Below are 138581 nucleotides of genomic sequence, written 5' to 3'. Positions count from 1 at the left end.
AGAGCTATTTAAAATTCTTCACTTGGAGGAGACTTTAATTTTATATGTATTGTGTGAATTTTTTACAACCAGAAGATATTCATGCATTGCTTGTGTAATTAAAAATAAATAATTAAAACCTTGGATGGCTGATGGGTTTTTCTTTTTGGTCTCTCAAAGACAAAGCAATACCCAGGGCGCAGCAAAAGGCTCTGAGGTTTTCACTGGTGTGGCATGTAGGGTGTGTGTGTGTGTGTGAGAGAGAGAGAGAGAGAGGGAGAGAGAGGGAGTGAAAGCAAGTGCTATGGGCTCCCATTTACAGGAACTGAGCAGAAATGGCCCAGTAATTCTCACACAATAACAATAATGCTTAGGCACATATGTGCAGACCATGTGCACATTAACGGACAAGATGAAAACTGAGGCTATATAACCACGGTGGAACCTGGACCAGTGGTAGAAGGTGGGGGAGAAAGATGTGGAGGAAAGAAACAAGTCCTCTAATTCTCTCTGTCTCTGTCTTCCTCTCGGCCTCTCATGAACTCTTCCAGAATATTCTCTCTTCTTCACCCTCAGGGCTGCCAGACCTGTCCAATTCAGAAGCATGCCCCATCATGTCACCACATCCCCCACCAGATGCTGTGAGCACGTGCCTTCTTCAAGAGTCCCTTTTCCTCATTAGGAAGCTCACCACCACCAGCAGCCTCTCCTGGGTGCGCCCCTCACCTCTGAAGATGCCCTCTCCACCGTGGGAATCTAATCTGGTGCCGTTACCCTCAAGCATTCCCTCGACTGACCCTGGATGTTGAATTGCCATCTGTTTGCTGTGACTTAGGTATTTAAGATTTATAGTTTGTGAGTATGTATTCTTGGTTGTTTTTTTTTTAAAAGCATTCTGTCTTTGTCCTTTAGGGAAGGAATTCACCAGTGATAAGGGCGGCCACCCTGAGACCATAAAGCCAGTGGTCTCACAGAGGGGAATTAACATCCAGAGCTTCTCTCTCGAAAAAGTCACGCACTCTAGGAATGAGCCCTCCTCATGGACAGTCAGACGGGGAACAGACTTCATCAGTTGGCCAATACCCTGGTTCTCTCTAGCCTGCCCTCAGAGTGTCTCTGGGTGATCTGGTTTTAGAGACACATGCCTACCTCCTGGAACCAGCTTAGGGGGTCATTACCCCTCAAAAAGATGGAACTGGAAAGGCCAAGTGTTAAAACCTCAAGACTGAATAAAAAGCATTCAGAACAATGGAGGCAGAGAGGGCCAGGCCAGCCTAAACCTGGAGTGCAGTGAGCCCCACTGGTGTCAAGTCAGTTTAGCTTAGTGGCTAAGCTCATAGGCACCAGAGTCGGAGGCCTGGGTTCTAATCCCACCTCTGCCATCAGCTGCAGACTTTTGTCCAGCTACTGAATCCTTCTGTCCCCCAGTGTCCTCAGGTTAGAGTTGGTCAGACAGACCTCTGGCTACAGTCTGGGATTTGCTGCTGCTTAATTGTGCAATGTGGGCATGTTATATAGCCCTTCTGAGTGTCAGTGTCGTCATCTGAAAGTGTCATCATCTGAGGAAAAAAATGGGTTAAGAGTATCTCCTTGCAGGGTGGTTGTCAGGATTTAGAGACATGAAATACAAAGCACCTGGCAGAGAAGGTCATCAATACACTAGTCATCCATCACTGCTGCTCATGGCCACGTGATGATGGCTCAATAAGCTGTCACCTTGGGGGCAAGGGCTGGGTCTTTTGACCTTGGCGCCCTGCCTCTACCACTGAGTGACCTGATGGAAATACTCAATACTGTGTTTGCTCAATGAATTTTTAAAAGCAAGCATCTCCTTCCACTCAAATGACTGAATTAGTGGGCTCTGGAAAGAGAGCGCCAGCTCCACCCCTCACTGGATGTGTCGCTCTCGCAGCTCTGGAGGGCATGTGACTTTTGTTCAGCTGCCTACATCTGAATCACTTACTATCTGGGGGGGAATTCCTTTCCTGATAAGGAACAGGAACAGCCTCTCTCAGAAGAGTTGAAAACACCAGCACCTCCTTTCCCTGGCTCCCTTGCAGCTACACCCCAGATTTATGCTCCCCTAGACCGCTGGGCCAAATTTTTACATAAGAGCTGAAGAGACAAGAAAGAAGGGACAGAGGGCAGTGGGAGGAGTGGCAGCTGAAAAGGTGCATTTCTGGCACAAAAAAGGCACAGTGCTTGCAGCACCAGCAGATATAGTCAAGCTGAGTACCTGCACAGAATTGGCACCGACCAGCACTGGCATCTAGTTCTCTGGAAGAGTGGTGGAGTTTTGCTCATCAGACCAGTTTGCAGTGCAACTACAGGCATACCTCTGGAAGCTTAGCCCTGGTTCTCTGTGAGCTTCCCCAGATCCTTCTACTATTCTGCTTTCTCAGCCAGAGCAACCTTCTGGAGCTTGCAACCCAGAATTTGACTGATCCAACAAGGTACTTAATCTCTGCAGTTCAGTTTCCCCATCTTTAGAATAAGGTTCACTCCTTAGGGACAGAAGGAGATAAAACGTGTTCAGTGTTCAGAACCCTCAATAAATACTATTTCCTTAAACACAAGTCCCACAGCTGTCATAGTCTCAAGCTGCCGTGTTACTTATATTCCTTTTCGATATTTGAGTATTTGTGTGTCTTGGAGATTCACACAGTTCTGCAGAGATCCCATCTTATTGGTTGGTTCTTTAGCAAGAATGAGGTCAGAAGGCCAGGAATAAACCCTACCCCAGGGTTCCATGTAGAGCACCTCAGGGTGATCTATGTAACCTGAACCCAAGATGGGGACCAGCTCTGACCCTCAGTTTGAAGAAATCACAGCCAATATCTCCAAGTTTCCTGGAATCCTCCAGATGAAACGGAATGATCTTGGCAGGAATAAATACCCTTTTAACACTTTCAAGAATATAATTTCTGACATTTTCAACATCTGCTAAAACTGGAATAAGGAACAGTTGCATTTATTCTCTCTCGTCACCTATTTTGCTCACAGACTGATTTTTGCCCTTTTGTTAAGGCCCCTGCACCTGAAGGATACTGACACCAGATGGTGATAAAGAGCCGTGTGCTCTGACCAGGGAGTCTTGACAGAAATTCTACATAGCTTCTAACTGCTTTAGACTCACCTTGCGGATTTGTAGATGATTTTGAAATCTGTTTACTGCAAGAAAAGGAAAACCGCTCAAACTGGCTTAAGCCAAAGGGGGCAATTCATTAGATGGATAGCAGGGTATCTCACAGAACCCAAGGACAGTAAGGACAGCCAGATCTCAGAAGAATCCCTCTCACCATTCCTCTGACCACGTGAAGCCTTGTCCCCAATCCTGTCAGCCACCTGCTTCTTCCTTTCCCCCTAGATAGATGCATGGTTTGTCCCCTGTTTCTCCTTTCCTGTCCCCCTTATCTAAAATAGCAGCTTCTCAATGCCGTCAATCTCTGTGGCCTTAGTGGCTTTCTTTTCCTTCATGGCACTTATCACTGCCTGAGCGTACAGCTTTTATTTTTTATTTTATGTCTCTCCCTTGCCTCACTCAGGTGTAGACTCTATGAGAAGGGCTGTGTTTTAGTCACTGTTGCATCATCTGTGTCCAGAAGAAGACACGGTGCATAGAAGGTGCTCAGTGAATAGCTTTGAATGAGTAAAGGATGAACAAAAGAATGAATGAATGAATCCTCCTTGTCCCCCCAGTGTGGTTCGTGCTCATGGAAGACATGGATGTCTAGCACAGGTCTCTGTGACTGCCATTCAAGCCCCTAATTATCAACTAATTTAGTTTCTTAGTGAAATTCTTGAAGATAGAAAGAATCTGACTGGTTCTGTCCAATCTACAAGTGAGTTCCTTTGGAGTCCACCCTAATTCCCAAGAAACTTTGGTTACAGAATGGGGCTCAAAATGCCAAAAGGCAGTTAGGATTTGGGGAAGAAAGGATTTGCATCCCTACGTCAAAAACCATTATGGTCACAGTCTGTTTTGTTTCATTTTTGCATGTGTGTATGTAATAACAAAATCCAATTAGCGATTGTCCAAGTTCCCCAATGGATGTGTCTTTCTTCATCAATTCCCAACTGTTTCTACCAAAGCCTTTCTATGTGGTCTTCTCAGGAGCCCTGATCAGAAGGATAACCAGTACATGGAACCCAAACTTCTACCTTGATAGATTCATGCAGTGGTTTCCTTCTCCCCTAAGTAAGCTTTCAACCATTTTTCTGCACGTCATCCGCTTGGTTATGGGCTGAACTATTTTCATCCATAACTACCCCCACGCCAGTTCTTTCAGTGTCTTGTCCCAGTCAGCTTTAAAATGAGATTAAAACCTCTGCTCCTCCACTGTGAAACTCTGTTTCTCCCTCACCCACCCCTCACAGAGAAGAAAAGCATTCCAACCAGTTTCCTCTTCTCTTTAGCTAGAGTTGGATGCGATCACTGCAGTATTAATTAATTAAGGGACTCTTGGTCTGGTTGCCCTGGCAATGCTCACCAAAGCATCAGAACCTTTCCAGAGCAGCACACCCAGCAGTCAATTAACTGTTTTCTTCACACATATAAACCAAGGGGCCAGAGCACCTGGTGCAGAGATGGGCACCCAAGGGACACGCTGTAAACACTTGCTGACTAGCTGACAACACCTCAGCCTACGAGGAGGGTGCTGGGTCTGCTGACTTGAACATCTGAAGACGTTTAGAGTTGGTGGCTGAGACACTGTCCAAGGGCACTAGCAGTCAGTGTGATTTTACAAGAGCATCAGCATGGCGCTGACACCTTAGAAATAATCTAGGACAGGGGAAAGACTATAAGGCTTTTGCTAGGCCAGGCCGCCACTGGACGGGAAGGGGCAGAAGCTAGACCAATTCTTTCTGTGCCTGTCACTTTCATTACCACCTCCCAAGGCAGCAAAGATGACTCTCCACATTGAACTTCAGTCCTGACAGTTCCCCCATAGCCAGTCATTAGCCCAACTCCTGCTAGGTCACATGTCCAGTCAGGAAGGTCTCCCTCACTCAAGTGTGAGTAACAGAGAATGCTAACCGTGCTCATAAACACAATGACCAGCCTTCAGCTTCAGAAAGACAGGCGTGATACTTCCAGCTTGTTCCTTCTGAGACGACATCCATGGCTCCCGTCCTGAGGAAAGCTGGGTCCTCCCAGGTGCCTCTCAGATTCAGGTTGAAGCTGCCGACTTCATCACATGCTCAATCAGTGACTGCTTCCCACATTTGTTTTTGAAGACAGAATGGAGTGAGATCCCCTGGAGCTAGCCTCCTTGAAGGAGACGGAACTTACAGCCACCTGACCCAGCCAGGCCTCTTGGCAAGAAGACCTAAGTAAGTAGAAAGCACGGGGCCTGAGCAGCTCTTCTGTCTGACTGGCTCTGACATGGAGACGCTTGCATTTCTGCCTCTCTCAGCCTTGTGCTAGTTCCTCCTCCCTGCACACCTGCTTCCTCACTCAGGCTTCTGTTCCCACCATTTCGGCTTTCGCTTGCCTTGGAGCTGACTCCGACCCCAGCTCCACATACAACTGGGGCCAAGGGTCTGACAGATAACTCTCTCAGCCCTTCCCCGTTCTACTTCCAGATTTCAAGGGAAGGATCTGATGGGCTCAGCTTTGCTCCGGAAACTACTCTAGACCAAACAACTGGCTGAGAATGCAGTGTGCATCCTACAGTCATGACTGCCTTGGCCAACCTCTTCAATCTGGTCTGGGGGCAACTGCCCAAGAAGGAAGCTTTGGGTGAGGACAGGAACCCCAAGATATGTCAACCACAGCTCTGTGATCAGAATCTCCTGAGCTTTTTTACTTCCCAGAGCTTCTGTGCACTGCTGCCCTTCATTCAACACATCTTTTTGTTCCTTCACATTTTCTTTGTATCTTTCCAGGATCCTTTTCTTGACCATGACCTTTACTTGCCCATCACCTACTCTCAGCTACATTTACTCTTGTGTGATCTTCCTGGATTTGGTTTTGGATGGAGGGTATATGATGGTACACCATCCCATGGTGTACTGTATACAACATGGTATATGATGGTATCTGATCTCAACCCAGAGATTCCACATCTTCCACCTCCACTCCCACCCACCCACCTGCCACTCTCCTAATCACAGCAGTCACCTTCTTCCTCACTGAAAAACATTTGTCTCCAAAACTCATCTTGACACACTGCTCTGCAGCCATCTGTCTAGTCATTTAGTCAGTAAAATCTACTTTCCTAGAGAATTGGAGGGCTTCACCCTAATGAAGATCATCATTAACACAATCAATCAGCATAGTCCCTGAGTCTAAGTTAAGTCATGAACCAGTTTTCACACATTTTTTTTCAATTCTGACTTATTTTTCTAGAGACCAAATGCTTAATTCTGATTCCTAGGACTTATGAAAACAGGTGCTTTGGGGTGAGTTCCAAACAACAGCCCCCATTCAAAGCAAAAGTCCCACATTCCTCATCCATGCACTAATTCCTTCCTTCATTCATTCACCAAATAGATACTGAGCACCTGGTATTTGTTAAGCCTTACCTGCTATAGTGAAGGAGCAAAAGCAGACAAGTCCCTGCTCCCTTGGAGATAAACAATCACGTATCTGTATTACTGATATGTGATTATAAAGTAAGTCAAGGGTGAAGAGGGAAAAGAATGCAGTTTGAGGAGATCATGTAGCAAGAGAATTTTATTTAGGCTGGAGAGGGGTGCTCAACTGGAAGCTTTTCTGAGAATTACAGATTTGCACTCAGTGCTGAAAACAAAGTTACTTAGGCCAATGGGAAAGAAGGAGAATTCCAGGCACAGGGACCTGCATGTGCAAAGGCCCAGTGGTAAGAGGCAGCGTGTTGCATTTAAGGAACTTCAAGAAGACCTGAGTGAGGGGATGACAAAATTCGGTGAGACTAAAGGGGCAAGGGGACAGCTGGACCTCACAGAGCTTTTGAGGTCATGTTCAAAACTTTGGGCTTTATCTCAATAGCACAGGGAAGGTTGTAGAGGGATGAAGTTATCAGACTCCTGTGTTTCAAGACTCCCTTTGGCTGCAGAGATGAAAGCAATCTGGAAGGGGCCAGAATGGTATGGACAGACCGAAAAAGAAGCCAATGCTGTAAATACAAGCCAGATGATGAAGCTGGGACCAGGCCAATTATAGACCAGATGGGAGAAAGGGATGGATTTGATAGACACTGATGAGGAAACCCATCAAGAGCATACAGACTACTGAGAGAGGCAATGCACATAAGTGACCTGTGTGAGTTAACCTATTTTTACATGACACAGAGAAACTGGCTGAATCTAAAATGTTAGCTGTCACTAGGGAAAGTGTCATAGACAACATGGCTCTGAACTGGGGCTTATTGAAAGATGGTTAGATTTGGATATGCAGGAATGGAGGAGAATGGGGGATTCCAGATGTCCTCAGGACTATGTTTCAGCATTCTGAGGATGGGTTGTCGCACTGGTGTACTTTATACATAGCCTTCTAATTGCCCAGTGTGGAGTAAAACCTGAAAAAATACATCAAGTCATATGAAAAGCACACAGACGTACTCATTTAACACTGGCCAATGTGTATTAGGGCCTCCTCTGTGACAGGCACTGTGATTATACACAAAGTGACACCACACAGGAGAAGCCTTGAAGATGTTCATGGTCCAAACTCAGCAACTTTACATCCCACGGAACAGTCTCTAGAAGTAGACTCTGAAGACCATCTGCGTCAATGTCACCTGGACAGCTTGATCCAAGTGCAGATTCCTAGGCTTCTCCTGAGACCAGGTGAATCTGATTCTCTGGACTAAGACCCCAGGATCGTCCTCTAAAGCAAAACCCCCAGGGAGTGTGTATGCAGCTCAAGCATGAGCATGGAGGGAGGGGGCAGAGGAGGGAATAAGTATTTTCCAAGCAACTGTGCTCCATAACGTGCCAAGCATTTTACACGGTAAGTCATTTAATCCTCCCAATGACACTACCATATTTATATTATTATCTTCATTTTACAGATAAAGAAACCAAGATGCAGAGAGGCTAAAGGTTTAACCTAATGATAACAACTCACATGTTATAAAATAGAGGTTTCAAAGGTGATATATCCTCTTTCACAAAATAATTTTTTAAGTTCAGTGTATCAGTCAAAAAATTAGGTAGACCATTACCAACAGAATGACATTGGTCTATTTGATGAAAATGAAGATCTGCTTTGATTTTCCCAACAGACAGAAGCAGATATAGTTCCTATAGGCATTTCCTTGACAGGGAACAGTCAGGGAGAAAAGGATCAGAAGGGAAGGTAGGATCAGGGGAGAAGAGAACTGACTCGCAAATTGGAAAACTGAGTCAGGTGGGACCAAAAATCACCAGAAGGGCCACTTGAGGAATTCACATGCTATCATTTGGCCAAGTCACTGATTTGCAGTCAGAACTGCTTCTCCAGCACTGAGACTCAGCTGGAATTCAGTGGCCCAGAAGTATAGACCCTGCAGAGCCACTTCTAACAGAAGGAAACAGCAAGCAAAAAATATCAACACCCTTTCTCCCCGCTCCAGGTTTCAATATAACCTGCTGGGTTAGGCACTCCCTGGTCCTTCCCAGATTGCATACCATGCCCAGCAAAGCGGACACAAACCCAGAGAAACAAATTTGCAATTCAGCCACCAGGAGTTACAAGGAGAGAACTGCCAGGTAGAATAAGCAGGCAGGAGACTGCAGCAGATGACAGTGGAGGTTTAATTTCGTCATGCAGAGGAAGATTGGCAAGCATGTCCCAAATGGAGCAGATTACTGCAGTGGAGGTGAAATATTTCATAGGATATTTTCAGAGGGAGATGCATGCAGAGGAAATGGTTCCAAATATATATTTTTTAAAATATCTTTGCAGTAACAAGCTAGGTAGGAGCATGTGGGTAATTGATACATATGCATGAGAGCATAATTAAGAACGATAAGACCTGGAAGATTTTCAAGCTCTATGGCAATTATAAACTATGAAAAAGTACCCTTCCTTGGGGTGTTGGGCTATTATTCAAGCATCTCTCCTCATTATAGTGGCTGGAACTTACATAGCACCACAGAGAAATGGAATAAACAAGGGGTGAGTTATCAAAAACTAATAATGATGCCTGGCTTTGTGTTTTTCCAAGAATCTTCCCACAGATGATCTTATTTGATCCCTACATGTATTAGTTCCCTATTGCTGCTGTAACAAATCACTACAAATTTAAGATGCTTAAAATAACTTTTTTTTTCTCTTTCAGCTCTAGAAGTCAGAAGTCCAAAAGGAGTCTTGCAGGACTAAATCAAGGTATCAGCGGGAGTTGTGAAGGCATCAGGGGAGAATCTGTTTCTTGTCTTTTCCAACTTGTAGTCCTTGGTCTGTGATCCCTTCCTGCACCTTCGAGCCCAGCCACATAACATCTTCAGGTCTCTCTCTGCTTCTGTGACCACATCACCTTTTGTCCCTCTGATCTCCTGCCTCTCTTTTATAAGGACCCCTGTGATTACATCAGATCCAACTGGATAATCCAAGATAATCTGCCCATCTCAAAATCTTTAATTTAATCATATCTACAAAGTCCCTTTTGCCATAAAGGTCACATATTCACAGGTTCCAGGGATTAGGATGTGAAATCTGTGGGGACACTGCTCAGGCAACCCCACTCCAGAAAAACCTATGAAGCAGGTATATAAACCCATTTTGCAGATGAAGAAACTGAGATTCAGGTTTCCTGACTTGACTTTGTTGGGCAATTTTATTCATGTGTCCCACCAATATTTACTGAGTGTCCTCTGTATGGGAGACACTATTGTATACACAGTAGAGGAAAGTCCACCTTGAGGAGTTTCCATGCTAGTAGGAACAAGAAACAGTTATTTAAATATTAACATAGATATAGACATATTTGTCTTATAAAGGAATGGGGTGGTAGGAAAGAAAAGCAACACTTAGATTTTGGGGGGAGTGAGGTCAGGGAATCCCCTCTGAGAAAGTGGTGTTTATGCCAAGACTTCAAGATGAATGGGAGGAGATGGTCAAAAGGAGGGGGAACAGCATTCAATCCTGAGGGAACAGAGAATGAAAATGCCCTGGAGTAGAGAGGAATCTACAGCTGGCTGGAGCATGGTGAGAAGATGTTGCCTCTGCCTGGGAGCTTTTCCTGACCCTGGACTATGGACCCTCCTTGGACTTACAATACCCCTTCCACTCACCCCTCATCAGAACCCATGTTGATTTTAATTTCCTGTGTATTGGGGTCTCTTTAACTAGACTGTGAATTATGGAGAACAAGACTGGATCGATTCCTCTCTGAATACCCAGCCTTGCACAGTTCTTGGCATGACCAAGGTGCTCAATAAACACTTGGAATAAATGTACAAATGAGTAATATACAAATTGTTCCTTCTAGAAAACTCCCTGTGCTCATTGATCAGGCCACAAAGTTACTGACATTATAACTACTGTGTGGAGAAAGTATTACTCCTTTATTTTTCCATAGCTGAAATAATCTTCCTCTCAAGCCCCTACTCCCTTCCCAATCCTGCCCTCCATCCACTAAAGAGTGAAGGGAAAATACTCTATTTAGTTCATCCAGTTCAAATTTTAGTTTTATCTCTTAGCAGCCTCTTTGTGTCGCTTAAGCTCTTTGGGATACCCAGGCCTTCAGAGTTCTGACCCTTTCCCAGCAAGATGGCAGCCATGTAGATCAAAAGGGCTTTTCAGCATGTGATCTAGTAGCTCTCCTATGCCCCTGCCCAATAAAAACTCTGAATTCTTCCCTATTGGAATGGAAGCTGTTTAAAGACAAGGACTGTGTTCTATCAGGGACTCTGGGCAGTACTGAAAGCAGGGAATGAACTTCCTATGATATCAATAGTATTACTGACTATAACTAAAGGTGACAGACCAAATCCCAGGACAGTCAGCACTCTGTGACCAGCTAGTACAAAAGATCAAACTTCTGGTGACACACTTTTCCTTGGTCTCATTTTCCTGATCTGTGAAGGATGAAAAATAAAAATATGGATAAGATGCTTACTGGATTCAATTTACAAAATTAAGGTGAAAAAGATTATTTGGGGGATGGAAGACAAAAGATTCAGAAAAGAAAGCATGACCACCCTCCCCCCTCCCCCACTACACCTCTAATCTGATTCATTCTCCTAACGCTGTCGTTTCACCAGAGGTCAAGATCCTATCTAGTCATGTCCCAATTACTCTCTCTGGAGTTGTAGAACTCCCATTATCTTGGTTTTTTTTTTCTTTTTTAATTGAAGTACAGTTGATTTACAATGTTGTGTTAGTTTCTAGGTGTCTAGCATAGTGATTCGATGACATATATACATTCTTTTCACATTCTTTTTCATGATAGGTTATTTCAAGCTACTGAATATAGTTCCCTGTGCTACACAGCAGGACCTTATTGCTTGTCTATTCTGTATATAGTAGTTTGTATCCTGCCTCCTTTTCCAACCTTGTCTTTCTGATTCTGTAATGTTAGGCAACCTAATTTCTCTCTGCCACAGCACCCTAGTCTGGAGATACTCCTACTTCCCTCACTATTGTTTGCAGCCAATTAATCGAACCTGACATGGCACAGGCCAGAGAGCAGCAGCTCAGTACACCCTAGTTTCTTCCAGGCTGGGAGGCCCACAGCCCTGTACCCAGACCGGTCACGGGACATTATTTTTTCTGTAGCCTCTGCTCTGGACCTGGGAATGCCTTCCCACCTGAGGCCCCTCCTGGAATCCTTTCCATTTTCCCAAGCCCTGGGCAAGTTCCTCTCCCGGAAGCCATCTCAGAATTGTTCAGGCCACACCACTCTCTTTCTTGCTAAATACTCACTGCACTGATCCTCAGCAGAACCATACATTTTAGGTCTTAATTCTCTTCCATTTGTTCCACGTGACTTGTATTCTCAACTAGCTGTGTCCTAGACATCTTAGACCAGAGAAGCCAAGAGGGGGCCTTCCCCCCTCATTGGCGGGTGGTATTTGGATGCTTCTCTGCCCCAGGACCTGCAAACTCAGACCAGGGGCCCAATGAGGCAGAGCCCTCCAGCCCTTCCAGCCACGCGGGCTCCTGCAGCAGTTGGAGGCCTCTCTCAAACAGAGACGGTGGTAAGAAAGCTGATTTGCCCATAAGTAAGTAACTTGTAATTATGGAACATTATTCTCAACAGACCAGCAGACGGAAACCAATTTGCATAACAGACGTGGTTATTCATGGAAATGTTTGTGATTTATCTACCAAAGCAGATGAAGACCCTAAAATTACGGGTGCATGTCAGCACCAGGAAGCAAAATGCCAGCTTTGCCCTCTTCTCAGCAAGGTACACACACTGCCCACGGGTCAGATTCAGCACCCTCAGATCCCTGGCAGCTGGGGAGATCCAGAGAAAGCACAGATCTGAGAGAGCAGCACAGGAGGAAGGATGCAGCAGTGCACAAACCACCCAGCACTTCCCACTCTGCCAAGAGGTCAGTGCTCCCAGTGCCCAGCCAATGGGTACCTTGCATGAGTCTGGTATGTCCTGCAACCTACCTCTGGAGCCCATCTTGGAGAGGCAGGGAGGGAACAAAGAAATCTGGCAAAGCCAACCTGCAACCTACCTCTGGAGCCCATCTTGGAGAGGCAGGGAGGGAACAAAGAAATCTGGCAAAGCCAACTTAGTAGGTTCTGAAGCACATAAGATCTTTGCATACATCAGGATCATTTTAGTGGGGTTTTTTTGTGACAATATGAGTTTTGTGAATACCTGGATTGTCAAGTCTTGGCCCCAGAATCTCTAATGTAAGTGGTGAATTAAGGTGTCTCCCTGCATGCCCAGAGAAACAGCCGCTCTAAAGTGCAACCAACAGAAAATCATCTGTAAGCTGGAGGAACGTGACATGAAGTGAAACTGCTGTATGTTAAAATGAAGAGGGTGATCTAGGGGCTCTTGGAAGCTGTGTGATTAAAACCCTTGAGGGGAAAGTACAGCTCAGTGGTAGAGCGACTGCTTAGCATGCACGAGGTCCTGCATTCAATTCCCCAGTAACTCCACTAAATATAAGCAAATAAACCTAATTACCGCCCCTAAATAAATAAAATAATAATTAATAATAATAATAATAATAAACAACCCTAGGCAACTCTGATCTAAGATCCCAAAGGTCAGACACACTGAGGAGGTTATCTAGGTCCCCTACAGCATGTAAATTACCCAAACCCCACGGTCAACTCTTTTAAACCAAGTAAACAATCAAGTTAAGAACTTCGGCTTTGAAGCAAAACTGAGCTCCTTTAAAGACCACTTTCTTTATGAATGGGCTTTAATAATGAGAGCTCTTACAGTTAAGAGACCACGCTGTAGAGAATAAACAGATACTAGCCAAATGAAACTTCATAGATGTGGGGTTCTCAGGGGGGAATTCACACTTGAAGATAAAGACCTAGGGTTCATCTTTAAGGTCTTTGTTTCTTCTAAAAATTAACTTCTAAATGCCTACGAATAACATTTAATTGTTGCCTGCCTTTAAAAAAAATTATTTGTGAGGGGTGGAAAAACTTCCAGTTTCAGAATCCCAAACTTTTACTTAACTCAAAGGCTGGCTCTGCCTAAGGCCCCTACACACTTCCTACTGCCTTTGGCTTAAAGGATATTTATACAAGCTCCCCTGGGTTCCCAGCAACATTAAAGGCAGCAGCTATTAGTCAAATAAACCAACGCATGTGGTGCTTTAAGGGCAGGGCAGATCACAGAGAATCTCTTTAATCAGGCCTAATGGGAACCCACCCTCCTGATGGGGATTAACTGGTGGTGACCGGGAGAGCACGTGTTGTGGAATTATGGGTCCTCCCCATACACTCAGGGAAGCAGCCTCTCAAAAACGCAGTCGACAGAAGATGATCTGTAAACTTGGACGGCGCAGCCCGCCACGAGCGCTCCATGTGTTCAGAGGAAGAAGATGATGTCATACAAGCGCAAGCTGATGAGTGAAAGTGACTGACAGCTGATTCCGGCGCAGTCAGAAAGCAGAGCTCTCCGCTGTCGGGGAACGCCGGCCGGGGGGGAAGATGGGGGCGGGGGCGCGCAGCTGGTGGCACAAATATTTAATCACTAGAAAGGCCTATGCTGTAACGGCCCAGTCTCGTCTCACTCCCTGGGCTTTAAGTCTGTTTAGCATCTAATAACTAGTTTGCTTTTCGAGGTCCCCAGAGGTGGTGCTTCTAGGAGGGCGGACACGAGCAACCAGTCACTCTAAGGGGGCCTCCTCCAGATGGAGGAGCATTGCCAGTACATGAACACGGCAGTGGGGACCCAGGTTCCCAGGGACTGGCCACTTCCAGGTGCCCTGACCAGTTGAGTCTTGAACTGTGAAGCTACAGCACAGCACTCAGAAGCCCTGCCAGAAACTAGCCTGCATCTCTGCCTCCACCTCCCACTGCCTCCTAATAAGGGGACTTCTGGCATGCCTTGTTGGTCTAAAACAGGACCTGGTTACTTGTGGTCTATGACATAGGCAGTTGCAAAGGCACTGAGGATGGGTGCTGAGCGTATCTGAGAAATGACGAGAAATCTTGGGAAGTGGCTTCTCAGAGGCGGTCTTTGTCTGGGTAGGACACAGACATGGGGTGGACGGAAAATGTCTCAAACATGGAATGTGAGGGCCGGAAGCATCTGAGGCTCCTGTTCTAAGGCCGGGTTTCTCTCTTGCTTTATGAAGGGCAAGAGGCTCCTCTGACATGGGAATAACTGCCCATGCTCAGCTCAGCCCTGCCTTCTACCTCCTGGGGGTGAGCAGCTGCAGACCACCCGTGTTCCCGTGTTCTGGTTCTGCTGTCTCTCTGGAGCAGTGCTCCCTACGCCCTTCCCAGCCCTACACACACACACGCACGCACGCACGCACGCATGCACGCACACACACACGCAGTCTGTTTCCAGCTGCATGGCTGATAGGGTTTGGAATTATCAAGACAGCTTGTTTGACAGACCTAAGGCTAGTTCTGTCCTCCAACCTGGTCTCTATCAGTAATAAAACGACATTGGGACTCTAGTTTTATTTCTCAACTTAAGATTCTGGACGAGGAAGAGGTATGTTATTTATTGGGAACCCAAACAGTTTTGATGGAAACGACCCAGGTTTTGAAGCCTGATATTTAAATTCTGACTCTACTCACTAGTCTAGGAATTTGGCCAAGCCAGGTGACTCAGCAGTTCTCCAAGGGTGGTCTGTGGACCCCTGGGATTTCAGGATCCTTTCAGGGGCCCTGCAGGGCCCAAACTATTTGCATAATAACACTAAACTGTTCTTGTCCTTTTTTGCTGTGTTGACGTTTACTCCCATGGTGCAGAAGCAGTGGTCAGGAAACAGCTGGTGCCTTACAGTCAGACCAAGCCCTGCCTGACGCCATGTTTAACACCCTCACACATTTGCAGGAGAACAGAGGAGAAAGCCAATTTCATTTAAGAATATCTTCGATAAAGCAGTAAAAAATGATGAATTTTAGTAAATCTCAACCTTTGAACTCATGCCTTTTCAATATGCTGTCCCGGGGAAGTACAAGGACAGAGAACCCCTGGTGAGATCCCTTCCCACATGCTGTTTTCCTTGGCTCCCCAGAGGGCAGATTTCCAGCAGGTTCTAGAGAGCAGATCTGGAGCAATTCCAGAGTAGAGATCTCCAGCAAGTCTGCGACGTTACCTGGCCCTCAGTGACTTCTCGGCTGTGCAGGAACCACAGCCGTGCCCTCTCTACCAAGGCTTGGATCAGCTCTGGGTTTGGGAAGGGGGTTCTTTCTTGGTCCCCCTATCTCAGCCCTAGGGATAGTGGTACCCTCGTATCTACTATGGTTGCTTTATTTAGCTCTCTTATTACTTTCTATACCCCATCCCTCGTTAATCCAATCCCGTTACAGTTAAAAAGTCTTTATATGAACGTCCCTGTTCAACTTACTATGTGGTTTCTCTCTCCTGACTGGACCCACAGTAATACCCGTACAATAAGATAGTTTCCTCCACAAGGACCATCCCTAGAAAGGAAGCACTGGGCCCGACAGCTCTCCGAATGTTCAGTAAGATTCCATGGAGGTAGAAAGGGGTTTTTAAAGCCCCTGCCCAGAGAGCCTGGTCTTGCATGGGGTGCATCTGAGCTGGGGGGGGGGGGGCTTGCTCATTCACAGAATGCCCCGTGTGCTTCTTGTGCCCTCTGTATCACACATCTCACAAGACGGATGGAACGAGATGCCTTCCGGCTGAGTGGGGGAGGGCAAAGCGGGGGAGCAGTTCTGAAGTCGCCTATTAAACCTCTTCCTTCCCTCTCTTCCTCTGCCTCCCTGGGGACTCTACTGAGGAAGGATGGCTCGGCAAGACCGCAGGGTCTGGGGACACCTCCTCTGCACCCCTGCCTGCCCAGAGCTGCCCTCATCCGGTCACACTCTCAACCTGGCCTTTGTCCGGGTCTCCGATGACATGAAGTAGGACAGGACAGCCTCCTCCCCTCCCCTCCCTTCCAGAATGGCCTGTTGTACAGCCACCAGGGTTTGGGTTGACAACAGGCTTGACTGCAAAGGCACCTATCAGGCCCTTCTGGGGTTCTGAGAAACTTGACGAGACAGCCCAGAAAGAGTTAAGTCACAAGAACCTTGAGTCAGTCACTTACAGTTTGAAGCTTGCAGTCCTCCCACCCCCAGCCCCCGTTTCCCTGTTCTGACCCCAGATATGGGGGAGGGGGATTACCTTGCTGCAATGGTAGCCTCCAACTTCACTGCCTATGAGCTACTTGAGTCACTAAACAGAAGGGCTCTCAGACCAAAGCAGGAGGCTCGGATCACATGGTTAATTGAATCAATTTAAAACACAGCAAAAAGCAAGGCGTACTTAGGATGTTGTGGAAGGACCACAGGACTGAATCCTGGGCTATGCACTGCTCCTATGTCCTGTGCCTCCGCACATCAGCCCTTCCTGCTGATGGCGTGGTCACAAGCACTGGAGCTGAACTTGAGCAAGGAACCCAAACAACAGTAGGTGCTGGGCCTAACCACACAGGAGCTCTATCAGCGAGACGGGGTAGGGGTGGTGGGGCACAGCTGCAGCCCACCAATTAGTCAGCTGAAAGCCATAGCTGCGTACCTGCATTTCTAGGGGTTAGAGTGGGACCATATGGGGCATCACCAATGGGCGGCTGATTGAAGATTGAGTGCCTCGTGGGTCTCGTGTATGTCTGGTTTAGCCCGAATATTTGATGCTTCACGGGCCTCATGCATATTTAATGTGAGTCATGAATATTCAAGCCTCCTCAGCTCCATCATCCCTTCCTATCCACGTTCACACCATGGTTCAGTCTCTTTATCTATGTCTAACACGTCTCTCAAGCCATTTGCTTCTATACTTAGTTTTTTCTATCCTCCTTGATTGTTTCTCTTACTTTTTAGAGCAGAATCCAATATTCTCCAATAATCCAGTAACACATGACACCACATCTGTCCAGGAGAACAGTAACCCCTAGACCCAACTCTATGATTTGCAAGGGTTCTGCAATCTTATTTAACAATCTTATTTAATCTTTGCCACCATCCTGGGAGGCCGGAGTCACCAGCCCAAAGCAGAAGATGAGCTCGGTGGTAAAGCGTGTGCTTAGCATGCACAAGGTCCTGGGTTCAATCCCTAGTACCTCCATTTAAAAAAAAAAAAAAAGATGAATACAGTGATACTCGGAGAGGTTAAATGACTTTTTCAAGGCCACGCAGCTTCACATCCAATTGGTGGCAGAGGGTACATAAGCTCACGTCATCCGGCTTCTGGTCAACTGTGTCGCCCATTTCACTAGCCCACCCACTCTGGATCATTCTCACTCCCTTAAGAACAAAAACTTTCACAACAGAGCTTGCAGGATTCAAACCTCACAGCCTGGACAGCCTGGCATAGTCTAATGTAAAGAAACCATCAGTTCTGGAAGCCTTGGTGTCGTTCACATGTGCACTCGGACACCAACGAGCTGACCTCAGCAACAATCTCACAGGCCCCTTTCCAGGCAGTGCCTGCAAACCCAACTGGCCTCTGGTTTGCTCTGTTTCAGAAACCACTTACCTTCTCCCCCAGTGGAATCCAGGGGGCTCTGCTGAGTGGAGGCCTGGCTCTACGCTAAGCAGCTGATCTACGTGATCATGTGATCCAGTCTCCCTTGGGACCACAGATACATTGGCAACTCACCAGAAGTAATTTACACTAGTAAATGGTGAAGCTGGCCTCAAGCAAGCATCTTTTTTTAAGCTCAGCCTGTGCTCCTGGCAAATTTATCTCCAGCCAGAGGCAGATTTAGAAGTTATACAGTCCAACTTCCTCCAACTGCACACATAACTTTTGTAAATAGTTGAATTGAGAAGTCAGGGAACCATCTAAGGCCCCATGGAGAGTTTTTCAGGAGAACAAAAAACACTCAGACTCCTTGCCAAGGTGAGGCCCTCCTCCTTCCACCAGCCCACCCTGCCGGTGTCCAGCTGTGCAACTACTGTCTGCATTTTCTTCTGTAAGCAGGAGCAGCTACACGCATCGAAGCTTAGGATGGAGATGAGGACTGAATAACTAGGCTTGACCTTGGCCTGGATCTGGCCCAGGACCAGCCCCTTCCCACTGCTTACAGAACTTCTACTGCCACTAACACCCTAAAAGCAAACGTCCCTGGAAATTTGCTCAACTTGTTAACCCCTCTGGGAGGATGAACTCTGAATGTATACGAGAAAATGATGCCCAAGACCCTGGAATGTCAAGATACGAAGAATGTCTTCAGACAGGGTCTAGTGAGCTTTTCAAAGGTGGTTTAAACTGCCCTCTTGGTCAGGGCATGGTGCTTGGCATCAGAGTGAAACTGTACCTTACGCAACATCATAAGGACCCTTCTAGAGGAAAGTCATGTCCCTAAGCTAACTTCACATACTAATATTTTCAGTTAAAAAACTCAAATCGGTGGACTTTTTAAATGACTCACCTTAAATTACTTCAAAAATCATTCATTCATTCAATAAATACCAAATGTGAGTTAGGTACTAAGCCAGGCGCTGGGGTGCAAGAATGAGTGGACTAGGGGCATCGTCAAAGAGATGCATTTGAAACAAGGGCTTAAAAACATAGTTTGCTTTTTTCAGAAATGAATAAACTGTATACAATAAAATGCAGTGCATCAATTAAAAACTAAGCAGGAAAAAGGAGGCAAGAAAAGGACAGTCAGTCCCTGTGGGGCTAAAGCTGGGCTTTTGAGCTGAGTCAGGCTGGCAGGACACTAAATTAGCCAGGGTCTCCCAGACTGGAGGCTGAAGCTGTCCTCTGCAGTCAGGCACCCAGGAAAGAGCTCTTGTGTAGGGACAGAGCGCCATCTAGTGCCTGCACAGCCTCAGCACAAGCCACCATGAGGGAAGAAAGGTGACTCCCTATGGAGGAGAAATCAGGTTAATCTTTTTAAGTGCACTGGCAAATGCCAGACATGCTCAAATGTCGTCTTATGAAACTCACCCTGTGAGGCTAGTATGGTACTCACCGTTTTATCGATGAGGCTGCAGAGATTCAGAATGGGGAAGTACCTTGACGCAGGTCCCTGGAGCTAAGACTGGGATTTGAATTCATTTCTTCAGACTCTGAGGACCCTGCTGACAGTGGTGGAGAGGAAGGGATCGAGCATCTCATGACCAAGCTTGAAGCTCTTGGCTGATGCCTCAGCCCCTCAGGAGAGAGCTCAATGCCAGGTGTCAGCTGAGGGAGGCTGGAGGCTGGAGAGGGATTCCAGGAGGTGAGCTGCCCAACTGGAAAAATGCTCGGAGAGCCGACATAATGCGCGAGGAGCCAACATGGAGTGAAACAGCACTTTCTTGCAGTATTGCAGCTGGTGGCGCGCGCGGCAGGCGGCGCTCAGCACTTCCTTCTGGTTCAACAAGATGGCGCGCCCCGGCGTGGCTCACTTGTCCTTTATATATCTACACATACACACATATATAGATATATTCTGCCTGCGCATGCGTATTGTTCATAATGCTGACTCATGATACTGGCACATGCGTGGTGGTCATGCTACTGGCGCATGCTTACATTTACCTCTTACGAGGTGCAAGCTACTGTGAACTTTGGCCTGGGTCCCACGGCCTGCTCACTGAAGGCTGCCGACACCAGGACAGAGCTTGCCGGGCCCCCAACTGTCTGTGCGGCCTCACTCCCACCACTACCCCACAAGCTAAGCTCTCGCTGCTCCTTTTCCAAACACACCATTTCCTTCCTTGATTCTGTATCTTTTTTTTTGCCACGTGCAGGACCCTCTATCTGGAACCTCGCTGCTCTCCTTTATTGTCTCTATTCTTTAAGATGGCTAAGCATCACTCCCACGAGGCCTCCCCTGACCTTCTCAGGTTGGCCTGGCACCTGCCCTCAGGTCTTCCATAGCACTCGGTGCATGCCCACCACAGTGCACCTCAGACCACCTGTCAGTCATCTGTCACCCCAGTAGACCGTGATTCTGTGTCCCCAATGCCTCACACAGCTCCCGACCCACTGTAGGAGGCTGACACGTCTTCTGATGGATGGGTAAATGTTTGAACAGCTGGCTGGCTGGACAAGTGAATGAGATAAGAGCTCACTTCCCAACTGGCCTTACCATGCCAGGCCACATGCAAACCAGCTGAGTTAACCTACTGATCCAGTCAGTGGAGATCACTGAGAGGACGTTGGTCTAATGGAGAGTAACTGCATCCTGGTCATGCCTTCTCCCTACTAGTGGCAGGTTAGTCCTAGGTCACATCTAAATTAGCCAGCAGAGTTTCTGAAACATCTGCTGGTCAGTATGGTCTCCAGACTGTATCTGTGGTCCAGAGAACCCCTCACTGACACCCTAGGGCTTCAATGAGTAAGCCTTCTCCTGCTTCCGAGGTTCCAGGTGAGCAGAAGGCAGAGTTGCTGTATGTTTCACTTAAAAGGAACTTCAATAACAAGATGGCCCCTTTCTCAGAGGTCCCTGGAGCTGGGACCCTGGCACTGGAGACGGGGGCAGCCCTCCTGAGGCCACACTTCACAGAGGTGGTGATACGTCCAGAGAGGGGATGTGGAGGAAGAAGAGGAAAGTAGAAATGGAGTATAACAGCTTGAGCATTTCAGAAGAGTGGTCAGGATGGGAGACCATGTCTTGAAAACAACAAACAAAAATAAATGTATATATTCCTTTTCATATTTTTTTCATTATATAGGCTATTACAAGATATTGAATATTCCCTGAAATTAATACAACATTGTAAACTGATTATACTTCAATAAAAATAAATAAAAGTACTATCTATTTATGAATTATAAAAAAAAGAATCTAAGAGGTGTTTAGGATTATGGCTAAAAATGAAAATTTAATAATAATAGTTCATATTTCACAAATTACTCATAAAGTACAGAACCTTTAGGAAAAAACCCAAAACCAAAAATAAATAATAATAGTTGTAGAAAAAAAATACTTGGACTGCCCAAGGGAAAAAGAGGTGCTTCATTTATCAAGTGCCGACAGCTTACCAGCATTATTTACTCTTCATGGTGACCCAGTAAGGTAGATATCTGGGGCTGCATTTTGCAAATGAGTCACCTGAGGTCCCACGTCACCCAGCTAGAATGTTCCTGCCTTACCTCCCCTCACTTTCATCCCTGCTGGATTTTGTACCTGCCCAGTCCTGGGGACACTGGGAGGGAGCTGGTAACTCAGGCCGTAGGGCCGGCGACCCCAGGGGGCCATCTTCCCAGAGCTCCCCCAGAGCTGGGCACATAGCTTGTCCCTCCACCAGGCCAGGCAGAGCTGGCCCCCCTTTACCCACCCAGTACCCACAAAACTCAGTTTTTCCTTTTTTATTTCAGTATAAATAGAAATACCAATATTTAATGGGGAAAACATCGGCTCGAAAATCTCGGAGGCTGAGATCACTCTAACCCAGCGTGACGGCAGAGGGAAGGTCGTGCTCCTTACAGCCAACTGCTGACTGCCCTGCCCCGGGCCTTAACTGGAATCTGGAAGTTTCTCTCGGGTGACTGAGTCTTTATACAAAACATGAGAGAAGGGGAAGTGGAAAAGCAGGGATAGAGAAAGGGCAGATATTTTAGCCCCCTCTGGCACTGTCCTTTTCTTTTATCAATTAGCGTCATTGTTCTCTGAGATTTGAAAGCCTAGGACAGGCTCCCCCGGCATGTGTGACTGCTTGGGCTGGACCTCTGGACAACACAACCTTCTGGACTCCCTGACCTCACCTCTCTTGGAATCTAAGGACCAACTCCTTGTTCCTCCTTTCCTGGACTTCCACCTGCTTCCACACCTTCCACCTGCTTGGTCATGATAAGCTTTGGCTTTTGACTTCTGGTGTCCACCACTGATACCTACCACTCAGACCTGTGGCATGACTTTATTCTGACGCTTGAACAGTCTATTCTGTCCTAGATTTTTCCCTTCCCCCACACCCTGGAGTGACAGAAGATGGGCAGGGGTGAGGTAGGAGGGGGAGGTGGCTCTGCCCCTCTCTCCAGTACTCAGCTTTGGGGGGCATTGGAGGGGCTCAGCAGGGATGGAGGTCAGCAGGGCACACGTCATCTCTGAGTTGCCACAGTGGTACATAAATTCAGGGTAGTGAGGATAACACATGAGTGTCAGGGGGGCAGCTCAGACCCCCCAGAAGCCAAAAGGGGGAGCTCTATCAGATTTAATTAATTTGGACATAGATTCCTTCTGCACCAAGCAGAACCATCACACTGTAATGCAAGAGTCATGAACGGGATAAGGGTACCACCTTCCTACCACCCAAAAAAATATGCATAATTGCCTTCATGGAGCAAAGCAACAATTATTTAATAAAAACAAATATTTACAATGGCAGAGTCTAAAGACACAGATACTGATAAATAAATAGACATATAAATCTTTAAAAGACTATAAATACGTGATGCTACAAAAGTAGTAATACCTCATTTACTACTGTAGATGGTACTTTATGGCAAACCATTTTACATTTTATCATTTGGAATAAATAAAAGTTTTTCTAAATAAAATGCTTTCCTACTTCCTTGAGCCATGCTTTGAAAGTGCTCTGTCCCCCTGCAGAGCCCACCTACCGGGCTGTCACACTTCCTCTAGTTCTGCCAATGGACACTCTTTTATCCCCTTATTCAGCCTCCATCTTTAGCTGGACCTGGAAACCAGATAGCTATGTTTGTTAGAATAGTTTGTAAATTAATAATAAATAGAATTTTAACAAATGGCTCTGGGTTGCTAACTTATGAGTAAAATTCATGGGCTTTGGAAAATGGCCACTGCTGTGGTTTTCCACCTGGGTTCTGCGTTGTTAGGGATGCCAGGAAAATGAGGTATCTATGTAGTTCAAAAAGATAAGATATACCAACTGTCTACAGATTAACTCAATGATGTAGCATGGATTTGTTGTTCTTTGAAATAGATTTGATAGCCCATAGGTCAAGTAAATAGACTAACACCCATTTGAAGCAGGAAGCCCTTTAAGAAGTCAGGTATTTTAAATCCACTGGTACCTCCCCAAGTCCAATCATCTGGAGACATTGTCAGCAGAAGATCACCCAGTGACCTCAGGTGCCAAAGCCAGCCCATCTCACCTAGTCCCTACCAATTTTGTCATTTTCTGTGCTCTTGAAAGCTCAATATATCCCCATCCCTCCCTCAAACAGTTAAAACTTAGCCTACGCCTCTATCAATTTATAGATGCCGGTACAGGTGTCCACAAATGTATCATTCCCTCTTCAGACATTGAAACCTAGACTATTACCCCAAATGTGATGACACTTGGCATGTCTAAGGTCATTTAAGTTGGACATCCATGGAGGCAGCATTGTATAAAGGTTTAGCACGCCAAGTCTGGAGCAGATTGATTAAGCCACATCTCTGCTTGTGGCAAGGTTGTGATCACAGAGAAAGAGCTGATCTTTACAAGTCCAAGGCGATCGTTACTATCTCCCTTCCCTTTTTGCATGCTGGCCATCCAAAGCGGGTGATCTGCAGAAAAGAAGTCTTCCCAGATGAGAAGGTGATGGCTGGAGATGTGGTCCAGCCAACTGCAGGTGGGTTGAGCATATGCTGGTCTCAGCCAAAGTCCACCCTTAAGCCATATGCAGAGTCCTGAATGAGGGCCAATGAGCGTCCAGCCTTCTCAGGTGTACAGAGTCATCATCAACCACTAGAATAATGGGAAAGCAAATTATGGTCTGTTCAGACCCATCAGTTAAGGATGCTTCACTTCACAGTCACCAGGTCCTAGAGCCTGACACAGGACTTGGGGCCGCCTCCCTCTCACTCCTGGGAAGCCATGGAGACAGGACATTAATGGATGGTTTAGCCAGAGGGACCTCACTATCCGGTAGTAAGTATAAATCAACCTGAAATATAATCAACCTTGACTTCTCATGGTGCTTGTGAATGATGATAGCCAAGATACAGGCTGATTCTATATTCAATTCTCAATGCAATTTTCCCCCACAAATTCAATTTGGCATGCTCGTGACAGCAGTGTGCAGGTGTGGACCGGCCAGGTAGCAGAAATCCATTAGCACATATTCTCCGTGTTTACATTTATGGGCCCATTTGTCTGACAGCTTTATGTGGGTGTGATGAGTGGTCCCTCTAACTCACACGGGGGGACCTCTGGGGAAACCACTTCCCAGGTCCGTTACATAAAAATTGTGATGCGGATGCTAGAGATGATGAAGATGAAGATGGTGAAGTTAGCAACAATGTCAGAGAAAACCCCAGAGGGAAACGCCATCAAGTCGGCTGCCAGTCCCTGTAGACTAACTTGGATTGCCTTGAGGATCTCCTCAAGGAACCAGAGATGGTCAGAGCTGGAGAGAATCTTGAAGACCCAGCCCAACCCACACATAGGGAAGTTGGGGCCCAGAGATTGAATGTGATTTGCCGACAGTCCCACAGGTAGTTGCAAGGACTGCTATGGCTTCAACCCGAGTCTCGGTCCAGCTCTCTTTCCATGAAAGCACGTCTCTTTCAGGAGCCCGTTCAGGCTGTGGGTGTCCTGTTGTCCCACTCTCTCTGCTCTGAGCCTGCTGCTATGGAAGGATTGCTTGGGATCAGGAGGGGACCTTGGGGATCTGTGGGTGTGGATGTGCTCAGAAGATTCTAACCATTGCCCCTCCAGTTGCATCCTACCTTCATACTCAAATATGGGAGCGATAGAGGGAGTCCCTATATCTTAGATTATTCCATAAAATGGACATCTGAGGTCAAGGAAGAAATCTCAGCTTTTACTAGTCCCTTTCTAAGCTGCTCAGAGGCTGTGTTTTGGAAAGAAAGGGCAGAGGACCCAATTCCAGACTCCAGTGTCTTTGCAGTGAACACCACCTGGTCTCACACCTGGCACAGAGGAGGTGCTCAGTGAATCCATGCAGCCTGAATGATCAGGGAAGACAATCAGTGTCAGACACAGATTTGTTTCCTCCTCAGAATATCACTTCATTCATTCAACCAACATTTATCAAGTACCTACTATGTGCAAAGCAATTTGGGAAGAGGATACAGAGACAAGATGGGAACCCCTGCCCATATGGGAAAGGCTCAGCCAGCCCTTGACAGGAGGTTTATTTCTAGCCTGTAGGTTTTACCTGATCTGACTGTGATCTCTTCAGACTCCTCTGGACCCAGCTTCCCCACTCTCCCCACTCCAGCCCCGAGCACACATGCCGTCCCTCTCAGCAGGGCCTTTCCTCTTCTCCACTCTCCCTGCCTGGCTCCTGGTTATCTGTGATGTTTCAGCTTCGATGTCACCTCCTCTTGAAAGGCCTCTGTGGAAGGCTTGATCCAGCCAGCTGCCCTACTACTGTCTGTGCTAGAGTTGATTGCCAGTCCAGGTCTCCACCCTTCTCCGGGTCTACCCTCTGCAAGTGACTTTGAAGTTCCTCTCCTGGCAGAGGGGAAGTGGGCTTGGCCATAGGACTTGCTTTGGACAAGAGAAGGGGTTGCAAGTCACAGCTGCCAGATGGGAGCCCTGGCCTCAGAGCCCCTGTGTGTTTTAGTGGCTCCCCTGTGCTTCCACCATTGTCCTAAGATGAGCGAGCCTGGCCAGAGCTTCCTCAGTGAAGGAACCCTGGCAAAGCCCCAGCTGACCCACCGATGCATGAGCCAGCTGGGACCCGCTGACTCCCCGCCACATGCCGGGGGAGCTGAATAAATGCTGCTGTCGCCACTGAAGCTGTCTGGATCTGTCATGCGGCGTGATTGAGGTCATAGTTACTGGGCACTGAGTCAATCTCCTGTTCCCTGCACATGTGCCCGGCACACGGTGGTTGCCAGTGATATCTGATGAATGGATGACTGAGTGCAATTAATACAGCCCTGCATCCTGAACTCAGGAGAAGAAAGGGCCCCAGAACCCTTCTCCTTCACAGGACCCTGGACCTGCAGCGGCCACTTCTCCCTAAGATAATGTTAGCCAACCCGGTGGGGAAGGTCTTACCTCTGGCTTCTGGAGGTATATCCCTTTGCCATCTTGGGTCAAGTTTTGGAAGACATCTGTGAAAATGTGGCAGAAAGGAACACAGCTACGGTGTGTGTGTGTTGGAAACATTAGGGGCTAGTTCCTCCCTTAGGTCCCCTCACCCAGCATCTCAATTTTGGCCTCTGGGCAAACACGTGGCCACACTTATTATAAGCCGGCCACCTCAAACCTTTGCCCTGGAGCAGACAAGGTAGATCCCAGCTGCAGGGGCGCACAGCACGCTGGCTGTGATTTCTGCACTGGCAGCTGTCCTCTCTCATGCTTGAAGTGGGGACAGGTGGGCAATCCATGAGGAGTGGAAGCCCCAGGGCCCCTTTTCCCCAGCTCACCCTCCATGTTCTCCACACGCAGCATCAAGTGGACAAAGCTGACAAAGTCCATCTGGAGATCAGGGCCACCATAGCGGATAAGCATCAGCTGGCAGACATCATCACCGAGCACAATTCCTGCAGCGAACACGCTCCTGCCATGGGTGCCGGGGCCTCACATCCAGCTCCCCTCCCACCAGAGGCCCCTAAATTGTCCCTCCACTTCCTGAACCCTAACAGAACAGGATCCTCTTTTACAGGGATCATTCTGTATCATTCAATTACTTAGCCTCTTAATTTTATTTTACCTTCATTCTCCATCTCGGTCCCCTAGGCAACCAGCATGAGGATCTTTTTATCAAGTGAATCACTAGCCTTCAAGGCAGGAAGGAAGCAGTCGGCTTAGTGGTCAGGAGCATCTGCCTTGGAGCCCAGGAGCCCTGGATTTAAGCCCCGGGCAAGTTACTTAACTTCTCTGAGCTTCAATTTCTTCCTCTGTAAAGTGGGGCTTATAACAGGGTGTGGCAAAGATTAAATGGGAGTGAGGATTTCCAGCCTTCAATAAATGTTAGCTGTGATCAATCGTAGTGACGGTAATAAATGTTTCAGTTATTTGCAGATCCTCATCTCTGGGCCTCGAAACTCAGGGAGTAACTTTGCTTGTCAGAATTACTGCAGGACTTCGCGTACCCCTTCCCCAGCCTGCCTGGTGGGTGTGTGCCCCGGTAGCACCAGAACCCCACCCACTCCCCGCCACCCCGTGCTTACCTGCCTCCCTCATGGCGGCCCGCAGCTGGGCCCAGTTCAGGGATCCTGACTGGTTCGTGTCTTGCTTGTGGAAAACCTCCTGCGAAGAAGCCACACCAAAGGCTAAGGAAGCCAGCCATTTCCAAGCACTGCCTGAGAGCTCCTTGCACCCCAGGGTCAAGGCTGCAGGACTATGAGGCTCCACCTATGGGGCCAGCTGCCCCAGCGAGATTATGGCAGAGGGTCCATGCCAGGACCCCACCCCCTCTCCCGGTTCTCCTTAAGGCTTCGGACCGAGAGCGGTCTTTGTGTCCCAGGGCATGGACAGTGCGAGTATAGGTAAATGTGCATAATCTAAGTATATCATCCAGACTCTGAAGGGCTTCCAACTTTATGACTCAGGAGACGGGGAGAGTTGTGAGTAATGATTGGAAAAGCAGGAGGGGGCCAATTTATGAAGGACTCTAAATGCCACGCTAAGGAGTGGGGACTTGATCTGAAGGCCAGGGGGAGTTTCAAAAAGCTTTTAGTAAGGAAGCACATGATCGGATGTGTCCTTGAGAAGTTCAGGAGACTACTGCCACAGGCTCTCAGTTTGGGAGAGAGGGGAGGGCTCACTCAAAGGACATTAGAGAAGATTGGGTGAGTGTTTGGGCAGGAGGGCTGAAAGGGAGAGAAGTATCTTACACAGCTTTGCAGAACTGCCATTTCTGCTCCATCCCATGGGGTGTGGGGAACACCTGTTCTTACCTGATAGAGCATCAGCTGCTTCCACAGGTCCCTGAATTCCTGGATACTCACGGTGCCAGATGCATTAAGCTGATAGCAGAGTTAAGGTCAAAGCCACCAGAGGAGTTTCATCCACAACTCTGGAGGCAGTGATGGGCCCTCCACAGAGCAGTGTGCCACTTGGGACGGCCCCATTCAATGTTGGACATCCCTAGTTGGCTTCCCCTGGCTGGTCAGTCCAGCCCGGGGCTCCCTCGCCCTTGCTAGGAAAGGATAGAATGAGCTGGAGCACAACTGCACCGGGAGGAGAGGATGGTGGTGATGATCGAGATGCCAACAGCCACCATTTAGTGGAGCAGGGCATTTTGACATGGCCGATGTGATGTGATTGAAATAAAAAATAGTAACTTTTTTTCATTGTTGTCAAAACCAACTCATGGAAGAAGTCAGGCATAGAGTGGCTGAGAATGCCTCTTATATTTATTTTTATGAACAAAGCTCAATGGTTGGCCCTGTAGATCATGTCCAAATGCACCAGAGAGACTGGGTGAAAGATACCACCCCACGCCACCTCTGTTTGAGCCCTGACAGTGAGCCTAGCACCGAGCTACGCGCTTGACTACGTACTTCACTTTCACCTAATAGGTGGGGTAGGTGCTAACTGCCCCCTTTATGGATGATGAAATGAGGGCTCAGTGAGTATAATCTTGTCCAAGTTCATACAGTTGGCGACAAGGCGGGGACCTGCCCCAACACCTGCCCACCTGACCACCATCCCCTCCTGCAAAGTTTCTGCAAAGACTCTTTGTATTTGCAACTTCCCTCCTCACACTATGCTTTCTATGTGCCTCTCTGGAATAGGGGTAACTAAAGTCCGATTAACTTGTCCACCTAGAAAGGCAGAGGGTTTGCTTGAAAAATCAGATTTGAGAACAAGAAAAGCTGAGTTTGTGGCACATCACTGAAATTCCCAAGCTCTGGTTTCCTGATCTGGGAATGAGGACCGCCATTGACTTGTCACCAAATGGAAAACTCAGGCCCCCTAGGCTCTTGTGAAAGCTTCTTGTAACCTGGAGAATTGTTACTAGCCCCCACCCGCAGCTGCCTCCTCCTATTAGGAAATAAGCATATTACTATTATTAATAACCATATGGATCCATTATTCGATGACAGTTCTGTCCTGAGCACCTGACATGGGTCATCTCCTATGCATTCTCATACCGATTCTCTGGAATAGGTTTTACTACCATCTTGGTGCTGCAGGTGAGGACCTGGGGGCATGATGAAGCCAAGTGACTTGTTCAAGATCACAGAACTAGCAAGTGTCAGGGTTAGGATTCCAGTCCAGGCAGCCTGGCTCCAGGGCAGAGCTCTCAAACAGCAGCAGGCATCCACCTCCAAACCTGAAAGGATACATCCAGTAGCGCCAGGATCCCCTGGCAGGCCTCGAGGCTGAAGTGAGGCTGTGTGCTCCATAGACCTGTGAAGGAACAGAAAGAGTCTGCATGGGGCTGGCCCAGGACTGTGTGGCTCTTTTCTGAACAGGGAGAGGAAATGCTGTCTAGACTGGCCATGGGTTCAAATAACCACCATCTCTCTTGGGGGTGGGGACAGGCAGGGAGACTGAGAGCAGTGGAGACAGAGAGAATGCTTGGTGAGGAGTCCTACACCCATGGAACACAGTAAAACCCTGCAGAGAACACCCTGGTTTTGCTTACACAGTGGGTCAGAGGAACATGGCCTGACGTTACCTGGTGGGGCCAGGACCAGAGAGTCCTGGACTCCCCAGCCTGAAATGGCAACTTGTCCAAGCTCCCACCCAAATTGGGGGGTTCTTTCCTCAAATGTCTTGACAGTTGTCAGTTGCGGGAGCTCAATTTTTCACATGGATGGATAGCTCCAAGTTAGGAGAAATTTCACGTGTTCATTCCAACAGAAGCTCCTGGAAGATTCACTCACTAAATCCTATTTCTGCTTCCAGAAGCATATAAACAGGTACTGGACCCTCTTGGACTTCTCCCCTCTATTCTAAACATCTGAACGTGTCTCCACCGGTTCCCTAGATGAAATGGTTTCTAAACCCTTACCTGCCTCTTCTGCGCCCTATGCATTGCCAGCATCTCTCCAAAACGTGGTACCAAGACTAGAATGCACATCTTCAGATGCAATTTGATCAAACAAAGTACAGTGGGTCTATCACTTCCAAAATTTTCAGTCTGCATTTCCCAAATTAGGTTCCAAGGGAGATATTTCGCAAAGAAAGGGTTTTGAGTTCCAATAAATCTGAAATACTTTGTCTCTACAGACCCTTTTTTGCATTCACCAGGTACCTTAGCATCTGACAGGTGCTGAGGAGCCCACACTGAAATTTTCTGTAACATGGAATTTCCTGAGCGTGAATGACCACAGAACTTAATTCCTTTCATTTCATGGAACACTTACTAAAACCTCTAGGGTTCTAATACTTCTTGGAACACAATTTCAAAGACACACATTAAATACTGTCTGAATGTGAATTAGTTTATTTAGCAGCGACTTGAAACTTTTAGTGCATGTTAAGCTTGAGGTCAACTAAATTAACCAGGTATCTTTCAAATAAGCTGCCACAAAGGTGAAGGCTCTTCTGTTAGGAAATTGTGCAATCAATTTTTTAAACATAATAAATGGCAATTTTTAATTATCATCCTGACTCCATTTCATCTTTTTGGCGTGGGCACAGCTTGTGGTGAACATTTCTGACTTTCAATTCTGCTATCTATTAAATTAACGATTCCTCCCAGCTCAATGCCGTCTGCAGATTTGATAAAGCCTGCAGATTCGATGTCTTCTTCCAAACCGCTGATAAAAGCTGAGGAAGTAAATGTGGGCCAAGGGCAGAATACAAAGGCTCTCCTCTAAATGTCTAAATGTACAGACTCTAACCTATAACACAGAATTATCCCTCTAGTTTTAGATTTATATAACTCTTGGGACTGATGGTAAAACTTGTGAATCAGAATGCTACTTTACAACCCACATTTCATCATTTGTTATGGGAGACTTTATCAGTTTGCCAAAATCTACAGTAGCTCCCTGATCTATCTATCAGAAACGCTCTCAGAGGAATAAATCAAAGCAATTTGTCCATACATTCTTTCAAAAAATTATTTTGCATACTTGTGGTTAAGGACTTAAAATTTAAATGTGCAGAAGCCACCCCTTCTAGATAATTTCCCAAGAATTTTCTTTTGAGGAGGGGTGGGGAGGGGTTACATCTCATATTCTATAGCTTCTAGAGCCTTCTCTTCTGGCTCTTTTATGATATCTGAGTTTGGCTTTAAGAAACCATCTGGAAATTATACAGTCTCTTTCTTTATTCCTTTATTGAAGTCTAGTCGGTTTATCATGTTGTGTCAATTTCTGGTATACAGCATAATGCTTCAGTCATCCATATATATACATATATTCCTTTGCATATTCTTCATTATAGATTACTACAAAATATTGAATGTAGTTCCCTGTGCTATACAGTATAAACTAGTTGTTTATCTATTTCATATTTAGTAGTTAGTATCTGTAAACCTCAAACTCCCAATTTATTCCTTCCTGACCTCCTCCCCACTGATAACCATAAATTTGTTTTCTATGTGTGAGTCTGTTTCTATTTTGTAAATAAGCTCATTTGTGTCTTTTTTTATCTTTTATTTTTTAGATTCCATATATAAGTTATACCATATGGTATTTTTCTTTCTCTTTTTGGCTTACTTCACTTAGAATGAAGATCTCCAGGTCGATTCATGTTGCTGCAAATGGCATTATTTTATTCCTTTTTCTGGCTGAGTAGTATTCCACTGTATAAATATACCACAACTTCCTAATCCACACATCTATTGATGGACATTTAGGTTGTTTCCATGTACTGTGCTGTTATGAACATTGGGGTGCATGTATCTTTTTGAATTAGAGTTTCCTCCAGATATATGTCCAAGAGTGGGATTGCTGGATCATATGGTAAGTCTGTTTTTAGTTTTTTAAGGAATCTCCATACTGTTTTCCATAATGACTACACCAAACTACATTCCCACCAGCAGTGTAGGAGGGTTCCCTTTTCTCCACACCCTCTCCAGCATATATCATTTGTGGACAAATTTCTGAGTGATACAGTACCCTGGACTGGAGTTTGTTTGGGTTTGAAGTCTTGACTTCATATAAAGGAGAAGCAATCACACATCTCAGGTAGCAAATATCCTTTAACTGTTTGGTTTACTGTTTCACTTTGAAATTCATTCTCTTCCCTGCAGAAATCATATTCTCTCACTCAAAATATACATATAAAATATTTTTATATGGACTTCAAGCTTTCCTAATAATTTATCCCAAGCTTCATACAAAGACATCCACATTACCCATTTGTAGTCCTCGTAAGTTAGATGTGTTCTCTCCAATCAGATTTTTGTAAGTTGATCAATTTAAATATAAGTTCATCAGAGAGCTGCCTGGTAAGCTAGTCAATACTTAATATTTATTTGCCAGGTTAAGGAAATGGGTGCCGCTCTTCCACAGGGAATTTATATGCCAATAAAGAAATACTCACCTACTCTTCTCAATCTAGCAAACTGGCAGAAATCTTCCTTTTCACTGCCATATATCTGTACACGCCTAGCTAAGCAGAAAAGGGGGCTATTTCCCATAAATTCCTCTACCTTTGTCAAACCACATGACCCACCGTGATGTCAGACACAACTTCCACAGGGACCAGAGTGCAGTAATTCACATGGCCCACCAGAACAAAGAGAAACAGACCCAGGATTCAGAAAAGTTGTGTCCCCTGAATCCTACAGGATGACTCTGAAATACTCACCTGACCAGGGCATGTGGTTCAGGACCTTCTGCAGTTGGACAGCATTTATTTCTGGATGCTAGAGCAAAAGCAGAGTGGCAGGAGAAAACCGTCATTACTGAAGGGTCATTAGACACAGAGGGGCCACAGCTGAAGCGGGCTGGGAAAGGCCTCGCCCGCCCATATCCTCAGCGCAGCAAATACGCCATTTCTGGACAGAATTAGCGACATGGCGATCTCGCATGTATGGCACGGGACTAGACACATAATTAAATCTGGGATTTCATAAGCACTTCCACAACAGTTTTGAACTGGGTGTCAAGTCCAGAGCACCCCAGCAGGGCAGGACTCTTAAGAGGTAGCCTAACAGAGAGCAGTGATTCTCAAACTGGGTTCTACAGAGATGCTTCAGAAGTTCAGCAACTGGGTTTTAATTTTATTCTTGATAAAATGTCCTCTGCCAAAAGTCCAGATTTCAGTTTTAGAGTCCATAGGAAGCAACTCTTCACACAAACATTTAACTTTCACACATATTAATGAAACATAAGTACCATACATTTGGACTTAGAAAATGGATATATATTCATAACATGCAGTTTTTATCTGTTTTGTATACATTAAGATACTCTATGAGACTGCATTTGATAAAAGGACTATAGCAGAAAACATCTGGAAACCCTTGATCTGGAGGAAAACTTCTGTAAACAACGCATGTAAGATTCTGATGTATCCTCTCTGACAACATTAAGCAAAACACCAGTGGTGAGAATGAGGGAAGATAGAAGGGTGGACAACTGGTGAATTCAGTCAAGAGTGTTACCAACACTGGGAGCTCATGTTCCTCCAGTTTTAATGACATCACTCAGATGTCACACCCAGATGTCCTGCCCTATTCTTAAACAGATTCAGTGTCTGGCAGCTTAGGGACAGGGTCGCCCCCAAGCCCTGCACTCACATCGCTGGCCTCCTGCTGGTGGCCAGATCTGGGTCAGCCCAAGGAAAGAACTCAAAGGGATCAAGTGTGTAGCCTCCCTCCCCCCCAGCTCCCTCCGGTGACCACCCATGGGTCTTTCTCCCTGGGCTTCCCTCCCCCGGACTCCGAGGGCATGTCATGGCCAGGCTCCACCCCCTACTCCCAACCCTGACTCTCACCTCTGCCATATTCCATTTTCTCAGGGATTAAAATTTAATCAATGGAGCTTCCAAGGATAGTCATGCATGTTACAGGAACCTTCTGGACTCAGTGGCTTTACTCATTTGTCCAAAAACTTAAGGGCTTTAACAGAAAGTGGCAGTCTGGGGACTGGGAAGCCTTAAATCAAAATTTTTACACAGGGTTTGGCAGATGTGAACCCATCCTCCAGGGAACTGTAGGCTCCACAGTGTCCCCTGCCCCTCGCTTACCACCCCAACTGACCTTTTCAAAAAGTTTGGCGAAGAACTCATCCTGCCCTTCATTTTGGTCCACAATTTCCTAGAGGAGCAGACACACAGGAAGACTTGGTCATTCTCTGGATGAATGGACCCATGTGCACGCACTAATGGCTCACGGGTCCCTGGAATCTGTAGGTCTGACCTTGAGCACTATCTGATATTTCCTACCATAGCATTCACACACATTCCTTGTTTCTCCAGTTCTTGCTGACTTTGGGGACAGAGCAAACTGGAAGGGGCAGAAGAAACAGCAGGTGGAGAGAAACAGAAGAACGTGGAGGAGTGACCCATGCACCTGGGGCTCTGGGCCTTCAGTGCCAAGGACCTGATGGAAGGGCAGTTCTCCTGGGGCAAAAACAGCAGAACCTGGGCCCCCTTAGTGGACCATAGATACCAGAATGTGGGTACCACAGAGCAGGGTCTGTGGGATCTGGATGTGAGCGAGAAATCCACCACCCTGGGTTTATAAACAGCCTCCGTCATGTGGCATTCCACCTACAACTCACCTTAGAGAAGATGACATTTGAACGGCTGCCAATTTCACTGGAGAAAAAGAAAGACAGAATTACTTCTTGGGGATCATCTTGGGAAGCTTTGGACCAACATTCTCCCTCGCCTGGGAACTCATCTTCCAAGCTCCTTAGCTGATGTGCTACGTGGGCCTTGCCCAGCTCTCACTCCACGCCCCCTTCCCCATGCAGCGTGCAGTCTGGCTCCCGGTCCAGCTCACGGCTTGTAGCTCCCACACACCCCGTGCCCCTTCTCACCTCTGGGCCTTTGCTCATGCCAAGCCCTCTGCCCGGTGTGCCCTTTCCTCCCTCAACCCTCACCTAACGACCCTAGTTCGGTTAGACTATGTTAAAATTCAGCAGCCTGACAAAGAGGTGAGGCCTGAGATCAAGCCAAACAACCTATGCCCAGAACATGTAGGAAGAACTGGGTTCTAGGCGTTCAAAAGCTGGCACGTCAAAACAATCACAGGCCAAATATAGGCCTGCCTCATTTGACTGTGTTTTTTCCAAATTAAAGGTTTGGGCAACCCTGCACCTAGCAAATGTATTGGCACCATTTATCCAACAGCATTTGCTCCCTGCACATGTTTCTGTCACATTTTGGTAATTCTCACAATATTTCACACTTTTTCATGATTATTATATTTATTATTATATTTGTGATCTGCGATCTTTGATGTTAACTGTTGCAAAAAAATTCTAACTTGCTAAAGGTTCAGATGATGGTATTTTTTAGCAATCAGGCTTCTTAAATTAAGGTATGCACATTTTTTTTAGACCTCATGCTACTGCACACTTCATAGGCTACAATACAGTGTAAACATAATTTTTATATGCACTGGAAAACCAAAAAATTCCTGTGAGTCTCTTTACTGCAATATTTGCTTTATTGCAGTGTCTAGAACTAAACCTGTGATATCTCTGACAAAGGCCTGTAGTAAGTTCAGCTGGGATGTGTGTGTATTGATTTGTATGAGCCTGATGGTTGATGACAGCCTCCCTCATCAGAACAACCCCTATGCATCACTTAGAAGTCACTACCTCCCTGAAGCCTCCCCTGCTTCCCCCAGGACCATAGAAGGTTGGCTCAGCTGTTCCTCCCCGATGTTCCTCTAACACCCTGTGCAGATTAATGCTGGCCCTGGACACAGTGTAACAGAATAGCTGTTCATACATCCACGTCCTGCCCAGATTCTGAGCTCCTGGAGGTCAGGGGCCAGGCCTGTTCTAGCTTTTTCTCTCTATGTCTACAGAATGCTCATTTGTTAGAAGGAGAAAGGAGAGGAAGGCGTGAAGGATGCTCTCCGTGTAGAGAGCTGCCCTGCTCTCTGGCTCACCCTACCTCTCTTCTGTGTTGGCCACGGACACCCCCATCCTCCACCATTTCCACCTCCCCCACTTCACCTCGCCGAGCGCCAGTGGACCCCAACCTCCAGCCTAGGCCCTTACTAAAAGACGTGCTTCCTGGAGAAGACTCTGAGGACGAAGGCAGACTCCTGGCGGGCCTCAGACGTACAGGGCACGATGAGGTACCTCCCCGGCTCCAGCCACAGCTCCCGGCTCACTTCTTTCTCCCTGAGAAATGCCGCAGGCCAGCTCAGGGGAGCATTTTTCCAGAAGAACTCGGGGGGCAGTCTCCTCTGGTCATCATAACTCTGCAGGGGGAGGAGAGAGGGGCAGTCGAGGTGATCACCCAGGACTTGTGGCCGGGCCTGGGCCCCTTGGCCAGGTGCCAGAACTAAGATAGCCTCAGATCTGCCAAATCCAACCAGCCCCAGTGGAGGAGGTGATAAAGGAGTCAGGGGTGGAGAGAAAACACCACAACATGTCTGGAGTGGGCACCTTTGCTGGAACCCTACGTGGGGCTGAATATACAGACAGCAATTGATTTGATCATCCATTAAAAACAACATCATATATAACATGAGGTGAGGAATGTCACTGTGTCTGCACTTTCCAATTTACAGCTGAGGGTCTGAGGCTCAGAAAAGTTAGGTCATCTGCACAAAGTCACCCAGCAGGTAAGGGTATCAGCCAGGACTGGAATTCAGGGCAGCTGAGCTCCCATGGCCAAGTCCTTTTCACTTCCTGATGCTGCCTCCATGTCTGCGATACAATTTCAAGGCTGATTATGACATGATCATGGTCACAGATACAGACGGACCACTAGCCATCTCCTACCCACCTTGCGATAGCTCCATACAGATCAACTGGATGTTCCACCTCATCTCAGTGAAAACAGCCTTGTGAAGGGGAGAGGGGACTGGCTCAGAGCTCAGAAGACACAAATCAGGGCTCTGGTTAGGATACTGCCCATGCGTGCATTTTGTTTTCTCTCATATTTTTACTCTCTCTTTCTCTCTCTTCCTCTCTCCTTCATTCCTGTATTTCCCCTTCTTGCCCTTTCTCTCTGGCTTCCTCTCCCCTTTATTCTCATGAGGGCTGAAGAGGGAGAGGAGTTCCATGTGGGAGATGCAGACAGCTGCTGATAAAGACATTACCCACCACATAAAGACGTTTTGCAGATTCTGCTCAGGGCTGGGGAAACAAAATGTATCTCCTGATGATAAACGCTTTCTTTTATCAGACTAGGAGAACTAGAGAGTCATCTCATTGCCATCTTTGCCCTGGCTGCCAGGAATCTCAGAACTTAATTTTATAATCAGCTATAGTAGCTGTTCTTGACTTAGTGTTCCTGGCAGAATTAATGGCTCTCCTACCCCTCATCAACTTATAACTTTTTTTCCTGCCTTTTGAATTTTGTAACTGGTTCATAGTTTTGCTCTGTTTATACTTTTTATTGTCAGTTGACCCAAATTCTATTTAGGAGAGGTGTGATATAAATAACTTTTTCTTTTAAAATTTATTAATAGGCAATTAATAAACTTTGGGAGCACTCAGTGTTCCCTCAGGAGGGGAAAAAATGTCGACCCAAGACACCCAGTGCAAATGGTTTCTTTATAAAAATGCTCTTACTCAATTCAGTCCAATCTAAGACAGTTGTTTTTCACTCCTGTTTTCTTTGGGCAACAAAATAGTAGCTGCCATCCTTCAGAGGCTGGGATATCTCAGGTCTTCTTAACTGACCCCTCGAGGCCACCACAGCAGCTGAAACACAGAGCTGTTCTTGCCCTCTGCCCATGTTTCTGTTTCATTTCCCAAGCCTTTGTCCCTTGTTCCCTAGGAGGTGGGCTGCATGGTCGCCTGATGTCCCATATGTTAGAGATCTATTTTATTACAGGCTTCATGACTCAGGCAAGATTGTGATTTATAGTTCCTCCTATGCTGTGACAGTTTTCAATATTAGCCCTAGGTATTTATGTAGGGATTTAATACATTCTAAAATTTATTGGCTCTGCATCAGGCTCAGACCTCCCTAGGGAAGCTTAAGGACTTTGGTGGGGTTCGCGGAAGGTGGGGGGGGTCCTTGGATAAAAATAGGCCAGTGGATGCTCTTCCACACACACAGGCAGCTGGCATTATCATCAGACATCCTCGTAGCTCCTTGCATAAGGCTGCTGCAGTCAAACTGAACCTGCCACATGGGACACCACTCCCAGCCAGGACCAGCTGGTCAGGTGTGGAACTCACCTTGTTCATCTAAAAAACAAAACAGAGAGGCCTCATTAGGCAGTGAATCCAGCTCTTTCACAAGCACAAACTCTAATGGAGGCAGATATCTAAGAAGACTCTACCCAGAGGCCCCTTCTCCTCCCTCAAAACTTGCTGTTCTGGTTGGTGACATTTTAATCCATCATCAGAAATTCTAGAAAGGGTGAGGGAAGGTAAGCTTGGCTTCTGGAGAGGGGCAGAGGGAACCAGAATTGACTGTACCAACTGTGTGCTGGGCACAATGAGAAGCACCGCTTATCCCCGCTTTATGGATGGAGAAACTGATGCTCAAATACAAGGTGGTGACTTGTTCTAGATCACATATTCCCAAGGGACAGAGCTAGGATTTGCAGGCGTGGTAGACAGAGAAGGAGGTGGGTAGGCAGACATGGATGGTGAAGTGGACAAGAAACAGGAAGGCAGGATAAGGGCTGGGGACCCCACGTGAAGCTGCGGGCGCCAGACGCCCACCTACCCTGAAGAGGTAGAAGCCAATGGCGAGGTGCGGCTGCTGGTTGCGGTGCCGGTGCCTGGGCTTCTGGAGCAGAGACACCAGCACGCTGCAGGGCCCCTGGAGCTTCCTGCCCTCCTGGGGCCTCCAGACGGACAGCAGGAACTGTGGGTTCTTCCAAAATGTGTCTGGGATGGAACACAGCAAGGTGAGACAGGCTCCCCCAGCATCCCGCTCACCACACCAGGAGAGGAGCCCAGACACAGGGCACCTGTCCCAGGATTCCCACCCGAGGTCCATCCGGACAGAGCCAAGGTCTCTTCCACCTCAGCTCTGTCCCCTCCCACCCACCACCTCCACCTCAGGTTCTTCTCTGGACACACGAACAAGAGTTAGTCTTACCACTGTGGCCCTCTGCCCAGCGCATGGCCTGGCATAGACTTCGCGCCCCATAACACTGGCTGCCTGAGTCAGTGACTGTGTTGACTAACTGAAGGGAACCATGCCCGGGATCCCAGAGGAGCTGCACTTTAACAGGGACCATGCCTTAGCTTATGGACAGCTTCAGCCGTTAGGGGGCAATGCTTGGGGGAAGGGCAGCCAGAACTAAGGCTGCCCTGGCCCTGCTGAGATCATACCTATCAAATCCTTCCTCCCAGAGATGGCTCACTGCCTCCATTGTGGGGAAGGGAACATGGTCCCGGAAACTCTCCACCTAGAGAATGTGTCCACGGTCATCTCCTAGTGACCTGGTGACCTTGGACTCCTTGATCTTGTTTCTCTACCAAACTCTAGGTAAGGAGGGCTGATACGATACAAATGCCCTTTTAAGCCTGCCTGTTATGGGGTGGTCACTTCAGCATATCAGTGGCCTTGTCCCCAAGCCACAGAAAGATGGAACCCACCCTTCTACTATGCATGTGTGCCTGTGGCCTCATGCTGCTGATTAGGAAAGGGAATTCTCTGGAAAGATGCATCCCTAAGGGAGTTTTATGCCTTTGTGCAAATTAGGACAAAGGTGCCTTATCTTGCAGGGGGACACAGCCCAGGGCCAGAGACACAGCTTAGCCAGCAGAGCCCTGGGCAGGGCACCAGCGGCACAGCCACCCGCAGTGGCTCTGCCCACAGCCCCACCCTTGACTGGAAAACTGCCACGTTAGGCCCAAGAACCCCTGGCCCCTCTGCACACACTCACCTTGGGGTGACTTCATCTGGCCACCAGCCGTGGTCCCCTTCTCCCATCTCCCCTCCAGCATGGTATACGACCACTTCTGGCCCACCTCCTGACTCAGTAGGCCTGGGCTCAGTTTACAGATGACCAGAAGCATGAAGTGTGCTTTAAAGTCCCGCAGTGACATCCTGTGCAGAGGGAAAGGGGACAGTGCAGAGATGAAGGAGGTGACATCTCATCAGGACCAAAGGGGAGGCTGCAACTAAGCACTGGGCATGCCAGCCCTCTCTCAGACCAGGGCCCCATCCTCCACGCCCTGTGCAGAGCTGAGCTGGCTTTGGACCCCTGAGAATTGGGCTGGCTGGACCAGTGTAAGGGCCCATCACGGGGAGGTGATGCTACCGAGAAACCCCATCCCATGGCTAGAGGCAGCCTCCAACAACAGCTGCCTGGGGGAAATGATCCTGTTTCACTGATGGTGGGGGTAAAGTGGAATTGAGGCGTTCATCACTAGTCAACTGACTTATAAATGTTCAATGAGAATTGCAGAAACCAGTTCCCAATCATATAAAAATCTGCACCAGCTCCTGGCAAACAACGTGACCTGAGGTATAGGCTGTCTGAACCAGCTGACTCTCGGTTTACTCTCTGTAACCTGGAAATAGTAGTACCTGCAGGGCTCTTGAGTTCAGTGACCACTTCAGGAGAGACAGAGAGCCGCAGCAGTCTGAAAAGGATGGGTGCAGGGAGAAGAGGGGGCCATGGGGACAGGGTGGAAGTTAATAGTAAGGGCGGAAAGTGGACAAGACAGAGAACAGGTGGGTCTCATGTCAGAAGCAGCATCAGCTGAGGTGTCTGGTGACCTTTCACAAAAAGGGGTAAGAGGCTTCGGGGTGGATAGGAGGGGCGCTCTTTGGCTCTGGAGGGCACAGGCGCAGTGGCTTAGGAAGGGCAACTCCGGGATCGAGCATACTGAGTGACACAACAGAGCCCAGTGGAAGCTGGAAAGGAGGGGGCGGCCACACCCCAACGCCCTGCATTGAGTGCCCGCTGAGCTCCATGCTGGGGGTCACCACTGTGATTGTTTGCCCTGTTAGACTGTGAGCCCCGAAGGGTCTTCCTGATGTCTATAGAAGAGATGCCTGGCATACATAAGGCACCCTGTAAATGTTTGCTGGGTGGATATTCTAATTTAGGCTAGGGCACGTGCCCCAAGTCCCCGAGTCGAATACCAGAATTCTCCATCATCTTCTTTTCTCAGTAGCAGAATCTTCTCCTTGGGGCTCAGTAGCTCCCATGTCCTTGAGCTGAAACAGGAACATTTTTATGAGGAACGAAAAGATTGTGAAGGACATGCAAGAATTTCTTCCAGTAAATTCTCCTCGTCTTTATGCTGCTTGTAGGCAAATAAATCTCACATCCTCTATTAGAAAAGCAACATGTGGTGATGTTAATTCATCACTTCCTCTGAGACAAGCTCTGGGCTAGGCTCTTGATGTACTTACTTTCATTTAAGGCTAACAACAACTTAACAAAGTAGGGGGTTTTACTGCCATTTTAGAGATTGGGAAACTGAGGTGGAAAGCGATTCGGTCACTTGCTTGAAGTCACAAGGTGATTAAATGTCAGAGCTAGCCCTGAGTATGCTGCCATTGCTTGTATTTTCACAGTCCACATTTTTGGATTTCTATTTCCGGCCATAAAGGAGTAAAGCTTTCTTGTATCACTTCCCCCACGATAAAGTTAAAAATGGGACAACATATAAGAAGCAACTGTTTCTGGACCTTAGACAGCAGGAAGCACAGGCGTGTGACCGCAAGAGGAGGGAAACAAATGAAGTAAGCCTTAACGCTGCCGAGACTCCTGCCTGAAACTAGTCCCTGGACAGTGATGCAGGCAAGTGGACCCGAAGAGAGCCTAGCAGTCCTGCCGAGGGGAGGAGACAGAGCCTGAAGTTCAGGGAGGACAAGACAGCTAGAATTTGCTGGGGAGAGTGCCCAAGATGAGGGGGCTGCACAAAGAAGGCACTCCAGAGAACTTCATCAGGGTTCCCTTAAGTCTTTGTCTAAAATAAAATCTGTGCAGACATAAAGTGAAACCCCACAAGGCTGGACTGTACCCAGAGCAATTCCCAGAGCTGACACCAGGCTGGAAATCATTTGCACACCCACTAGCCAGAGTCAAAAGACCTTACTGCACACATGGGGTTTTTAGCACAGAACCCAGAGGGTCTGCACCTTAGTAGTGGTGGTTTTTCTAGATCTTTCCCAAAAGAAAACTTCAAAGCATCAATATGATCCCTAAGCAACTACCTGCCAGAAAAAGCTCAAAGTTCTTTAAAGGAATACAACAAAATTCAGCACTCAGAAACTTAAATTCACAGTGTCCAGCATCCAATAAAAAATGACTGTGCATATGAAGAAGCAGAAAATGTGATCCATGATCAAGATTATAAATAGATCTAGAAATACGAGAGACATGATGGCATTAGCAGTTACAGACATTAAAACACCGATTATAACTATGTACCACTTTCTCTAGAATGTAAAGGAAACTATGAACATGATAAGGAAAAAAGTAAAAGATATTCTCAAATGGAATCTCTAGAATTGAAAAATATAATATCTAAAATGAAATATCCTCTGGATGAGACTAACAGCAGATGAGACTGTGGGATAAAGCCCACTGTTTTCCTTAACCCTTATCACACCCTGGCTCAAAGAAGGCAAGAAGCTTGCCTAAGATCACAAGGCTAACCAAGTTAATTTAACCCAACATCTTTCTCAAATGCAAGCATGTGTTCTAAAAAGACATTCACTACCAACAACATTATGATTTCCCTAATACTTTAAAATGTATATATATATATATATATATATATCTTTGGATATCATTTTTTCCACATAGACCCAGTCCCTCTGACAACCCTCTTTATTAATGTATAATAAACAGAGTGCAGTACATTCTATCAGGAGTAAAATTTAACTGACTTTTCTGAGCCTTCATTTTTTCATCTATAACAATGATTAAGTGATAACGTATATGTGAAAATGCTTGTGTACGCTAAAGTGTGATGGGGAGTGATGTAGAGGTAAGTGTTATAAGTCTTCACAGCCAGAGGGAGACAGACGGTAGCACTTAGTCTGCCTTTTTGCCCAACAGCCAGTCCGTAGCCTGTAAAGCCCGCATCCCTTTGGAGCTGATTTCAGGCAGAAACAATCAGAATACCCAGAGGCTGTTGTTATGTAGGGGTGAATCTGGATCTGTCTACCTCTGACTCAGCCAGCCCACGAGGGCCCTGAGCCGTGCCAGGGAAAGGACGGGGACTAGATGCCAAGGACCTTGCTGAGTCATGCTGTGCAACCTTAGGGAGTTCACTCAATCTAAGCATCAGTTTCTTCATCAGTAAAATGGAGATAAAATTACCTGCCCTATAATAGCGTTGTTTGGAGGATTAGATGAGATACTAGAAATCCAAAAGGCTTAGCACAGTGCTAGCAAGTTCTCAGTAAACATTAGCTTTGATTATTATAATGAATGATAAAACAATCCATGTGCTTAAACATCTTATAAATGTGAGAATATATAACTGAATCACTTTGCTGTACCCCTGAAATGAACACAACACGGTAAGTCAACTACACTTAGATAAAATAATAATAATAATTATAAACATGAGGGAATTGACCGTCACAGTCTGGAAGCTTTCCTGATCCAGCCCGAGGCCAAAAAGAATGCATTTGAACTTGTGTGCTGATGGCAACTTCCTTAGCCGACTCCGCTGGCCCCACCCTCACCCCTCCCAGCCAGCCTAAAAAGCTCACCTGTCACTCCAGTCTCCTTTCCATTCCACCTTCCCCCAGGGGTTCCGCAGCTTGACCAGATACTCAGGTCCATGTTTGGAGGTCACCTGCATAAAATGAGAACCAGTTCAGGTGGCTGGGCTGAGTGCCAACTGCAAATGTTGCAGATACCAGGGTGAGATTCCTGCCTGCAGATGAAACCTTGAAATGAAAGACCAAAGGCCCTGGGAGTTGGTAGAGGAGAAAATGGCTCTGCTACTTCCTAGCTGTGAGACCTAAGGCAAGTTACTTAAGCTCTCTGTATCTGCTTCCTGATCTGCACAAGGAAGCTAATAATCACATCTACTGCAGTGAGTTGAATGGGAGCCTCCTCCAAAGATCAGTCTACCTAGGTCAATGTCAATGTGATCCTATCTGTAAAAAGGGTCTTCCTTCGCGGATGTAATCATGTTAAGGGTCTTGAGATGGAATCAACCTGGATCAGGGCAGGTCCTAAAGCCAATGACAAATGTCTTTACAAAAGAAAAGAAGAGGCCAGACACAGAGGAGACGGACATGTGAAAATGGAAGCAAAGACTGGAGCTGTGCATCCCAAGCTCAGGAATGCTGGGAGCCACTATGAGCCAGAAGAAGCTCAGAAGAATTCTTTCCTAGAGCTGTCGGAGGGAGAACAGCATTAACGATGCCTTGACTTCAGACTTCGGGCCTTAAAAATGAACTGAAAGAATAAATTTCTGTAGCTTTAAGCCTCCCAATTTGTGGCAATTTGTTACAGCAGCCCTCCTCAAAGGACCATTGTGAGGCTTAAGAAAGATAACGCTGGTAAAGCAGGTAAAGATAGTACTTAGCACACAGTGAGGGCTAAATCTTGTTAAATAATTTTGTTAAATAAATGTGTACATAGAAATATTAACAAAATAAAATTTTGTTAAATAAATATGAAAATAAATTAAAAGTTCTTGGCACACACACAAACATGACTGATGGAAAGAAATGTGGGAGGATGAAGTCAGGTGTGAATGGAGTTGAAAAATGTGAAACAGAGTTAAAGGGAACTGGAGGACTTTGGGGAAGCCATGTGCACCAGAGACCAGCAGAGACTCTTTCAGGTTCAACCTACTGATTCCTTATTTCCATGCTTTGTTCCTGCGGCTCCCTCCATCAGGAATGGCCCTTCCCCCCTCACACAAATCTACCCATCTTTCAGGGGCCAGCTCAATGGCACCTCCTCTATAAAGCTGTTTCTGATTTCCCCCCAAACCAACCAGGTGAATGTCTTCTCTCCTCCCTCTGAACTCCCAAAGCCTTTCATCATCGCTCCCTTCTTTCAGTTTCTACTTTGCGTCCCCACCAATTTCAAATATGGTTTGCCTCCGTACTTGTGATTTGTAAGCTCTTTGTAGGCAAGGTCTCTGTCTGCTTCAACTTTCTCTCAATGTTTAGTAGAGCTCAAAAGGTGGACAGCAACGGAAGGAAACTAGGAGAGGGTTGAAAAGGAGCATGTGAGAAATAAGCAGGAATTTGGAGGGAAAACCCAGATAGAAAAGCTATCATTGGCAGCCCAGGGTGAAGTGAAGGTCAAAGCAGGGTTGTGAGGTACAGCAGGCTGATTGGATGGGGTGGGGGAGGTGGCGGAGGCAGGATCCACCCTTCACCCCAGAGAAGAGGCACAGAGGTAAGGGAGCCCACCACCTGCTTTGGCAGGTCCAGCAGAGAATTCATCCCCTAGACTGGGCAGAGATGATAGCATCCACCGAGATGAGACAAAGCCTTGGCAAGAAGTCCCTGGAGAGAAGGGAGAGGCTGCAGCGAGACAAAGGGGCCTGGTTCCACCCACCTTCCTGATCCCCGTGAGAGTGTAGGCATGGCCGTCCACAAGACCGTTCTCCAGCACCCTCTCCTTCTGTAGAGACCAGAGAGCTCTCCTCAGTCCTCTGCTGCGGTCAGCTTATGTGGGGGTTGGGGGACCTGTTCGACTGGAGTGAGGGCTTATGGGGAGGGGGTGGGAGAGACCCACGCTGTGTTTTCCTCACAATTTTCAAAGCTCTTCAGCACCCACTCTCATCTGAGCCTTTCAAGAAGTCAGGGTGCCATTCTGCACTGATTATCACCCCAGTTTACAGAGGGCAACTCAGATTCAGAGCTGCTAAGTCATGTGTGAGGTTGTCAGGGGAGGCAGGGTTCTTGTCTGTTATTAAATTAGACAGCCAAGGCTAGCAGTGCTGGTAAATTGCCCTGCATGCGGTTGACACTTAAGAATTGTTAGCTTTCCTTTCTGTACGCCATCTGTATTCTACTGTGGTCTCGCCTACGCAGAGGGCTCAGCTCTGCTGTTCTAGTTTGAACATCCGGACTCTGGGTGTGGGAGCTGGTGGAGTCTGGGGGCCCACAGTGAGGAGAGGAGCAGCTGGTGGATGAGGGGGAAGGGGACCAGCAGGGGAGGAGGACATCCTGCCAGTGCCCAGCCCAGTCTCACCCCTGAGTGGGTCTGGCAGCCAATGAGGGTTCTGCTGTAGGTCGCTTGGGTTAGGATGTCCCAGAGGTTATCAGGGGCTTCTGCCAGTTTGATGGTCACTGTCACCCCTCCGGTGAAGTCCACCAGGGCTTCAGACACCTGCCCACGCTGCAAGTCTTCATAGGAGCCAGAGAGCCTGCCCAGGGGAGGAATAAACATGGGATAAGGGAAGGGTGATTACACTGTGGCCAGGGATGGGCCACACAAGTCCAGTGAATCCCCTGCCTGGTTATCCCCACGTCACATGTCTGCTATTCCTTCCTTCTATCCCAGGGGCAAAAAAGAAAATACACATTTAGAGTTTCCATCTCTATTAAACAACTCCATCCATTAGGGACAGGCAAGATTCCTGAAGCTTGCTCCCATGGGGCGACCCTTACATGTGTCACTTCTATATTTGCTGAGATGGGCCTCAATATCTCACTTGATGAACTCTGCCTGCCTCCTCTTGCCCTCCCTCAACATTGACGAGAGGGAGACAGAGACAGAGAGGAGGGAAGGGCTGGGAAGGAAAGGGGGAAGGTTTCTGGTGGTTGCCTTACTTAGCATAGGCCTTTTCCAGAAGAGCTCCCCAGAACAAGTTCTTGTAGGTGGAAGACACAAAGACCAGCTGGCCGGCCTCATTCACGGGCAGTCGGTCATCAACCACCACTGGAACCCACTTCCCGAAGTGCCAGAACTGGAAGGAGAGAGCGCCCTCTGGTGAGCAAGGACTCCCGTGGAGGGTGGTCAGCCCAGAAAGCAAGGATGTGACTCTTCCAGGAACCCTCTTTCCTAAGGCCTCCTGCAGGCTAGGGCACCAGAAGGACACTCACCCAGAACTGGAAGATGCCAGCATACTTCTCAGTAAAACTCTGATTCAAAGGAACGACGCGACTCAGGATGTCCTGGTGCAAAGTCAGAGCTTCCAAAGCCGCCAAGAACCAGCAGTCGCCTAAGCCAGACAGCACACAGTATGCACATGAATCCACTGTACAGGCACGTCCAGGACTCAAGTGTCTGCATGGACGTACGGGACAGGTGTGCATGTGCTACAAGTGGCTGCGTGAATCTTCTGAGGACTTACTGCATACAGGAAATGCCTGGTCTCAAGTGCTATCCTCCCTGGGCTTGTAACCCAGTTTAGGAGAAGAGGATTATATCCCAGGGAGAAAGATGGTAAGTGAGCAGAGTAGGGGGTGGGCAACATTGTCTGGAACCCAGACTTGACACCAAGAACCGAACCATATTTCTGGACCAGCTTTTAGCTTCCAGAATGCCCCAACATCAGGAACTTGGACCCAAACACAACCAAACTTTTCTAAGTCCTGCTTCTGTAACTGATTTATGGTCTTCTGAGAAAGCCTCAACCCTCTGGACTCCTTTCTGTGTCTGTGAAATGGGTATCACTACACAAGTGCATTCCCTTACGGCCAAGAGTTTTTTCTATTCCTCTAAAAAGAAAGTTATGTTGAAGGCAGGTCTGCTTGGATTCTGGGGCATCTGGTGTTGGGTGTGCCAAGGACTCGTTATAGAGACTAATGCAGAGTGAGCATATTTCCCCAAGGAGAAACTTAGACCTGTAAACTGGTAATGGGGATGATCGTTAGGTAAGGTTGGGCATTCCCATACATCCTCAGAGGACTAGTTGTTATCGTTGAGCCGGCAAAGGGCAGCATGTCAGGTGGAGTTCAGGGTGGCCATTTCCCCCTTGGGGATCTCTCGATGCCCCTCCTCCCACCCCCTCTGCCTTGGCTGGGCCAGGCTTGCAGGTGTCAGGTGTGTGTCTCAGGGACTGGGCAGACTTACCTACCAATCCCTGGCACAGATCCAGCCTTCTGGCCTTGGCAGAATAGAACTGAGGATTGCTGTGCAGCTCCTGCGGGAACAGATGACACTGTCCTGATTAAGAACAAGGAAGCTCCTGGGGCTACAGTGACTGTAGTTTCCCACATCCCAACACTGGCCTTATGGGGACACAGATGTATGTGTGAAGTCAGGGATGTCCCAGAAAATTTGGCATACAGATCCAGCCCACTGTATTTCTCATTCCTTCTTGCAGCTCATGTTAAGTCAGAAACCCAGAGAACTCTGTATGGATATTGAGAAATAGCTTGTACCAAAAATGCCTTTTCTTGGAGTGTCTGTTTAAAATGGAAGCATCTTCAATGGAAATGTTTATGCCAGCTATAAAATTCTGGTTTCTGAAGAGAAAAAAAAGTGAACAAAGGGCCACAAATGGCAAAATATCCTTCTTTCTTCTGGGTGAGTTTAGTCCATTACATATATATGCTGCATCTTCTTTATCCACTCATCTATTGATGTGCACTTAGGGTGCTTCCATATCTTGGCAACTATAAATAATGTTGCTATTAACAGCAGGGTGTATGTATCTTTTTGAATTAGTTCTTATTTTGTGGTTGGCTTTATTCCTTTGATAACTATGTAAGTTTAAAAAGCTAAAGCTCTAAACTTTCCTAGGCACAATGAACAATGCATATATGTAAATTCAAAAGATATATGCAGTATATTGTGTATATGTATTCACATGCAATACATTGTTTATGTGCAGTCAAATTGTAACAATTCTACCTAATAAAACTGAAAAATGTGGAAAAAATGGAAGCATCCCTTTTAGAGGGTGTTCTCATTTTTCCTAGAGATCTTCCCATTCCCTCACTCTGCCCCTACTTCTCCTTCCCACTCCCCAGTCCCCAGGCCAGTGGCCTCTCCAGCTTCCTTGCTGGGATGCAGGCTGGGGAGGGGTGGTACAGTCTCTGCTCCATGGAAGCCCTAGATCCCTCCTTCTTTGCATGGGCACCGTTCCGTCGAGGTCAGCTGTGTGGCACACTCACTGTATCAGCAATTCCCAAGACTTTCTGGGGGAAGAAGAATCTCGGCTGCCATCTGGTTTAGGAGGCTTACTTGGGAATTTTAAACACAATGGGGACTGATTAAGCCTGGGCTGCAGGCTCAGACAGTGATGGCTGAACAGGGCACAGGAAAGGGGAGAATCTGTAGCCCAGCTTAACTTCATTTTGTTCTCTAGGTGTGTTCTGGAAATCTTGGGTGTCAATCACGTTTGGGGGAGCTGGATTGCCTGGGAACACATTAAGAAGTTGCCAACAAAGGAATTGTTGATGGAGCTTATACAGTGAAGAATGCCTTGTAAAGTGACTAATAGCTTCTTCCTTTAGGTGTTTCGTGAGCCTGATTAGGGGGAGAGGAGTGAAGATTGGTGAAACTTTGTCTCTCTGGCAGATGGTACTGGTGACTCAGATGGAGCTCAGCAGAACCCTGATAGATTTCTGGCTGCAGCTGCTCTGTGCTTCTGGACAGGGCGTGAGGGAGAGCTACCTCCTAGACCCCTCTCAGGGTCATCCCTGGGTCTCTCTGGGAAATGGGAATGTGAGCACTAACCCAGGGCACTTCACGTGGGGACTGATGACAGTAAATAAGCCCTGAGCCCTGGGAAGGAGGGTCAGGGTTGACCCACAGAGTATGTGCGGCCCGGAAGCCCCCTCCTGGCCCCCCTCCCCGGACCCTTTACCGGAGGCCGCCTCCACTGCAGGCGGCGAGGCAGCTTCCCCAGCAGGGCCCCGCTGCCGATGGAGCGCAGGGTGGCCGGGAAGCTCTTGTCCTCAAAGAGGCAGCCGTCCCTCAGGCATCTTTCCAGCAGGGACTCGTAGTCCTGTTGGGGGAGCTGAGAAGCGCACCCCGCGAAGTCCTTCCGCCCCAGCTTCCAGCCGCCGCCGCAGAGAGAAGGCAACAGAGACATGGCCAGGGACCTGGCGAATCCAAGGGCCTGGGATGGCTCAGTTGTGCCTGAAATGAAGAGCGGAGGATGCTGTTTCCTCTCTTCCTGTTGAGGCTTTGCCAGGCCCACAGGGAGGAGGAGAAAGGAGCTGTCAGAAAGAGACTGAAGCATGTGGTGTATTCTTATCCAGGAAAGTGGTGGTCCTAGAGTTTCGCTTAAGTGCTGGGGTTCCTGGCCAGGGTTGTGGTCCCAGCTGCCACAGAAGGTCCTGTGCGAAAAAGGGGTCTCCCCAGCGTTAGGGCTGAGTCCTGGCCCTTGACTGTGCCAATGTCCCACGGCCAGTCCCGCTTAATAGGGATACAGGGAGGAGAGGAGCAGGAGTGGAAGCTCAGTTCGCTTGCCAGACGTGGAGGGGGCGGGGCTGCCCCTTCAGTGCTCCTTCCGGGGCCTCTGAGCTCACACATCCTCTTCCTCCCGCTCCAGCGTCCTCCAGCTTTCCTGCAAAACCGCATCTTTTGCTTTCCTCCTTCTACATTGTCTTCAAAACTACTTCCTTGATGACATTCTTTGGCAATGTGAAACAAACAAACGTGTTGTGGCAAATGCTGAGAATTACCTGTACCTCCCCATCCACCCTTTTTTCTTACTAATAGAATCCCAGATGTGATGGTCCAGCTACAAAACTTGATTTCCCTGGGCTTCTTGCAGGATAAGGCAGCCACACAACATAGTGCTGACCAATGAGATGAAGGTGGATGTCTCTTAGGTGGGGCTTTTGGAAAAGCTATGACTTTCCTAACAAAAAAACAAAAACAAAAACAAAACAAAACAACAATAACAAAACAGCTTCAGTTGGTACTAATTTTGACATCCCTCCTTTCCCCGTTCTGGAAAGCAGATGTGATGCTTAGAGATGGAGGAGCTGTCTTGGGACCATTAGGGAAAAGCTGCATGCTGGAAGGAGTCTGGATCTTAATGACTTCTTTGAACAAATGAACCAGCCTTGGGTGGTTTGCCTCTAGACCTCTTATTACATGAGAAAGATAAACCATTTGCTTACTTAAGCCAGTGGTAGCCAGACTCTGTCGTGTTCTTTGTCAGTCACTGGATGTATGCCAGTTTCATGCAGTCATAGCACTGTGAACTGATATTCAATGGTATGTAAAATTTTACACACGTTTTGGGGGGTCAATGGGTCCCTCTTTTGAAGCTTACCCATGAGCTTCATATTAAGAGCTCTGCAAGCCATGGGCCCTGCCAACCTAAATACTCCAGCATATCCTTAGATCTGCATCTACTTTTGTGCAGTTGTGATTGGTTAAGTCTGATTTTTATGACCTCTATTATTTGCATCCTTATCCACCTAGAATTAGAAAATGTCGGAGCTAGACTAAGCCTTGGAAAACATGTAGTCTGGTATTTCCCAAAATTATTTTAGCAGTGGGCTTCTTTCTTTGAATGAAATCCTACAGAAGCTCAAGGGTGGAGGCTTAGGTTTGCAGGCTGGACCCAGTGCGTTTTTGCAAAGTTTCTCGTTCTATGGTTTGGAAACCACCAATCTTTTCCAGCTCCCTTCATTTTTCAAGGGGTAAAGCTGAAATCCATTCATCCATTCATTCACCAAAAATTTAACTGAGAATTTATCATCTTCCAGACTTGAGCTTGGCACCATTTTCCAGAGACAGTCCCTGCCCTCATGGCTCTTACAGTCATATGTGTGTGTGTGTGTGTGTGTGTGTGTGTCGGGGGGGTAGTCAAATGATCTCAGTGCCACACGAGGAAACTACATTAGAGCCAGATCCAGGACCCAGGGCCCTGACTTCCATTACTGTGTTCAGACCTCAGTGCCAAGAACTCACATTTGTGTGAGGTTTGGCCCTTGGGACAGAATGTATATGCACTAAAAACCACCTACCTACAGGTCTATACTAAGTATGGGGATTCCCTCACAGCTGGAGAAGTGACCTGAGGGTCCTCTTCATTTGTCAAGATCTTGCCATCCTCCAATGTTCAACTTGATCCCTCCTCCAGGAAGCCTTCCTTGAGTGCCTGGCCTTCACTGAGCTTCCCTCATCCTGACAACCTACTGACCCACTGCCGACCCCATAGGACACCCTACTGCCCTCTAATTGATGCTTCTCAAATGATCACTAGTGAAGGACCTATATTCTTTGATTTCCAATTTATCATAGAAATTTAATGGAAATGAATTAACAGAAAAATAAAAAATGTTTAAGATATACAAAATACAAGCCCTTCTCTAAAAATTTCAGATTCAACAGAAATAAAATTGCTATGAAAGTTTCTAAACACTTAGTTTTCTACTTAGCTCATCGTGCACTGCTCATGACCAGTTCATGGAATGGCCTCTTGTCCTCGGACCCCACAGTGGGCTCTGCTCTGAGTGAGTCATGCACTGAAACTTCCCCTGCCTAACACCGACCTGTTGTTCCCCAGGGGATTAACACTGGTAGAACGCTGTTAGTCTCACACCCTTACCGCTCTCTGAGGTCAGGACACTCCGTTTTCAGGCTGTTCTTTTTTATCACAGGTGCTTACACACTTCCTGGGGGCAAACCCAAGACTCTCCCAACCTAGTTATATGGATACAAAAGCTGTTATTCTTGGTCTTGTGTCTTCCCCTGAGTTTTTCTTCCTGATACGGACTATCAGGCAAAGCTTTTCCAGTCCACTTCCTTACCAACAAGTTCCTTCCACCACATTTACATTTGTAAACATGAGGCCACATAAAGACAAGGTCTTACTTTTTTTGTTCTTCAAGCCTGAACAGCAATCCTTCACTGCTCCTGATGTGACAGATGGTAGCAGCGGGTCCCTTGGCTTCAGAATGTGACCCAGGCTCATGCCCTCCTTATGGGGCTCTGGGTCACACTCAGATTCCTCTTCGAGCTTGAAAACATTGCATCTTATGACAACCCTTGGCGCCTTGTGGGGCATACCCAGCACGAGATCCTCTCACCCTCCAAATTTCAGAATGAGGTCACACGCACATATATCTCATCTTTAAAGAAGTATTCCTAACTCATCTTAAGAAGAGTCTAGATCCAGACGTGGCCAGTTGGAAGTTCTTGCATGTCTTCTGTGTGTTACAAGCTGTGGAAGAAACTGTCTCATTCCCAGATTGTCACAGTTCTCTGCAAAGGGCCAGATGGATCCTGGTCATATTTGGAAATTGCATTTTAACTTATAAGTGAGCAGTGTTGAAACAGGCCCATAAAGCAAGATGATGCAGATAAATAGGAAAAAGCCAACCGGGGCACAGATAGTAGAGCGTGCAGCCCAAAGACATGCTGCCTGTGTCTGGGAGTTTCCTTGGCTCCCCACAGGGAGTTAGAATCCCCTGTCATGTTCTCCGGGTCAGGATTCATTTGTACTCAGCCAATCAATATTCAGAGCCTCAATCTTCACTTTTCCATAGTAGCTGTGCTTGCCTTCTCCAGAGATGCTGGCAGAAGGGAGAGCTTTACGGTGGTGGAGGTATCCCTGGTGCTCATGACCCCAAGGGGGCCTTTGAATGTTAACTGGCTGGTGAATGTTAAGAAGCATCACTGGGTGAGACACTGGGTCTGTTTCATGCCTTAAGTCCCTGCCTTGATACCGAGTTCATTCATAGGTTTACTGAGAACCTACTGTGTGCTAGACACCGTGCCCATGCTGGACACATACACTTGGCTCTTGATCCCCCAGTAAGAATAGAGTCAGGACTCTGAAAAGGAAACAAAGGAAAAAGGAACCACGTCCCCACTCACAGGTACTGTACACCTGTAGAATCTTCCCGCGGGATGACTGATTTCCAGAGAACTCTGGCACCTTGCCACAACCCCCTAAGTTGTCTGAGGTAAAATTGGAATAGAAACCTCCATTCTTGCACAGTGGCTCTGTCTACGTGATAAAAGGCATCGGATTGAAAAAGTGATCAATTCCATGCTCTTGACAGTTGGGACAAAAGAACAAGACTAAGTATCAGCCCTGCCTGATTTATCTTGGGCAGCAAGGTACTTCTTTTGTGTAACAGGCATTGTTCCCTGCTAATGGAGCGCCACGTTTGGAATTAGAAAACCCAGGAGGAGGCCAGGTTTGCCACCTCTTACTTGTGTGGCTGTGCACAGACCCCTGACCATCTCTGAGCTGGCCACCTAAGCTGTAAAATGGAGATGACAGGTACTGTGCCTACTCTCAGGACTCAAGGTGACAACAATGTGAAGTGGCCTGAAAAAACTCTAAAGCAGGGGTTGGCAAACTATGGCCCCTGGGCCAAATCTGACCCACCTTTGGTTTTTGTAAAAGAAGTTTTATTGAAACACAGCCACACTTCCCTGTTTATGTACTCTCCATAGCTGCTTTTGCAACATACAACAGCAGAGCTGAGTAGGTGGAGCAACGATCACATGGCCCACAAGTAAAAATATTTACAGCCTGGCCCTTTACAGAGAAGTCCGCCCTAAAGCACTACCTAACCCAGGTAGAGTGTTGCTGCTTGACGTCAGGCACAAGGGGAAACTAAAAGGAGAAATTCACAGAATCAAACGTGGTTAATTGATCCATCACCAAGAATTTATCTTAATGCAATGGAATTGTATCTCCAATTGATTCATTGAGTTTTTTTTTTTACAGACTCTTAACATTTATAGTCACATTCGTGTCTCAAAAAGATTTAAAGATGTGTCCTGCCATTTCTCTCTGCTAAAGTCTAGTTTCTAACACATTTTTTACAGGGGTGGACATGAGGCATTCTTGAGCAGTTTTCAGATGGGTTTGTGGGTACTGACCATGAATAGGAGAACCCACAGCTCTGTGTACAGATCATGACCTACCCATAAAAGGGGGAATGATTTCACAAAATTAATGGTTGGAAAGGATCTTGAAAGTTTACTATTTAGATATCTGCCTGCATTTAGATTTCATTTTTAGTAGAAGACCCCAAGACATCGCCTTTCAGGAAACAGTGAAGCAAGTGGTCCAACTATGAGCAACTGAAGGCTAGGATAGTATTTTTCCCTCCTGGATTCACAGAGCCCAGCATGGTATTATAAATAGAGAGATGGCTGATAAGTGTTTGCTGACTGAATGGATGGATGTTTCTTCATTTGTAAAATGTAGAGAATGATAACGCCTGCCCTCTCCACCCCTCCTGATGTGAAGCTGAAAGCAGAAGAGGATGTGAAAACTTTCTGGGAGTTGCCAACCACTTGCTGCTCTTCTGTTGTTCTCTTCACATCCCTGGAACTGACTTAGGCTGGCATTTGCTTTCAGGGGCCTCCTTAACAGCATCCCCCCATCCAGGCTTGCTTTAGGGCTCCACTCTGGTGGGGGTGTGGGATCTAGGGCAAGGTGCCCTGGGGAACAAAGTAAAATCAAGATCAGCCTTCAAGAAGAACAGGAGTTTCCTTAGGGACCACGCACCTGGAGAGCGGACTGGGGAAGTCAGGGACAGAAGAGGCAGGAAGCTCCCTGCCTTAACTGGTGATGCAAGGGGGTCTCTTGGGTTGATTGCATGCCTATTTGGAGATGTAAGAACTTGGCTGGTGGCGCTCCCTACCCACTTCCAACTGCCCCATCTTCCATATGTCTCCAGGAGACACTACCCAGCCACAGATCTTTGTAGAAGTGCAGACATCTCCAGACAACTCCAGACACCTCCAGACACCCCCAGAATATGAAGGTGCACCTGGAGTTGCCATGTAGCAAAGTCAACTTTCCATGGGCTAAGGAACATTCACTTGGCTCATGTGAAAGCCAGACCCTGATGTTGCTCTTTGCAGATGAACCACACATCAAGCTAGGAGGAACTTGGTGGCCACCCCCTTTCGGCACCCCTGTGTAGAGGTAGGGCCTCTGAACAGTTCCAGGGGCATCTTTTGTGCACATCCTCCTTTTTACCTTCTTACAGGCTCCTAGGCTGGAATCTCACCTGCTTCTGGTTTTAACAGTTCCCACCCAGGAGGTGGAAGCATCCTAGTCTTAGAGTCACTCGCTGATTTCTCCACCACCTTCCTCACTTTCAAAGGACCCACATTTGATTTTTTTTTTTTTTTTGCTCCTTTCTGGGCATTTCAAAACACGTTTGAATAGAAAGAAATTTTAAAAACAGATATAAATGAGTGTCTCATATTTTTTCAGGAGTATTTGCATCCTAAAAGGGTCACAGGCTTTGAACTGTAGCATTTGATTAAATAGAGGGAGTATTTCTCCCTCTGATCCACACAGAGCATGACCTCAAATCCAAAGTGGTCAGGCTCTCAGGGCTTGGGCCCCTTTCTGGGTAAATAACCCAGAGCCCACACCCTCTGCTCTACCCCAGCATACCTTCCGCCTGCGCATAAACACAAGACGTGGCTTGCCCTCTCTGGTTCACACTGCATCCATCCTTCAAAGTTCAGCCCTTGTTTGCCGTCCTCCCCAGAGCCTTCTCTGGCCTTCGAGCACATTTCCTTCTCTCCTTACAGCTGAGTTCCCTCAGTGAGGCACGGATTTTTTTCACCCCAGGAAAGGTATTCTAAGGACCTCTGAGTTTGGGTGACAGGGGGAGACTGTTGTGAAAGGAGTGGCCATGAAAGAACAATCTTGAATCTGTGATGACCTAGCACTGGAAGTGGGGAGGAGGATTCTGTGTAACAGCACCTCTCAGCCCCTGAAAGCTCGGTCCGGACCTGAGAACCCATGGCTTCACATCTCAGGCTGTAATATCCACTACTCCAGAAAATCGAGCTATGTGGTTAGAAACCCAGGCAACCCTTTGGAAAAAGGAAGTCAATCAAAAACATCTTTTAGGAAAACCATTTGGCAGTCAATACTAAGCATAGATACGTCCTCTGATACAGGAATTCCTGGGTATAACCCAACAGAAATGCTTACACTCGTGCCCCCCAAACATGTACAAGGATACTCACAACAGTGTTATTCCAAATAGCTCTGCTCTGAGAACAACCACAAGCCCATGAACCTGGGTAAATAATATTGGGGACCATTCATACAACAGAATGCTATAGAGCGTGGATAATGAACAAACAAGAACTACACGTTACCATACAGATGAAAGTCACAGACTTAGTACCGAGTGCAAAATCCAGACACAGAAATTCTATGATTCTATTCACATAACTTTCAAAAAAAAAAAGGGCAAAATTCATCTGTGTGTGAGAAGTCAGTTTCCTGGTTACTCTTGGGGTGGAGAGATTTATCCTCAAACCAATTATGCCTCTAATAGTTAAATCGACTCTGTTCCTTCCTCCTGATTGTTGTGATGGTCAGGATTTACAAGGCAGATTGAAAAGGGAAAAATTCAGTTCATTTAGGTAAGTCTTCATTAGACACCTCCCCACGGGCCCTCAACGGCAGGGGTGCAGGAGGAATCAGAATTTCTGCCCTCAAAGAAGTCACAGTCCAAAGACAGAGCTCCCTTCTCTTCCCTGGGAGGCTCACTCTGTGTGATGGTCAGTACCCAACCCACCCAAGAGTCCTCACTCTAGGAAGTCAGAGAGAGGCTCCCACCCTGTCAGGTCTGGAAGCTCTCCCCAGATGGAGAAACTTAGGCCCACGTCACTGGTTCAAGGTTAGGATCACAGCCCTAGCCCCGACCTCCTGTAGCCTGGACCAGGCATGTCCAGAACAAAAATGCTTAAGTCAAAGCCAGGCTTCATCCCACCTGCACAAACAGTATCTCCCTCTGCCTTCACAGGACAGAGTTACACACTCAGCTGACAGCTGACGACCTTCCTCCACAGTCATCCAGACTCTCAGTGAGTGACTTTTCCCGATGCCCAGAGGCCAGCAAACTGCTCCAGTTGAGGTGATTTCTAGATTTCTCACCTAAGCAAGGGCCACCCCTTAGCACCACTCTGACAAGTATCACACGCGGGACCATTTCGCTCTCACAGAATGTGAGTATTGTCATCGGGGTCTTCTGAACGTCTGATTTCAGAGGATGTCAAACCAGCCTATTGGCACCCAGAGAGCAGGACCCCACAAGGCCCCAGGGCCCTCCAGCCCCCTTCCAGAATTGAGGAGGCTCAGAAGACCCCTGGAAGGGCCTGAGCCCTGGGAAGTGACAGCACCTAGCAGCATGAAAAACTCTACCAAATAAATATTGATGGGAATCAGAGCTGGAGGGACCTCAGGGATCACCCAGGTCCAAAGATTCCCTTATTTTAGTGAGGAGACTGAGACCAAAGGGCTGAAGTCTACAGTTCGAAGTTACACTGATAAGCAATTGCACAGCTGAAAACAAAATTCGGGTCTCCAGACTCCAGGGTTCTTTCCATATACACTCTGACCTGCAAAGCTCATAGCCGGAGAAGCAACTCCCTTTCTCTCACCTTCTGAACCCAGATGCTGCAGAGGCCCCTTGGGGCTCTGCGTTAACCTGGACCCACCCTTGGATCTAAAGAAATTTACCTGTACAGGAGATCTTGCTTCTTTGAGCAACAGGACAGGCTGTAATCCCAATGCAGATAGAATCCGGCTGCCCGAGACCACATCTTATATGTGGTCCTTTCTATACTCAGGTGTTGTGCTGAGTCTGAGTTCCCGCCTCCCAGAGCCCTGGCTCCTCCCCGCAGTGTTTTCTGAAAGGGAGGGGAGCGCCCGGGGCTTTGTGATGGTGTTGTACTAATCCGATTCCTTCCTTAGAACATCACACAAACAAAACTTGTTCCAGTAATGCTTTGAACAGAGAGTTAGTCATCCTCTCACTTCCAATCTAGGGAGGGTATTTGGAGACATGACTTAGAGCATTACTCTGTTGCAGGAAATAGTGTTTATTACTTTCTTTCGTAGTCTTCAGAGTTTGATGCAGCTCCCAGGGATGTTTCCTGCTGAGGAGGAATTTTGTGATTCCTCTGTGCTATTGAGACATCTTTCTCTCTCCCTTCCCAAATCTACACCTCAAATCCCACTTTTCTGCCAGTTTTGTCTCCATGGCTTTGACCACTCAAAGCTAGAAATGTTCACCTCTATTGACTATTCCCTTACATTCCCCACTGGCGATTCCACCCTCAGAACACTTCCTGGCACTCATGTGGTTGCTCTTCTGTGAAGACTTCTCCTGCAGTCCTACCACCACTCTCACAGATTTTCATCATAGGGATTAAGCCAGTTCTAGCTTGTCTGACTCCAGGCTTGCACACATTGGATCCCTGGGACGTCGAGTGGTGGCTGGCACCCAGAAGGTGCTCAGTACATGCCAGTGGAATTAAAGAGTCCCTTACCTCTAGAACTTCTCCCTCCTGACCCTTTCTACCTGCTTCTCTGCGGTGGCCTTTTGCCCTGACTCTAATCTCTCACACCTCAATCTTTTTGTACAACTATCACCTCATTCATTTTATTAATACTGATAAAGAAATGAATAGTTGTTATGGATTGAATGTTTGTGTCTTCCCCAAAATTCTTATTTTGAAGCCCTAGCTCTACAGTGTATCTGTATTTGGAGTAAGGAAAGAAATGAATTTGTAATGATGGGGCCCTGATCTGACAGGATTAGTGTCCTTATAAGAAGAGACATCAGAGGGCTCTCTCTCCCTCTGTCTCTGACTCCCTGTCTCTCTCTTGTTGTGCACTAATGGAAAGCCATAGGAGGATCCACTGAGAAGGCAGCCATCTGCAAGCCAGGCAGAGAACTCTCATCAGAAACTGATCCAGCCAGAACTTGATCTGGCACCTCTAGCCTCCACAAGCATGGGAAAATGAATTTCTGTTGTTTAAACCCACTAGTCTCTAGTATATTGTTATGGCAGGCTGAGCAGACTAAGACAATGACCAGCATTTATTGAGCCCTTCCGACACGCCAGGTGCAATGCTAAGCACACTGCAGGCAGAGCCTCTGAATCTTTACAACTTTGTGAGGAAGTACTCTTATCATCCTCCCCTTTACAAAGAGGAAACTGAGGCCCAAAACAGTAACTTAACCAAGATAACTACAGCTAATAAACAGCAGAGATGTGACTAAGTCCCAGGGATGTCATATTCCACTAACATTTCATCACGTTGACAAACCAGAATAACCATCTCTGTTACTGTTGAGTCAAATCCAAAGTTTTTCTCCTGAGTTCAAAGCTCTTTGAACACTTGGCCCCTTTGATAAGGGAAACTTCAATTTCCTTTTCTGAAAAAGTCAGTTCATCTCCAGCTTAAGGCTCCCATCCAGTCACATATGTGAAAATGCTTTTTAAAGACTGCACCGCTCCATCTGCATCTGTGCAGAGGACTGCTGTTACCGCTGATCCCCGGCGTGCCTCCTGGACAGGACTTTTTCATTCTCATCTCCTCATCTTGGCCCTTCATTATCTGCTCTCTTACGTTTGCCATTACTTCAGGAACTTCTGGCTGCAGGCTGCTTCTCCTCCTTTGGTACCCTCTCCACCGCTTGCACAGGGCTGGGAGTCACTCTTTGTCAGAGTCGTTTTTATTATGGTCGTCATTGGGCTTATCATCAATTGTGCAGAGAATGAACAGAGCCTTCCAGATAGAGAGGGTGAGGCCTACGGGTCATGTCCTCCTTTGACTGTTCTTGAGAATTATTGTCCTGGGTGAAGGAAACAGATGTCCAGGGAGGCTCACTGGACTCTCACATCAGCCCTGAGATTGTCGGCCTTTCAGAGGCCCTGTGTCTCCTTCCCAGGCTTCTGTTTCTCACTCAGCACACACCTGAAGAAGGTAGCGAAGCCAAGTCCGTCTGGGGATGAGTTTGCCTATCTTTGCACAGCGAGGGCAGTCCCTGACCCGGAAGTGGGCTAGGGACCAAAAGTGGGTTGACAAATTTGTGATTTATGACTAGGAATTCATTTTCCTATGGAAACAAGCCTTGAGGGGTGAGGGACTTGCTAGGACGGCTTTGGTGGCTTACATAAGCTCCAGGTAGCAGGACCTGAGCACTTGCTGGATGTTGAGGTCCTAGAAGCAAAGCTGGGGGAGAAAGGAAGGGCTTCCTCACCAGTGCTGTGCCGCAGAGCCCTGGAGAAGGGATAAGAGTCAAGAAATGTGGATTCAGGCCTTGGTTCTACCGCTGACTATGTGAAGCTGAGTAAGTCACTGCCTCCTCTGAGACTCAATCACTTACATAAAACAGGAAAGCAGTGTTCCATCAGCTCTCTGCTTTCTGTTTTGACATTCTATGGCTCTGCTTGGGAACTCCTTGAGCAGTCAAAGGTGGGCAAGTTCGTCTCTTCTTACTGCACTCTCAGGACGAGCACTCCACCTCCAGGGATGAGATTCCCCCGACTTCTGGGCATGAGTACCCCCACTTCCTGGTCCTCTTCTTTCAAAGAATCCAAGCACTCTACACAAGCCTGACCTTCCACAAACTTAAGGTACTCTCTAAAGTATCTCCTTCCTTTTCTTCCAAACAAACTTCTCATTCTTTTAGGGTCCTGGAAAGCAGTCTGGTTGAAATTGTTCTCACTAACGTGTGAATGGCTCACAAGTCCTTATTCTCACCATAGGTATTGCATTTTTTTTTAAGAGAAAACTCATTACCCAAATGAATCCTTGATTGTCAGAATCTCAGGCAATGAAATCAGAAGTGAAAAAGTCCAGGAGAGGAGTAAGTTAAGGTACCTAGGATAGTAAATAGTAACTGCTCAAAAGTGTTTATTCTTGCTCACATGGAACATCTGTGTTATTTAATTAAGTTCACATCAAAAAAACAAGTAAAACTGCTACGGGCTCAACACAATTGTAAATGGGAAAAATTACTCAAATACTTGGGGTTAAGATCAAACCACTCCTGACAGCGATTCCCTTTTCTGCAAATATAAGAGCAAAGCAAGAAAATCTTGAGATGTTAGAGCTCTGGAAAGGGTTACTTTTGGCAGCCCTAGAGACAGGGATTTAAGGTCCTGGTGGTTATGGCAGCACCAAGACTTCATAAAATAAGTTGACAGGTTCTACTATTATTCTCTGAGGTTTCTTTCTGCTTTATCTTTGTTCAGTTGGTTACATTTGGTGAATGTATTTAAATAATAACATAACACTGTTAAAGAGGGAAAATAACCTAGGAACTCTGACATCATTGAAATAGGGATACAAGCAGTTGTACCTCTTTTGAAAGCAATTTGGTTATAAGTATCAAGAGAATGAATAATGTTCCAAATGATTCCATTTATAAGATATATATTAAGTAAATAAAACTGTGGATGAAGAATTATATACAAAAGAGGTGTTCACCTTTCATTGATGACCACTGAAACAGAATATATAACTCTGAAAGATAGCTTTTATTACTGTTGACAATAATTCTGCCAATGACTTCTATGTCCATTATTGAATATAGTTAATTAAATTATGGAATTTCCATGTAATTAAATATTAGCTTTCATTTCTATTTAATTATTTGAATCGTTTTCCAGGATATGTGAAATACTCATTGTATAATATTGACTGGGAATAAAAGCAGAGGATAAGTAAATATATATTGACAGAAACAAGATAGAAAATTACACCCAAATTTTCATAATAACTTTTCAATTAGAAGAAACAAAAGATTGAGAGAGAAAGAGAGAGGAAAGGAAGGCAACAAGGACAAGAAGAAAGGGAGACTAAGAAATTTTTAAAATATATTAGTAAGGGAAAGTGAATATTCATACCAGATATTAAGATGTAAGATTATAGTAATTTAAATGGCATTTTACTAAAAATAGACAAACAGCTCACTGAAACAGAACAGACAATTCAGACATAGTGCTTATATTATCCCATAATTTATAATAATGTATCTTTAACAAGACTTGACAAATCAAAAGAGAATGGAAGACTATTCAGTAGAGAACTGGTAAAGAATCTGGAAATAATTTTAAATACACTACCACCACGTAACTTTATATTAAAAAAAAGCTAATAATGAATTAAAACGTTACATATAAAAGTTTCAAACTACAGAACAATTTCAACAAAATAAAACTCAAATTCTTGAGCAGGGGAACTCTTTCTAAATTTAGTGTAGCAATAGAAGAAATTATAAAGAATAAAACCACTAGCTTTTGCTATAAAACAATTTTAAACTTCAATAAGTAAAAAAGAATAATGTTATAATCAAAATTAGAAAGCAAAATACAGACTAAATAAAATAAAAATAAATATAATTTTTAAATAGAGAAAAAGCAAGACATAGCTGCTGAGTAGCAGACTTTTAAAGACAGCAGTAGGCTCAGACTTCCACTGTTGTCTGCTTTTGTATTTTTAAATAATGCCCACTCTGGAGAACAGTATGGAGTTTCCCTAAAAAACTAAAAATAGGCTTACCATTTGATCCTTCAATCCCACTCCTGGGAATATATCCATAAGGAACTCTAATTCAAAAAGGTACGTGCACCCCAACGTTCATAGCAGCATTTATTTACAATAGCCAAGACATGAAAGCAACCAAAATGCCTATTGACAGATGACTGTATAGACAAGTGCTGATGTACGCGCGTGCGCGCACACACACAATGAAGTATTACTCAGCCATGAAAAATAATGAAATATTGCCATTTGCAGCAACATGGATGACCTAGAGATTATCACATTAAGGGATGTAAGTCAGACAGAGAAAGAAAAATACCATATGATATCACTTACATGTGGAGTATTTTTAAAATGATATAAATGAACTTATTTACAAACCAGAAACAGACTCACAGACATAGAAAACAAACTTATGGTTACCAAAGGAGAAGGACAGGGAGGGATAAATTAGTTCGGGATTAATAGATACACACCACTATATATAAAAGAGATAAACAACAAGGACCTGCTATGTAGCACAGAGAACTATATTCAATATCTTGTAATAACCTCTCATGGAAAAGGATTTGAAGAAGAATATATGTATATATATATGTGTGTGTGAGTATATATATAAAAATATACATATATATTTATATATATATAAACTGAATCACTTTGCTGTACACCTAAAACTAACACAACATTGTGAATCAACTATACTTCGATAAAAAATTGTTTGTTTTGAAAAGAAAAAAAAAAGGTTGGAGACTACAGCTCCAAACAACTAACTAACTGACTGACTAAATGACTAAATAAAGCCTGCTCATATCTTTTGCCTTTACCAGGCTCCTTCTGCCTGGACACATTTGGTGACGGTCACGGTCTTGTTTCACAGTCATTGGCCAACTGCAGGCAATTCACATTTCCAGTCTCCCTGCTCATCAAGAGCTCCTTCCACAATGGGTTGAATCTGGGGCCTCAGCAGCGCTGAGACAAGTTTTAAGAGAGACGAGAGCTCAGCCTTCTTCCTCAAGGAGTTTCCTCTGTTGCTCCCTTGGTGGGGAGACAGGCAAGATTCACCACTCAGGAAAGATGCTCAGGACTTGTGCTGGTTCCAAGGTCCCTCTGGATTCCTGTGCATTTGGCAGATCACTGCTTTGTCACTTCTGTTACCCAAGGGAGGTTATTTAGCGGGATGAGGCCATCGCTATACTGCTTGTAGTCCTGGATTGATGTATCTGGGCTCAGAAGCAAGCTCCTGGTTTTGCTTTCATCAGGAAGCTAGGAGCCGCATGTGCCGCTGACCTCTCAGGAGCCCTGTGTAAGCTCATCTCTTCCTGACATGATCACCGCACCAGCCACCTGCCCATTTTCTCCTATCTACTGCCTGAAGGGTTAAATTTTTTTTTTACAATTCAAGAGATTTTGGTAAGCTGCCTCACACCTTTTGTGGGTTGAGGGGAAACGAAGAAGGATGATAGACAGCTCCGTTGAGGATGCCCATGTGAAGATGCCTTTCAGCCTCTGCGCATGAGTGTCCCTCTCTGGGAATCATTCCTGTCTTCACCTTCAGGGTTGCTGTGGGGACTAGATGCTACAAGGGCAATGCCCACCCTCTAGAAATACAAGTGCAATGAAAGCAGAGCCTGATAATGAAGGTGGTGATGGGAGGTTTTCTAATTATAGCTCACATCTTGTAAATGGCAAAAGACTTGCCTTTGGGAGATGAGGTTCTTAGACCGAAAACTGAGCTGAAGGGGCTCATCAGGCAAATATTCGAACGAAACCAAACATCCACCACTGCCTCCCATGGTGTGGGCTTTCCTTTTTGTGATGTTGGATGTATCAGGTGAGCTCTGCTCCTGTACGCTTAGGGATGGAACCATCCTTCTGCCCATGAGAGCTGCCATGTCTGATGATAGACACATGTCCCAGCAATTAAGGAGATGTGACAGTAAGTATGAAGGGGGCAAGCTGTCCTTGGATGACCAGACTCTGCCTGTTACTTCACCTTCTTTTCTGTTTATACACTTCCTGAGTACAATTTCTTAATCTCCTTATTTTTATTCCAGATTTCCCTTTCCTTGTATGCACTCAGTTTTCATTCATTCAAGAGGGAAGTGAACTAGTAGTTACAGTAGTTACTTTTTACTGAGTTTTTTATGTATATATAATTATATCTATAGGTAGATATTTATATAGAGATTATAAAACTGTATTAGGTCCTTGAACTACAGTGTCAATGTATGCCCGCAACTGTGCTGTGCAGTGTCATTCTTAGACCTGATTTCACAGATGAGGATGCTGACATAAAAAGAGGTTAAATAGCTCAGCCTAATTCTCAACAAGAGGAGTTGGTTCAGTTAATGCACTTTTCCTCTTCAGTGGAGTTCAACAAAATGAGTCAAGGATGGTTTACTCATCTGGTGGGGGCCAGGCTAGTAGGGGCCCCAGCTCTACGGTTGTGGACGCTGCCCCCTCCCCTGGAACTGCCCTCCCTACTCCTCTACCCTCCTCAGGTTAGAGTCAGGACTTGAGATTTTTTTTTCCAGGTTGCCACTGCAGTTTTCATCTTCTTCTCCCTCTGGCCAGACTTTGACAGTCTTGGTGAGAAAGGGAAAAAAAGGGAAGAGAAGGGAAAAGCCCAATTTCCTAGCATCAGCCCCAAGGGCCCGGGCGAATGCCACACATTCCACTGTTAGTGATTGTTATTTCTTGGAGCCCACGAGCCATTCTCAGCTAAGATACAAATGAGCCAAAAAGTATTACTCACTGACTAATGATGTACTAGCTTGTTAAATAGGTCCAAAACACACAGCATGCCCACGTAGTGAATAAAAATAATCGTGATTATTCTATTAAGAGCTAACAATGTCCACCGAGCACTGTCATGTTCCAGGCGCTCACTAAGCACTCCCCATGCATTGTCTCCATTAATGCTGAAAAAAGACTGTTACAACAGAGCTGAGGCTTGGAGAGCGAAGCCACTTTCCCGAGGTTGGCAATGATGTGGGGAGACAGGGACTCTATCTACTGCAGGTTGTCTGCCTGGGAACCGCCAGGAGCTGTCAGGGTGACAGAATTTAGGAGCCACTTGCTGGGTTTAAGAGAGGCACCTGGGAGCCAGAGGGGGCTAAAAACAAATGCTATGTTGAGTAGGGAAAAAATTAAGTCCCAGGGGACTACATGCAGCAGGATATACTTTATTCCAAAGCAGGAAACCCCGACAATATGCTGTTATTAATGATAACATTAATTTTAACACCAAGGAAATAAATTCCAGGTCATAGCTGGCTCTGGGGGTGGTGAGGAGGCAGGGGACACGATAAAAGAGGAACACGTAGATAGATGCAATTATTGCTAATTTTTCCAGTTCTTGGGTTGGATAATGGATTCACCAGGAGTTCATTATATTATCTAAACATGTGTTCAATAAAAGAAAGAAAAGTAGAATAAAGAAGCCAGGTATAAAGAGTTTGTCCTGACCCACAATTATGAAAAAAAACTCTAATTTTGTGTATCCAAGGACCAGATATTTTTTATACAGGATGAGGGGAATAACAAATAAACAGCCAAGTACTCATTGTCAAATTTAAGAAATAAAACACTGTAAATATAGTTGAAGTTCCCTGTGTACCCATCTAATTCCATTTCCCTTCTTAGTCCCCAGAGGATACCATTTTCCTGATTGTTTTAGATTCCCTTTCTTTTGGGAAACTTCTGTGCACCATGAACAACAGGGGGTGTTTTCTACATGATTTAAAACTTCAGAGAAGTGGTATTTATTACACTCTGTTTCATAGCCTAACTCTGGCTTCATTTACTCAGCACTATGCTTTAGCATCAGATCCAGTCCCCTCATTTTCTCATTTGTACAGTATTTTAGTATGTGAAATTTATTTTACTGTATGAACATGCAAATCAAAACTACAACGTGTTATCAGCTCACACCAGTCAGAATAGCCATCGTTAAAAAGTCCACAAACGATTAATGCTGGAGAGGATGTGGAGAAAATGGAACCCTCCTACACTGTTGGTGGGAATGTAGTTGGGTGCAGCCATTATGGAAAATGTATGGAGATTCCTTAAAAAACTAAAAATAGACTTACCATATGATCCTGCCATCTCACTACTGGGCATATACCTGGAGGGAACTCTAATTCAAAAAGGTACCTGTACCCCAAAGTTCACAGCCACACTGTTTACAATAGCCAAGACATGGAAGCAACTTAAATGTCCATGATTGGATAAAGAAGTTGTAGTAAATATATACAATAGGATACTACTCAGCCATAAAATAGAATAAAATAATGCCATTTGCAGCAACATGGATGGACCTGGAGATTGTCATACTAAGTGAAGCAAGCCAGAAAGAGAAATAAAAAATACCATATGATATCACTTTTTTTGTGGAATCTAAAAAAAGGATACAAATGAACTTATTTACAAGACAGAAACAGACTCAGAGACATAGAAAACAAGCTTATGGTTACCAGGGGGCAAATTGGGAGTTTGGGACTTATAGATACTAACTACTATATATAAAATATATAAACAACAAGTTCCTACTGTGTAGCACAGGGAACTATATTCAGTAGCTTGTAATAACCTATAATAAAAAATAATATGAAAAGGAATATATATTATATATATGTATAACTGAATCACTATGCTGTGCATCAGAAATTAATACATTGTAAACCAACTATACTTCAATTTAAAAAAAAGAGTAAATAAAGGTTTCAAGAAAAAAAGAAAAAAAGAGGAGGAGGGAGTCAGGAGATCCGAGCTGTAACCAAGGAGAGTGTAGCCAGCCGCCTCCTCTGACAACCCCCACCAGAATCTCTGCAGCTCACCATGCTCCTCCCTTTGGAGTTCCCGCTGGGACCTCAACCGCATGTTCCAAACTTTAAATGCTAGCTCTGTTCTCTTTCTGACTCCCCTATTTGGTGGGACAGTGTCTCCAGCCATCTTGTCCTCTACAGTAGAAAATTCAGAATTATCCGAGACTCCATCCTACCCTATTTCCTCTTATTATTGCTTACCAAGATCTGTCAATCCTATGCCATTAAAAAAACCCTCTTTAATATGACCTTTCCTCCATTCCGAGTAGCCTGACTCCTACATTTTTAAATAGTTTCCCAACTGGTCTCTTGGCCTCCAGCCTCTTGAGCGCCTCAGTCCCTCCCCAGCACTGCTGCCAGCATTAGCAGTCCCACCTGGCCCATTAGTCTGTTTCCTCCTCGGTGGAGGGGAGTGTATGGGAGCCATCTGCCTTGGCGGGGAGGAGTATTTTATCACTGTCGCTGTTTAGAATGGTGCTAATATAAGGCAGATTGACTTTAGTCTTACTATTGTGTTTAAATTCTCTATAGACAATGCACCCCTTTTTGCCTATACCTGGCCAGCTGTTCTCATCCCTGTTATCTTTAGGATGACACTGGAGATATGATCTGCCTTATAGTGCTGCTGTGAATGTGAATTCAAATAACACTCACCCAGAACTTAGCCCAGGCCCCTGTAAGTGATCAGCACTTAATGTTAACAATGATTAGTAATAATATTATTATTGGCTCCTTATCCCCTACATGGTTCCTGTTTTGGCAAGCAAAGCCTTTTACACCTGGCCCCAGTCACTCCCTTCCACCCTCCTGAACCCCATACTCTAGTTAGCAACCTGTTTACTCTGCCTTCATCACACCAAGTTCTTCCATGTTCCCATGCCTTTGCAAGTGCTCTTTATGCCTCCAGGAATGTCCTCTCCTCCTTCTCTGTAGGTTCATCATTTAAGATCCAGCTCACAATCCTGCTTTCTGCGAGCCTTCCTCAAATTAGCCAGACAAAAAGAATGCCTCCTCCCCTGTGCAGCCGTATCCCTTGGCTCCCATCTCTTTGAAGCCTGCCTGGGCTGGAGCTCTTGGAAGGGAGAGACTGTAGGTGCTCATCTTTGTGATCAAATTTGTAACCGCAGCCACCAAAACTGAGGCTGGGCCATAATACAGGCTCAATACCTGTGGAGGTTTTGCTTGTTTTGTTTGGTTTTGTTGGAAGGAATGAACAAATGAATGAATGAATGAATGGGAATGGTTTTGACTTCACTCGGAAACAGGCAAAAGGTTTGGGTAGTGACAGTTTTGGTCATTTGGGGTAAGCTGATATTGGACCGTTCTTTCCATGCTCCCAGGAATACATTCCCAAATAATAGAGTGTCTTCCTAAGGGACTGAACTCAGTAACTAAGGGACAGTCTACATTTAAGAGCGAGGAGAGCGTAAAGCAGGTCAACTCTGTCTTCGTAGCTGTCCCTGAGAGGGCGCTGTTCCCAAATCAAACCTCCAGAGGCCGGGACTGAAATACCAGAGCATTCCCACAGGACTCAGCCTCTCTCCCTTCCCAGGCAGCGAGCTGTCGCGGGTCCCCAGTGGGGCGACTGCCCACAAACATGGCGCCGCCCTGCTCAGCTTCTCCTCGCCGGGGCCGCCGAGCCTGGCCAGCCCTGCCAGTACTCGGGAACTTCCTCCGCGAGCCCGCTTCCTGCAAGGCTGGCATTTAAATCGGCGCCTGGGGTTGCAGGCTGCGGCTGCGGATGCTGAGCTGTAAGCGGGCTGGGCAGCGCCGCCGCCTCTACTGAGCCTCTGGACTGGCGGGCAGGAGCAGAGCCAGAAGCATCCCTTAATTACATCCGAGCCAAAGCGAGAGAGGGCTGGGGAAGACCGGGGACCCCCGCACCTGGCATTTAATTGCAGGTTTGACTTTATTTCCAAGATCGCAGTCCCCCTGCCCAGTCCAGATATTTTCCCTCCCTCCGGCCTTGGTTGCTGGATGAATCTGGGGCTGGACTTGGTCCCAGGAGTAGGGGAGGAGCGCGTTCCCGGCCCCGCGCCGTCGCCGCAGGGACCCCCAAGCCGCGCGCCCCTGCCATGGTGAGGCTGAGCCCCGCGCTCCGGTGAGGCGGCGGCGCGGCTCGGAGCCAGGAGGGCCCGCCCTGCAGGACACCTCCCTCGACGCGGGGCTCCGTGCCCTCCTGCTGGGACTGCGCGAGGGGGCAGCGAGTGGCGAACGCGATGTTCAGCTGGCTGGGTTCCGACGACCGCCGGAGGAAGGACCCCGAGGTCTTCCAGACAGTGAGCGAGGGGCTCAAGAAACTCTACAGGAGCAAGCTGCTACCCCTGGAAGAGCACTACCGCTTCCACGAGTTCCACTCGCCCGCGCTGGAGGATGCCGACTTCGACAACAAGCCCATGGTCCTGCTGGTGGGCCAGTACTCCACTGGGAAGACCACCTTCATCAGGTGAGACTCCCGGGACCCTGGCAGCACATCCTGCCCCCCAGCGCTTGGGCCCTCTGTCACTCCCGGTGTCCCCTCCTGCCTGAGGACAAACCGGAAGTCTTCCCTTGAAGGCTCTGAAGAAATCTCTGTGTGGCAATGTCCAAAGCTTACCCCACAATTTCATTTCATTTCACAATTTCACCCCGCCCTACCTGGTGCCTTTCCACTGCACTTAGCCCTTGGCTTAGGTGGTCACCTTGAAGTGTTCAAGTTCAGCGCCATCCCTATTCTTCCCATCTGTTGGATGGTGAAACTGAGACCCAGGAGGCACAAGTGAGAAAGCTCCTGGTTGCAAGAGTACCTTATGCTGGTAGATGTGTTTATACCCTCAGGTTGTAGGGACATGCCCTTGATAGTCAGAACCACTTCCCTTGCCTTTTAAGTCTTCAGCCTTAAAGCCTCATATAGGGACTTTCCAGTTGCAGCTGAGGATGTGGGCCCGAAGCTGTGGCCCCCTGTCTGGTAGTGCCACTTGTCTTTCTTTTATCAGTTTCCTTCTCTGAGCAGAGCTCCTCCATACAGCTCTCAGAGACTGGAGAGAAGCAGTGTTCAGAAGCAAATGCTTTTTTCTTTTCCCTTGATCTTAATGGCTCAGTAATCAGATTAAAGCCTTTTAGAGGTGGGAGGGATATTGGCAATAGTCTCATCCAGCCCCTTGACTTGTTAGGGTAATTGAATCAGAGAAGTTAGATGAATCGCCCAAAGCCATGTAACAGAGTGGGAGGCCGACCTGGGATGCAGGACCTAGGCTCATGGGAGGAGATGGTAGGCTAAATGCCTATAACTTTGAGGGTTAGTCATCCATACCCTTGAATTACAGAATCCTTGGGCTGAAGGGATCCCCAAGAAGTCAGTTTGTCCACCCTGCATTCAGAGAGGTCTGCATATTGGCCACCAGAGTCATGAGCATCTTTCGTATCTTTAGAGGACAGGCTTCATTCCAGTCCTTAATCCACACAACCAGCCATCTTCCCTGGCCTCATTCACAGCCATTGGAAGCCGTTGAGGGTGCTTGTGGCACTCTGTGTTGAGAGTCAGGCTCGTAGAGAGCGGTGATGGGTTCAGTGATCACCCTCCAAGTCAGTGGTGCTCATCTCCTGCAGAAGGTTTCAAAGCAGGGGTGCTCATGTTTCCATTCATTGACCAAGCACCTGCAGCATGCAAAGCATTGTGCTTTGTTTGGCGAGGAGAACAGAAAAGTTTACCGTCTGGTTCCTGATTTTCTAGATACTAATTTTCTCCAGCACTCAGCTTTTAACACAAGCAGGGCATGCACCACAGTACCATGTCATGTCTGAACAAAACACCTGGAGAGTTTGCCCTTGTGGACTAGACAGCCTGGCACTCAGCAGCTTTGTGAGGCTGAGTGATTGCTGAAGAAGTTGGGTTCCTGGGGGGATGCTGGCTTTTGGATACCTTAGATGGTTAGAACTACAAGGACCTTTAGCGATGAATCTAGTCCATTCCTTCTTAGCGTTTCAAAAGGTATGTACCTACTTTGAAAATCTGATGAAATCTGTGGACCCATCTTTAGAAAAATGCACGTACATCCCAAATTTCCATATAATCTTGAGGGTCCAAGGGCTGCCTTGGACTTTAGGGTAAGAACCTTTGATCTAATCCATCTCCCTATTTTGATAAACACCCAAAGTGCCAAGGGCACTTCAGAGTTACCTGGGTTCTGGGCCAGTTTCCTTTGTAATCAGTGACCTCCACCTGGCGTGGCTGATGCCCTGCAGGGAACACAGGCCATTTACAGATGGTTACTGCCCTTGCACGGCCTTCCCCAGCCCTCCGGACACACTGGTTATAACTCTTAGTATGTTAGAGCGTCTCCTCTCCTAGCACCAGCACTTACAGCTGTGTCTTTAGCTCTCAGGGACCTCATCCAGGGTCTCAGAGGCCTCATTTGCAAAACAGGAGGGGAGATGGGGAAGGTGAGTGTCCCTGGGGGTAGGATCCTGAAGCAGCAGATGTGTTTAAGTGCCTCTTGTCTGAGACAGTCCTGTCTTTGCCTGAGTCATGCCGGCTGTTAACCGGGTCTAAGAAAGTGGCAGAGCAGGGTTGCCACAGATTATTCCTTATCTGAGGGAGACAGGAGGCCGGGAGAGGCAGATCTCTCCTCTTTCTTATCCTCCCAGTGCAGGAGTTCTCCCTCCTCGCTCATGTCAGTAACTGAATTTAGCTTGTGTATCAAAAGCTGTCTCCCTTTGAGGAAGAGGCTACCAACAGGGGAGGAGGGTTTGGAGCACAGGGAAGTCCTCCAAAACCAAATTACATGTTTTCCTTTCTTCTCATTAAATCCACTGAACAGTTTTTTTTTTTAATCGGAAAATGCAGACAAGAATAAATTTGCAGAGGAAGGAAAAAAATCCCTGGTCATCCCATGACTCAGGGGAAACTATTTTAAATATTATATATATATATATATATAGTTTCAGTATTTTTAGGTATTTTATAACACAGTTGAGATCATGCCATAATGTAATTTTGTATACTGATTTATTCATTTCACTTATAGCATGAGCATTTCCTGGGTCAAAGACTCTTTGTAAGCATTATTTTTAAGAGCTATAAGATACTTCACTGTATGCCTTTGCAATTATTCATTTAAGCAGCCTACTTCTTTTGAATGTTTTAGGTTGTTTCTCTCTCTTTTTTATTTTTTGCTATTGAATATCTTTATATCTCTTTGCACAATATTTTCCCACATATTATGCTGTTTTCTCAGAGTCCCACAGTGAAATCACTAGGCTGAAGGTTGTACAGAGCTTTGAGGCTTTTAAAATTTTTTTTTTACTTTTTAATCTTGGTGTTTAGAGTCATATTTCTGAGTTGCTTTCCAAGAGGGGAAGTTGGTACAGGAGCCCCTCCCCAAAGCAAAGAGGGCTCCACATCGGTTATCAGCTGGCCTCTTCCATCCCTGCTTCTTTGCCTTGAGCGTAGTGATTCACTGAGGTCTGTGTTCTGGCCTGAACCTGCGAGGGACCTTTCCCTCAGAAACAAAGACTTGTCTCTTCATCCCCTGGCCCTTGGCCTTTTGCCTCTTCTCTCAGTTATATGTACTTGCCTCTGGGTCTATTTCTTGTCTCAGGAAGAACATACAGAAAAGGACATTCTTCTAATCGCTAATTAACGTGCTTTGATCTCTGCCTGAAATAACTTCCCTGGCCTAAGGCCCGGCGACCCGGGGTAATAAACTAAACAATCAATTGGCCTGGTGGCTGCTTCCTTCAACACAGGCTGCCTCTTCGGAGGACAGTAGCTCTGTGTCCCTCTGGCCCTGGCTGCCTTCCCTCCTGCCTCTGCTGTTTTTCTCTCTTCACTCTTCCTCCCTCTGGCGTGCAGCCTCCAGTCCCTCCTCTCTGGCACCCTTTGCCCCTGGTCACGGAGGTGACTAGCTGGCTGTCGCAGGGCCTAGGAAGGCTATGTCTCAGGGACTTCAAGCGAGGCCTGGCTGGACCACGGCGGCGCTGGAGCAGAGGGCCAGGGACATTGGGTGCGAGGCCTGGGTCTCCACAGGGAGATTTGAGCCGGTCTTGAGGGGCATCTGGCCCTTCTAGAGCGTGACTCAGACTCTAAAGTATGCATGAGCACATGGCGGGGTGGGGTCGGGGGCTGCTCAGCTGGCCCTCCCACCTCCCCCACTTCTTCAGGGGGCTCTTTGCATCCCCCTGCAAAGGTGACCCTGCATTTCCCTCCCTCATCACCTCCCTGGCACGCCCACTGCCTGGGCCGCAACACCTCCTGAGGCAAGATGATTCTCCAGGAAGCAGAAGGGCTAGAGAAGGGGCCGGACTTCCATTCCAGGTAGACCCTCTGACTCCTGCCAGGCCCATCCTGCCAGCCACAGCCCCTGGGGCTCCTCATTTCTGTCCTCCCTCCGAGGTCTGTGGACATTCTTCTCCCTCCAGGGCTCTGATCTGCTGGTCCCTACGTGGGGCTGGGTGAAAACCCACCCGCAAGGCCTGAGTGTTGTTCCAGGAGCAGCGGGCCCGAGGCCAGGGGCGCGGGGTCCACCTGCCTGAGGTCAGCTTAAGATCTGCCTTGAGACTTGGGTGTGCAGAGGGAGGGCATCAGGAGACGCGTGACGGAGGAGAAGGGCCTCTGGAGAACAGGGGAACCAGGCCACGGGAAGAACACCGGCCGGCTCAGCAGAACCCAGGCTCCGCCAGGCGCCCGCCCCGTGGCCTGGCCAGGAAGTTCTGACCTCTCAGAACCTCAGTGTCCTTATCTGACATGCGAATAGTAACTGCCACCTATAGGGTCCCCGTCAGGACTAGGGGGGAGGGAGAACCAGGGTAGGGCCAGGTATGTTCCAGGTGCTGCGCTTGCGGCTTTATCATTCCCTCTCCTCTTCCCAGCGGATTCTCTAACCAGAGAGGCTGAGAGGCTGGCCCTCAGGAAGGGGAAGGGACCGGACACCCCCATCTGGTCCCGCCCACAGTGCGGTGGGCCCCGGGCGAGGGGTGTCCTGGGAACGGGTATCTTGCTGCCCCCTCCCAGGCTGGAGGCATAACCTTGGGCAGTGAGGTGAGGTCAGTCAAGACAATCTGGCCTCCCCTCTCCTTTGTGCTGGGACCACTTTGTCCCATGGTGGGGGCTGCTGTGCACCAGGGACGGTGGTGGCTGCTAGGGGAGCATGGAGCAGCTCAGACCTCAACTCAGCCATCGAGTCCCTGTTTCCTACTTCAGTTTGTGTCCGTGGGGTGCTCTACAGTCTCCCTAAAGCCCCGTGAGGCCAAAAGGGCAAGTATTATTGTCTTGACCCCATTTTAAAGCTTAAGTACATGAGACTTAGACCAAGGACACAGATACATGACACGAATACCTATAATACAAAAGAGAAAGTGATGCGTGCCTTTAGCATCTACCTAAAATATGCAAATTAAGAGCTATGTGATTTAGGAGGAAGAAAGTGAGTAATTAGGTTTGGAGTGAGGTGGGAATGAATCAGTTAAGGCTTCACAGAAGAGGCACCAGCGCTGGGTTTGGAGGCCAGGTAGAAATGCTCTGAGTGCCCACAGGCAGTGAGGAGGTATTCGTGTTCTCAACGACTGTCTCTGCCAGTCCGGGCAGGTGTCTGGTATAACCATTGCTTTTCCCAAACCTCATGTATATCATCTTAAAACCTTCACTCTGTTTCTCTGAGCTAGTTAGAAATGCAGTATTATCCCATTTTATGAACTGGGAAAACCGAGGCAATGGGTTCTTGAAGCCCTTGCCCAAGGCCACATCTGCAATTGAGACACATTCCTTAATCGAGCAGGGACAGAGGGTCCAGCCAGTCCGAGTCCTCCACAGGCATAGTTTGTGGCCCCAGCCCCTGTGTTCCTCGCCTGGGCACTGTCCCCAGCAGCGGGGAGGTTTGGCCACACTGCTGCAGAGACAGGTCCACTGGGGGCAGACTGGGTAAAGATTCTTGGCCCCATGCCTTACCCAGGGTGCTTAGGTCACCAGTAAAACAAGCCACATGCTTAGACTGCCAGCCAAGCAGGACACCAGAAAATGAGGGAAATGTTAGGAAATAATTTGCTTAAGAAAAATATGAAGAGGAGTAGTCATGGGAAAAATCAGAATTGCACTGGGCTTCCTTACACCCATTTTATTTATGGTTTAGTATTTATCTGTTTCAGATTTGAGGCAAGGTGGGGTGGGGTGGGGCGGCACCCAAATCTTTTCAGCTCTTTGGGCCACTAAATATTTTTATTTGGCCCTGAGCTCGGGCTACCTCTATCTCAATTTGCTCACCTGCAAAATTGAAATAATGTGCTGCTAGAACTGATTCAGTGGGATGATCTGGGCAAGGTCTCAGAACAGCACCTGCCTCACAGTGGGTGCCCTGCCTGCCTGTTCCTCCCGTATTCTTTCGCATCTCCCTCTCAGCTGCTCCCACCCAGGCTTGAATTAACTTTTCTTTTTTTACACTGCTGTGGGAATGTTTGCGCCTGGCAACAGAGGCGATCTGTATCACTCCCCATAGAGAAGCAGCCATGAGATCCCTCAATAGGTTTTCCTTTCTGGACATAGTAGCAGCTTTGTTAAGGGGGACCTCAGGGCCGCAGGCCATCCCCAAATGTCCCTGAGAATTTACCCAGCCCTGGGTTCTCTGCTTCGCCTGGCTGTGTCCCCGGACTTGGTTTTGCCAGACCGATGTGTGGTCAGCAAATCTAGGGTCAGGTGGGTTTAGCAGAGGGGCAGGACAGCAGGTCCAGTCTCCAGGCCCCTGCTGGGTTGCCTGAGGCTGTGGCTCCAGAACATCCCAGGAAGTGACCCCCTCTGTGCTGGGAAGCGTCACCCTGTCACCCTTTGTTCATCTGCCAGGGCACTGCGTCTCTCTCTGGGTGCAATCTGAGACGCCTGTGTCAGGGAGATTCTTCCTCACTGCTGGTTGGCCCTTTTCAGCCTGGGCATTTTTGAGGCTGCCTCAGACTGTCTTTCCACCCTTGTCTATTTCAGCCATCCCTCCTCCTGCCTCAGAATTTGCACATCACATCCCCTGCGGGGCCCTGCTTGGGGCTTCTCACCCAAGCACCTACCGAGACAGGTGCTTCCTGCACAAATAGGCAAGACTGGAAGGGATTTCCCATGGCGCTGGTTCTCATGAAACTGCTTCAAATCCCAAGACTATATTTTGAGAGCCAGTGGGCCTGCTCTGGTCACCTGATAGCAACAGCTTTTACACGCCCCTCACTCACTGAGGCTGAGCTGTGGGCCCCAAGGCAGATGTTTATGGAGATGAGGAGTTCCTGGTTTGTGGGCCCAGAAGCCCCTCAAGGGCGTGGCCCCTGGCCAGCCTCCTGCCAAACCAAATCCCTTTGTGTCCGCCTTGTCTCACTCCTCTTTCTAGTCCCAAGGAGTGCTCAGCCCTTGTGCATTTCCTGGCCAAGGAGAGACCTCCGGCAGGAAGGGAGACAGTGAATATATTGGTTAGGAGCTGGAATTCTCAAATCCAAGTGCCAGGTTCAAATCCTAACTGTGCTGTTTACTGATTGCGTAACCTGCAGCAAATTGTTTAACCTTCATCTTCTCCTCTGTAAAATGGGATGGTCACCTAAGGGCCAGGTACTGGTTTCAGTGCTCTGTAACTAATTTAACCCTCAGAACACCCGGTGAGGTGGGTTCCCCCTGAGGCCCGTTTGGTGATGAGAGTCACAGTGCTCGTGTCAGAGGAGATGTGACCATGGAACGAGACCATCCAGGGAAAGTCTAGAACAGTGCCTGGCACGTCTCGGGTGCTTCATAAATCGGAACGATGGTCTCCCATGTTAGGGAGGAAGGTGCTGAGGTTTGCAGAGGTCGAGAACCTTCCGAAAGGCACACCCCTCGTGGTTAGAGGAACCAGGTCTGCTGGCTCCAGGCCCTGAAGGTCCCTGCCTCTCCCCTGGGACCCTGAAGGAGAAGTCACGCGTCAGAAAGCAGCAATTGCCGTCCAAGTGTGCAGCTGTGGTGATGTGTTCTCATCACAACGCACCTTTCAGAACGGTCCTCTGATGGGAGGAGATCCTATCCTCACACCCAGATTGTTGGGCTGGGAGGCTGGAGGGAGATGAGGGGCTCCCCAGAGCAACCTAAAACCTTGGCTGCAGGCGGGGCGCCCCCCCCCCCCCGGGCAGCAGCTCCGCCCCCGCATCTCCCCTGCCAGTTCCTAGGTTCCTCGGGGAGGGAGCCCATAGCAACCGGACTTGAACTGCCCTGGAACCACGGAGTAAACCAACAGCTCAGAACACAAAGGGATGTCGAGGAGCCAGAAGAAACTCCAGCGGGTCTCCCCGGCTGCCACCCCGCTGGGCAGAGCCGGCTCACCTTGGGGTGGGGAGCACAGGGTGGACAGAGAGCTTAGCCCTTGGACCACCCGTGGACAGTCTAGAACAGTGCCTGGCACGTCACAGGTGCTTCATAAGTCTGAACAACGATCTCGCGTGTTAGGGGGCGAAGGTGCTGAGGCCCTGACTTTCCGTGAGGCCTTGATCAACTTTCTGGCAGTGACTTCCTTAGTATAGAGGACAGTTAGCAAAGGATTTGGTAATAGTCTGATAAGAGTTTGGGTTCCAGCTGTTTTACTTTGAGAAAGCCACGTAACCCTTCAAAGCCCTGGTCTCCTCAGTGCAGTCGTCCCTGCGTATCCGAGGGGACTGGTTCCAGGATCTCACCTCCCCTGCAAATGCTCAAGTCCCTTATATAAAGTGGCCTAGTATTTACATACGTGTGTAGAACTGAATCACTTTTTGCACACCTGAATCTAACACAGACGACCTTCAGCTAGGAAGTCTGCAATATTCTGTGTAGGAATCGGTTTCCAGCCATTTCTGAGTCCAAACCTTGCTCTTTTTACCCTCTACTCCTTCAGGGAGGGAAAAAGAGAAGGGTCAAGAAGGACAGATTTGATATTTTAAGTTCCGCTGAAATCCCACCTTCTGCACAGAGGTCTTTGGATTCCCCTTGCCTGAAGATCTCTCCCGGCCGTGAAATCTCGCTGCTCTGGACCTGCCCCTCTGCTGTGACTCACAGCCATGTCTGCCTTGTGGTAGACGTGCGGTGTTGATCTGTGAACAGAATCCCTGCATCGTGACTGTGCTCCCTCCTGCCAGGTACCTGCTGGAACAGGATTTTCCTGGCATGAGGATTGGACCCGAGCCGACCACTGACTCCTTCATTGCGGTGATGCAGGGAGACGTGGAGGGGACCATTCCGGGGAACGCCCTGGTGGTGGATCCAAAGAAACCTTTCAGGAAACTGAACGCCTTTGGCAATGCCTTCTTGAACAGGTGAGCGCAGAGGTAACACACAGGCCTTGGGGGCTCTCTTTTTCTTGGAGTGTAAGAAGTGAGAGGGCGGAGCAGGGACTTGGAAGTCTGTACTTTTTCCAGACCTGAAATCTCTCTTGATTGTCCCTTTCTTGCTGGGAATGACCACCATTGATTAGGGATATGCAAGCTGCAAATGCCGGGCTGATTTCTCCTTATCAAGGAGCAGGGAAAGGTTCAACTAGTTAAATCACATCTCTCGAATCTGCACCTCTCTCCAACAAAAGCACAGAGGGCTGCTCTGTGTGGTTCTCAGCTTTTTCCTAGACTCTGGAAGGGATTTGAATTCACCTGGAAGGAGGCAAGGGAAGGTTCCCCTCTGATTCTGGACATTGTTGGTACTTGGGGGAAGGAGCTTGGACTTAAGGTAGAAGCCCTGGCTTTGAGTACTGACCCTCCTACCAAACTCACTGTGTGACCTTGGACCAGTCACCTCCCTGGGATAAGTCAGCCTGCAGACACCAGGGTCACTGGGTCGATTTGAGTGGAGGAAGCTCTAGAGATGCTTGGCAAGCTGACCTGGGCCTCCCCATTATTCTGCTCAACTGGAATGCAGGCTGGCCCCCCATCACACTTGTTGTATCCACACCACAATTGTGCATGTGTATTACATTAAAATTCTTTTAAGCTGCTTCCTCTAATTGAAGGCATTTAGAGTAAAGGTAAAGACTATAGGCATTGGCTTCAGACCAACTTGAGTTCAAATTCTACCAAATAGCACCACGGATCTTAGATCACCTAACTGTCTGTGTCTCACTCTTTCCATCTGTAAAATAGGATAATAGTAATACTGTCCTCCAAGGCCAGGGGACTTTGTAGAAAAGTTGGCATTTGACACGAATGTTTGATGATGAATGAAATTACACTGAAAGGTTTTTTTTTTTAAGGATATTCCAGGCAGAGATATGGGGAAAAATATATATAAGCAGGGAAAATTAAAAGAATGTGGCTTAATGCAGGAATACTCTGATGAACATAACCACACTGCATACATACATAGAAGGCATTGTAAGGTTTCTGCTCTTCTGTAAGCACATCCATTGGGGGAATAACAAGGAATGGGGGCTGTGGGGGAAAGCCCCCTTCCCTCCCTGCAGCCGCATGCAGGGAGGCTACACCTCAGACGTCTGCTTCCCATCTCCGTGCTGCCCAGTGGTCTTCTTCGCATCCCTCGACATCCCCTCTCCCCTTCTCTCCAAACACTCCAGCCTCCTCGCCCAGCAGATGACCTTGCTTCCTGTTCTAGACAGGATGGAAGCCCATCTCCATGGATGCCCTGTAGTCGGTTTGTTTTCATCTGTCCATACACGGCGTTTATTTGCATCGGTCCTCCCTCCCCCCAGCCTACAGAGAGTGGAGTCCTCTCTTTCCCCTCAAGGTCGGCCTCTTCCCTCCCTGCAGTGTGCGTCGGGGCCACCTTCCCAGGGACTGCCCCATCAGGTATTCTCCTTCTTACAGCTCCACCCTCCCTTGGCTCCTTCTCCTCCACATGGAACAATCTCCTCTTGAAAACCCTACAGGAGGCCCCACCAACTCCCGCTCTCACTTTCCACCCATACCAATTTTCATCTCCTCACTTCTTCCTGTCCCCTAACCTGCGGAACATGGCTTCCCCCTGTCGCAGCTGCCCATGTGAAGGTCATCCAGACCTTCTAGTGATAAGCCAGGAGCACTCTCCATCCTTCGTTACCCCATCTCCCTTCGGTATTGGTTTCTCTCCATCTCCATCCCCTCTCCACTGCTTGGTCCTCCTCTTGCCTCCCTCTCCAGTCTCCTCTGGTCCCCTTCTTCTCTGGCTCCTGTGACCTGGTGTCACCCTTAGCCTTTTGCCCTTCTCTCTCCATGTGCCTGGCCTGGGTGATGCCTTGACAACAGCCGTGACCCCAGACACCAGCCCCACGTTCATGACCTTCTGGTCACCAAGTGACAGAAACCCAGCTCAAACTGGCTTCAGCAAAATGTGGAATTTCTTGTAGAAAGAAATTCTGGGGTGTGCCTTAGAACCTAAGGACCAGGGTGTGGCTGGGCCCCTGGCATAAGGGAAGCCATCAGCTTGGATAGGACAGGGGCTGCCATGTCCTATGCCACTTTTCTGCCCTGGTGTCTAGCAGGGCGCCACAAACACAGCAGATGCTGCATCAAGATTTGCTGAAGTGAACTGGACAGGCTGACAACCATCATGTTGGACTGTGTCACTCTTTTGCTGAAAATGTTCCAATGGGTTCCTACTGCCCTCCATGTAAAATCCACATTTCTTAATGCAGCCCTCAAGGCCCTGGTGATCCGGCCTCTGCCCCCCTATCCGGCCGGTGTCTTCGTGCTCCAGCCTTCCGACTATACCTTAGTGATGAGTCCCCCCCTGGCATGGTGCCTGCTCTCGCTCTCTCTCAGTCTCTCTCTCTCGCATTTCTCTGCTGGACTCACACCTGCTTCTATTAGTTCCCCAGGGCTGCCAGAACAAATTACCACAAACTGAGTGGCTTTAAAATAACTCTTGACTCAGAGTTCTGGAGGCCAGGAGTCCAAAATCAAGGTGTTGGCAGGGCCAAGCTCCCTCCAAAGCCTCTGGAGGAGGATCCTTCTTTTCTCCTTCTGGCTTCTGCTTACTCCGGGCATTTTTGGGCGTGTGGCAGCGGAATTCCAATCTGTCTCCATCCTGACAGGGCCACCTTCCCTCTGTGCCTGTCTGTGTCTTCACATAGCGCTCTCCTGTCTTATAAGGATAAGGGGCCCACCCTACTCTAGTATGACCTCATCTGAACTGATTACATCTACAATGACCCTATTTCCAAATAAGGTCACATTCTGAGCTACTGGGGGCAGGACTTCAGCAGATCTCTCTGGAGGACACCATTCACCCGCTAACACGGCTCTCTCTCCATTATTCCTTGTCTCAGTCTGGAACTGCTGTCTTCTCTCCACCACACACACACAGACAAACACACACACACACACACACACACACACACACACACACTCAGACACACATATATGTACCCTGGCTTCCTGCCCATACCCTCGTCCACCTGGTAAACACTGGTCATCTTTTAAGATCTCAGTGCAAGTTCTGCCTCCTTGTGAAGCTTCCCCAACCCTCTTTCCCAGGCCTCCCAGGCCTCCTCACCTAACCTGTATCTCTGCAGCCATCTCCCTGGGTAGCAGAGGCTCCTTTCCCTGTCTGTTCCCTGGGACTATGGGACCATGTGATGTACCTGTGATAGTCGGATACCTGTTGGCTTCCGCCAAAAATGGTGTTTAAGAGAGAAGGCTTGAAGGAGGAAGGATCTAGGTTCTGCTTCCCAATTTGTATTTTGAGACTTTGGGAGGTAACACTGGAAATATTTCCTTGAGTAAGGCTTGACTGCTATCTTAATAGCAACGTTTGGTATTTGGACAGCCTTTTATAGGCCCAGATAAATGTTCCTGAGTGGTGTGACCCATTCTTCAAGGCCAGCTTCAGTGCTGCCTCCTCCAGGAAGCCTTCCTGGAAGCCTTCTCTTCACCTTAGATGTCCCGAGCCCTTCAGACCTCCCTTGGGGTGCTGGTCCCATCGCATGTCATATTGTGGTTGTTCTTGTTCATACCTGTGCTCCCTGTGGGGCAGAGGTCGGGGTCTGAACATCATGGTGTCCCCGACAGCAGGGGCTCACAAACTTAGGACCCCAGCTGCCTGAGGATCACCCTGGGAGTGTCCTCAAAGTACAGCTCCTGGGCCCACTGGAAGGTGGCCAGGCTTCAAAACCTCTGCCCCAGGGCAGGAAGGGTTAGGATGCGGCCGCAAGGAGGGTTTCGAGAGACCACAGGATGGTGGCTCACTGTAGGTCCCCTCTCCTCCCATGCAGGTTCGTGTGTGCCCAGCTGCCCAACCCCGTGCTGGAGAGCATCAGCGTCATTGACACGCCGGGGATCCTCTCTGGGGAGAAGCAAAGGATCAGTCGAGGTAAGTGGGGCACCTGGAAGGGTTGCCTCTGGCTCTGCGCTGTGTTCTTTCTGGTCTGTTCTCTCACTTCTATCCCAGGAAAGAGGCTCCCGGGGCCTTGCTATCTCTTAACGAGCCAGCAGTGCCTCGTGTGCCGTGTGGGGTCATCCTAGGCAGGGGCCAGTGGACAAGTTCGGGTCCACTGTAGCTCAGGACACCACTGGCCTCAGTCTTCTCATCTGTGAAATGGAGACATGACTGTCTGCCTTACTCACCTCATCGGGTTTATTCATGGGCCAGACCCTGGCTTGTTTCTGAAGTTCCTGCCATCCCTGCCCCAGGGATTAGGGGGTACAGTTCTGCAGGGAAGCAGATGCACTTCCACCGACAGCGTGAGGATGGCTGTGTGCTCTGGGCATCAGACTAGGATGCTGTATGTGAAAGCATTTGACAACTGCTCAGTCCCGACAGATGTGGGGTAACTGTTCATCAAGGGAGGTTGTCGTGGTGGTTAGGAGATGAACTCGGGCCAGGCTGCCAGAGTTCCAAGCTGCCTCTAATGCTTCCCGGCAGGGTGACCTTGACAGGGTTCTTTCCTTTAGCTTGTTCATCTGTAGAGGAGGGGACATCTTTCTTTCTTCCTTTCTTCCTGTCTTCCTTCCTTCCATCCTTCCTTCCTTCCTTCCTCTCTCTTTCTCTCTCTTTCTCTCTCTCTCTCTCTCTCTCTCTCTTATAGTGCTGTCTGAGGATTAAAAGAAATAGTGCAGGTAAAAAGCTCCCTGCCTGGCACCTAGTGAGTGCCTGAGAAACATGAGATGTTACAGATCATCATCATCATTGTTTTTTTCTAGCTCTAAAATACTAGATGGATTCTGTAAAAAGCTTGAAACTACAGCTCCTGGCTCCCCACTCCCAGCCTCTCCTGCCACACCCTGCTGTGTGCCCTGGGTAGCCCCCTACCCTTTCTATGCCATGTACTCTATTTCTGGTAAGAAAAGCTGATGAAGCCACACCCACCCAATACTGGAGCTGGGAGCTGGGCTGGAGCCAAATCAGCACTCAGAAGCCAGCTTCCCGGAAGGGAAGACTTTGGACAGGCAGGAGTCCTCTGGGCAGCAGCCGGAACTCTCCCCCGAACTGACTGTAGGTGACTATCTGCCTTCCTCTCGCATGTGCCTCGTGGGTGAGGGGAGCATGGAACCCACTGCCCTGGGCGGGGAGGGCTGTTTCACCCGCTCCTTCCGGCCGGCCTGCCCTCTGTAAGCACCCTGGCGCTCTGCTTAGGGCCCCACGGAGGGGCAGCTTGGGCGGCTCTCTCTTGCTTTTATTTGTCTCCCTAAATAGTCCCTCTCTCCATCCAGTCCCCACCCTCACCCCCTAAGGGTTCATCTAGACTCATTCTGAGTTTAGGCTTACAGGGGATTTACTGTTTCACACAGCCTCCTCAAGGAAGGCTCAGGGAAGGCCAACTTCTTGACCTGAACTATCTAGGGTAGGTGGCATGTGGACCTGCAAGGCCAGTGCAGCCTGACAGGTGGGTGGGTCCAGAGGGGACTCCAGCCTTCGGGGTTTCCAGGGGCACTGGATTGGGAGTTCAGAGCACTGGGTTTTAGAACCTGTGGGTCTCCACAGGTCACATTTGTTTCCCGCTGAACCTTAATGTCCCCGTGTGTAGCAAAGGGTAATGATATCCATCACTTGACCTAGTGAGGTCCACAGACAGTAATGGAAATACAGACATCAGCTCTGGGTCTGGATCCTGGTGAGCTCCGTTCCCTCTCCATTATCTGCCAGCCAGGGCCACCCCTTATCCAACCCCAAGGGAATCTATGTGAGTGGCCTCCCTTGCAGTTGTGCAGTGCACAGCCTGTGCAGCTGTATGTGGCTGCCCCGCTTCTAGGGACTCCTGCCTTCTCAGCTTCTGTTCCATTCCCTTCTTTTCCTGTTCCTGTATCTTCTCTCCTGCCTTTATCTTTGGAACTCAGTGGCTGCTCCACGGCAAACTGGGGGCTTGGTTTTCTTGCTTGTCCTTCCTGTCCCCTCCCACCCCTCACTGACTAAGCACCAGGTCCCTCCCTACCTCTGGGAGGAGTGATGGTCCTATGATATCTACACAGGCCAGTTTGTTCTCTGCCCTTCTGAGTCTAGACTAGAAATGCAGCTGGCAGAAGTAGCCTGTGATTAAAAAAAAAAAAAAAAGAGCTGAGAGCTGGGTTGCCACTCAGTCTTGCATCGTCAGCCCAGGGCAGTGCTGACCTCAGCGTTCCACAGAGACCGGAAAATCAGGGAATATCAGGCCCCCTCAGATGTCAGAGGCAAATGAGGAAAGTTTCCAGTGTGAAGAGACCTTCCTCAAAATCAGCCAGAGAACCTGTAGTTCAGTTTATAGCTACACACACACCCCCACACTCCCTCCATTCCCGCCTGCGCACACACGTACATGCAGCGTGTGCACAGAACCCAACACACTTTGCACACTTCTTGCCAGGGGCTCTCAGAACTCGAATTGGTGCTTCTTGCCTTCCTCCATCCCAGGGCCAGGCAGGGCCCCATGGACAGTCCGTGCATGGCCCCTGGGTAGCCCTGCTGGAGCGCACCTGTCTGAGGGCGTGTCAAGCCTGAAATCCAGCCCACGTTCCGCCCATCAGGCCTCCCGCCAGGCACACGGCTGTGTCTCACCAGAAAAACAGGACTTGCTGTCAAGTCCACACAGAGCTACCTCTGGGCTGCGGCCCTGGTGTGCCACATTCTGGAAAGAGAGCTACTCTCAAGGGCTCCCCAGGCCGCAGGCTTCACAGGAGGGAGCACTCAGGCCCTGGGCCAGAGCTGGGCAGAGTGAGGTCCTTGTTCAGGTTGTGGCCTCTCTGCCTGGGCCCGGGGCTGCAGTGAGTGTCTTGAGGGGAGAGAGGAAGCAGGGGACATCCGGGAGCCTGAGCCCTGGAAGTCCCGGTCCCGCCCTTGTCTCTAGAGGCAGATGCACTGGGATGGGCAGGAGAGGGGCCGGGAGGCAGTTCCTGGAAGTGACAGGATGTGCCCAGCCCAATCTCATTACTGGGAAGAAGCAAGGATGCAGTGGGAGTGGGAGGGCTCCGGAAGCCGAGTGTCCTCACACTTGGGAACCACATTTCCTGTCAGCATCTCAGCGAGAAATCCCCACAGGCCCCACCCTTGAAAAGCAACCCCTCCACATGTGGTTCACATCACTCCCAGCAGACCCGGTCCTGTACAGGTGAGCTCGGTGGGGCCGGAGCAGGTAAAAACTTGCCCGGTCTCAGAACTGGGATGGGGACTCTGGTCCCCACGGTTCCCAGCACAGTGCCTTTCAGCACATTATCGTGGCCTGTCTGGAAGGAGCACAGGGAGGAGGAGTGAAGGCAAACTCTCACCTACAAGTTTCCCTTGAGGGACCTCAGAGGGTCTAGGCTGATCCTCAGCCTCCTATCCCCGGCCTGTCCTGTCATTTTCTGGGGCTTCTGGGGCCCCAGACCACATGTGGTACATACATGCCCGTTGGGGGCATCACTGCGGAGACAGAGCAGCAGAGTCCTGAGTCCCTTCCAAAGGGCTCGCCGACACCTTTTGTCATTTGAGAGGCCTGTGATGAGTCTCTTGGGCCACTTTTCAAGGTTACTTCTGGGAGACACGCAGTGTGACCTCTGTTCCCAATTGTTGTCTGAACTCTTCCCACATTCTTTTAATTTCTCTTTTGCTAAAATGTCTTCAAATATTGAAAGAGACTTTGGGGGCAGGATCATACCTTTTATGTACCCACCACAAGTAAGTGTCTGGTGGGAGGGCTCAGACCCCTGAGCTCCAGCCTCGCAGGGCTCTGAGCCAAGAAAGGAGTGTGGATGAGAATCAAGGGTCTGGGTCCTGAGTTTGCCACCACCTGGCTGTGTGAGCTTGGGCGAGCCCCTTAGCCTCTCTGTCCCTCTCCCTTCCCTATCCGCTGTCCCTTTCCCTTGGCTGGTTACCTCCTGACACATGGAGAGTTCTGAGGATCAGATGAGATTGCGTGGCTGCAAACACAAAGCAGTGAGCCTTGTCAGCACCGGGCACTGCGTTCCAGGCCGGGGAGGAAGCCAGGGATGACTCAGGAGTTGCTGCGCTTACTGTCTCATCGATTTCCTCTGCCTGCCATCACTTAGAAGTGCTTTCTTTGCAGTCCTCTGGAACCTGGGGGCAGTAGGGAGAGCCCCAGATCCCTGCAGGTTGCCCAGTGTCTGATTCTGGTGCCTGCAGACCAGATCTCTTGGAGCCAGCAGACTTGCTATGGGTAATTCCAGGAAGGCCAGCTTCACCGTCAGTCTCTCGGAGCTTGACTCTCCCACCACCCACTAGTCCACATCTCGTGAGCCCTCGGGCTGCAGCAGGTGCTCAGGGGCTCCTGTTGTGGGCCTCAGAGCCATTCTCCTAGGACCAGCGGAGGAAAGAGGGCCTGTCTCCCCAGACATCACGGCAGAGCCTCCAGACTGAGTCTGGGCCCTCCCTCCACTATCTTGTTGCCGTGGTTCTACTATTGACCCCTCATCAGTCAGTCATTTTTATCCCATTTTACAGCCAAGAAAACAGAATCAGACTTGCCCAAGGCCACATAGAAAATAAATGGGACAGCTGATACGCATAAACCCAATCCACAGAAATAATTAGATACCCAGCCTGGAGGCTGCTGGGCTCTGAACAGTCAGGAGCAGGGAAGCTGAGCTGCAGAGAAAGCCCACAGAGTCTTCACTTAACGCTTATGCAGCCACACCTGGGGAGAAAGCACCTGCATTACTGAGTTTGTGATTTGATAGCTGCTTGCCAGGGCATGCAAAATTTGCAAAACTAGAGGGTGAATTGAAGGCCTCTGTGCTTGCGAAATCCTGGAAAGGTTTCCCCAAAGCCATCCACCTGTCCTCAGACAGGAGCAGGCTTCACATAGGCACCTGGGGTGTTTAAGACCACAGCCCCCAGCCTTCTGTCCCCCCGTCCTGCAAGAGCTTCCTTGTGACTAAACTCCATCTTGCTGTACTCCCCACCGTCACACCTCCAGTCTCAGAAGCAGGGACTGGTGAACTAAGAAAGGAAATCCAGAGATCTAGTCCAACCCCCTGGTTTAAGAGGCAGAGAGAAACCAAGGACCAGAGAAGGAAGGCTGCTTGCCTAAGGACACACAGCCGTTTAATGGCTGAGCAGAGACTAGAGGTGAGCTTGCCCTGGCCAGTGCTCCTCAGGTGACCCCTTCAGAGCATACCTATCTCATGGAAACTGGCGCTTGGAAGGGGGCAGAGCCAGAGGAACGGCCAGGGTCACAGGCAAATGGTCTCACCAGCATCCTTTTCTTTGATTGGATTCTCACAGCAACCCTCTGGCAGGGTCTAGTGGATTAGTTCAGAGACCAGAAAACTGAGGCCTGGGGGTGACTTTTTCACTGTCCCCAGGATATAAAAGGCAGAACAGGGCTCACATTTCAGTTCTGTTCAGCCAGTACTGCTCGAGCACCTTCTGTGTGCTGGGCACCGTGCTGGGCGCAGGGAAGCTGAGAAGGACGACCTCTCCTGGCCCTGCCCCACCCTGCTCCCAGGGCAGTGAGGGGATGACGCATCCAATGACAGTCCCGTAGGTCCCTACGCTTTCCACGGTTCCCATGGTTCTGTGCGTGAGCATAGAGGTGGGTCTGCCCGAGGGCGCCTGACCCGGCCCTGGGGGCAGGAACAGGCAAGGGGCTGTGCTGTTCCGGCAGCAGTGACCTGTGCTGTCACTCTCCCCCCCACCCCCACCCCACGCGGTGGGGCTGGTCAGGTTGCTGGGGTTTGCCCCACCCCCTCCAAAGCCCTGCTCTTCTCCGAAGCTTCTCTGGCCCCTTCACTTTCCGCAGCCCATGGGTGGCTGCAGCGCTGGGCTTGGGGTGGGAGGACCTGAGTTCTGGTCCTGATCCTCCCGCAGCTGCGTGGCCCTGGGCACGTCTCACCCGCTCTGAGCCTTGTCGTTAAGCACCCAGGGCTGGCTGCTCTGGCTGCCCAGTGGCTGTGTGCTGAGCTCTGAGGGCGGAAATGGGCTGTGCGGGGGGGTGGGGGGGGGAGACACGGTGTGGAGTTGGGGGGCGGCAGCAGCTCTTCCCAGCTGCACCCCCCACACACACACCATGGCCTGTACTGACACAGCTAAATCCTTGTCAGGCGAGATTTGGGAATAGGTTTCAGCAGAGTGCCAGAGGCCTCCGAGCCCTGCTGCCACGGGGAGGGCAGGCTTGTGAGAGTTGCAGGCACCACAGCAGCAAGGCCGTGACCCCGTTTCTGGGTGGGAAGGTTGGGAGAGGCGAGTAGGTTGCCCTGATTTTCTGAGCCCTCTGGCCCCCTTCCTGCCCCCAGCTCTGGGGGACTGCCTTTGGTTGGTGAGACTGAGACTGCCCTCCATCTGGCTGAAAGAGATTAATAATATCCTGGAGCCAGCACAGGGAAGGGAGGGTGGGAGGGGAGGGAGTGGGTACAGGCTGCAGGCCCACCTGGAGCAGGAGTGTAGGGGCCTCCTAGGCTCCGAGGGAGCTGCTGGCTGGGCCTGTGCATGGGAAGTGGGGGAGGCAGGGAGTGCCAGGTGCAGGACCGCTGCCCGCCTGGCCTGTGCAGGGAGCCCAGGGCCCCACGGCCTGGTCCAGTCCTTGAACCCCACTGGCCCGGTCCAGTCCTAGACCCCCACTGGCCCACAATTGAGCCTTCATCCCGGAAACTCAGGTTTTTGTCTGGGAAGGATATTACTTCTCACTGTGCTTGCCTCTGAGGGTGCTGTGAGGGTGAAATGAGGTTGTGGTGTGAACTGAATTGCGAACTGAGCCATCTGGGTTTTAACAAGCCCTTCAGGGGATTCTGCTCAAGTTGAGAACCGCTGGTACAGGCGATCAGAGCAGCTTCAGTTTGACTCAGTTGCAAGGCGGCTGCCTAGTGACCCGCCCTGGTTTCTAGTCTCCTTCATGAAGCAGGGCAGGGACTGCTGGCTGGCTTTTTCCTGATCGCTCAGTCTCCCACTCAGTGGTGGCAATCAGCTTAGGGCCCCAGGGTATATGCCTCTGTAACCGTTGTAGTGGGAGCCAGGGTTGTTGATCCTACCGTTGGACTTCCGACTTTCTTGCCAGAGGTGTGGCACTGGGGAGTGGCGGCAGGCCTGCTACCGCCATTTGCATCCCAGTGCTGCTGCTCCTGGGCTGTGTGCCCTTGAGCAAGTCACTTTACCTCTCTGAGCCTCACTTGACCATCTATTGCCCTCTGTTTTCTGGAAGAAGATACTGAGGCACAGAGAGGTGAGGCTGCTTCCAGCTCTTAAGGGTCAGTGAATATGAGGCTGAATCTGCAGACTGTTGACATGACCCTCCCCAGCCCCTCCCAGATCCAGTGCTACTTGGGGTTGAGTGGAGCAGGTGCTGTGGGGCTCCTGTAACCAGCCTGATCTGAGGCAGCTCAGTACCCAATAACCAAGGCATGGCAGTTAGAGATCTGTCACATCCTAAGGAAGAAATCCCTTGTGGTTTTAAGAGCTAGGAATTTGGAGGCTGCATCCAGTGAGTAAGGAAAGAAGTGAGCTCATGAACCAGCATGAGAACAAGTCATGTGTCAAGAGCCTCAGATTTCATCCAGACCAGTGATCTGGTCTGAACCATCATCTATATCTTACATTTTTCTGCTTCCCCAGTTTTCAGGCCTTGTTAAAAAATTTATAGGTCTTTATTCAAAATGTGTTCAGGCAGGGCTCCTGGCTGCTAAATACAATAAGCAATGATAGGGAAGCTGGATGGTAGTTGTGCTTTATGGGATAATGATGTTAGTAATAATAACTAGCATTTACTGAGCAGCTGCTGGGTGCTGGGCTCCGAGTGTCTTTAGTCCTTAAAATTCTATTAGCTGGATACTATTAGTAGGCCCACTTATAGATGGAAAAACAGACTCAGAGACATTTGGCAACTGGCCCAAAGCCAAATAGTGAAAATGTGGAGGAGACAGATTTGAACCCAGATCTGACTCCCAAGACATTGTTTCTACAGCACTGGCTGCCTCTCCCCAAACCCCTACCCTGTGCCCCCAAGTCCCCGGCCCCTGACTCTGCTCTGCCGGCAGGGTACGACTTTGCTGCCGTCCTCGAGTGGTTCGCCGAGCGTGTGGATCGCATCATCCTGCTCTTTGACGCCCACAAGCTGGACATCTCTGACGAGTTCTCAGAAGTCATTCAAGCCCTCAAGAACCACGAAGACAAGATGCGGGTGGTGCTGAACAAGGCCGACCAGATCGAGACGCAGCAGCTGATGCGGGTGTACGGGGCCCTCATGTGGTCCCTGGGGAAGATCGTGAACACCCCCGAGGTGATCCGGGTCTACATCGGCTCCTTCTGGTCCCACCCCCTTCTCATCCCAGACAACCGGAAGCTATTTGAGGCCGAGGAGCAGGATCTGTTCCGCGACATACAGAGTCTGCCACGAAATGCTGCCCTGCGCAAGCTGAATGACCTCATCAAGAGAGCCAGGCTGGCCAAGGTGATGCTGCCTGGGGGAATGGGCAGCATAGGCGGGGACAACGACTTGGGGGGAGGGGTTCAGCTGTAAAAGCTGAGCTGCTGCCTGCCCACGCGAGGATGTCCCATAGGCACTACATCAGGAGCATCAGTCATGCCAGCTCTGGACGGGGGGTGGGGAGGCAGGGTCAGGATAGTGTGATGGTTATGATCACCTGCCCTGGCATCAGATGGCCAGATTGGAGTCAACTGCCCAGTTTACTCTGTGATCCCAACCCCAGCAAGGGCCCTGGTCTCTCTGTGCCTGTTTCCACATCAGTAAATTGAAAGACTTAGAAGATAAAGTAGAATAAAGAATGAGAAAGCCCTCATCACAGTGCCTGGTGGCCTCTGAGGTGCTTGGTACATGTGAATTGTTACTGTCTTCCTCGTCATCAACCCCATCACCAGAATTATCATCCCTGTTACTGCCTTGACCTTAACCTCCCCACAACTTCACCTTACCCCTAAGATCTAGCAAAATAGCTCAGTGCTGCAAGCAGCAGAAGAGACAAGGTGGAGACAAAAATTATTTCAGAAGTAGGAGCAGGTGGAGGGATTTACAGGAAGAGATGGGGTGGGAGCTGCCCTCGAGGAAAGGAAAGAATCAAGGTCTTGATCTGAAGGTTTCTCTCTGCTCCTGTTATGCAGGTCCATGCGTACATCATCAGCTCTCTGAAGAAGGAGATGCCCTCGGTGTTTGGAAAGGACAACAAGAAAAAGGAGCTGGTGAACAACCTGGGCGAGATTTATCGCCAGATTGAGCGGGAGCACCAGATCTCACCTGGGGACTTTCCCAACCTGAAGAGGATGCAGGTAAGCAGGCTCTGAGGCTCCAGGAAAGGGCCAATGTCACACAAGCTGGCTGAGCAGCCTGAGCTTGAAGGAGGCCCCCCTTGGATGCCCTGGGGTGAAACTCAACTCAGAACCAGCAGGCAGGCAGATGGCCCAGGGTCTGCTTTCCCTGTTGGATTGACCCCGGCCTAACAGGTGCCGTATCTGGGCCTGGGGTAAGACACAGAGCCCAGGGCTCCCAGTGGGGCAGGGGTGTCAGCAGGTGTTTGGATTCTGACACCTCCAGTTTTCCCAGTCATGGCTACCACAGGTTTGGACTCCCCACGGGGTCACGTGAAACAAAGCAAGTCACCTGACAAATGAACACTCTCTTGGCCTTTCATTGCTTAAGTTTACCACTGAGCTCCCACTTGGGAGCGATTTGGGACATAAGCCGTGGAGAAGCAGAAGTCTGCACCGGAGATCACCATCTTTGGGGTGCACCGTGGGCCCCTCTCTTGGGCTAGGGTCTGTGACACATGGTTTCTTATATTATCCCTGAAACAGTCCCCCAGGGAAGGCATTTCCTCCTCCTTTTACAGATGAGCAAACTAAAGTTTACAAAGGTAATTAACCTGCTTAGGGTTTTCTGAGTGCAGTGTTCACATAGGCTGCAAGTAGAAACCCCAGAAGCTGTCCACGGTCTAAGCAAAGAACTACGGTACAATACTGACTGGATCCTCTCTGAGCATCTGTCTCCTCATCTACATATTGAGACTACAAAAGCCCCTCCTTGTGTGGATACTGTGAGTATCCATCAGATAACATGTGCAAGGCCCTCAGCGTGGCCTGGCACAGACTATGCTCTTAAAGTGCAGTAGCAAGTTAGGGAAGATGTCACCAGTAGGGGAAGCTGGGTAATGAGTACAAAGGACTGACTTCTCTGGACAGTTTTTGCAGATTCTCATGGTTCTGTAATTATTTAAAAATAAAAAACGTATTAAGGATGAGGCAATTAGGAAAAAAACAGCAGCAGATGTAGTAGTAATGTTGTTTTTGTTCTTGTTAATGTTAGGGTTTCAGAACATCAGTGCAGTACCAAAGAGGCATTTTTCAGTTTCCTATCTGTCAAAATGAAAAGAAAGACAAAACAGACATCCAAAGTATGCGTTTGCTCATGCAACCATTCATTCCTGTAGCCGCCTACCATGAGTCAGTCACTAATTTCAGAATTGCTTTCGTGTAATTTGGATTTCAACTTTCAGTTTCTCTTTCTGTTAAGAATTAATGATCTGTAAGCGCATGTTTGGGGAGGATGACATTTGATAGGGATCATATGACTTTTTCAAATGGGAAGAATCCTTTTGCAGCATAAATGGTTTCACCTTCTTGCTCATTTGCCAGTCGGACGTCAGGTTCTGTTGTTAGGGGGCTGCATCAGTAATGGAAACAGTTGTCCTGTCGGGGCACATGTGTGTTGGTGGGAGCACCCACTGTGTCACCTGGAAGATATTGGGACCCCTAGTTGGGAGCCCACCGAACACACCTAGATGTGGACAGGCTGGGAGAGACAGAGGGACCTAGAGCAGAAGAAAGGGCTTGTCCTCCCTGAAGGGAGGTGAGCACGCCCAGCCTCACACTTGCTCTTGAAATGTAGCGTGGGTGTTTTCTGAATTTTTCTGCGGTGACCTCACTGTGCTTGTCCTGAGACTGTCCCCTGTGCACCAGCTCCTCCCACGGCCCTGAGACTGCAGTGGCAGGAGTGGGAAGCTCTCATCTTGTCATTATAGAGGCCAAGGAGAAGCTGGGTGTTGGAGACCCAGGACCTTTCAAAACGGCAAAGACATGCAAAGCAGGAACATACTTCGTTTACAATGTGGTGGGGTCTTGAGAAGTCAACAAGGGGAGCTTTACAAACCTGCCTGCCACCCCTGCCTGCTGTGTCAGGACCCTCAGGGAGAAGCCGATGGTTGAAAACTCGTTCCAGATAATCCCGTGAGCACCCTTATTAAGAGCCGCTGGCTTCGGAATGACATTTGCCTTCTGCTGTGATTTGTTTTTCGTTGCCTATGCCTCCGTTTTTCCTTCCCTAAAAGGTGACAGAATGTGATTGCCTGCTCTCACAAAGGCACGAGCTGTGGGGGGCAGAGTGAATGAGATCATTAATGTAGTGACAGCACTTCCGGCGTTTTCAGGTGTAACCCTTACTGAGGTGGACACCCACATGACCCAGTCTTCAGCGTTCAAGAACCACCGTTCAGCAGCCAAACTTGGAGAGGAATTTAGTCATTCCCTCGGTGTCCGCAGGGGACTGGTTCCAGGACCCTCCACTGACACCGAAGTCCACAGATGCTCAAGTCCCTTAGACAAGATGGCACGGTACAGTTGGCCCTCCTTATTCACGGATGCAGAGCCCTCGTATACAGAGGACTGACTGTATGCATTTTCTGGAACATTAAAGGGAATCCAAATGGATCAAACAGATAATTGTTAAGTTTCCCTTTCTTTTCCAATCCCTGTCGCTGCTCTGCTCTCTCCTGAAAAGAGCCAAAGGCCAATGTGCCTTTTTTCTCCTGCTCTCATATCTTTTATGATTTTGTGATGTGGATTCACTTAGCCTCCAGGCCGAAGAGCTGTGACCATTCTTGCATTAGCAGGAGGTAGCCTCCCCAACGAGGGAGGGATCTCCTTCCATTGCCTTCCATCCCCACCTTCTTTTCTCCCCCTCTTCCCAGGACCAGCTGCAGGCCCAGGACTTCAGCAAATTCCCACCTCTGAAGAGCAAGCTGCTGGAGGTGGTGGACGACATGCTGGCCCAGGACATCGCCCAGCTCATGACGCTGGTGCGCCAGGAGGAGACACGGCGGCCCATCCAGGGGGTGAAGGGCGGAGCCTTCGAGGGCACCCTGCACAGCCCCTTTGGGCACGGCTACGGGGAGGGGGCTGGGGAGGGCATCGATGACGCCGAGTGGGTGGTGGCCAGGGACAAGCCCATGTACGATGAGATATTCTACACCCTGTCGCCGGTGGACGGCAAGATCACAGGTGCCAACGCCAAGAAGGAGATGGTGCGCTCCAAGCTGCCCAACAGCGTGCTGGGCAAGATCTGGAAGCTGGCCGACGTCGACAAGGATGGCATGCTGGATGATGAGGAGTTCGCGCTGGCCAACCACCTCATCAAAGTCAAGCTGGAGGGGCATGAGCTGCCCAGCGAGCTGCCTGCCCACCTCGTGCCCCCATCCAAGAGGAAAGCTGCCGAGTGACGGGAGGTGCAGAAGTGCAGAGCGGGAGGTGTTAGAGGAGCTGGGAGAGGCGATGCCACATACACACACACAAACCTTGAGAACAGCACTGCAGACCAGAGGGGACAGTGATCCCCAGGTTTCCAGGTGGATCTTCAAGTTCTTGGCTTTGGTTGAAGCACAGGCGCACTCCCAGGGCCCCAGGTGTCAAGCCTAGGTCTCCAGCCCTCCTTCCCTCCCATATCCCACTGCCCAGAGACCTGCCTTCCCCTGCAGAGGCGGTTCCCTTGCCCACAGATGGCCCACCCACCTCCCGATTCTCCCGACTCAGAGCAGATGGAGAGGGTTTTTCACTGAATACGCAGTCCATTTTCCCCCTGTGCTTTCTCCCCCGTCTTTGGCTTCCTAGTACGAAATCTGCTCTGGGACCAGGATATGTGAGGGAAGGTGGGGGGGCCGGCTACTGCAGGTGGGGAGGGGAGAGGGAAGCACCCTAGGGGAGCCAGGCCCCTGACTTGAAGAGACATGGCCCTGAGCCATGTTCTTTCCCTGGCTTGGGCCCTGACTGCTTCGGCAAACCTGGCTTTGAACCGTGCTTGCACTTCGTTTCAAAGAATCCCAGAACCAGAGAGACAAGAGAAAAAAATTGGCAGGCAAGAAAGCCAAGAAACTGTCCCGTCATCCTCTGCTCTCACAGCCAGTCAGGGTGGCTTGGTTCCACAGATTCTGTGAGATTCATGTTTTTCCTACCGGCCTCTCGTGTGGATGCTTGTTCTTGACTCGCATTTTGAGTGCCAGGAACACTGGATGCACGTGAGCCCACGTGGTCCTCACCACTATCCGAGGAAGTATGCCTTAGTCCCTCCTTTTGCAGGGAGGAGCCTGGGCCTCAGAGGGGTCTAGGTGCCCCTCCCAGCACCACAGAGCTCACACACGATCAAGCCAGGGCCATGGACTCTTCCCTCCGTCCTGATAAGGTGCAGGAGCCCAGTGTCCGCTTGAGGACAAAGCATGGAGAAGAAGCAAAGTATGCAGCCCCTCACGGCCTCGCAGAGCAGGCTGGCGGGGGAGAAGGGCCAGCCAGCATTTGGTGGGCTACCAGTCTGGCCATCTATCACATCACAGAAGCAAACTGTGCCTTCTGGCGATGCGCCCTGTGTTCCTAAAATCGCAGAAGCCCAACATCGCCAGCCGGAGAGTGGGCTGGCCTGCTGGGGGCTGTTTGCCTCTGTCTCTACTCCGCCTCCCACCCAGTAGCCTGAATCATCCCAGCTCAAATGCAGCCACCGACTCTTATCGAGTGGGACCTCCGTTCTCAGAGGGCCAGCTTGAGAGGGCTGAGGTCGTGTTCCCTGCAGGACCCCATGACCCTGCAGTGTCCTTGGCAAACCCACACCATTCTTGGTGCCCTCCTGCCTCCCTCATGGTCCCTCCCTTGGCTTGCTTTGTGGTCACTGAGCCAGTTACTTTGTATGCTATGCTCCTATTGTGATGGAAAACGAAAATAAGTATAACTTATTTTGTATCTACGTTCAGACTACATAGAGAATATTCTGTGATCTATGATGTGCTTACTACTGCAGTGCATTTGTCATCAGTATTCATGTCAATATAGCACATTTATCCTTTGGTACCTTCTTGGCCACAGAGCGTCATTCCATGGGAGGCTGAGGAAGAGGATCTGGGTTCTTACTTGGGCATCTTTGGCAGAGGATCAGGGCTGTCCGTAGCCAGCATCCACAGACAGTATCCCACTGGCCTGGTGCCTCTCTGGGCTCATTGACTATCCAGGCTGCCCCGGTGGAACCACCCTGCCACTCTGGAGTGGAGGTGGTCCCTAGCTCCTGGGCTTCCTTCTGCATCCCCGCATTTCTCTTTCTCCTGCAAAGGAAGACTGAGGCAGAGAGGTCTAACCTCCTCTAACTCAAGTGCCAGGCCCAGCAGAGGGACCATGTCTCAGCTCTGTGCCTTTACTTGAGCTGAAGGAGAACCGGGGAGACGCAGAGGGAGCGGAGGTGTCTGTATTTTAGATGAAAGGGGGTGTGTTAGCCCCCTAAATCTCCCATGCCACATGTACCACCTTCGTGCCCTGCCTCTCCCCCTCCCTTCTTCAAGGCTCCGCTCCTGAGAGATCCGGGAGGGGTGGGAGTTACACGCTGGCACTTTTCCCATCTCCTGAGAAAGAGGAAATGGTGCCTGAAGCTCCTCCCCGTAGGTGAGGGGACACTTGAGGAACACTTTCTCTGGGGCTGTCCCTCTGGCTCTTGCTGCCTTGACTACTGACCTCTTGCAGGCTCTGGGGTCAGGGGAGATCTCGTGCCTCAGCCTGGAAACCATTTCACGTGGAAACAGAGACACGCTGTGGCAGTCTTAGCAGCAAGGCTCCCTAGAGCCCACGCTGGCCTGTGACTCGTTCCCCCCAACTCAGCCTGCACCACAGAGATTATCACTGTCTCCGGGAAGCCTGCACCTGGCATCTGAGGGCTAAGTCATGACCAAAGCTTAGTGTTCAGGGGACACAGCAGGGCGTGGCCTCAGTTTGGTGAGTGGGGGGAGGTTACCCTGAGTCACTGCCACTCCCATCTGTCCCCTCTGCTCCAAGAACCGACATTCACGTGTTTGCTGGTCCGAGTTAGCACAGCTATGGAGGGAACAGTCTTATTTTCCCTGTGAGATGTTAACTAGCCTCTATATGTATTCAGTCTTTTATTATTTAATTTGTCCGTCCATCCATCCATCCACCCATCCATCCTTCCATCCTTTCACTCACAAGACACTGAGAACACCCTGCAGAAGAGGCCCTCAGATGAGATTTGTACATCCACTGAGCCATGCAAAAGTACTTAGTACATGTCCTCTGTGCAGGAGGGACAATTCCAGGTGGATCTAACCAAGTTCCAGCTCTCAAAGTGCCCACAGCCTATTCAGGGAAATGAGACATTTACGCAAACCTTGACAATACAACGAGGGACCGTGACAGGTCCTGGAACGGGGGAGTGCAGGCAAACTGGGGGCTCATGAGGGTCAGAAATAGCTTCCAGCTGGGGAGGAGGTGATCAGAGGGAGCCTGGGGGGAGGGTGGGGCACTTGAGGTTGACCCAAGGCCTCCTGGGGGCTGCCCCGTTATCTCCCTTCCCTAATCCGAGGAAGACAGGATTTTTGTACAAAAGCAAACACACAGCATTCCCAGCCCAGGAAGTCCTGACAGACTCAGAGTCTCTGATGTATTTGAGGAAAAGCATGATGAGAATTTTTCCCCTGGGGAATGGTTTTTCATAGGCCACTTCCAAGAACAAATTTTATCAGTATCCTTAAAGTTGAAATTTTCAGTGCCTGAAGAAAAAGGAAAAGGACAACGGGGGAATGTGAGTTATCCCAGCTGGGGCCATGAGGGAACTGGGAGGACGAAAGGGGCACGCTCACCCCGACCTGCCCTGGAGGTAATGAGTGCCGTCCCCAGTGCTGCTGCGGTCCTGCGGTCCTGCGGTCCTGCCTGCCGGCACAGGGAGGACTGAACTTTCTGCCTCCTTCAAGTTCAGTGAGCTGGGGGGACTCGCCTCGGCTGGCGAGACATGGTGGTGAGCGCTGTGTCCCTTCCTGGCAGAAACGAGCCTGCAGTTTGCCACGTTCTGCTTCTCTTGCCTGGCGGGAGTGCATGCGGCAGGCTTGCGGAGCCCACGTCCCTGGCTCGCTCTGACGCCTGTCGCCAGCCGGCACTGGGCAGGTGGCACGAGCAAAATGTAAACTCTAGTCATTTTCATTTTAAGCCACTAATAGTCCCGGGCTAATTCTTACCCAGCGTCACCTAGACCATTATGACCCAAATACCCGCGAAGTTCTTCCCATCGTTTAGTCCAGTGAGTAAGTGTAAAGAGAGGAAGTCTTCTGGGAGATTGAGTTCCTGCTTTTTAAGAACCAAGGTCACCTGAAGCCTAAGGCATAGGTGATTTGCCCAAAGTCCTTTAGGGTCCTTAAGCCATTTTCTGCAATGTCCCAGACCCAACCATTCAATATTGCTTTTTAAGCTGGAGAACTTCACACCGATGGAGCTAAACACTGATAGGACCTGTCTTTTCCTGCAATAATAAAGAACCTGGGGTTCGGGCATTTGTCTGCCTAGAGCTAATCAGAGAGCGCACAGGTTGGAAAGAGAGAAACTACAACTCCCAGAACCCCTTGCAGCCAGGTTCAGGATGTGACTGCAGGTCCTGCCAGGCAGAAATACTCATGGGAGAGTTTGCTGAAGTGGATCGTGCCAGAGGTGGACCAACAGCTAACACAAAAGCTTCCTGACCTCACAGCTTCCTTTTATGCCTGAGAAGCTAGAGGCCTTGCTTGAGGCCAGGTGAAGTGGTGGCCTGCACTAGTGACAGCCCCATAAATGATCATCTGTCACTGGTGTTTGCCCACCTGAGCAGGATGCCACAGCACCACTGAGATGTGCAAAGGAGACCCAGGCTGCAGCAGGGGAGGCTTTGTGGAGGGTGTGTGTGTGTGTGTGCCTGTGTCAGGAGGATACACTGATGTGGTTCGCGCTGGAGGAGTGGGGAAGAGGGGATGGCAGGGCTTTCCAGAGAGAAGATGGCTGGGGAATTTTCAAAGCAATAATCCCTTTCTAAGAAACCAGAGGGTCTGAAAGTGTGCACTTAGAACACTTGAGATGTTAAAATAAGGAAATGTTAAAAACAGCAGTTCTGTCTCCCCTACTAGAGTTTCATGATGGGAGTTTCTGCCAATGCCGCCTGAGGAAATGCAACATGGCGGCAACCACAGCCCAGGGACAGGTCAGCGTATACACGCATCATTACACAGAGGAGCGATGGAAAGGGCGGGGACTGGGGATTCAGGCTACCCCTGAGTCCCCAGGCTACCTCTGAACCCCAGCGTCAGAATAAGCTGGGTTGGTCTCTCTGTGCCTCCATTTAATTTTCCCCTAAGGAGGGAGTATTTCCATTTTTTGGAGATATTGTGAGAATACAAAGAAATGATAGCTGGGAAGGTTCACCAGTGACATCATCTCTGCACATGTGAGTTTCGTTGGCACGTGCTTAAAGAGGATGGATCAGTAAAGAGGTGAGAATCCTATCTATGGAGGGAAGGAGAGCAGCCAGGCCCCCAAAAGGCACAGAGAGCAAGGAGAACAGAGGAGGAGATGTGGAGGCTCTGGGAAGAGCCATGCTGGCAGTGCTGGAGTGCCTGCGAGGTGCCGGGGCCCAGAGTCTACCTGTGGGTACCTGCAGGCCCTGGACCATGGCGGCTTCTGCCACCTGGGCAAAGTGCACAGCCCTGCATCCCTGCCTGAACTCCTGGGCACCACGGTCTGGTGCCAGCAGGGGGCTTCAACAAGCCAGGTACACTCACTGGGTGGGTTGTTGGGAGGGACAGCATGACAGCCTAGCTCTAACACAGACCATTGACGGATGTCATAGGTCAGAGCAGATTCTCCAGTATAGTGAATACACAACATATCAAATGCTTATCTTCATTCATAAACTTTCAGAATCACACTACTGTGTCAGGTAAAGTCTCCTTTTCTGCCAGCCAGTGGGTTTTTTTGTAGCATTTCTTAATCCTTGTTTAAGACAAGGAGCTAAGACAGTAGCAAAGGCCAGGCCAGCACAGGAAAAGATGACCTTCATTGCATCCCAACCTTATCACCGGATGGGACTGGGATTTGATTCACCTCGAAGAGACTCTCAGATTTACTGGCGGAATGATAACGCTGGTGAAATCTGACTTCAGTCCAGGTGTCCTTTCTCAGAAGCCACTTCTCTCTTCTCTTTCTCTATTCTCCTTCCCACCCCCATCTCCTTCTCCCCAGTTGGGCACTCTGCCCTCTCCAGGCCGGTGACACACACACGTATACGCGCACACACACGCACACCACTCCCATCAGCCATGTTGCTCCATCCCATATAGCTCGGTCTTGCCATGGAACCATCAGCTGCTCTGAGGAACCAAGAGTCTGCACGTGTGACATGGGGTCAGATGCTGCTGCCATGACTCTGGTCACAGGTGGGAGCCTAGGAGGGTGGCCCGGCAGGAAGGTCCCTGTCAATCCATCAGAGAAGAAGGCCACAGTCAGGGTAAGGCCAGTGTGGGGACATGCCAACACGCAGGCACCTGCTCACATGCAGGCTTCTCTCAGGCTCTCATCTGCTTCCTAAATGCCTCCACTGTCTCAGCAGTAAGGCAATTCCCTTCATTCCAGAAAGTTCTACCCCTCAGGAAGATGCCCCAGAGTGAAAAGATATAAACTGCAAGGAAGTCAGCTGGTGCCTCTGGCCCCGAACAGAGTAGCTGTCCAGGCCCCAGAGCAGATGCAGCTCGTCCTCCTGATACCCTGGCACGTCCAGGGACCACAGGAAGTGAGGCCTGAGATAACAGTAGCCCTGAACTCTGCAGTGACATTTCCTGGAATTTCTTGAGATGAAGAGAAAACAAGCAGACCGGCTCTCAGCCTCAGCACTTGGCCAGACGTCACTCCTCAGCCCCAGGGACTGACTCAGTGTTCAGCCTGGAATCCAGGTCTAGTGGTCTGTGTACAAGAAGCCCCACATTATGCAGCAAGGATTTCAATCAGGCTGCCTTGACTGAAAAATGAGAAAAATCCACAAGCCGGGATTTTCCAAGCCCTGATTCAGATACTCCCGCAAGCAAACGTGACACTTCCACCTCCACCAGCTTCTCCTCCACCTGCAAATCCCTAGGGCTTTGGGGTCTCCATCTGCCGCTGCTACCTTACAGCACTGTCATTCACATACTTGGGTAATTCCGCCATCCAGATAATAAGCTCCTTAAGGGCACAGGACAGGCTCAGCACAGGGCAGAGGATGACTTGCTGTGTCCCCTAGATTGTCCTTGAGTACTCACCGTCCCTGCTGCAGGTAGCCCTGCCAGCCCTCACCTTCAAGCTGCCTCCAGAAATTATCCTCCGCTGCAGAGACCTGCCTGCCCCCGTGCCACAGCCTCTTCCCAGGGCCAGCGGCACCCAGTGAGTGGTCAATGAGGGGACATAAAGGCCTGGTCCCTTGCCCCACTTGGAATAGCTCCAAAGGGCCATCGCAGCTTTAGAACTCCCCACGACCCGGCCAAGCCCTCAAGATCACACGTGCAGCCCACCTGCTCCCTGTGCCCACTCCTGCCTCCTTCCCTCTCTCTTTCCAAGTGTCCAATCCCAAGAGCATCCTCTCATAAACTTGCTGCAGGCTAAACGCCAGCCCAGCCTCTGCCTCCCAGGGGACCCAGCCTGCAACAGAGAGAAGGGTCTGGAAAATAGAAGCTGCCCAGTAAATACCGGTCGGCACACCTGAACGGTCAGCTGCTTGGTGATAAATCCCATCAGAGGCTGGCCTCTTGGGGACTAGGCAGCTGACCAGGCAAACAGGAGCAGTGGCCTTGCCAGAAAATACCTGCCGCATGGCACCAGGCTTACTCGGCCAGCCACTCTCAATTCCTGAGAGGAGCTGGAGTCCCGGAACACAGGGGACAGGCAAATGGTTCCAGAACTGTTACACCTCATGCAGCTCCAGCCAGAGGGTTGTTTATTAGTAAGTGAGGAGAAGGAACCACTCTTCTGTGCAGAATGAGACCATTTTTCAAATCACTCTCGCTTTGCAATGTCTTCTTTTCTTACTGAAAGCAATCCCCCCTGTGTTGGGTCGTGCCACAGCTCAGAGAGAGATGGAGACCACAGATGACGGAGAGAATATCCTTTCCTGGGTTGCAGCTCCAGCCAGTTTCCCAAAAAGTAAGCATCAGAGGGAAGGACCTTTCCTTAGGAGCAGATTGATGAAGATGCTGTCCTTAAGTAGAAGTCCGGAACCACTGCATATAGAGGCAGACTTTTCTACGTTTGCTATAAAAGCCCTTGTGGTAAGAACGAGATTTATTTTTTTAAACTGAAGGCTTACAGGATATAATAGAAGATGGGTGGATGTCAAAGAACTAGGGCAACTAAAGGAAATCTGACAGAGATCAGGGCGCCCACAGCTGGTTTCCGCCTCCAAGCGGCCGAGGACGGGTAGCAACTTCCTGGAACACTGACGGGAGGAAGAGTGTGAAACCCAGGGCGCCGTCCGTGACCAGTCAGCTACCTCTTCGGTGGCACATTCACCCTAAAGTGTCACCAGTTCTTTAGTGAAGAGGAATCACATTCAATATGAGAGCCACATTGTATATTATATATGGTTTATTATATAAATATTATGTGCCAGACATAGTTAATAGTTAAATAAACCATGTAGATCTCATTCTATATTCTCAAATTTTTTTCTATTTTTTAATTGAAGCATGGTTGATTTACAATGCTGGGCTAGTTTCAGGTGTACAGCTAAGTGATTCAGCTCTGCACACATATATCCATTCCTTCTCGGATTCCCCTCCACTATAGGCTACTACAAGATACGAAACTCAGCTCCTCGTGCTATGAAGCAGGTCCCTGCTGTTAATCCACCCTACACAGAGCAGTTTGCACATGTCGATCCCAAATGCCCAACCTATCCCTTCCCCTCCTTTCTCTTTGGTAACCATAAGTTTGTTTTCTATGTCTGTGAGTCTATTTCTGATTTTTAAATAAGTTCATTTATATCATTTTTTAAAGATTCCACATATAAGTGATATCATATGATATTTGTCTTTCTCTGTCTGACTTACTTCACTTAATATGATCATGTCTAGGTTTATCCACATTGCTGCAAATGGCCTTATTTCATTCCTTTTTATGGCTGAGTAGTATTTCATTTTATATATATATTTCAATATATATATATCCCACAAATTCTTTATCTATTCATCTGTCGATGGACATTTAGGTTGCTTCCATGTCTTGGCTATTGTAAATAGTGCTGCTATGAACATTGGGGTGCATGTATCTTTTTGAATTAGAGTTTCCTCCAGATATATGCCCAGGAGTAGGATTACTGGATCATATGGTAAGTCTACTCTTAGTTTTTTAAGGAACCTCCACGCTGTTTTCCATAGTAGCTGCACCAATTTACATTCCCATCAACAGTGTAGGAGGGTTCCTTTTTCTCTACATCCTCTCCAGCATTTACTATTTGTAGACTTTTTAATGATGGCCAGTCTCACTGGTGTGAGGTGGTATCTCGCAGTTTTGATTTGCATTTATCTAACAATTAGTGATGTAGAGCATCTTTTCATGTGCTTGTTGGCCATTTGTATGTCTTGTCTATTCAGGTCTTCTGCCCACTTTTTTGATTGGGTTGTTTGTTTGTTTGTTTGATATTAAGCTATATGAGCTATTTGTATATTTTCCAGACAAGGGAACAGTATAAAATCCCAGAAGAAGAACTAAGTGATGTGGAGATAGGCAATCTTCCTGAGAAAGAGTTCAGAGTAATGATTGTAAAAATGATCAAATATTCAGGAGGAGGGAGAATGCACAGACGAGAAGTTAGAAGTTTTTATCATTCACTTTGTCATTTTTGAAAAGTCTTGAGAAAAACAATCCTCTTCAGATACTTCTAAACAAATAGAAGGCTGGACACAGTGAACCCCAATTAATCATTGTGGTAAAGACCCTGCTGGCCAAAGTAGGCAGAATGGGCAAGCAGCACTCCTTATGGAATACGCCTTCTTAAGGCCTGTTCCTGATTGTGTCTGGCCTTGGTTATAGAACCGAAGGTCTTGGAGCTGACTTTGGACAACATCATGTCCACCCAGCCTCAGACACCCAGCAATAGGCTTCTGTATCCTTACAGTCATAAGGTCATAACCCTAACCCTGCCCACCCACATGTCTGGACCAATTTCTTCTAGATGCAATATCTATCAGCAGTCACTATCCTTAATATGCACATGGAACTACATCTGGAAAGAAAGTAGGACCAAGATACATTTCAAAACACATAGGGTATATACAACGCCAAGAGTGAGCCCTAATGTAAACTATGGGCTTTGAGTGATGCTAACGCATCAGTGGAGGGTCATCCATTGTAATGAGTGTACCTCTGTGGTGGGGGATGCTGATTGTGGGGGTGAGGGCATATGAGAACTCTCTACTTTCTGCTCAGTTTTGCTGTGAACCTGAAACTGTTCTAAAAATAAAGCCTATTAAAGAAAGAGAAAGAGGAAGAGGAAGGAAGCAAGCAAGCAAGCAAGCAAGCAAGAAAGAAAAGTCAGGGCCCTCTGTGCACACATGGATCTCAGTATCTCTGCCACAGCAGAGGGAGCACCATCTGGCATGAACTCTGGGGTCAATGGGATTCGGTCCTCTGGTTCCTTTCCCATTTTACTTTGACAAAATGAAATCAATGACTGCTAGGTATTTTGAGGGCTTGTTTGAGTTTTGAGCTGGGGGAACTGGGGTCCAGAAAAGAAGGAAAATTTACATAGTGATCATTTAGTTAACTTTCTGCAATGTCCTCATCTTGACGACTGCAGCTCATCTTGGGAGCTCTTGGTTCCCCTTGTCCCCATCCCCTCTTCTCGGCACCCATTTCAGTGCTCCTGTTGAGGGCCTGCCTTCCACCATGGCCAGGCTTTGAGGTCATCATGTCCCATCATTTCCCTCTGTTGTTGGCCTCATTTGATCCGGGCGTGGAACAAAAGTAACCCAAGATGACTTATTGTTGAGAGAAAAGGAGATAAATCACGAGAAGGGAAAGAATTTCTTTCCTTTGCAGCTCAGGAAATGCAATTCTCCAGATAAATTTTTAAAAATGAACTCTAATTTTCTTCCAGTGCAAAAACAAAGTTTCCCTTGAAAACCAAATGTATCATTCATGTGTCTCAAACCAGAGTCATTTTTTAAACTAAGACAGTGCAGATTTGGGATGTGGGGGAAATGATCAATTTCAGTCCACTCCTTTCTCCGAGAGCATTAATTAAACAAGGATGAAAAGTAAGATAATCCTTCCAGTGCCCTTGCCCTGGCTCTTCTCACTGCCCATAAGGACTTCATACAGTTATTTTAATTATTGTAGCTTCTGGCCCTAGTCCAATAATGTTGCCAAAGTCTGTAACTGGAGCACTGCGTGTCTACAGGACTTCAGCATTCACGTGCATGAGTGCGTGTGTGAGAGAGAGAGCGGGGAGTGGCTGTGAGCATTTGTGTGTGTGCCCTGTGTGTATGTATTTGTGTGTGTGCTTGTGTATGGGTGCTGATAACTGTTTTTGTCCTGTTTCTCTGGTAGTGTGACAGTTTTGGAGGGTGCCTGAGAACAACTTTGCAAAACATCTTCCCTGAACCTTTATCTCTTGTTTCTGGTAAGCCATTCCGGTTGTAGAAAGGCAACACTAAAAAGTGCTTCCTGCTGAGCAATTTGACGACTAAGGACAAGGTTTACATCTTTTTAAACCGTCAGCTCTCTAAGTCACCAAGTCCGTTCCCAGCGCCTCTGCAGCCTGTCACCTGGGTAGGTGGTCTCACCCTTCTGTGAACCACATCTGTAAAGTACTGATAAGTACGCCCACTGTCACGGGGTTCCCATGAGAATAAAAAGAGGCGGTGTCTGTAACGGCCCCAGCACAGGGGAGGTGCCCAACAACTAAAACCTGCCTTCCTCTCCTTCACCCCTTTGTGGCGCTCGGGCCAAGGCAGAGCTGCACACCCTTCCCTCCCGCGGCTGCCGCCAACCCCCTCCCACAGAGGGCAGCTAGGGGGGACGCCCTCTCTGGTTGTTGCGACTTTCCCCTCTGTTCAGACCTGGTCACAGGTCCACAGTGACCTCTCCCTCTCCTGAACATGATGCACCCACAAATTGAACCCTTAATGACACAAGACTGAGCTGTCTACTGAGGATCTGCAGTGTCTTTATTTTGTCTTTTGACCAGAATGTTAGCTACCGCGGGCAGGCTTCAGTCTCCTGTTCCTGTTGTTTCCTCCCAAACTGCCTGCACGAGCCAGGGGCCACCTGCTGGTATCTGGTGCTGGACAGACTGGCACAGGCCCAGTGAATGGAGTCCCTTGTGGGCTGCAGTCAGAGAAGCCTCCAGCCTTGCACGGACGGAGATGAGACCTGAGACTTGCTTGCCCCAGGTTGGTATCCGTTACGTGGCAGGGCCAGGACTGGCAACAGCAAGTCTTTCCAAGGGCTGCTGTTCTTATGTATGTCTTGTCCTCCCTGCTGTAACTGGAGACCTTTCAAGAATAGAGATACAGCTTCTTCTACTTTTCATATCCAACTATATCGCCTTTAAAAAAAACCCCACAAATGCTTTAAAAAGGAGCAAGGACACAAATTTTTTAGAGAAATAATAAGAATTAGAATACAGAAAATCTGAGATTATTTACATAGAGCCCCATTAAAGACCCAGGAGAAGAGACAAATTATTTTTCAAAGTCCTTTCTAGACTTGTGACACTAGATACTAAAATAGCTTAAATATTTAAGCTGTTGACCTTGTTCATGTCTGAAATTTCTTGTGATCTACTTGATCATTAGTTGCTGACCATCGTGCCCTCACTGTGGCCACACTCTGCCCCTTAATTACAATGGAAAGAATAATGAGTCTTCGATGAGTGAAAAGACTTTCATCAGGAGCATTTTTTTCCCACGTTAACAACGCTCCCAGGACTTGACCAGCTGGTCCTCACCTGTCCCCATCAAGGTCCCGACTACACTGTGAGAACCCTGTGACTAGGAACTTAATTAGCTGCTTGGGAGGCGGGAGGGTGCAAAGTTAGGTGAGGAGGTGCCTTCTCATCCCCATGCAAGGACAAGATCTCTTCTCCAAGTCAAGGATGGGATATTTTCAAAAACCCTGAATTCTTGCCTAAGGTATATCCAGATTTACTTTCATGCCTTTGGGTGGAAATACTTGATTCCCAGATTGGATCAAATTTACCTCATGTAACAGCCAAACTCCAAAAACACTCAAACCAAGGGTAGCTGATTCTCTTGAAAACCTGCTAAAGTGAACACCTCTCTAGATGGAGCACAGACTTTCTGGTTCACCCCACCCCTACTCAGCCTACCTAACAGATTATATCACCTGCCTGCCTCTTTAAGGCATTATGGGGGTCAGTGAAAGCACAGGACCAAGATCTAAGCCTTGAGGGGTGTCCTGAATAGGCAGAGAGAGCAGAGGGGGCGGCACTCACTCTCTAGACCTGAGACAGAGAAGCAGCAGCTTCAGAGCTAGAAGAGAAAATGTGATCTCAGAACCCGGTGGTACTCCATGCACTAGAAGAGCTATCAAGGACAAAGGCTGGTGAATTTTGATAGGGGAAGGTTCAGGAGTCATCTGGAAGAGGGGCAGGACACAGTGAGATGGCAGACTACATGTGAAGAGGCGTATAAATCGATAGATGAAAAAGAATGGAACACGAGCACAAAGGAAGCAGAACTGCTTTAAGCAGAGGATTTCATGAGCAAATGCACAGGTCAAGAAGGAGTCCGTGGAGGGAAAGATCTTTAGGGTGACCTATGGCCCTGGTTTGCCTGTAACTGAGTCATTTCCTGGGATGTGAGACTTACACTATTAAAACTAGCCAAGTCCCAACCAAATCAGAACGTGTTGGTTATCCTACAAAATGCAAAGGGGACAGCGTAGGGATGCAGAAAGAGAGAATCACAGGATCCTGGGAGAGGTAGAGGGGCTGACTCATAAAAGGAGGCTGGATGCTTTCTATGCACCAATTTTGATCCCACTGAGAAGGATCTTGGTGCACAAAGAATATGTGGGTTAATAAATTATAGAAACACATTCTCAGTCACTCCATTAGCTTGATGCCGGGCTGAAGCCTTGGTGTCTCCAGCTACTCCTCATTCAAGCTCTTAGTTAACTCATTCCAGCGATCTAGAAGCTTCTGGTCACTGATCTTCTAACTCTCTGCCATCCGCCTCAAGTTCAAGCTTTTGTTTTGTTAGTCCTAAACTCCTGACAAATACAGCTCCTTACAGCCGAGGTCCCAGGCTGGGTCCCTGCTTTGGATCAGAACGTTCTTCCATATGCTGCACCCACAGGAAGCACTCAGTCTGCAGCATACGTGTGATTTGCTAGACTGTCCCCAGCCTCCTTCCACTCCCGTCTGGCCACATCCTTGCAGAGCCCACACCTCCAAACCCCTCTTTGACACCTAATCTCCCCCAGCACCCTCCCTACTCCCATCCTGGGTCCACTTCCTTTAACCACGGTTTCACAGGAGCAGGGTTTGGGCACACTTTTCTTAGAGGTTAGGAGACTCTCCCAAACTGACAAACCTCTCCTCTTTCTATTTGTCAGAAGTTAGAAGCAAACAGGGTGTCCTGGAAAGTTGGAATCAGAGTAGCTGCAGGCTCTATTAGCCACGTGACTCTCGCTAAGTAATTTAAGGGCTCCAAGTCTCCCTTCCTTACCTGCAAGGTGAGACTGTAATGCCTACCTCCCAGCGTCAGCCTAATTCAATTAGAAGGGGTAAATGGAGACCGTTTGCAAATTCTCAGGGCATACTATACAAGTAAGCTAGTAGCGCCAGAGGTAACAATGAGATAGAAAGACACCCTGGAGAGCCAGCAACAAGTATCTTTTGAATGGATGAATGAATGAATGAATGAATGGGTGAATATGGAATTGCTGAGGTCGGTCAGATCCGTGGAGAAACTAAAAACCAGTCAATGCTAACCTAGGTATGAAACAAGAGTGAGCAGTCCCAAGTTCACGAAGGTGGAATTTGAAGTAAGTCGGAGGCGTGAAGACAGACAAACTGGCAGGACACCAGGTGCAAAGCACGAGCCACAGTGAATGCCCCCACCGTGAGAATAGTCCTAAGCACGGGGCCAAACACAGGTAAGCCGCACGCTAGACCGTCCAAGAACCATATGCACAGGGGCTGCTGGAGACAGAAGAGGTTCAAACCCGAACGTCAGTGCATAAAGCAGACGCTTGCATGACAATGGGGCTGCTGGTTGCTGGTGAATTGGAGAATGCATGCCCTTTTAGATGGAAGTATTTAAAAGTCACTTAAAATCAAAACCTTTGCCAGCCAAATACAGATGAAGAAACCAGCTCAGAGAGTGGAAGAGCCTGCCAGTTACGAAAGCCCGATGACCTGAATCCAGATCTTCCGACTGCAAGCAATGCATCATCATCCATCTTCAAGACCGTGGGGAAGAGAGGAGGGTCTGTGGACAAGCAGGTTCAAACACAGATCTTCTGCCCGTGACCCTCAGCTTGAGCTGAGCTTCAGACCGCTTTCAGCACTGACCTTGTTCTGATGCAGATCCCAAGATAAAAGTGCAATAAATAATGTGCCAGAAGCCCACATGAGGATGTAATGGCCGCTGGTAATGAGACACAGAGAGAGGTTGGCTGTGCTAGTCTGCTCGGGCTGCCAGAACACAGCAGCACAGGCGGGGTGGTTAAAACAACAGATGTTTATTTCACCGCAGTCCTGGAGGCTGCAAGTTCAAGATCAAGTTTCTTCTGAGGCGTCTCTCCTTGGCTTGTCTTCTCCATGTATCTTCACATGGTTTCTCCTCTGTGTGTGTCTATGTCCTCATTGCCTCTTTTAATAAGGATATTGGTCATACTGAATTAGCCCCCACCCCTCCACTGACCTCATTTAACCTTAATTACCTCCCTAAAACTATGTCTCCAAACCATAGTCATATTCTGAGGTACCGGAGGTTAGGACTTCATATAAATTTGGTTGGGACACAATTCAGCCCATGAGACTAACTGCTGGTAGAAATCAACAGTCCTTCAGCATTTTAATGATATCTGTCCTCTCTGGCACTGTGCACACTACGAATAATCAGAAGCCCTTATGGGCACAGAACAAGGGGGCCTTAGATGATAGCACAGCAAACCTCTGATAAGCAGCCTCCCCACCTCCCAGACACCTTCATTTTCTCATTTGAGAATGAATTTTTTTGGACTGAACCTACTGTATTCCAGGCATGTCTGCCAGGTGCTGGGGACACATTTGGTGAGCAAAGCCAGCCTGGCCTGGGCCCTCAAATAACTCAGAGTCTGTTGAAAACATGATTCCTTCTGGTTCCACATCTTACTACACATGTGATGTAAACCAGTTTGCTTAACCTCAGCGAGCCTCAATTTTGACATCCGTGAAATGAAGAAAATAATACCCCAAATTAGAGACGATAACATGACACATACAGAGGGTCTGTCACAGCACGTGGAACTCGTGTGTCCTCCATCAGCATAAACCGTCTTACACAAGTCCTATCACCTAGGATTCCACAGAAAATAATACTAAAGAATTCAAGTTTTCAAACTTGAAATGGAACATCTTTATTATGCCTGAATTTGGCACTTTCCCATTCCAGGGCAAGACAAAAACAGGCCCATAACTTATTAGTGGAGACAATGACCATGTTATCAGCAGAAATGCACATTCCGAGATAATGCAGGTCCTGCTTCCCAGGGTCCAGCTGAGCTGTTCCCTCCCTCCTCCATTGTGGGATTGGGGGGGGGAGCTGAGGGGGCACTGGCGCCATCTTGGACCATAAATCATCTCCCAGCAGTTCCTGGAGGGCACAGACCCCCAGAGCAGTACCTTCCACGCAGCTAAAGAATTTCCTGCCAAAACGGATAAGAATTTCCTGTTTTGCTTTTCATTATTACTTTAAGTAATCATATTTGGAGCCTTGCGGATCGTAAGCAGCAGGGGCTGGGAAGGCACGTCAACATCTCTCCTGGATTAACTCTGGACACTTGCAGCCATTATAGAAATGACAAATTGAGATTGGGACAAAATACACAAAATAGGCCAGCTGGAATGAGAGAAGGACAGCTGACACATGGGGCGCCCTTTGTTTGGCACTGGCTTTGTCCATGCCTTTGACCATGACCCCAGACCAGGCAGGAGGGCCCTCCCTGTCCCTCAGCCTGATTCCCCTCTTTCAGTTGAGGGAGCCCCCACAAGCCTCAGGTTACCCCCTTTCCCTCCTGAGAAGACCCCAGGTGGCCTTAGAAGCATGAACCTCTCTGGGCAGACCCTGACAACTCCCATGGGGTTAGGTGACAAACGGGCTTAATGGCATCTGCACATGCTCAGAGAGCACAGGCCAGGCCGCGCAAGGATCCTCTCTGGGGCTTCTGGGGATGCTGGGTTGAAATTTCACTCCCAGAAAGACTGCTTCAGCCCAGCTGCACTCTCCACAGCCTGCTCTTCTGCTCTCCACAAGCTCCCCTGCCCAGAGACGGGAACAGAGACCCCCTTGTTACGTCCAGGACTGAGTACACCTCCCCGCCTCCCTCCAGACCAGCTCCCACCCGCGATGTCCTTCTTTCTGTGGACGCCACTCCTTTCTTCCAGGCATCCATACTCGAAACGCCCTGCTTATCTTTAGTTTTCCCTCTTCCTCCTTAGACACCATCAGCCATCACCAAATTTCAGCCATCTGTCCCAGGTGCCAAGACGTGGGTGGGGTTCTCCTACCCGCAGCCTCGCTTCCATCTGACCTACTTCCCCTGCTGCTCTGTCCTAGAATGCAGCCTCAGGGCCTTGGTCCTCATCACCTCCAGCCCTGAGGGTAGTGGCGGCCCCCGACCTGGCCTCCCCAGCCCACGTGCTGTTCTTACTGCTCCTTCTCTAGAGCTGCTCGTACCGTCCACACACCACTCAGCAAGTTCACAAACCTGCTCGGAAGTGCCAGGGCCTAGCAAACACGGACACACCCCTTCTCCTGGCGATCAAAGCCCTGCCTGATCTGGTCTCAGATTTCTCTTACTATTCGTGCACCTGCACTTCAGCCAAACTAGGCAGTTTCCCATTAAGTTAGCATTTCTTGTCCTTCACCACACCCCTGCTTCTGCTCCCGCCACCCCTCCTAGATCCAGTGCTCTCTAATCCCTGACTCTCAAGTGTGCAGCCTCCTCCATGAAGTCCTCCCATCAAGGTGTCTTGGGGCCAGTGCTCCCATCCCCACTGCCCTACACAACTCTCTCTGCTGTTTTGTCACAAGGTAGGCACCACATGGCTGGTAGGGCTGCTGTCAGATATTTCCAGCCTCTTCTGGGCATATGGTAGCCGACTTTGTGATTTGCTTTGGCCAATAAATGTGAATGAAAGTAATCCGTATCATCTTTGGCCAGAAGCTTTAAAAACCACTATATAATTTGCCGTATTTTCTTCCCCAGTGAAACATGTCAAGGTAGAGCTTCCACCAGCCTGAGACCCTCCTGACACCTGCTATGATCATACTGTGAGAGTGAGAAATGTCTTTGATTTTTAAGCCACTGAGATTTGGAGGATGTTTATTATTCCGCAAAATCTAACTTATCCTGACTGCATAACGTGAGATCTAAGAGACCATCTAGCCTGTCCCCTGCTTTACTGACGGGAAAACTAAGGCTTAGAGGACATAAAATGACCTGCCCAAGGTCACATCATTTGTAGTGTCTCAAGTCTAAGGCCAAGTTCCCCCAATGTCCAGTCCAGTGCTGCTTCCATGGCACCATCCTGTAGGATCCTTGAGACCAAGGACCTAACAACAGGAGTCTGGGATCTCAGCCCCTGCCCTCCACCTCCTGGCTGGGATCCCGGATAAGTCATTCCTGCTCACAGACCTGTTTCCTCACTTCTAGGATGAGAATATGGGACACAAATCCCTTCGAGGCTGTCTTGCTATGTGCCCCTCTGTGTTCTCCAGTGTTCATGGCAGTGCCCTGTCCATGCTGAGGACCAATGGCCATCTCAAGGGCTTGTTCCATCACTCTTTGGAAACATCCAGGCCTTCTCCAGGTGGGGCAAAGGCCAGACTGCATGCATCTTGAATCATCCTTCATATCTGCTAGTTCCTCATTCAGCTGCCCACAGGTATGAGTTTATGCTTGACTCTCTCCCACAAGCCCTGCCTTTAACTGGTATTTATTCAGTTAACATTTACAGTCCTTCACTGACTCCACAAAAGTACCTGACCTTTGCCAACCGAGTATACGTTTACAATGAGAGGTGTGAGCTTGTTTCTTCCTGTGTGTTTGTTTCTTTTGTTTCTTCTTATCACACCCATTCTTGGGTATTCTAAGAGCTGTCAGCCTTTTAACCAGGTCATGGATTTCTGTCCAGAACATGCTCTTAATTCCCTTTTGTCTTCTGATCTCCTTTCCTTAGGCAGCCTTGGCATGAAAAGCATCAATTCTTTGGAAGGTAAGACACTTATGAAGGTTTTATAACATGGCAGACGGCCTCATACTCCTGGCCATAGTATCAAAAGTTGAGGCTGCCCTTCAGCCATCAGCCCCATGCCCAGCATCCTTCAGGGCGTGGCCCACCCCGAGCAGGAAGGATCTCAGAGTGTGGGTGACCTCTTCCTCATACTGGTGGCAGAGAGGACAGGCCAGGACCCGATGCACTTCCTTTCAGAGCAAACATTTTGCCACAGAAGTGAGTTGTTTACAAGAACACGGGCAGTTGTGGGCTTCCCCATTCCACTTGGGCCAGCACTGTGAGGGACCCCTGAGCAAAAGACCAAGGTGCAGCCAGAGGCAGGGGGCCCTGTGGACACCTCGAGTCTTCCAGTAAGCCCCTTTGTCACCTAACCCCAAGCAAGTTAATCAATCAGGCCCCAAATGGAAAGGAACCCAGGAAGTCTGGTTCAACCTGTCCATGAGACACTAACCACAAATCACCTCTGTATTTTATATTTTAAATATTCCAATAGCCACATTACTAAACAGATCGGTGAAATAAGTTTTACTAAAATATTTTTATTTACCCTCATATAACTTTTCATTTCCATATGTCATCTATATAATTACTACTAATGAGAAAGTTGACGTCCTTTCTCAGGAACCGTCTTCAAAATCTAGCATGTATTTTACACGTACAGCACACCCCACTTTGGACGGGTCACCGTTCAAGTGCTCAGGAGCCATTTGTGACTAGTGACCTCTGTATCAGAGCACAGGTCTGGTTAAGCCTCTTATTATTAGAGATGAGGAAACTGAGGCCCTGAGATGAGAAATGAGTGACAGCACAATCCCCACTCCAGAAGTTCAAGGCCCGGTGTTAGTTACACCACTTCAAAGAAAAAAACAAACCAAACCAACAACCAAGTAGGAACAAAACAAGAATACCGCTCAGCAGCGAAAAAGGTGTGGGTTTATACAAACCTCGCAGGGTGCATTAGCAGGTTACAAGAAGGAGTCATGTGACTTTCAAGTCCAAGCAAGCTGGGCACTGAGGGAATTTCTTTCTGCTCTCTGCCTGGGGTGGGGATTTGTGCTCTGGTTAAAGCCAAGTGAAGGCAGCTGCCCTGCAGAACAGTCAGATGCTCCCTCCAAGAGAAAGGGGTCCTGGTGGGCTGCCACTCATCCAGCTGGCACACCCACCCTAGTAGCCTCTGCATCCATTAGCCTAGCTCCTGACCTGCAGTAAGATGTTGAACAAGATATTGCTGGTAAAGAGAAATGAGCGTGAGTTCCGGAATCCAGCTGACAGATTTCCAATCCCTGACAAGCTCTGTGAACCTCTGCTCTCTCCTCTGGGAGACGGGGAAGATCTCCATCAGCTGACGGTGCTGCTGATTCTGTCCCCGGACGGCTGCTATGAGATGGAGTGGGCTGACCCTGCCTAATGAGTCCTCTGCACACAGGCAGGCCTCAGCCAACTTTAGCTCTCCTTCCCTGATGGCCCCGAGGCTGGTTTCAATGCCATTCTCCTAACTGCGCTCCTGGCTTCGGGACCCCCGTGGCCAGGGCCACTCAGTCAACTGGGGCCACCTTGGTGTCTCAGTGAGTAGGTCTCTGGAGCGTCTTTCTAGGCCCTGTCGGGACGTGTGGGGAGCATCAGCCCTCTGCAGTCATAGGTGGTCCTCCTGGCAACCCTGCTGCCTGGGGTTAGAAAGAAAACCAAGTCGGGGTGTCCTATCTCTTTGTCTATCTGTGCCACTGGGGCCAGGCTCATAGGGAGCCGACCCTGGGACCAGTTTGGAGGGGAGCATCTCAGTGGGGGATAAACTTAGTGCCCAGCTTGGCTATGGGAGTGCCTCCCTCTCCTTGTGGTATTTTTAATTCTAACATCAAGTAAAAATAGAATTTCCTGTTGATCTGATAAGAAATTCCTGTTTTTCCAGGGAGCAGGCAGCCTCTATCGGGTAGCACGGACAGAAGGGTTTACCAACTACTTCCGAGATAGATGATTAAAGACAGGAGGGGCCCAATGGGCCTGGGTTCACATCGATTTATTTTCAAAGTGTAAAGACAACTGTTACGCTCTCTGCCCCATGCCTTCTGAGACGGCCCGCGCTTCATCTCTGGAGTATGTATCTACCTTTACTTTAAGCTGAGCACCCAACCCTGCACCTCGTGGCCTTTCTCTTGCCTTCTGAGACAGCCTGCTCTTTGTCTATGGAATACATATCTCTATGAATAAATCTACTTTTTCTTAAAAAAAAAAAGAAGAAGAAAAGGACAGCTACCAAGAGGCATCACAAGGTATGATGAATAATCTCTTACATACACTGAAGACCTGCTTGGCTTTGGACAAGCTCTTCCTGCGGGTTCCCGGGAGCCTGGGTATTTTTAGCTGCCAGATGCAGCAGGTCCAGCTTCTCAGGCGGAGCTGCTGGGCCTCCCAGATGGAACCTGGCCCGTGAGGGCAGCACCTTGCAGGGGTGTGTGGGTGTCAGGCCCCCACCTTCACCCAAAAACCAATCACCACTACCTGTGCTCTGCTTGTAGGGCAGCCCTCGTGCCTTTGGCTCAGCTGTCCCGGCCATGCCGGCTTGGGCATAAATAGTTCAAAGAGTTTGTCTCGAGTGGATATTTGGGGTTTGGGGGTCTCCCTGCATCCACTTTCTATTCTTTCTGTTATTGGCCCCCTCAGTTCCATTCGGGGAATCACCTCTTCCCCTCAACATGCAGGCTTGCTGGAACTGTCAGTCAAGGATTCTGGCCCTCCCCGAGTCTTGCCCACCAATCAGGCCCTCTCTGGGGATTTGGAACCTTGAGTGGAGTGATGTAAAGATAGAAAAATGACCAATGCTCATTTACCCCAGCAGTCAGCCTCCGACCCCGGGACCCTGGACCCTGTCTGGCCCCGGCCCTTTGGAGCCAGATGATTCATTTCTCCAATTTGCTGGTCTACCCAGGTATCATCTGAAGAACTCACTTTCTAATACTCATAAATAAGCCTCGTGACAAACACAGCAGCGTACGGACAGTGAGTCAGAAGTGTCACCTCGCTTCTCTTCTAACAGGGAAGTAACAGTCACAGCACAAAGGTGTGATCCCTGACTGGCTGAGAAGCACCCCGACACGAGGCAGCTTCTCAGCCATTTAACAGTTGTGTGAGGAAGGCAAGCAGCAGTCACCACGCCTTTTGAGAAATCAGGAGGCCGCTGCGCGGCCTGGCGATGGTGGAGCCGTCACTTACACGTGGCTCTGTCTCTCGACTACAGGATGCTCTCCCCGAGACCACACTCTCTCCCGAGCCTCTGGAGCAGAGCTGGAGCCGTTTCCCCAGGCTGGGGGGCTAGCCAGTCTTCAGCCTCCTCTGCCTATTTATGTCCATGTCCTGGCTCATCAGTAACAAAAACTGGGACACTGACCCCTGAGCTGTATTTCACAAAGTCTGACTTGCCACAGCATCCAAGCAGAGACTCCATAAGAACACATCTTCAAAATCATCTTTAAAATGTGATCAGCATTGTATGCTCCTGTTCCCATTGCCTATTCACAATAGTGAAAATGTGGAACCGTCCAAATGTCCATTAATGGATGGATGGATAAACACATTTTTGGTGTATCCATACAGTGGAAGAGTTTTCTGCCATTACGAAGAATTAAGTCCTGCTGTATGCTACAGTGTGGATGAACCTTGAAAACACACTAAGTGAAAGAAGCCAGACACAAAATGTCACGTACTATACGATCCCATGTATACATAGTATTTGGAAGAGATAAATCCATAGAGACAGAAGACAGTTGTTGGTTACCAGGGGCTGGAAGGAGGGGGGAATGGGGGAAATGGCTTAACGGGTACAGGGTTTTACTCTGAATGGTAGAAAAGTTTTGCAACTAGATAAAGGTGGGTTTTGCACAACAGTATGGGCGCTCTAAACGTCACTGAATTATTCACTCTAAAATTGTTCATTTTACACTATGTGAATTTTATCTCCATAAATCATATAAAAACTTTAGTTGATAAAATAATAATAAAACTCATTTGAACAAAGCAGAACAAAAATATCATTGGGACCCATCCTCTCCTTTTAATTCCTGTTGGCGTCCCTGGCTCCCTTCTCTTCCTCGGTTGCATATTCACACTCACCTGTCGGCACAGGGCTTCCGTGCACCACTTCTACTCACACTGCTCTCTCAGCAGTGCCCAGTGACACCCCAGTGACCAGAGGTGAAGGCTCAGCTGTGTGTTCAAAATCTTCCAGTCTCTACACCTAAATGGCCAGCATCCCCTCTACTTTACCCAGATTGTTGCCCTCAACTGTCATGGTCACCACAGCAGCTATGCTCTTCCTGACCCCAGCCCTCTGAAGAGAGACAGTCGTCAAGAGCCTTTATCCTCTATAAAGGTGGGTGATGGTGATGTTACAAACCACTGCTGCTACGACTCCTAATAGCTTCCATTCGTCCGAAACCTTAGATGCCCCAGCTCCCCCAGGTGTTTTATATTGGGGTGAGGCTGCTTCCCACCAAACTGAGACAGTTTTCCTGAGCTCCCTGTTTGTGGGGTGGGCTCTGGCGTTAAGTGCTCTGGTGACTATTTCTTGCCCTTTTTCCTTTGCATGAGATAAGGTGCAGCTTTCTCTCACTCTGCATGCCTACCACGATAACCTCTACTCTTCTTTGTTTTACATTTCCCCTTGACCTCTCCCTTGGTTGATATGTGGCATTTGGTATGTGTACGACTTATAGAGCCTCGACCTACTGGAGCCAAGATACCAGGACAATCACCATCTATCAAGAACCTTCCCATGGGGACAGCGCTGTGTGTTAACACGCTCAGAGGTCCCAAGAAGAAGATAAAATGAGATCTCTGAGAACAAACATCTTTGACTTGTGACTTGTGGGCAAAGTTCCCTGGACAGGCTGGCTTCCCCTCTCATGGCTGTGGAAGGATGTAGCTTGATTAGAGGATGGGAGGGGCTTGATGGAGACAGTTGTCAAATGTCACCATGGGGGTCCCAGGTTATTTGTTTGAGGTTTTAGCTGGTTGAATGGCTGTTTGTTTCCTCCTGATTTCTATGACACACCTTTGAGCAAGGCCACGAGTTGAACAAGGCCCGTGGTCAACAGGAGTCAATGAGCACTGAGATTCGGAGAGCCAAGATGCAGGGACATGGCCAACAAAAGATAAAAGGGTGTTCTGGTAACACTTTACATATGCTGTTTTATTTACTATTTATAATAATTGTAGCTGGAGAGAAATGTAACTCTCTCCCTGTTATAGATGAGGAAACAGGCTCAGAAGGTTTAGCCAGATTGCCCAAGCCACATCACTAGGACACGTGGAGTGCAGGCTGAGTTCCAGTCTCACTTTTCCTCCACTCCGGTATCAGTTTCCTGTCTTCTCTCTTTTCTTACTTATTCCTTGGGGCCTTCCTCTCTCAGAATTAGCTGGCCTGAGATTAGCTCCCCCACTTCTTGTGGGAGACTCCTACAGTGCACACGAGCTGCGTTACTCACTTGAACGTTGACTTCAGAATCCTCTAATATACTCTAGTCTAACCGAGTCTCCTGACATATTACTTCTGGTTTCAAGCGTGCTTATCTCGTATCCTCAATAAAAGCACAGACTTCTTGAGAGAGGACAACTGCTCTGCTCCCCTCTCCCCAGCTCCACCTAGAAAAATGCTGACTAAGCAGGAAGTGACCACCATGTCCTGGAATCTGTGAATTTAATTGGTCCTTAAAGACTGTTCTCACCCAGGACTAGACCACTGCAGAAACTCAAGAATCACATGAACAAATGAAGAAGGAGATATATTGTTTCACCTGACTTCACTACCTCTGGTTCTTTTTGCCCTTAAATAGCAATCTCTACATTCTTCTAGGAGGATAGAGAGTTAATTCCATTCCTTGCAGGGTTTTGGCTCTCAGAGTTCCAGAGTTGACAGTTGACAGTCCCTACTGAAACTCATTTAGGGGACGCACTAACTCTGCTTTTAAAAGCACTGCAGGTTCACAGTCCCTCATTCTAAACTCATAACCAGGTGTGTTTCATACTCCAGATTTTAGGAAGGTGACCTGGTGCATATTCACTGTATCATGAAACAACTCCAGCAGGGTCCAGAGCAGCACCTCATTACTATTTTTAAATATAGCTGCCTGCCACTTCAGGAGAGGTTTTGCTACCAAATGAGCTTTGACACCAACCATACAATTTTCAGAACTTGTTGACCAGAATTGTAGATAACAAAACGTGGACCCCTAATAGACAACAATTATTGGGTGCTTATTATAGGCTAGACTCTGCTAAATGCCTACTGTGAGTCACCTCATATAATCCACCAATAGCACTGGCTCTCATTTTACTTCCATTTCACAGGTGAGGAAACTGACGCTAAAAGAGGTTAGCACGTTGCTCAAGATCACACCCAGAGTGAGCATCGGACCAGGACCCTAGGGTAGTTACAGGCATCCTCTTCTTCCCCCATTTCTGTGGTCCCCTCTGGGGGCACCTAGGATGGTGAGCCAGGAGAGGCAAGTGACTCCCATGGGACCACTGGGCTATAGGCCTGGGCAGAGTTCACCCTCAGACGTGGAGGGGAAGAGCCCCAGGTCTTGAAAGCAAGAGTCAAGAGGAAATCAGCCACCTTTCTGAACTAACTGAAGGGCTAAGCCTCAGCCTTGACCGTGAGTGGGACAAGCACGACCCAGGCATCACCGGGCCTGGAGGGCCCGCACACTGTGCAGTGGTTAACAGCAGGGGCTCTGGGGTCAGACCATGGGGTCCGAGCCTGCAACTAGCTGGGGGATGCTGGGCAAACTTCCTTCCTCGCCCAGTTTCAGTTCCCTGTTCTGTAAGATAAGGTTTCCTGATGCTTCAGCCCAAGGCTGTTTTGGAGATTAAATGTGACAATCCATGTAAACACAATGCCTGATGCGGAGGAGGCCCTCGATATTAGCTGTGGGTAGAAGCCTGGGACGGAAGGAAACAGGATGGTAGACTGAGATCATCGAAGAAGAGAGGAATCAATTGTCTGAACTTTTCAGTGTTCGAGTGCCCAGTCTGAATCCTTTCGCTGCTATAACATCCTTGTTTCAGTCCCTCTCTGCTCAGCCACACTAGACTGATGGTTTGAGGAGGTAAGAGCAAGGCTGTGGGGCTGAGGGAAGACATGTGTGTCCAGAACACACCATGTGGAGGTGGTGCGGCCTTTTCACCCTGGCCTGGTGGTAGGTGAGGGTTACAGAGCCTGGTCCCGACAAAGACCTTGGACTTGTCCTACAGTCTCTGAACAGCTCAGAGACAAATGGATAGGCCACTACTCCTGTCAGTTCCTGCTACACAAACGCCCTGGGAAATGGCCTTGGTCACCCACGGTTTCCCTCCTGTACCCCTGAGAATAACTGAAACGATGGTGGGCCTTACTGACAGTTTGCCCTTCCCCCCACCAAACACGGCAGAAACGGCCCCTGGGGCAGCAGGGACAGCCACCCATTCCATTGGCCCTGAGGCGGCCAAGATTTGCTCGGGGGAACGCTAACAGGACCAAACTTCCCTGAGGTCTTCCAGGGCCAACACTGGAGTCACCCCAGGCCTGGGGCCACATTCTATAAGACGCTCCCTGAAACTCTGCAGCTCAAAAGCCTTCCTCTGACTTACAAACTCATGGCCAGACATAGGCACCCAACAAGGGGCAACAGAAAACAAAATTCCAGGAAGATGGAGCATTTGACCATTCACCATCGTGAGTCCCTGGTCACCACTGAGTCCTCAGGGAAGAATGGTGTTTGGCAAACAGTTGGTGCTTAACAAATGTTTGTTGAGTGAGTAAAGAAAAGCACACGCACCTTTTGGACACTGCAGTGTATGGCTCAGCCTCCCCTGAGGGGTGTCTCTGCCTTGTCCTCCCGGTCCTGGCTCAGGCACGTCTGGCCAGCACTGGGGGCGCATCTGACCACAAAGGCCCACACCTGAGGCAAGAGGTGCCCACGCCAGAGGAATCAGCCCGATTGGCTGGGCTGAACCGCTGTCAGCTGTGGCCTGTCAACCCCTACTTAAAGCTCACAATGTCTGCTCTTGTTCCACAGACAGACCTGCCATTAGGAGGTTTCCAGACCAACACTCAGCTGCTCTGAAGAGCAATAATTAAATCAGCAGACCGTGATGTCTGCTTTCTGTTCCTTTCGCACCTGTCTGCCAACAGGATTACTGGATAAAAGATCTTGGCTCTGCCCAGACGGGTGAGGACTCAACAAAAAAATTCAGAAGGCCTGGGCTGGTGGGGAGGGAGGTGGTGGCCAGTCACGTGCAGGCCAGCTTCTGAGACCCACACAGCAACTCACTGACACTGACACTGGGGGGCTGCCATGTGGCCCGGGGGAGTTGTGGTGGGCTGGAATGAAAGCAGCTCACAGAGTCAGTCATAGGCTATAGATTCCGGCCAGGAGTCATGGCTCCTTCCCGAGGATTTATAGGGTGCTCCTACGTGTCAGGGCTGTACCGGCATCTCTCTCTCTCTCAGTTCCCTTCTTAAGTGGCCCAAAGGTTAGCAATTTCCCCAGGCGTGCCCACCAGAAATACTTGCAGACTGGGCAGAGGTGGGTGACAGTCCAGATTAGACGCCAGGGCTGTGAGAGGCTCTGCCACAGGGTTCCCCTCCTTTCCTCGCACAGCTCAGTGACCCGCCCTGGACAGTGTCCTGGGTTTGGTGCAGTGGGCTCGGAAAATCAGAAAGGAGAAACCTCTCGGCTCCCAGGGGCCATGGGAGTGGAGGTCAACATGTCACTTTCCTCTCTCAGGACCCTTCGGCCTTCCTCAAATACGGCCTGGAATTCCCCAAACCCCAGCTGATTGTCCAGGAAAAAGAAAAAAATAACCACAGAGCCCCCACTGACCCCTGCCCTGCTCCAGGTCCCATAAACACGGGGTGATAAAAATACTTGGAACCCTTGAAAGGATGCCTTCCGCACCATAGCTGAGGGTGAGGCCCCAGGCTCTGAGACAGGCAGGAGCTGCCCCGAAAAGAGAAAGCGGAGGCTGCGACCACCTCCAGCCGGGCCTGCGGGCCTCTGCCCTGAGAGGTTCTGGTGGGGAAAGCTGGAAGTAGAAGCATCTCTGGAGCCTGGGAGCCAGGACACTCACCTGGGAGGCCCTGGAAGCAAATGATGTAGGAGGCCTGCCAAGTCTTACTGAGAGAGAAACCCAACTAAGGTCAGTCATGGTTTTTCTTTGTAGCTGAAAGGTCTAATGAAATAACAAGCAGAAAAACCTGTTATCATCAAGTGGCTTTTCTGAAGGTGAGCCTCTACCCAGGGTCGGGAAAGAGCTCCTTCGAACGATAAACTGCCGCTGCACCAGACATAGCGAGTCTTTGTCACAAGCTAGAAAGTGAGAAGTCACAGTCCCGGCAGGGGTGCCTGACGGGACAGCAGGAGGCGGTCGGGCTGTTACCCAGTGGGGGCAGGGAGCAGTGATGACACCAGGGAGTTCGCCAGGCCGTCCCTCGGTGCTCTGGCTCAGTCTTGACAGCACATGGGAAATGAAGCAGACATGAGCTCAGAATAGCACTGAAGAGGCTCCAACTCCTCAGGGATGAGGGTCTATCTGGGTCTCACCACCAGGGATGCTGTTGAGACCAGTAGGAGGGCGGGCTGAGGATGAGGGCGACTAGGATGGAGAATCAGGAGGGAGACCAGCTGAGGTCTGTCTCATTTCCTCTTGTAAGCTTCCCCCAGGAAGAGAGACTGCCAGAATTCTGACAAGCTGCTTCCAGAACTGACGAGAAGACATGGGTCCAAGTGGCACAGAAGATGGACCATTGAAGATGCTGTGATGGGCAGCTGAGATGCCCCTTCAGGGATAAAGGACTGATTCCCTCCGCTGCTGAAGTGCTGCCAGCTGAGAACCCCGTTCAGAACTGCCTTCAGAGTAGAGAGCTGCCCTACTTCAAACCACACCCTCTTCCCAGGGCATCCTGCATGGACACTAACCACAACTCAAGGCGACTCTAGAGGCCCACCCCAGCTTCCGAGCTCCCCACAGAGTTGGCTGAGGCCTCTGTTGCCTCTGCACTGCACCCCAACTCCCCCCAACTTCCCCCCCCAATCCTGCTTCCTCCTTCCCTCTCTTCCGAGACATCCCCGTAAACTTGCGCTGCCCTCCGGTCCTGCCTCCGCCTGGCGTACTGGCATGGAGTTAAGCACCCCCATGTGTTTGTTAAAATAAACACATCTCCTGAAGTTTGTTCACTGTGTATGCATTACCTGCTAAAAATTTAAATAATATTACTAGAGCAGGTGGAAATGATCTCCTTCCCCCCCCCCATACACAAACCTCCTGGAGAAGCCCTGGAGTCAACTCCAGGAGCCCTCCGGACTTCTGAAAACCAATAGCGTAGGTCATCACTTGAGGCAGAAGGGAGGCTGGGGCAGGGCACTGGTTCAGGGCTAGGGTGCCCGAGTTTGAGCTGCGCTTCTGCTCCTGCAGCTGGGTGAGCTTAAGTGTCAGCCCCCTCCTTTCCCAGCCTCTCACCTGTCTCAACTGCCCCGCCTCCTCCCTGGGTTGTGTTGGAGAGCAAATGAGATCTTCAAATATTGTATCTGGAAGGGCATTTAAAACCGCGAAGGGCTATGCAGAAACAGAGAACATCCTTTAGCAGATGGTCAATGAACTGTGTTCACTCACTGTATTCCTGGCTAATTCTGGACACTCATCCGCCCCCGCCTGGGGTTGGATAAACAGGACAGCAGTATGATCTGCCCTAAATACATCCACTGTCTTTCTCTTCTGGTTCACGTTGGAAGACTCAAATAAGATAACAAATGTGAGAGTGCTTCAGACGTCATACTAGTGTGTTTAGGTGTGATAAACTGTGTATGTGCATGGGGCTGGGGAGGGGTGGGCTGGACCCAAACAAGAAGACCCAGGTTCCACACTTTCTCTGCCACTTACTAACTTGGTGGCCTGGGACAAATCACCTAACTTTTCTTCTGTTAAATGAGACTGGTAACTCAAGCTTTGCTTTCCTTACAGATGTTACCCACCCCTCCCCCATCCTTTTTTTGAAAGTCAGTGAAAATACATATTTGGAAGAATTTGGGATAAACAGGTCTGGCCCCCACATAGCAGCCCAGGATCCCAGCGGGAAGGGGAGCTCACCCTTCTGGGGTGAGAAGGGAAGTGCTGGGCTTGTATCTCAAATTCCCAGCACAAAAGCCCAGGCGCCTCCCTTGCCCCTTCTCTCTCCATTCATCATACATCCCTTTATTCTGGGTGTGGACCAATGGCATCCTGCCTTGGTGGAGAATGACCCAAGTCCTGTGATGCCCAGGGTTCCATCCACTGCCAGCAGCTGACAGAACAACTCAACATCTAGCTAATGTCAGGTAGCAGCTGGTAGGTGAAGGCAATCAGCTCAGACACCACTCTGTGCGTTTCTAGGTCAGATGAGTTTCTGGATCGAGGAGTCAAGGTATTACCTGAGAGCACAGAGTTTCAAGTCAGCTGACCTAGATGCAAGTTCTGACTCAGCCACTCACCCACCCAATTCGTGACTTCAGTGACTTAGCTAACCTCTCAGAGACTATTTCCTTATCTAGAAAATAGGATTAAGGTCCACGTCATAGACTCAGTGCAAATTAAAAACAAAAGTATTTGTGAGGTATGAAAAGCTACAGGGAGGTGGGATCGCATGAAGGTGAAGAATGTGGTATTTGGGTCCCAGCTCCACTGTTCACTCATGCTGGGACCTTGGACAGGCACTGAAATTTTTTTTTAATATGGACTTTATGTTTTAGAGCAGTCTTAGGTTCACAGCAAAGTTGAGCAGAATGCAAAGAGACTTCAGTATCCCCCATTTCCCCACCTCCAGAGCCTTCCCACCATCAACAGCCTGCCCAATGGTGGTGGGACAGGAGGGGCAGGATACAGCCATTAAAGGAATGATGCAGCATTTCATGCCAAGATGGCAGAAAAGTCAACTCTCAGGAGACCCTGAGGCCCAAGATGGCAGGAGAGTTGACCTCCAGTGGACCTTGAGCTTCATTATACATGTTGTAATGTACTATCGTGGTGGCTGACACACCCACAAGTGCCATGACAGTTCTAAACTAACCATGAAAAGTCAAAGAGAGGCTGTAGCCAATTCCTGGGAATCCCTGCCCCTTCTCTAAAGCAGTTGGAACAATCCCCTCACTTGTTAGCATATAAAAATTAGTAACACTGTGACTCGAGGTCATGGCTCTCTTTTGCCTTCTGAGACAGCCTGCACTCTGTCCGTGGAGTGTACATCTCTCTAAACAAATCTACTTTTACTCAGCTATGGCTTGCTCTTGAATTCTTTCCTGCGTGAAACCAAGGACCCTCACTTGGCAGGGCATGTCCCAGGGACTCATCCAAGACCTGGGGACATGGCCATCCTCCCATGCCCAATTTTCCTGTATCAGTGGTGTATTTGTTACAACTGATGAATCTACATTTTCACCCAAAGTCATTATCACCCAAAATCTACAGTTTCCATTAAGGTTCACTCTTGGTGCTGTACAACCTATGGGGTCTCCTCCACCGTCTCCTTCCCAAGGCCACACCCCAGGCAGCTTCCCCCGCCTCTTCCTCTGCTTGACTCATCGGAAGATAAGCCCTGCCCCTAACCAGAAGCTCAGAGGCGACAAAAACAAGGCTTTTTTTTCTTTTCACCTATTTCCTCTGAACTCACTTCACTGTTCCCAGAATTACCAGGTCACCAGGAAGCTTTGCTAGCTGTTTTGCTGTTGTTGTTGTTTTGGGTTTTTTTTTTCACTTTTTGCTTCTCTGATGACAAGGTTTATTTGTGGTCTGGACTTGAGTATAAAAAGTGAGCCAGGAGTATTTCTTTGGAACCCACTTCTTGGGTATTTCCCTGGAGAGGCTGAGTGAGGAGATGGGACTGGATGACAAAATGAAGCTCCCATGTGGTATGTGGTTTTCAGATGGAAAAACATCCTTTCCTGCAGAAGGGACTGAAGACACATTCTCCAAGCCTCCAGCCCCGGGCCATGTTAGCCAGAGACAATAATGGTGGTTATATTCTGTATCTCATGCTTCCTTCTCCAGGCTGCTATGAAATGATTAAGCAGTCTGAGTCAGAATCAGACCTGAGCCTTTCAGGAGCCAGAAAGCTGGAGTTTCCACCAATGACACTTATAATACAAGCAAGTGGAGGAGGCTGCCATCTGAGAGCCTGGCTTGGGTACCACTCTAGTGACATCATCAGAGTGTCCTCTGGCACATCACCTCCAAAACAAGGGTGTTGGACTTGATGACCTCTTTGATCTCTTCTAGACCCATTTTTAAATACTCTTCCAAATGACTTTGGCACCATCCAGTAGCAGTTATTGCAATGATGGGCATTTGCACTAAAGCTACACTGTCCAGTAATGGCAGCCAGTAGCCACGTGTGGCCACTGAACATTTGAAATGTGCCTCATGTGGACAAGCAACATTTTAAATTTTGTTTAATTTGAATTACTTTACTTTACTACCATAGAAGTCAACACAGGTCCAGGGAGTGGATTCTGTCGTTTCTACGAGAAAACGATATTACAAGTCTGTCCGCTTCTCCTCACTTCCAGTTTCCACCGTATGCTGAACCATCACCATCTCCTCCTGCCTCGTTTTTCTTCTACTTTCAGTCTCTGTGATCCTTTAGGTACAGTGCAGAGTCAGCTTTTTCTTTTGGTGATGGGGAGGGGGGTTGGTTTTGTTTTGTTTTGAGTGAATGTCTTAAAACATAAAATTGACTAAGTTACTCCTCTTCTCAAAACACTTCAACAACTTTGCCCTTGCAGTAGAACTGAAAACCCTCTGTGAGGCCTGGACACTCTGAGCCCTGCTTCCATCTCCCCTTCACACCCCAACACTTTAGGCTCCTGGAAGCCACCAAATCCTCTTCCAGCTCAGGTCCTTTGCATAAACTTTCCCTTTGTCTTAGAGCTGGGCTATCCAATACAATGGCCACTAGCCACCTGTCGCTTTTTACATATTATACACTTAAATTAACCGATCTGAAATAAAGTTAAAAATTCAGTTCCTCAGTCACATGACACATCTCAAGGGCTCAGCAGTCACATGTGGCTTATGGCTACCATATTGGACAGCATAAATATGGAATATTTACATCATCAGAGAAATTCTGGGACGTTCTTTCCTACACTCAAGCTTGGCTAATTTCTACCCAACCTTCAAGTCTCGACTTAAATGTCACGTTCCCACAGAGGCCTTTTCTGATCCTCCAGTCTAAAATGAGTACCCCTGCTCTCTTTCATATAGAGCCAACAGCTTTTTCAGTTCTTACAACTGTTTGCAAAGTTATAGTTCCATGTGTGGTTGTCTGATGCTTTTGTCTATGAAAGTCTAGGTTAATGTCTTTTCTTTTTACCAGTCAATCCCTGGACCTTACTCAGAGCCTGTGGCTTAGCAGTAGCTCATTTGTGTTGGGTGAATAAATGAACTAGTGAATAAATGTAGAGATGGACGCAGCAGTTGCACGGTATTTACTCGTCTTTCAAAGCACTAGATAAAGAGGAAGAGCTCAGGAACCGCACGGTCCTGGACTGAAGTCCCGACACGCAGACTTGCGTAGCCAGCTGGTTCACCTTCCCGAGCCCACGTCTGCCCACATGGAAGAGGGCTGGCCACTGCCCCGCTCAGAGCGCGCGGCGAGCAGCGGAGGCGGTAGAGAAAGCTCCCAGCACACCATCAGTGCCTTGTGGTTCCCTACTTTTCCTTTCTCACTTCCCCTGTGTCCTCCCAGCCTCCTCCATGCTCTTCTCCCTCTCACACTGCATCTCTGGCCTCGGCCTCTGAGTTTCCTATTCTTAGTCCCATCTCCCCTGAGAGGCCTCAAGTTCTCCTTGAGCTGCTCAACTCAAGGATCCAACCAAAAGATTTCTCCAATACAGAGAGCCCACCTTGCTTGGGCCCAACCTCACGGCCCTCCCTGCCCCTGGGTGTCTAACCAGCCTGACCCACCTACCCACCCCGGACTCATCAAGGCGCACTCCAGTCCGGGAAGTGCTCTCCCCATTGCAGCGCACACAGCCTCTGCTGGAGAGAGAGCCTGCTCCGTTTCCAGGTGTTCTTGGTCAGTTTCTATCTGTGGACCACTGACATCAGCCTCCCCGCCAGTGCTTGTTTAAAATGCAGATTCCTGGGCCCCTACTCCTGACCATTTCATCAGAATCTCTGCAGGGGGGCCTGGAAGCTACATTTTTCAATAACCGGCTCAGGTGAGTCTGTTGCTCTACATCAAGGCTTTTCACCGTGTAACATTCAGCCCCATCAAGCACTGGGAGGGCTCTTCTGAGAAGTCACTCACTGATTCTCCCTTTAATTTGAATAAAATTTCATTTTTGTATCAAAAGATGATTTACCAAAAAATTGTGCTCTACACTGGAATTTGACACATCATTGTAAAATGATTATAAATCAATTTTAAAAAATTAAATTAAAAAAAATTTTTTAATTAAAAAAAAAAGATGATTTACCAAATCCCAACCAAGTGAGTTCTTAAGTTGATTCCCACTATTATTTTGGATTCATAAACTCACCTTAAACATTCAGTCAGCTTTACAGTGGACCCCACTCATTGTTCTCCAGGGAGGGAGGCAGCCGTGCAGCACGAGGCCCCCAGGTGGACCTCCACCAGGCACGTGTCTGCAAAGATGCTCCAAGTCCCGAAGGTGTATAGGACTTACTGCAATCAGAGGCCCCTCACTGTCTTGAGTCAGTCGTGATTCTGAATTGCCACTCTTCATGGTCTTTAATGATAACTTGTGGTTGGTTTGTGGTTGTTGACTTCATTTATTACGGATTGTACGGTGAGCCCTATAATATTGCGGGGTTCAGGATGTCACCACAAGTGGGGCCTAAACATTCCAAATAACTAGACTTTAAGACTTACAGCTTGTTACACACAAAAGCTACTAGAGCTGATTGAAGAATTCAGCAAGGTAGCAGGTTACAAAATTAACATTCAAAAATCAGTTGCATTTCTTTACACTAACGATAAATCAACAGAAAAAGAAAGTAAAGAAACAATCCCCTTAAAATAGCACCCAAAGTAATAAAATATCTGGGAATAAATCTAACCAAGGAGGTGAAAGAATTATACACAGAAAACTATAAACCATTGATGAAGGAAATTAAAGAAGATTTAAAAAAATGGAAAGATATTCCATGCTCTTGGATTGGAAGAATCAATACTGTTAAAATGGTCACACTGCCCAAGGCAATCTACAGATTTAATGCAATTCCTATCCAATTACCCAGGACATATTTCACAGAACTAGAACAAATCATAATAAAATTTATATGGAACCATCAAAGACCTAGAATTGCCAAAGCATTTCTGAACAGAAAGAAAGAGCTGGAGGAATAACTCTCCCAGACTTCAGACAATACTATAGAGCTACAGTCATCAAGACAGCATGCCCATGGTATTGGTACCAAAACAGACATATAGACCAATGGAACAGAATAGAGAGCCCAGAAATGAACCCACAAACTTTTGGTCAACTCATCTTCAACAAAGGAGGCAAGAATATACAATGCAATAAAGACAGTCTCTTCAGCAAATGGTGTTGGGAAAACTGGACAGCAGCATGTAAAACAATGAAGCTAGAACACTCCCTTACACCATATACAAAAATCAACTCAAAATGGATTAAAGACTTAAACATAAGACAAGATACAATCAACCTCCTAGAGGAAAACATAGGCAAAACATTATCTGACATACATTTCAAAAATTTTCTCCTAGAAGAAATAAAAGCAAGAATAAACAAATGGGACCTAATGAAACTTACAAGCTTCTGCACAGCAAAGGAAACCAGAAATAAAACAAGAAGAAAACCTACGGAATGGGAGAAAATTTTTGCAAGTGAAACCGACAAAGGCTTGATCTCCAAAATATATAAGCAGCTCATATGACTCAATAAGAAAAAAATAAACAACCCAATCCAAAAATGGGCAGAAGACCTAAACAAGCAATTCTCCAAGGAAGACATACAAATGATCAAAAAGCACATGAAAAAATGCTCAATATCAATAATTATCAGAGAAATGCAAATCAAAACTACAATGAGGTATCACCTCACACCAGTCACAATGGCCGTCATTCAAAAATCCACAAATGACAAATGCTGGAGAGGCTGTGGAGAAAGGGGAACCCTCCTACACTGCTGGTGGGAATGCAGTTTGGTGCAGCCACTGTGGAAAACAGTGTGGAGATTCCTCAAAAGACTAGGAATAGACTTACCATATGACCCAGGAATCCCACTCCTGGGCTTGTATCCAGAAGGAAATCTACTTCAGGATGACACCTGCACCCCAGTGTTCATAGCAGCACTATTTACAATAGCCAAAACATGGAAACAGCCTAAATGTCCATCAACAGGTGACAAGATAAAGAAGAAGTGGTATATTTATACAATGGAATACTACTCAGCCATAAAAACGGACAACATAAAGCCATTTGCAGCAACATGGATGCTCCTGGAAAATGTCATTCTAAGTGAAGTAAGCCAGAAAGAGAAAGAAAAATACCATATGAGATCGCTCATATGTGGAATCTAAAAAACAAAAACAAAAACAAAGCGTAAATACAGGACAGAAATAGACTCACAGACAGAGAATACAGACTTGTGGTTGCCAGGGGGGTGGAGGGCGGGAAGGGATAGACTGGGATTTCAAAATTGTAGAATATATAAACAAGATTATACTGTATAGCACAGGGAAATATACACAAAATATTATGATAACTCAGAGAGAAAAAAATGTGACAATGAGTGTGTATATGTCCATGAATGACTGAAAAATTGTGCTGAACACTGGAATTTGATACAACATTGTAAAATGAGTATAAATCAATAAAAAATGTTAAAAAAAATTTTAAAAAAGACTTACAACTTGTTGTTAAAATGTGAATAATCTTAAGGCTAAAGTAGATGCATATATATATATCTCTCCAAATTTTGCTTTAGAGTATTTGATGGTAATCAGTTTCATTTCCCATATGACAGTATAAAGGGCCAGGTCTGTGGCTGCAGGCAGAGTCCTCTCACCAGCCAGGCACTGCACAGAGCTGCTGTCACTACTGTTTATTGCCTTTGCACCCAGACCCACCCTCTTCAGTCAGAACTGCCAACTCCCTAGGTGCCTGTCCTGCCCCCTCACCGATTTCTCTGCACTGACCACTTACCCCAGTGCCCACCCTGGAAAGGCACAGCCCCACAGTCCTGGGTGGGGGTTTCTCTGGCACTCAGAAGTAGCAGTGAGGAGCATCCCCAGCCCCTCTTCCCAGGGGCCCCTTGACTCTTCCTCATTCCCTACAAGAAATCACAGAGCCTAGTAGCAGCCCAGAGCCAGCTACAGATCTCCCTGAAAAAGTTCCCGTCGGTTCAGGACTGCCTCCAACGTGTTGCGCCCTGGCCTGTGTCAGGCACGGTGCTGGGCTGTTACACAGGGGATCTTAATCCCTTACCACGGCACCAAATTCTAGGTGGAGATTCGGCCTATCTCCATGCAGGTGAGAGAGCTGACTAAACTGAGCCTCTTACCAGGGACCCTCCCTCACAGCCTCTCTCAGACGGTCAGTCCCTGGACAGCCCCTCCTGTGCCTTTCTTCCTATTTTTATTCCACCTTGTCACATTTTTGTTAACTTGCACAAAAATAGCAAGGTCCTACTGGTTTGCCAATGCGGAACCTATTTAATTTTTTAAAAAATATTGATGAGTATTTACACAGAGTGAAATGCATGGCTCTGAACAGTCCGTGAGCCTGGAAAGATGCATAACCCACACCCTATTCAGCAAACAGAATGTTTCCATTGCCACAGAAAGACAGAGCCCTTGTGCCCTCTCCCACTCAGTCCTTACCCTCCAGAGGAGACCATGGGGAAAGGTATATGTTTTAGGATCTCCCTGTCTGTTCCAGCAGGTGGAGGCAGGGGAAGGAGCACTGGGGAGCCAGCGGAGGGAGCACACTCTCAGGGTCTGGGAAGTGCAGCCTGTGGCAAGGGTTCAGTCTCCCTTCATCCTACTGCAGCAGCATGCCTCTTGCTGTTTCTTCCCTTCCCCTCCAAAAGAAACAGCTTCCAAGAGAGGCTCTCCAGATGCTCTAGCACATCTCCCTGGTGGCCCCTCTCACCAGAGCTCAAAGCCTGCCCCCAACCCTGCCACCCCCAACACAGCCTCAGGGCTCACCCCACTCCCTCGAGCTCCCGCTTAACTGCAGCTCTGACTCCCCCTCCTCCTGCTTCGGCTCCAGGGCCCCAACTGGAGCCCTGGGGGGCAGCTGAATCAAGTCAACCACAAAACAGGACACACATGGGAACAGCCAAGAGGCCCCGATGAAGAAACGGGCAAGCAGCCTTCGCCTTCACAGCTGTGACTGCATCCAGGCTCCCCTCTGCATTCCTGCTGAGAGTCTGAGGGCATCCTGTCCAACTTGTCCACAAAAACAATCCTTGTCAGGCTCATCTCAGCCTTGTTTATGATGGTGAAACAACCTGGGAACGAGCCAAACGTCAACATTGGGGGATTCATTAAATAAACCAGGGTGCCATCTATACAATAGAAAACTGTGTTTCCATTAAAAATAACATTGAGGAAGAATATGAATAGACATGGAAAGCTGGGTGGGTATATTGCTAAGTTTTAAAGGCATCTCACAAAATAACAAAGCGTTAACTGTTGTTCTCATCTGAGTGTTAGGATTGTGGGTGATCATTACATCCTTCTCCTGATCTGCCAGTACTTTGTGCAATGCGTATGGAATATTAAATAAAAGTGATTTATTTATTGAAGGTGCCCAGCTTTACACTGTTAAATGGGGAGGAACACAGCATACACAGGAAGCATAGAAATGCTACCACAGCAATTTCATTTGCAGAATTGAGGCGAGTGGCACTGCGCTTCCCACAGCCCTCTGGTCAGGAGCCTGTGGCTGCCTCACTCTCTTCACAGGATCTTACTCCACCCAGGGGCTTGCACGCATGCCTCACCTTTTGGAGGACATTGGTGGGTTTACACCCTGAGGAAGGCTGGCTGTGCTCGCTGTCCCTTGTGCAAGGTCGCCAGCCTCCTGGCTTGACTCTTTCCTCTGCCTGAAGAGCCCTCTGGCACAGCTCAGCATACATAAATTCCACCCATTCGTTGTAGGCAGAAGAATGGCTCTCCAAGGATGTCCACGCCCCAGTCCCTGGATGCTGTAAATATGCTACCTTGCAAGGCAAAAGGGGCTTTGCAGGTGTAATTTAGGTTACAGACCTGAAAATAGGTTGATTAGCCGGGATTGGCTCTTCCTCCAGCTGGGGTCAGAAGACAAGGCAGAAGTCAGAGACATTCAAAGCGGGAGAGGACTCAACCCCCACTGCTGGGGGATGGGTTAGGGCACGTGAAAAGCATGAGGAGGACTGTGAGTGGCCCCGAAGAGTAAAGACAGGCCCCTAGCTGACAGCCTGCAGGACACAGGACCTCAGCCCCGCCATCACAGGAACTGAATCTGGCCAAAACCCGAATGGGCTCAGAAGCAGATTCGTCTGTGGAGCCTCTAGAACGGAATGCTGCCCTGTCCGCACCTTGACTTTGACCTTGCGAAACTAAGCAAAGGACCCAGCAGAGCCACATGGCACCCACATAGCCGACTTGCAGAACTGTGGGATAATTACTCTCTTGGCAACTCTCAAATACACAGCACAGTATTATTAACTATAGTCACCATGCTGTATCTCACAAGGTGGTTTTTTGCTGCACCAAATTTGTGGTAATTTTTAATGGCAGGAATAGAAAACCAACACACCATCCTTCAGCGCCATCATTCAGTATAAATGCCACTTCCATGAAGCCTCCTCTGGTTTCTCCATCTACAGATGAGTGTCCCCTTTGAAGCACTCTGCCCATGAGTCTCTTCAGCCATTACCATGGACCACCTGGCATTAGGGTTATTTATGTACATGTCGTATTTCTCTCATTAGACAATGTGCTACTCAGGGCAGCATCTGAAACTTCTCTTTATTTTCCTTCCAGGGCATAGCATATACCTCATATGTAATCAGTGCTAAATTTTTGTTGGAAGGATGTTTCACAGCCTGTACAAGATGGTTCTTGTTTAATAAAATGAATTACTGTGGCAATTAGCAATTGAAAGCTGGATCCTAGAGATATTTGCACATATAGAAAGGAATAGCTGATTGATGATGGATACTGACAGCATAAGAAAGACTAGAATGTGCAAAAGTAGGGTATACTAATTTGGGGATGCTTGGAATTGTGCTCTGGCTGTCAGCTCTGAGATGTAAATGAATACACAAAATAAACAAGATTGAAAGCTGGGATCTAAATGTTTTAGAATATAACCTCTTAAAAGATTCAACTTCTTGGCAACATGATGTTTTAATTAAATGAATGTTCTTTTTCTGCTTCAAATGGATAGAAATGTTGTAGAAAATGTAATGTAACACCCAGCTGAGCTCAAAAGAGAGAAAGGGAGACCCTCCTCCAAGTTCCAAAAAGAAGAGGGAGCTTAAAGTCAGAACGTCAGGAACAAGAGCCCCTGAGAAACCTCACAGTCCAGCTGGGGCAACTACCAGGTGACAGAGATTCTGTTACCCTTGGTCCCCAAGGGACTATGCAGAGTGGACCCTCACCAACACCCTCTGATGTTGACAGAGGAATGAAGAAGCAGAGTGAATCCCAAGCATCATAAATAAACAGTTAACTCATACCTAGATAACGGAGTATCATAAATAAAATACTTGAACAGAAGAAAAGCCACCAGTGAGAGATATATTACCTGCAAAAGAATGGCAATTAGACTGACATCAGAACAACATATTCCAAGGACAGAGAGAAAAATAGCTGCTTCCTAGAATTCAATACCCAACTACATCACTATTTGAGGATGAGGGGGAAATAAAGATATCTTTACCAAAAAAAGACTGAGTTTACCATTCACAAACTCTGACTGAAAAACTACTAAAGGACATGTTCCTTAAAGAAGGAAACTGAACCCAGGAGGAAGGAGTGGGATATAAAGGCAGTGATGGAAAAAACAAAGGTAAACAAATGAATAGGACGAAACTGTACCTCAGTAACAACAACGACTAAAGAAAGTGTTAAAACAAGGTGACGCTCCTTAGTTACAGAGACATGGAGGAAGACGGGACGTTCAGAGTCAATGCATTGTAAGGTTCTAAACCTGTTTGGTTGCAGCATATAGATATTAATTAAACACAGGTTTTTCTACATACAGTGTGGATGTTAAAAATGTAAAGATCACCTCCGAAAAGGAGAAACAGAACATAGAACAGTCAAACTAGTAGAAAGAACAGGGTGGGAAGGAGGGAAAAAGCTTGATTCAGCCAATGGAAGACCATGAGAAAAAGAAAGAGAACAAGTTTCAATAGAGAAATACTAAATGAAATGATGGAAATTAAAATACAGTATTAATCCCAATACTGTAAATACATCATTTTGCCAATTAAAAGAGAACCTCACATTGCATTTAAAAGCACACACGCACAGCCATCACATACACAGTTTATAAGAGACGCCACTAAAACATGACATGAATAGTCAAAAATAAAGGAACAAAGAAGACCCAGAAATGTCAGTGTTGGGTATGCGCCTTAGAGAAAAACTCTCACATGTTGCAGAAGGATGTTTCCCACAGTGTTGTGGGTAACAATGAAAGACTGGAAACAGCATGAACATCCATTGTATGGGGATGAAAAAATAAAATTTGGTGTATACATATAATAAAACTCTATATAACAGATAAATGACTGAACTGGATCAAATGGGTCAAGATGGATACATATTAGAAGCATAATAAATGGAAAAACAAGCTGCAGAAGGATTTCACCATATGATATTATGGATGTAGTTTTCTTTTTTTTTTTTTACGAATGGAGCTTTGTACTGAAGAGCAATATACTTACATAAAAATGTACAAATCATAATGAACATAATGAATTTTCCAAAGTGGCGTGCACTGTAACCAGCAGCCAGATTAAGAAATAGAACATTACTGAGCATCCTGGAAGACCCCTGCCCTTCACTCTCCTCTAGTTTCTACACCACTCCAAAGGTCACTACTCTTGTAACCTCTCCTATAGGTTGGATTGTGTCTGGCTTCTTTAGTTCTAGATTATGTCTGGGAGATGCTTTCTTACTGAAGGACGTAGCTGTAGTTTATTCATTCTCTCTGCTACGCTAGGATTCCATTGTCTGCATGTGCCACGATTCATTGATGCCCTCTGTTGCTAGTCTACATTTGGGATTTTTTTTTTAGTTTGGAGCTGTTAGAAGCAGTGCTGCTATGCTCAGTCTTGGACTTCTCCTTCAGTGCATATGTGCATGCATTTCTCTTGGGTAGACT

General features: G+C 48.2%; 2 protein-coding genes across 3 annotated transcripts; one reads left to right on the top strand and one right to left on the bottom strand.

Annotated features, from left to right (window-relative positions):
• Window positions 1–23043: 23043 nt before the first annotated feature.
• Window positions 23044–58799, bottom strand: CAPN14 (calpain 14). 2 transcript variants are annotated; one of them, XM_072938333.1, is made up of 22 exons: window positions 58732–58799; window positions 50110–50384; window positions 48369–48438; window positions 47396–47514; window positions 47123–47259; window positions 46542–46716; window positions 45903–45965; window positions 44087–44172; window positions 41495–41569; window positions 40287–40450; window positions 39116–39279; window positions 38620–38628; window positions 36478–36683; window positions 35023–35059; window positions 34500–34556; window positions 33104–33161; window positions 29679–29743; window positions 28285–28353; window positions 27556–27634; window positions 26809–26925; window positions 26438–26493; window positions 23044–24151 (listed from the first exon to the last, which is right to left on the bottom strand). In XM_072938333.1, exons 2-22 carry the CDS (start codon window positions 50335–50337, stop codon window positions 24125–24127), a joined length of 2061 nt encoding a protein of 686 aa, XP_072794434.1. In that variant the 5' UTR covers window positions 50338–50384; window positions 58732–58799; the 3' UTR covers window positions 23044–24124. The 2 variants fall into 2 exon arrangements, with proteins under 2 accessions (XP_072794434.1, XP_072794435.1); XM_072938334.1 differs by lacking the exons at window positions 47123–47259; window positions 48369–48438; window positions 50110–50384; window positions 58732–58799 and having other exon boundaries at window positions 47396–47418.
• An 11175-nt stretch (window positions 58800–69974) lies between these two features.
• Window positions 69975–96290, top strand: EHD3 (EH domain containing 3). The gene is made up of 6 exons (XM_006197248.4): window positions 69975–70827; window positions 79458–79634; window positions 83516–83613; window positions 91680–92092; window positions 92761–92925; window positions 95619–96290. The coding sequence occupies exons 1-6, from the start codon at window positions 70601–70603 to the stop codon at window positions 96144–96146; spliced, it is 1608 nt and encodes a 535-aa protein (XP_006197310.1). The 5' UTR covers window positions 69975–70600; the 3' UTR covers window positions 96147–96290.
• Window positions 96291–138581: the final 42291 nt, after the last annotated feature.

The sequence above is a fragment of the Vicugna pacos genome, chromosome 15 (genome assembly GCF_048564905.1).
Source record: "Vicugna pacos chromosome 15, VicPac4, whole genome shotgun sequence".
NCBI lineage: Eukaryota > Metazoa > Chordata > Mammalia > Artiodactyla > Camelidae > Vicugna > Vicugna pacos.
Note: the sequence above shows the minus strand (reverse complement) of the source record. Positions and strands in the feature narration are given on the sequence as shown.

What these genes read in the sequence shown, in the direction of transcription:
- CAPN14 (XM_072938333.1), bottom strand. Translation starts at nt 50,337, where the DNA reads ATGTCTCTGTTGCCTTCTCTCTGCGGCGGCGGCTGGAAGCTGGGGCGG. An exon ending in CTGGCATCTTCCAGTTCTGG is followed by an intron (nt 47,260 to 47,395) that starts GTGAGTGTCCTT and finishes CTCTCCTTCCAG; the next exon opens with TTCTGGCACTTCGGGAAGTG. An exon ending in TATACCTCCAGAAGCCAGAG is followed by an intron (nt 24,152 to 26,437) that starts GTAAGACCTTCC and finishes CCATTATTCTAG; the next exon opens with TGGTTGATGATGACTCTGTA.
- EHD3 (XM_006197248.4), top strand. Translation starts at nt 70,601, where the DNA reads ATGTTCAGCTGGCTGGGTTCCGACGACCGCCGGAGGAAGGACCCCGAG. An exon ending in GAAGCAAAGGATCAGTCGAG is followed by an intron (nt 83,614 to 91,679) that starts GTAAGTGGGGCA and finishes CTCTGCCGGCAG; the next exon opens with GGTACGACTTTGCTGCCGTC. An exon ending in AGAGAGCCAGGCTGGCCAAG is followed by an intron (nt 92,093 to 92,760) that starts GTGATGCTGCCT and finishes CCTGTTATGCAG; the next exon opens with GTCCATGCGTACATCATCAG.